The sequence below is a fragment of the Capra hircus genome, chromosome 19 (genome assembly GCF_001704415.2).
Source record: "Capra hircus breed San Clemente chromosome 19, ASM170441v1, whole genome shotgun sequence".
NCBI lineage: Eukaryota > Metazoa > Chordata > Mammalia > Artiodactyla > Bovidae > Capra > Capra hircus.
The window spans coordinates 29,347,576-29,490,421 of NC_030826.1; the positions used below are offsets into that span (position 1 = coordinate 29,347,576).

The following is a 142,846-nucleotide window of genomic DNA, read 5'->3' on the forward strand; positions in this document are numbered from 1 at the left end:
CAATTTCTCACTAATTAGAATGGAACAAATCCAAACGCTGTGCAAAACATTCTGTTGGCAAGCTGTGATAAAACACACACTCTCCTAATTTTCTAGTGGGTAAAAAATTGCATAGCAACTGCTGTGGAGGGGAATTTAGGGAGAAAAAAAAACACCTAAATATGCAGTTTCTCTTTGGCTTATCAAACCACTTCTAGGAATCAACTCCTAAGATGTATGTCCACAAATACTAAAACACTGCAAGTGCTGGGTCATCTACTGTGGCACTATTACTACAGCAAAACATCAAAAGTAGCCCGGATATCGATCAGCAGAAAGCTTATTGAACACTTTATGCTCTATCCCCATGGTAGAATATGTGGCTTTATGGAGAGGCAGCCATGAAAAAGAAGAACTTCCCTGGTGGTCCAGGGGTTAAGAATCCACCTGCCAATGCAGAGGACACAGGTTCAATGTCTAGCTTGGGAAGACTCCACATTCTGCAGAGCAGCTAAGCCCGAGAGCAGAAACTTCTGAACCTGTGTGCTGCAACAAGAGAAGTCACTGGAATAAGGAGACAGTGCACCACAGCTAGAGAAAGCCCACACACAGCAGTGAAGACCCAGCGCAGCCAAAAATAATTTTTTAATGAGTTAAAAAAAATCAGAATGAACTCTATATGCTGAGATGGAGTCATTTCTAGGATATATTGTCCGTGAAAAAAGAAAGGTCCAGAACATTGTATACAGAATTCTAACTTTCGTGTAAGAAAGCAGATATAAGAATATCTACATTTTTATAGATATTTTTGCAAAAAGAAACCTAAGAAAGATAAACCAGAAACTAAGAAAATAGTTCCCCACACTCCACAGAGGGCGAATGGAAACCCATATACTTTCTTACGTGGTTTTGACTTTTAAACCATGCCAATCACTTATTCAAAAATAATTTTTAAGAAAAAGGAAGGGAAAAGGCAATTCCTAAAATCAAATTTATAAAAGCACAAATAAACCCAATGCATATCAAATTAATAACATAACCACACTTAGAAAAGAATAATTCCTGTCAATTTTGAAAAGTACTCTGTGTACATTCTTCATGAGATGTATTCAAAGCATAGAGAGAAGTATAAATTGGGAAACTTTCCCAGTAGGTTAATTATTAGTTGCAATCTGGGTTAAAATTGGAAACAGCTGTATGTTTTCAGATAATGCAAATAACTAAATAAATATATTCATCTTACAAGAACCAAGATTTTCACCGTAAGAGGAAGAAAAAAAAAGATGTGAGTATAAAATAAAAGAAGGTAAGAAAAGCCCCATGTTAATATTTGAACCAGACCAGTTCATCTGAATCAACTAGAGCATCTGAAAGAATGACCTTATTGAAATACCAACACACTGAGCAGGAAGTAATCTGTGAGCCCTAAGGTGAGACAGGGTTGGGCAGGGTGGGGCAGCAAGGAAGAAAAGCTCTTCCTCCTTAAAGAAGGGTGCTGGTCATATATGTGGACAGAATGATAAAAACAGGGACATTATCACCTTGCCACTGCTAATAAAACAAATGATCCAGGCAAGGATCATCAATGATGCTAAAAACACTGGGGGACAGAGTTTTAGGGAAGAAGACAGTCACTGCTTTCACCAGGTGAGGAAGCAGCACCAGTGATACCGGACGGTGGGCCAGCCTGCAACGAGCAGGCGCAGGAGGCACTACGCAGCGCCCCCTGGGAATGGACCTGCTGGCTGTCTCGCCATGTCTGTGCAAGCCTCTGTCCACAACTGCAGAAAGCAGGGACAGAAACAAGTGAGCGACACCATGAAGGAGCAATCAGTCAAATCCAGAAAGTAGGATTCCGTAAGGACTGGCCTAGATAGTTCCAAGTGAATCAATTTTTTTTTAATGTGTTTTAGGGGAAAAGAGACAGCAGAGATAGAAACAAGTGTAACACATGGCCCTTGCTTAGATCCTCGAATGGAAGAGAACAGAAAGGAGGGGAGGGAGAAAGAACAAACACAAAGAGTGGACAAACAGAACATCCGAACATAAACTGGATGCTAGACGGTACTTAAGGAATTACTGCTATTTTGCTTAGGTGTGAAAATGTGATTTTGGCTATGCAGAATAAGTGATCTTATTTCTAGATATTTCATGCTGAAATATTTTAGGGAGATAGAATCTTACACAGGAACTTCAAATGGTTCAGCCAAGGGGCGGTGGGGGGGGTGGGAAAGAAACGTATACTCACAGGTAAAGCAAATACAGCAAAGATGTAACAATACTGGTCCAGTGGTCTGATATTGGATAAGAATCCAACGGTGGTCCAGTGGGTGAGAATCTGCCTGCCAGTGTAGGGGACATGAGTTCAATCCCTGGTCCAGGAAAATTCCACATGGCACAGAGCAACTAAAGCCCATGCTTAGCCACTAAAGTCCACACGCCCTAGAACCCGTGTTCTACAACAACAGAAGCCACCACCACAAGAAACCCATGCAGTGCAATGAAGAGTAGACTCCGCCTTTGCCACAACTGGATGAAGCCTGTGCATAGCAAGAAAGACAAATGCAACCAGATAAATAAACTAAATTTAAAAGTAACAATAGGCTCGCTCTAAGGAAAGGGTAAGTCCGCATTCTGCGAGTTTGAAAATGTTCAAATAAAAAGTGAGGAGAGCTGTTTCCGCCATCTTTCTGTGCCACCAGAATGGTGCGCATGAATGTCCTGGCTGATGTCTTGAGTATCAACAATGCCGAAGAGAGAGACAAACGCCAGGTCCTTTTAGGCCGTGCTCCAAAGCCATCCTCAGGTCCCTAACAGTGATCATGAAGCATGGTTACATTGGCGAATCTGAAATCATTGGTGATCACAGGGCTGGGAAAATCATTGTGAACCTCACAGGCAGGCTAAATAAGTGTGGAGTGATCAGCCCCAGATCTGATGTGCAACTCAAAGATCTAGAAAAATGGCAGAATAACCTGCTCCCACCTGTCAGTTTGGTTTCATTGTATTGACAACCTCAGCTGGCATCATGGACCATGAAGAAGCAAGATAAAAATGCACAGGAGGGAAAATCCTTGGATTCTTTTTCTAGGGATGTAAGCGAAAGTGAAGTCACTCAGTCGTGTCCGACTCTTTGCAACCCCATGGACTATAGCCTACCACGTTCTTCCATCCGTGGGATTTTCCAGGCAAGAGTACCGGAGTGGGTTGCCATTTCCTTCTCCAGAGGATCTTCCCGACCCAGGGAATCGAATTCCGGTCTCCTGCATTGTAGGGAGACGCTTTACCGTCTGAGCCACCAGGGAAGCCTGGCTATGTAATACATACAAATAAAATGCCTCAGAGGTGGAAAGAAAAATAGCGAGGGGAGAATGTAAAAACCAACAAGAAAAGGTCCCAGCCTTGCCCCTGCCCCAGACCAACCAAATCTCTAGGCTTGAGTACCATCTGTGAGGTTCCCCCATCTAGTGCAACCCAGATTCTGATGAAAACCTTCATGTGAGCACTAACCATTCAGAGTTCCAGGGGGTAGGGGAAATAACCTAGTGATAGGATTTTGAAGTGAAGAGGTGGATCTGAGAGCACATAGATATTCCCCGAACAGTGACTGAAAAGAGCAAGAAGAGGATGCAGAGCCAGCAGGTGCGGGTGTGTGTCAGGGGAGGGCTGGTTCTGGAGGGAACGAGGAGCCTCTCTAAAGGGCAGTGGCTGAAGCTGCAGCCAGGGGTCCAGGGATGCTCAAACTCTTCTCATGAAGTAGCTGATCTAGCCGAGGTTTCTTAACCCAGACCCCATTAAGTCAGAATCTCTGGGGGCTGGGCTTGGGTGTGTGGGCTTCCTAAGGCTCTCCAGGTCATGCTGAGGAAGGCCCCAGTAGGAACTACTGTCAGACCAGTTCTTCAGCTGCTTCCAACCCTGGTGGACCTGATTCCCAAATCTGGGAGGGCTGGGCATCCCCACCCCTAACTGACCAGCTCTTTCCTTAGTTGGTGAGACCCTTTCCCCAGGGAATCCAGAAGCCTTGGGGAAAAGCAGGCGGCAGGGTTGTCCTCCTCCGCAGGCCCCACTGTTGTGTCTAGACTCTAATACCTGGGGGGAAGGGGAGGGGAGGTGTGGGCGCAGGACAAAGAACGCAAGGAGTTTCGGTCAAACATTTTAGCTTCCTGGGCGGGGGGCAGGTAAGAGGAGCGAGTCAGACAGCCTCGACCTGAGACTTTGGCTTATCCTGTCTCTTCACCGGGCCTCAGTCCCCTCATTTGAGAAACGGGTCCCTCTGATTTCCTAGGTCCCCAAGCTTCCCTCCTTTCTCACTAAAGGGAAGCATGAACATGCCCTGAAAAGGTTGAGGTGGGCTCTGATGTGTCACAACAGTCATTGTTCGGTCATAGTAAAGCAGGCGGGAGGCATGTGGATGCTGGGCACACCCCACTGGGTAGCCACTCCACAGCGGTAGCCCCTGGCCAGCCCTGTCTCCCTGTGAGAAAGTCCTTGTGAAGCAAGTACTGACTTCCCAACTACAGGGGAAGGCAGAGAAGTAATTGCCATTATTTCTTCTTAACAGATTCTGACTTCGTTTACAAATGTCCACTTCCACCAGAGGAGAAAACTAAATTCTGTCACTTCACAGTAACTGGGTGGATTCCAGAAATGTTCTATTGTTTGGGAAACAGTCCATTCAGGATGCTGCCCAATTCTCCTTCCTGAATCCCCAAACCTGCCCTCAACATGGTGGGGGGCATCTTAAGTTTCATCCTGGGGGTGGGAGAGGAGCTCTGATCTACAATCGCCGTTGTCTGGCAGGGGTCACCGTGAGGAAGGGGCCCTGTCCCTGCTCCTCCAGTCCCCGAGGCCTCTAGACTTCAGGTCGACTGACACACTCTCCGGCCCCCACCCAAAATAGAGGCCCCCGTGGATGTGCCTGGGCCTGGGCCAGGCAGCCAGAGCCAACTGGTGAACCAGACGGACCCAAAACAGACAGTGCAACTAAGGGATGGATTCCATACCTTTGACCTGTGTGGGTTGGCTTGTGCTGGAAGAGGAGATGTGGGGAGCTCAGGAAGGAACTGGTGAGGCAGGAGGCCTCCCTGCTCTGGCACTTCAGGGACACCTTAGTTTACCCAGTTGTCAGCTTCAGTGCAAAACTTCAGCCCTTGCCGGTTTTGCACAAGAAACTCAGCTGCAGGGAGCATCCCAGGGTTTGTCAGTCTCAGGGACATGGGAGGGGAAGGGGAACATCACCTTCCTCCATGTTACCGCCTCTCCTTCCAGATTCCCCTCACCACCCTCCATCCTGGGAACCTGAGTTACTCCTCTCTTGGTCGTGCTGAGGAGCTCACTCAGTGTCTCAGACCTGGACACAAGCCCGCCTGGGGCCTTGCCCCCCACCCACCCCACCTGGGAGGGTTAGTAAATGTCCTTCCAGGCAGTTTCAAGACACCTCACACATATCCCTCCCCACTCACCAAATAACACTCCCTCCATCCCACGGCATTCTCACCTACACCCATCTGCCCCTTATGGGAACCCACTCCAGTACTCTTGCCTGGAAAATCCCATGGATGGAGGAGGCTGGTACGCTGCAGTTCATGGGGTCGCGAAGAGTAGGACTGAAGCGACTTAGCAGCAGGTGGGGCTGTAAGGGCCACCACCCAGCCCCCTGGCAGCAAAAGTCAGCTTCCCCCTGCCTTGACCCTCCTGTCACCATGGCCCCCATCAGTCACCTCATCCATTCCCTCACGGGGCCTAAGGCCTCCTTCTTCCCTCACTAGTTTTTCCTCCCAAAGTGTGAAAGCACCATGGCTTTCTCATCCCTGGGTGGGGCCTGGACTGTGGGCTCAGTGGAAACATGGGTCAGGCTAGGGATCATCCCCCGAGCAGAACAGTCAACTCTAGAAAAGCATGCTGTGGCCTCTTCAGGAAACTGGGGGTGGCAGCGAGTGAAGAGTTAACTTAGAAGTGATTTGGGGGACTGCCCTGGTAGTCCAGTGGTTAAGGATCCACCTCCCAAATGCAGGGGACACAGGTTTGAACCCTGGTCCAGGAAGATCCCACATGCTGCGGGGCCCACTTGCCCAGCTACTGAAGCCCGAGCACCCCAGAGCCCGTGCTCTGCAACGAGAGAAGCCACTGCGACGAGCAGCCCGCAGACGGCAAATGGAGAGCGGCCCCTGCCCTCTGCAACCAGAGAGAACCCACACGCAGTAATGAAGACCCAGCACAGCCAAAAAAATTATTAAAAAAAAATGATTCGCCCCCAACCAGATCTTGCGGGAAAATGCTCCCTTCCCCAAGGTTTTCTTCTGATTGTAAAATTAATATTTATACAAAAATTTAAATTAAGGAAATAGAAGATGAAGGCAAATCATAACCTCCCACTCAGAGCTTAGCCACTAATGTTATATACTGCTTCCAAACATTGTATTCGTATTTGTCTTTTCAAAATAAAACGGGGCGACTTTTATGTATTTTTGTTAAAGCAACGCATGCTCACTGTAAAACCAAAATCCTACCATACAGAAATGTAATTGTAACCACCTTTGCTTTTATTTGACCGACTGTGGACATCCTTCCTTGCCAAGGACTTCAGATTCACATCATCATTTTTAAAAATTATTTATTTGGCTGCGCTGGCTCTTGGGGGCTGTATGTGGGATCCAGGTCCCTGACCAGGGATGGAACCCAGGCCCCCTGCATTGGGAGCACGAGGTCTTAAGCCACTGGACCACCAGGGATGTTCCCGCATCATTTTCAATGGGGCCACACAATTCCATTTTGCAGAGGTACCATAATTTAACAAAGCTCACCTTTGAAAATATCATAGTGAGGAACACCCTTACCTCTTCTAACATTTATCCGGTTATTTCTTTAGGATAAACTTCTAAAAATGGGATTACTGAACTTAATGCTTTTGGCACATATAGACATGGTAATCTGAAGGACTATATCAATTTACAGTCCCCCACTCCCACTGTGGAGGGCTCACTTCCTGTCTTCGCCAACTCTGGGTATCACCACTCATTCGGGCCAGTTTTATAAGTGAACAAAGTGACTCACTGATGCTTTGCTTTCATCATGAGCGAGGCTGAATCCCACCTGCTGCTGCCGGTCATTTGCTGTTCTATGAATAGTCTTCATGTCCTTTGTCCTTTTTCTCTCGAAATGTTAATCATTTTCTATTTCAAGAACTTTCATATATCAGAGATTTTAGTAACCTCTCATGTATATTGCAAATATTTTCCCCATTTGTTCCTCATCTCATGTGAGCCTCACAACAATCCTGGGGGGAAGGGACTGGCAGAACAGGTGGAATTATCCCCACTTAATTGATGTGGAGACTGACTCAGTGAGGGATACTGGCTGGTGGTGAGAGGCCCTGGGTGGACCATGGTTTCCTTGCTGAGTCTGGTGGCACCAAGCTGTCCTGCTGCTCCAGCAGGGCCCTGACAGCATCCTCTAGTATTATGGGGGCCTCTAGTATGAGGAGGGCTGGGTTGTCCTTCTCCATGAATGAGGTGTGCGGTGAATGTCCGCAATGGCATGTGACCAGGAGCCTTTCCTCCCTGGACTTCCCCAGGTGGGAATCCAGAGCTGGATCCTGGCCACTTCTCTCCCCAGTCAGGTCGAACCCAAGGAAACAGTGATAAACCCCAGCGTCTCCACGTGCTGGCTAGCTGCCGCACTTTATATTCCGCCAGTTCTATGTGAGGGTCCATTTCTCCTGAGCCGCCTCCTTATTGGGCAACATTCTTTTCAGTGTTTTGTCAACCTGAGAGATAATACCTCCACTGATTTAATTTGCATTATTTGACCACTATCGTTTTTTGTTGGCTTTTTTTTTTGTAGGTATGGCTGTTAACTATTTGATATTCTTTTCTGAGCTCTTTATGTCCTTTGTCCAGCTCTCATGGGGTGCTCATCTTCTACTTCCTCATGGATTTGTAAACATTCCTTTCATATTAGTGATAGTAACTGTTGCATGATTTTGATTAAGCCTAGCAATGACTTACTCTATGCTTTTTGCCTTTATTTTCATGTTTACAAAGGATTTCACTACTATTTTAGTCTGCCTTTTATGGTTGAACAAAAACAGAAGCTCATGAGAAACTCCGGAGAGGGGGGCTGGGGTGGGGACGGCAGGTACTTTAAGAGTGGGCATAGGTGGGATCCAAACCCGGGACACCAAGGACTCCAAAGCACTCATCTCCAGACTCAGGAGCATATCCAACAGGGGGTGTAGAAAGAAAATATCAGCCCTTCTACTTATGTGCACATTAAGATTTTACAGGAAAACAGAACATACATAAGGTGTACAAAAATAAGTTCCATTTATAGAATAATACTCAGGTATCCATCCTCCGGGCTAATAACACCATTTACTTGCTGTCTTGTCCTTTCAAATTTGTTTTTTTCCATATGCTACCCCGACAACCACTTGCCAAATACGTCTGTGCAATAGCACACATATAATGGAAGTGAAAGACACTCAGTTGTGTCCGACTGTTTGCGACCCATGGACTATACAGTCCCTGGAATTCTCCAGGCCAGAATACTGGAATGGGTAGCCTTTCCCTTCTCCAGGGGATCTTCCCAACCCAGGGATCAAACCCAGGTCTCTCGCATTACAGGTGGATCCTTTTTTTTTTTTTTTAAATTTTATTTATTTGGCTGCTCTGGGTCTTAGTTGTAGCATGTGGGATCTAGCTCCCTGACCAGGGACTGAACCCAGGCCCCCTGCACTGGGAGCCCAGAGTCCCAGCCACTGGACCACCAGGGAAGTCCCTACAGGTGGATTCTTTACCAGCTGAGCCACAAGGGAAGCCCAAGAATGCTGGAGTGGGTAGCCTATCCCTTCTCCAGCGGATCTTCCCAACCCAGGAATCGAACCAGGTCTCCTGCATTGCAGGCAGGTTCTCCACCAACTGAGCGGGGAAGCCCGCACGTATAATACATAATGTCTAAGTCAGTAAATGTGCACATATTGGAGGAGGCAGGGCAGGCTTTGGACTTTCGGCGACCGCCTCCCCCCGCCCCCAGCCTCTGCCTGCTGGTTTCTTGCTCCGCCCACAGGCTTCCTTTGCCGCCTGGTTTGCGCCCCGTGCTCCAGTTTGCATATGGCTGGTGGAGGCTGCTCTGGCCCCCTTTCTTCAGCCCCCACTGCTGATCGGCAGGGCCTTCTTCTTCCTCTGTCCATGATTCAGGGCTGGCTCTGGGCTGCGGTGGGGGCGACCCTGTGGTGCAGTGGGCAGCACTGCCCCCCAGGGACCCGCATATGTGGGCTGCTGCCCTCCTGCGTGTTCATTTTAAAGGAGGATGTAGCACTGGAATTCCTTTTTTCACTTTAAGTTCATTAAGTTGCAGTAATCATTTTTAATAATCTTCACCAGCACAACATATCACCTTTGTTATACAGTCAAGTTTGATAAACCATGTATCTGTTTCCATACTTTTGTGATTTGATCCATCTGTTGAATGCTGGGTATTAAGTCATCATGGCTTTGTAATGTATTTTAACAACAGTAGACAAGTCCTTTCTCCTTGCTGTTATTTTTACTGTCTTCCCTTATTTGCCTGTATCTTGAACTGTTTTTCACATTTACTTTTCCAGATTAATTTCAGAATCTTTTTGTTGAGCTCTTAAAAAAACGCTGCTGCAAAGTATTAGTTCACTGAGGAGTGTATTGTGTGTGTACCAAGTTACATACGCCATGCTTGTCCCTGTCAAGGGTGGGAGTTAATTCTTGCTGGGCTCCATAGCCCCACTCTCTTCTGTATCTCAGAGCCTTTCTGAGTCTGAGCTGAGCAGGAGATGAGCAATTTAGCCTCTCCCAGCTTCATTTAATCTCATCAGCCGTTCTCATCAGCCTGACTGCACGAGGGCAGGCTGACGGTCAAATGCTCCTCATCTGGTTTCAATTCAATATTCGAAAATGCTCAAATGGAAACACTGCAATTAACCTTACAAAGCCTCACAGGCTAACCAAACAGCATATCTCTGCTTTTTGCTGGAATTACAGCAAGTCAGTGGAGGAACCCCTGGTATCCTAAGGCTGAACAGAAGTTCTGACAGGGAATGATGTATGACCTTGATTAAAATTTTTAAATGGAGTGATCAGTTACCAGAAAATGGAATCTGTTTACTTGAGAGATGCTTTCAAATTATGTGTTTCATGGAAGTAAAATTAATTAAAGAGCTTCCTGGTCAGGGTAAGATGAATTACTTCATTATTCCTTACTGTTCTCCACTGGGGAAAAGTTGGTAGGCTCTCTGGTGTGGGGGTGGAGAGCTGACGTGCCGCAGAGCAATGGCTCTCAAACAGTTATGTGCACAAGAATCACATGGGATCTCGTTAAACTACAGCTTCCGACTGGGGACACCTGCGTGGAGGCTGACTCTGCATTTCTGGTCAGCTCCCAGGTGACGCTGCAGGTACAGGACCACGTCTCGGTAGCCAGGTTGTAGACAGACTGGCAGACGGGTTCCCTCAGCCCTTCCTTCTTACACAGCAAGGACAGGTGGGATGGTCTCTACCACGTCTGATACATGATGACACCACGTCCTCCAAATCACCACAGAGACCTGGGACTTCGAGACTGGGGGGCTTGGGCCCCAACTACAAAGTTCGACTTGGCCTCATACCTCTGAGTCATCCTGAAGGGAGACTAGATAGGGGCTCCAGCTGTAGACCGCCCCCACGAGTACTTCACACGGCTCAAGGGCAGCACCCAGGACTCAGCGAGCACACAGACCACCAGCTCTACAGCAAGACTGACAATGACCTAGTGCTGCTCACTGCACCTGCAGGGAACCTGTCCTCTGGTTAGTCCCCTCTTGGTGTCCTGGTCCCAGAAAGTCCCCTCCTGCCTCTCAGAGCAGTACCAGCATTAGCCTCGACCTCTGTCTGCTCTCCTGCAATTCTGAGTGGTGCTGAGGAGCCCTTGTCTGACGGCCTGTGTCCCCTCCCAGCCCTGTTTTTCTGGCCCCAACCCACCTCTGCTTCGTCAGAGCTCTCGGAGGGTCTCTGTTCAGCCCCTTCTTACCTGTGACCTTGTGGTGCTGGGCGTTCGAGACCCGGTCCAGACTGTTGCAGCGAGGGCGAGTGATGGCCGATGCCTTCTCTACCTCATGCTGTTCTCTCTCAAGCCTGGCCTTCAGGAGGGCTCTTTGTCCCTTCCACCATTTTTTTTTTTTTTTTTTTAGCTATAAACAATCAAATGCATACATCTCAAGTTTATACTTCACACCTCTTGAGCTACACGAGTCACCAGCCAGCTCCAGCTCTGAGCATCTCCACTGCTCCTGGAAGGCCTCTGTGCCCTCAGTCCCCACCCACCTCCTGCCACAGGTGAGCACAGCTGATTCTCATCACAACCATCTATTAGGTTTCCCTGTTCTCAGTGTCTCATCTCATTGTCTGTTTCTCCTGTTCTACAAATAACAAACCTAAGACAAGTGAGTTGGTCTTTCTGACCTGGTCCTGTAACTGAGAAGGACTCTGTGGCCTTCTCAGAACAGATTACCTTTCCCCTGTCCACATCCCCAGTCTGCCTCCTGTTTGCAGAAGAGCTTCTGCCTCCTCGGCCTTCCCCGAGTTCCAAAGAGTAAAATTAATCTGAGAAGTGAGAAAATACAGAAAGGAAAATAGTCAAGACATAATAAGAGTTTAGCCATTAAGAAAGTCAAGGTCCTTCAGTTGCTCCTCAAGGGCTACAAATAATATTTTGAGCCATTTCCTTTGCTTTGCAGATACCAAAACCCTCATAGGCGCACGAAGCTGACTGCATGTTCATCACAAGCACACAGACTCCAGAGTAGTTGAAGCCAGGTTGATGGAGTTGACTCCTGATTACCTCACCACCAACCAATCAGAACAATGTCCTCCAGCGGATCACACACCCCATGACACCTTCTCCCTTGTCATGTCTTTAAAAACCTTTCTCGGAATTTATCAGGGAAGTTTGGGTCTTTAGAGCACGAGCTACCTGGACTCCGGGTTCAGTGCTGCGATAAATGCTGCACTTCCCTTCACCACCACGGGGTGTCAGTAGACCGGCTTTACTGCGTGTGGGTGAGTATTTCTGCTTTATTGACTATGCCAAAGCCTTTGACTGTGTGGATCACAACAAACCGTGGAAAATTCTTAAAGAGATGGGAATACCAGACTATCTGACCTGCCTCTTGAGAAATCTGTATGCAGGTCAGGAAGCAACAGTTAGAACTGGACATGGAACAACAGACTGGTTCCAAATAGGAAAAGGAGTACATCAAGGCTGTATATTGTCACCCTGCTTATTTAACTTATATGCAGAATACATCATGAGAAATGTTGGGCTGGAGGAAGCACAAGCTGGAATCAAGACTGTGGGGAGAAATATCAATAATCTCAGATATGCAGATGACACCACCCTTATGGAAGAAAGTGAAGAAGTAAAGAGCCTCTTGATGAAAGGGAAAGAGGAGAGTGAAAAAGTTGGCTTAAAGCTCAATATTCAGAAAACTAAGATCATGGCATCTGGTCCCATCACTTCATGGCAAATAGATGGGGAAACAGTGGCAGACTTTATTTTGAGGGGCTCCAAAATCACTGCAGATGGTGATTGCAGCCATGAAATTAAAAGATGCTTACTCCTTAGAAAAAAAGTTATGGCCAACCTAGACAGCATATTAAAAAGCAGAGACATTACTCTGTCACAAAGGTCCATTTAGTCAAAGCTATGGTTTTTCCTGCGGTCATGTATGGATGTGAGAGTTGGACTCTAAAGAAAGCTGAGTGCCGAAGAATTGGTGCTTTTGAACTGTGGTGTTGGAGAAGACTCTTGAGAGTCCCTTGGACTGCAAGGAGATCCAACCAGTCCATCCTAAAGGAAATCAGTCCTGAATATTCATTGGAAGGACTGATGCTGAAGCTGAAACTCCAATACTTTGGCCACCTGATGCACAGAACTGACTCAATGGAAAAGACCCTGATGCTGGGAAAGACTCAGGGGAGAGGAAAAGGGAATGACCGAGGATGAGATGGTTGGATGGCATCACCCACTCAATGGACATGAGTTTGAGTAAGCTCTGGGAGCTGGTGATGGGTAGGAAAGCCTGTTGTGCCGCAGTCCATGGGGTCGCAAAGAGTTGGGCATGAATGAGCAGCTGAACTAACTGAGTGGGCCCAAGTTTGATTAGAGTCTGACCTGAATACCATGGTAGGGGTGCTGCCCGGCTGTTTCACTCTAAACCCTTTGTGTCCTCCCTGACTGGGTGCAAACACAAACCCAAGAGTCACACGTGTGATGTGGACAGGACATCCCTCCACAATGAGGCGTTGTGGCTCCTAGAAAGCAAAGGACCCAATTATAAACTGACTGGATATTCAGTGATATGAAGCAAAAACAGATAAACTTTTTTTGGTGTGACAATGAGACTGTGGTTATTTTCCAAAGACCAAGCAAGATGTGCATGCATGCGGGACTGGGTAGGAGGGGGTGGAGGTGTAGAAGAAATAAGCTCAGCCGTGTTGAGAATTACACAATTGGTGATGGGCATATCAAGTTCACTAAACTAGGCCACTCTTTATGTTTAAAATTTCCCACTATAAAAAGAAAAAGCTTACATTTTCTTTCAATTAAACATTCACAAAGATGTTCTCCTGAAATATGACACAGGGTGAGTGACTTTTAACACCCCCTGAGGGGGTGACATTGGCACCCGTAGACCCCTACGTGGTCAAAGCAACAGTCACGGTGGGCACCCTGGCGGGTGGATCAGCTCAAGCACTGCCCTCAGCCCTTCCAGGGCCCCCTCAACACTCAAAATAGAACAGGGTCCCTGCCATGAACTCTGGGGCCTGACACATGCGGCTCCCGGCTCCTCCTCCAGCCCTCCTGTCCCTGAGACTCACCAGCCACTGTCACACTGGGCTCCTGCTCTGGAGTGCCACACACTCACTCTGGGGTCAGGGCCTTCAAGCTGGAAGGTCTCCCCAGATACACGGCTCACTCCCAGTTTCCGAACAGCCCCCTCCTGAAGGAGTCCTTCCATCACCAATCGCACTGTCACCCACCCTCGTTGCTCTCCAGGCCCTTACCTTCTTTCTTCTTCCCAGCACCTCTGACTATCTGACCTGCTCTATGTATTTCTCTGTTGACGGTCTGTCTGCCACACTGAAGATGAGCTCCCCCGGCAGGAAGGTGCTCGGTCCCTACCCCACCACCTGCCCATCTCCAGCACAGAGGACAGGCCAGGACTCAGCAGGGAGGTGCTCAGCCCCCTCCCGTCTGCAGCACAGAGGACAGGCCAGGACTCAGCAGGGAGGTAGTCAGCCCCCTTCGGTTTCCAGCACAGAGCTCAGGCCAGGACTCAGTAGGGAGGTGCTCAGCCCCCTCTCGTCTCCAGCAGAGGACAGGCCTGCACTCAGCAGGGAGGTGCTCAGCCCCCTTCTGTCTCCAGCAGAAGACAGGCCAGGACTCAGCAGGGAGGTGCTCAGCCCCCTCTCGTCTCCAGCAGAGGACAGGCCTGCACTCAGCAGGGAGGTGCTCAGCCCCCTTCTGTCTCCAGCAGAAGACAGGCCAGGACTCAGCAGGGAGGTGCTCAGCCCCCTCCCATCTCCAGCACAGAAGACAGGCCAGGACTCAGTAGGGAGGTGCTCAGCCCCCTTCTGTCTCCAGCACAGAGGTCAGGCCTGCACTCGGCAGGGAGGTGCTCAGACCCTGTCTCCAGCACACAGGTCAGGCCTGCACAGATGGGGAGCAGATGCATGATCAACACCGAAGAGACAGACTCGCAGGCTGCTGAGCACAGTGCCTCCAGAAGGGTGTCTTGGAGCCAGACGTGAAGACACACTCGCTCATGACCTGTTGATGGACCCTCAAAGGCAAGAAGGTACCACCTTGTGAACCGAGTGTAGGCAGAAATGGCACAGAATCAAACCAACTTTGCCCTCAATGGGAGGAACCAGGCCTTGGGACAGTCTGGGCAGTGAGACACAGCGACTGGTTCCTGAGGTCGAAGTGGGAGTGACACACCACTGCTAAAACCAGAAACGCTTGACAGAAACAGTCATGGTCTGGTAGAGCAGCTACACCTGTGGTCAAAGCCCTCGCGAAGCCAGGAGCACTCCAACCACCCCTTGTCCTGAGCATCACATTCTAGAACTTGGGAGAACTGCCTCCTCCTTAGCAGACTCAGAGCTGCTGAAGTCCAACAGCTTCACGGGGCCCCAGCGCCCACCCGCTGCTGAAGCAGAACCTGCTCTGGCCATGACCACGTGCTCATGCCCTGCTGTTCCTGTCGGGGCCAAATGCCTCCAAGGTCCTGGCTTCAACCTGATGGCTTTTTCCACAACTCTTCTAAATCTGGACACCATTTAAGAAAGCAGGTGTGAACAGTTCAGTAAGCCGAGGTAACCAAACAGCTTCAGGCTCAGCTATGTGCATGAGGGTGGGGAAACAGCAAGAGGTGGGGGTTCCAGGCATTAGGATACAGGCAGGCTCGAGTTGGGTAGGGGTGGAGGGAGGGTAGACACACACAAACCCACTGTTGACACCACCTGTTAAGCAAGACCCAAACCACCACCCTCATCAGGACCAAAAACATGAACCATCACCCCCTGAGCACGTGCTGGTGTCCCACACTACTTCTCCTACCCTCACACCAACCCTGCCCCACCCGTGCTCATACGTTCCCAGGTTACAGGTACGGAAAGTGAGGCCTCGAGTTACCTTAGCATCGCCAGGACTGAAACCAGACTGAGAAGCTATACAAGCTGGGGAGCCAGGCTGTGTGCAAGTGCTGCACAGCAACCGCACCTGCACGGGGGAAGCCAGTCTGGCCAGCTCTGAAGGTCCCTGGCCTGTGGTTCCCAGTTCCATGTTGTCCTGAGAATGAAGTTTCTCCAACACACCTGAAACGATGGCATCATTCAGCAACAGTGACAGGTGAGGGAACAACTGAAGCTCACCCTGAAAACGTTTTTGCTCTCCAGTTAGTCCACTACATAACCTGGGCACGAGGGGGCTATTTTGGGCTACCTTCAATATTTACCAAATTCAGTAACTATAGAAAAAATGTAACAAAAATAACAGCTCTATAAAAGACTCGAGTGGCACACGTGTTAGTTTAAGTGGTCATAACTGGAGCCTGAGAACACAACCTGAGTGGGTCCTTGCTATTTCTAAATGATACCCAGCCAGCATTTAACGGCAGTGACGATGGTGGGGAAGTGCTGTCTAGTCTTGAGCTTGACCTTGATCCATTAACATTTAATTTTTAAAGGGACACGTTGGTGGATTTCCAGTACAAAGACTAAAGTTGAAGATTCAAAGGAAATGCATCCAAAGTTTCCTGGTGGGGGAACAATGCTGACTTAAACATTCCAACTTTTCTGAGTACTACAAATGTTTATGTCACAATCATGGAAAGATTAATCAACTTTAAAAGACAGTCTTAAAATGAATAGAAAACAACCTGTAGGTTCTAAAGGGGAACATATGGCTAGAGGTTAATTGCACCTCATTAATAGGAATAACCACCCATATCTCTATAGAGTAATGTAACTAAGAACCACAGGTAAAATGTATTAACTCAATGGATGAAGAATGCTTGTGTGACTGGTCTTTGAAAGGGTAGTTCTTGCAACGTACACACACTCATACAACTTAAACTGTGCCATATGCAAAAAAAGAAAAGACATTACTTAGAGCAGTACTGGTGATCTGAAAATTTTAATTTCTTTTAACCTTATATTTAAAAACATAAGATATTTTATAATCTCTTATGCAGATATTCACAAATTCAAACCATTTAATGGGTTCACATTAGCTGTCAATCCCCACAGCGTTTTTACTGGTATTCAGCGAGTCTCAGCTTTTACACCTGACGTATCAGCTATCTCACTGATAGCCAGGTGCACACAGTACTTTTAGGCCTGCTGCATGGACAGGATTCTTATAATTTTCAAATAAATCCCATTTCTTAAAACAGTAATTCCACTGAAGTCCAGCAAAAACACAACCCACCCAGGTCAAGGTTTGCCAAGTGGTACTTTATTGAGACAGCCTTGACTTTAATTTCCTGAGGCTTACAATGAATGGGTGCCCCATGGGCAGTGTACCCTCTCCCTGCATCAGCTTTTGTCTGGCCCCCATGAGCACCCCGTGCTTCCCTTGTGGCTCAGCTGGTAAAGAATCTGCCTGCAATGCAGGAGAACTGGGATCGATCCCTGGGTTGGGAAGATCCCCTAGAGAAGGAAAAGGCTACCCACTCCAGTATTCTGGCCTGGAGAATTCCATGGACTGTATAGTCCATGGGCCTGTAAAGAGTTGGACACAACTGAGCAGCTTTCACTTTCAAAGGCACCCCACAGCCCTGGGACAGGCAGGGACCTGACCACAAACTGGGACCTAACTTCTAATGCAGATTCAGGAGTGAGGCCAGCACTTCATCTCTGGGAGTGTCCCCTCCTGCATAGAGACATTTGGACGTCATCTCTGAGGTCCTCTGTCCAACTTCTAAGCCTTTAAACTTGACACTGGAATGAAGAGCAAATAAACGGCCTTTTTCAAAAGCTTCTGTTCCTTTTCTGGATCATGACACAAGCTCTAACCTACAACAGCTGAGAATGAAGATTGAATTTTCTCCGGCATAAGCTTCTGCAAAGCGATCTGCACAAATGTTCTGTGGCTTAAAACAGACCATCTTTTTAAATGTTTGGCATTTCAGATACTTAAGATCTTTGTTATGTGAGACTAGGCTTTTACTGGGGCTTCCACTGTGGTTCAAAGTGTAAAGAATCTGCCTGCAATGCAGGAGACCAGGTTCTTTTAAGTTTCTCACCTTCTTGACAAGGTTCCTAGGAAAGTCATCCCAAACCAATTGACTTCTGCCTGCGGTTAGGTTTATATAAACTAAATCTGGGTAGTTTTGTATGAGGAGCCAAAGGGAGAATGGCACTGTGGCAGCCCACTAGGTGCCGTCACAAAGCATGACTGCCCCAGCTCTTGAACAGACGCTGTCTCATAGCTCTGGCGGCCAGAAGCCCCTGATCAAGGGATGGGCAGGGCTTATTTCTGAAGGCCTCTCTCCGTGTCTTCATGTGGTCTTCTCTCGGCTTGTGTCCCAATCTCTTCTTGTAATAACAACAGGAATGTTTGATGAGGGCCCACCTGAAAGGCCTCATTTTAACTTCTGAGAGACCCTGTCTCCTTACAGTCTCATTCTGAGGCACTGGGGTTAGAACTTCAACGAATATACGAATCCAGGGGATACATTTCAGCCCAGAACAGCTCCAGAGTTTGACTTTCTTCACACCCCTTCATGTAAATATCTGTAGTAGGTTTAACTTAAGTATTGAGAAGAGGATTTAAGAACCAAAAGATAGAGCCATGTCACATGCACAGAACTGATGTGAAGGGAAAGTCCATGTCTGATAAGGCACCACACCTGTCAGAGTGTGTGGAGGCTGGCAAAGGCTCTGCAGCAGCTTCAGGTGGAGAACAGTGACAAGACAGTCAAGTCCAGACTCCAGGGAAGTTAAATTCTGAAACAAAAGCCAGCGTCTCCCTTAATGGCTGTGACTCCAGCACTTTGTGGATGGACACGCCAGATGAGCAGAGGCCTCACCCAGATCCAAACCTGCCTTCCCCACATACCCCTGACCCCTAAAACAGCCTCTTGAAGCCCCAGTCCCCAGCCACTGCATCAGAGGAACCTGGGAGGCAGGTGTGAACCCAGCCCTGGGCCCGGGCGCCTGCACTTTAACAAGCACCTACCTACCAGCCCCAAGAGCTGTAAGCTGTCATCTCTGCACCCATGAGAAAGGCCATGCTTGTCCAAGCTGCAAAGCTGAGCACACCTTTATCTCAGAAAGTGTAGTCTAGCACAGGCAGGCAGGTACTTTGTACACACTCATGGTCCACATCCTCACACCCTCCGGGAGGTCCCTGGAAGCCCCACACATCATACTGCTAAAAATCACAAGAAAGACCCCTGGGGAACCCGATCTAATAGTTTGTCCCCAACAACAGATTCCCTCGCTCTGAGTAAAATCAGCACCCGCCGACAGGGGATCACACCGCAAACAATGACAATGATTCTCGCTCACAAGGGAGACTGTACTAATGCTTTCAAGCATAGAGATCAATTATGAATGTCAGAGAGCCTGGTCTGATTGCATCAGCCACCTCAAAGAGGAAAGCAAGCGACACTCCTCCTGGAAATTCAGTGCAACCTGTCTGAGCAAGGCCTCAAGACTCTGGAGAGGCAGCCACGTGACCAGAGGGCCCCACTCATGTGGGGAGATGCCTTGGATGTGTCTTTTCCAGCTGTATCCTTCCTTGAGGTCCATTCCATTGGTTTCAAGACAACTGGGTTCTCTGGTCTCAAGGCCACAATTTGGGAGACTTTGAGTTGTAATCTATACAGTTCCAAGAATTCATCCTTGATGAACCCAAGCGTAATATGCCCTGTCTAAAATTTAGATTTTCTCCTGGTATGAAGGCCTTTCTGCAGGCTGCAGTATGTACATGTATGTATTGGCTCCTACGGGAGATAAAGTCCTTCCTCTTTGGCAGGAGAATACAGCATGGCCATGGTGTGTTAGTTATTAGCTCTTTTTCCTGTGTGTCCTCATGTGTGCAGCAATTGAACCAGCTATTTCTGCATTCTTCTTGTTCTGGCCAAAATAATCTAGAAATTCACCATCTGGTCCAATCAAGTACATTATGATTGTATGATCCACCTGCAGAGAAAAGGGGAAAGATGACAAAAAGTTCACCAAAATAAGCTTCTTACTGTACTGAATAAATCCTGCAGGTAAGGTCCTAACCTCTGCAGCATCTATTATTTCCATCATTTATGGAATGGGCCTAAGTCTATTACAGTCAATTCACAACCACAAATTATCTAAAATCTTTTGTTTCAGAAATTTGCCCTAACTATTGCTTGACACATCAAGCGAGAACTTGGGATTCTTTCAGTTCAATCCTTAACACACTCATCTGCTGACAAGCACTTCCACGTGTCATCTTAACCCAGGAGACAGGTATTATCTGCTCTGCACTCACAATTCTGAGGAAAGAACACACTTCTAAGAAATGGCTGCTGCTGGCCTTCACAGAGCAGCCAAAGCTGTGGATCACTGATGCCTGCTTGGAAAGAATCCATGTTGACGAGTAAAATATTTTATCTGACCCCTTAACCATATCATAAAGAGATATCACATGGGATTAAAAGTGTTGGTGAGAAATTACTTTCTTTATTAAGTTCTTGGGTATGTTCTTTTATGTTTTTGGATGAACTAGTTATCATTCATCACATCCTTAATTCTACTTGCCATGTTTTGTGAGAAAAAACCCAGAACACTAACCACTAAACACATAATATATATAAATTCCAACACAGTATTTAGTTCGGATATTAGCGATTCAAAAGGAAACATGAAAATGAGCAGAAGACTTGGCCCTTGGAATCCTTGGTGTTTATTCCAGGCTTGACTGCTATTCGGCAAGACAAACACAGGAATGTGATCACACATACCAGACTGGAGACACCCCAAATATACCCGACACACAGGCTATGTCTGTGAAGCTGTCATGCTTTCACACACTCACATTCGTAAAGAGAGAGCAAATGGAAAGAGTCCTAGCCTACTCACATCGGAAAGAATGCAGACCTAGGGGCTCAGACAGCTGCTGCGCTCAGGGGTCTGGGGGTAACTCGCCTCAGGAGGACAGGGGCCTGCATTTCTCCAAACAGCTGACAGAGTCAGATCGAGGCCTCCAGGCGTCTCCTGACTCCCTATTCCACAGCTCACACCTCTTCTTTTTTCACCCCATTTCTTCCTTATTCCTGCTCTTTCTATTCTGTTCTCTCTCCTTAAAAAACCAGAATTTCAGTGTGCGTTGGCTTAATTTTATGAGTATCCCTCATATAAATTATATTCTTACACATAGTAAAAATACTGTCCCACCCAAACTGTCAGACTTGTCAGTGGCCACATCTCAGTGTTCACTGGGGTTGTGGGCAGAGCAAATTATCATGTTTCCACTGTAAAGTCTGAGTAGTTTCTAGTGCAGAGAAACGACACTACCATCTGCTGACAAGCACTTCCACGTGTCATCTTAACCCAGGAGACAGGTATTATCTGCTCTGCACTCAACAAACAGGCTCCAGGGGGGCAAGTGAGATAATTAGTAAGTGCCAGAGCAAGCTTAGAATCTAGATCTACCCCATTCCAAAGTCCATAATCTTTGGACTGTCTCACCACCGTCTCTGTAGGAATGCTAGGGAGCAACCACGCAGTGATTCTAACATGCAAGTTTGTACACACACATACACACTCCTTCAGACTCCCTAAGTTCTCCTCAGGGGCACCACTGCCACCAGGCCCTGCTGGATTCTTCCAGACAAGCCTTTTGCATTTATCAGTGTGTCAATACCCACCTATTTCTTTTTATGCAAATGTGACAACATATTATGGGGCTTCCCTTCTGGCTTAGTGGCAAAGAACCCACTTGCTAATGCAGGAGATGCAGGTTTCATCACTGGGTTGGGAAGAGCCCCTGGAGAGGGAAACGGCAACCTACGCCAGTATTCCTAACTGGGAAAGCCTAGGGACAGAGAAGCCTGGCGGCCCATAGTCCTTGGGGTCGCAAAGAGTCAGACACAACTGAGTAACCACCACCACACTATACTTGTTCCCCCACTTGGCAATATACTGGATGTTCTGTATCAGTACATGTAGAGAAGCCTTTTAAAAGATGGTTGCTTGGTTTTCAGTCCATTTACAAACAACACTGTAGGTTTTATCTGTAGGGCAGATTCCAAAAAATAGGGTCTCTAACCTAAAAAGTATTTAAATGCTGATGATAATACAAATGGCCTTCCGAAGAGGGCGTATCAGTTGAATCCCATCAACAAGGCATGGAAGTGCCAGTGGGTCCAATTTCACTTTATTTTCTCTTTCTGTAAATAAGATCAGGACAATATATTTGGCCTTTCTGATCCAACAGGTGAAAGATGACATCACATTATACAACTCACACTTCTTTTATTAAGACTGAACATCTCAGGTTTGAAGCCACGTGTATTCTTTCCCAAAAGTATTTTCTAACTAACACTTAGAAAATAATCCATTACACATATCACACGATGGCTTGCACACTTAGCTGTCAGGAACGTGTAGCATGTTCAGGTTATGCACACTATGGGTCTAAGGATGCCACAAGCATTCAAAGCCAGAAGCTCATCTCTGTTGCTACTGAGATTAAGAAAATCTCATTCCTCTACCTCTCCATCTTAAAGTACTCCCTCACTCCCTGCATGTCCTTAAATCTTAAGTTCCCCTACCATCTCAAGGAACAGAGTAACACTAGTATGAAAGAAACCAAGATGCTGGAGAATGTCTCCTCCTACTGGCTGATTTTGCAAGTGTATAGCAGTGAACTCGCTGATTCTTATCAAAACATCCCATTCTATGGTAGTAGATCAGTATTTATTTCTCAAAATGGGTCTCACATGGGTTCTAGAGGGCTTAAGAAATATCCATAAGATTTAAATACTCACATTTTAAAGGTCAAAAGATTAATACCCATATTCTGGATTATCTGCATGGCTATCTTAGGGTACAAATCTCAGCACCTGTGTTTGGTTTATGTTTATGAGCTCACTGGCACCTTGCCTTTCACTGCTGGTTATGGTCAGACAAGGGAAGATGCACTCTTACTATGTGAAGTAAGATTTTTCCTCAGTTGTCATGCTCTATTTTCTCTGTAATATTCTTGTGACATAGTGATGAATCATAAGAGACGTTCCAGCTGCAGAGCTGGTTTTGTAGAAAGACAGTCAGGACCCTGAATCCCTGGTGTGCCAGCAGCACCATGGCCAGCTTCCAGCTCAAAGCTTTCCAAGCATTTTTATCTGTCTGTCTGCCTATCTACCGTCTACCGCACTGCTCAACCTGTGGGATCTTAGTTCCCCAACCAGGGACTGAACTCTGGCCCTTGTAATGAAACCATGGAGTACTAACCACTGGACCACCAGGGAATTCCCTCAAGGTATTTTAAATAAAAAACGATGAGGGTCAGTCGACGATAGAGCTGGGTGTCTGACAGCAGCGTGACCCAAATCACATTCTTGTGGTAAGCAGTGCTCTGGGTTCAGCAAAGTATCTCTTAACATTAGCTGAATGCTTTAACTGAGTATTTTAGGTTGTTTGGTCTAATCTGTAAAATTTAACTTTAGGATTATGAGTTATAAGCATAAGACTAAGGAGTGTTAACTAGTTGACAACTGTGCGTATGTTTAATAAAGCTGTTCAACCCTGGAAGTCTGACTGACTATCTCAAATGCTCCCACTATTATCATAAGTTAAGCTCAAAACCAGTGAGTACAACTCTATTTTACAGAAAGATATAGAAGTCTGAAAAGCTCTCCTTTCTCCTTGGCTTCTTCTCATGCTGTTAGTGTGACAAGAGGAAACCACAGTAAGTCCTCCTACTTTGCTTAAACTTAAGAGTGCAAGAAAAAATGCTGGTTTTTCTCTTTTTCTCCCATGAACTCAAGTTTCCCTAAGTCTGTGAGGCACCAGAACTAAAAATAAGATTACTATGTGAGTTTAAGGCAAAGGGACCAGAAACACACCTTCAATTTAGGCCAGAGCATGGGGCGCCCACATGCTCCGGGTCCAAAGGTGGTGGGGAAATCGCAGTGGGCTGTAGAGGCAGCACTGCAGTGAGATGCTCCCTCTGCACATCCTCCTGGAAGCCGGCCATGGCGCTGCTGGCACACCAGGGATTCAGGGTCCTGACTGTCTTTCTACAAAACCAGCTCTGCAGCTGAACGTCTTTTATGATTCATCACTTTGTCACAAGAATATTACACAGAAAATAGAGCATGACAACTGAGGAAAAATCTTGAAATATTAAAATACAACCTAAGCCCTTCATGTGATAGGGAAGTATGTCCATGTTGGGAAGGAAACTGGGTGGGTAGGGGCGGTGCTTACGCTGCACTGAGAAACCACTGACAAGAGGAGGAACAAGGTGACTGAGACTCCTGGGTCTGCTGATGAATGTGAAGACAGCTCTCTAACATAAGGGCTGCAGAAGAACCACCTAATAGAATTTGTTCTTCATTTTTAAATAGCATATTGAACACCTAATTATGCAGAGCATAACAGTTGCAAACGCAACTAAACACAAAATTATGCAAATGTATAAAGTTGGTATGAAAAGAAATCTTAGAAAAAGTAACTGTCTATGGCTTTCTTTTCTCTTGGTTTTCAGAATTCTTACTCACTCAACCCAAAAATGCAGGTGCCTAAGGCCTAATACTTCTCAAAAGGAGTATACTTCTTAAACCTCTTCATTAGAGGGCAGAGAGAACCAATAGTGTTTATAAACTAAAAATGTGCTTTGCCCAAAATGATTATTTTATCTCTAGTGAATTTAAGATATCCTAGATTTTAATATACTGCTCTACAATTTTATGTGCCATGAGAAAAGCGGGCAATTAAATAAACTATTAGAACAAAAACTATAAATTAATCATCCTTCAAAAACTACATATACTTTCCTATCCTCTCAAGCATCCCTAAGGAATTTGCTATCATCTCAGATTATTTACCGTTTTCATTTTGCTTTTAAAGCCAGTCGCCATGGAAAGCTTGTAAATGTCTGAGACCTGGGAGCCCGCCCAGGTATTGAAACCGAGCATTTACTTACTATGTAGTCCTCATCTTCGTCCTTGGGGCCAGGGCTGTAGTACACTCTGAATGCTCTGGCCACTTGATCGATCTCTTCTTTTGTGCCAGTCAAGCCAATCAGTTTGGGAGAAAATTCTAAATAAAAAATGAGAAAGACAGTGAAAAAGAAGAGGCAGAAAACAACCATCCCTACTTCAAAGAACAGTTATAAAGGTACTGCCACTTTCTTCCTGCGAGTCCCTAAATGGTTTTTCATGTTTCAAAGAAGAAATTCATCTAAAACAAATGAAAAATTTCCTCTGTGATATGTGTCACACTCACCAAGACAGACCACACTGGAATTAAACCAGAAATCAGTAGCAGAAAGATATCTGGAAAATCCCCAAAACACATGGAAATTAAACACACTTCTAAACAACACATGGGCCAAAGAAGAAATCTCAAGAGAAACTTAAAAATCAAAAAGGAAACACAACTTATTGAAGGCATATAGTAGAAAAGAAGACATAAAACCTGTAAGTTCCTACCTTAGGATCTAGAAAAAGAGCAAATTAAATCCAAAGTATGCAGAAGAGAATTGGAGCAGAAATCAATGAAACTTAAAACAGGGTATTAATAGAGAAGAGCAATGAAACCACAAGTTCTTGATAATGTATGTCAAATCCTTTCATGATTATCTAATAAAGCTGGAAGCAATGTATTTTAATTATGTGTCTTAACTTTTGTTAATTTAGTTGTTTTTAAACATTTAGGTAAAGTTCTGAGATATGCTGAAATTGAAAGATATTCTTGTGAATTAAGCATGACAGTTTTCCATTGCATCATGAGAAAAAACTTGGCTGATGATTAGTTCATGCCAAGTCAGAATACCTGTGCCTCATTTTCCAGCACATAATCTCACAGCACGCATTTGCGATTAAGTTTTTGGAATTTGCGTAAGTAAGCTGGGGAAGTCACTTACAACACTTGGATTCATCTGACCATTGAGCTGAGTCCAGCATTTAACAGCAGCACTTTCTTTCAAAGGGAGAAGCTCATTATCATCCTCTGGTCTAACTCATTCTAAACTGAAAAACTGCTCAGAAACTAAAAAAGCAAGGTGGTCTGTCTTACTTCCCCATCCTCTGAGTAAATGAAGAGAAGCTAAGTGAAGCCTGAACTAGCTGCACATCCAAACCTTTTAAAACAATTGCTGAAACTCCAGTAATTTTCTAAATATCAATTTAAATACTTAGAATTCTCCCCAAATGCAACTAGAAATGGTATCATCATCAACCACTGTACTGACTAATGAAGAATATTACCATAGGGTCTTGGTATTTCCATTAGGTACAGCAACTCAAACATCTACTCATTTGGGGATACCTAAGTTTGGTTAGTATGTGATGATAAGTAAAAGTCAGTATGACTTTTAAACTTGAGATCATTTTTATCATCATATTTAAATTTGAGATCATTTATTACCCAATGAGTTACACCCGCTTTTAAAAAATAACAATGCTATTGCTCCAATTTCTGACAAACCTGTAAGCTGTGGATATAAATTTTGCTTATAATAAAAATTCTAAAACTTCAGTAAGAAAATAATCCTTTGTAACCTTGGGTTAGGCAAGTATTTCTCACAGATGAAACCAAAAAAATTATCCATTAATATAAAAGAACAAACTAATAAATGGAACTTCTCCAAAATGAAACTATGAAGTGAAAAGTTAGAGTCACTCAGTTGTGTTTATGAATATACAGTCCATGGAATTCTCCAGGCCAGAATACTGGAGTGGGTAGCCTTTTCCTTCTCCAGGGGATCTTCCCAACCCAAAGACTGAACCCAGGTCTCTCGCATTGCAGGCAGATTCTTTACCAGCTGACTCACAAGGGAAGCCCTCCAAAATGGAAACTGCTCTTCAAAATACATGGCTGACATGACAAGCCATAGGCTAAAAGGAAATATCAGCAAATCATGCACCTAATAAAAGACTTTTATCAGGAATATAAATAATAAGCAAATACTTACGTAAAATAAAACAAACAGCTCCATAAAAATGAAAGATGTGGAGACACTTTACCAAAGATATATAGATGGCAAGCAACAGCATGAAAAGATGCTTAATATTAAAAGTTATTAAGGGAAATGCATTATTAAAACCACAATGAGACACCACTAGAACACCTACTGAAGCGGCTAAAATTAAAAAGACTGACCCTACCAAGTGGGGAAAGGATGTGGAGGAGCTGGAGCTCTCATATGGTGCCAGTGGGAGTGTAAAAATGCACAACCACTTTGGGAAAAAGTCTGCCAGCTTCTTAAAAAAGTTAAGCACTCACCTATTACTTGACCTAGCCACTCCACTCCGAGGTATTTACTCAAGGGCAATGAAGGCATGCGTCCATACAAAGAGGTGCACACGAGTGCTCTCAACAGCTTTATTTGTAAGGATCAGAGACTGGAAATAACTCCAGTGTGCATCAATGGGATACTACCGAACAATAACAATGAATAAACTATTGATGCACACCATAACACGGATGAATCCCAACACAATTATACTGAAGGTGTGTGTCCGTGTATGTGTGTTAGTCGCTCAGTAATGTCTGACTCTGTGACCCCATGGGGTGTAGCCCACCAGGCTCCTCCATCCATGGGATTTTCCAGGCAAGAATACTGGAGTGGGTTGCCATTTTCTTCTTCAGGGGATCTTCCTGATTCAGGGATCGAACCCAGGTCTCCTGCACTGCAGGCTGGCTCTTTGCTGTCTGAGCCAACATGGATGAATCTCAACATAATTATACTGAAGGAAGTCATTAAAAAAAACAGCATATACTGTATAATCCCATTTACATAAACTTATAAATCTGCAAACTAATCTGTATCGACAGAAAGCAGATAAGTGGCTGCCTGGAGATAGAAGGTAGGTGCAGGGGAGAGACATGAACAGCAAGGACACATGGAAGCTGACGGGGGTGATGGATACGTTCACTCGGACTGTGGTGATGATGTTCCGAGTTCCATGTGTCAAAAGGAACACACTATGCTGTACTTTCGGAGAAGGCAATGGCACCCCACTCCAGTACTCTTGCCTGGAAAATCCCATGGACGGAGGGGCCTGGTAGGCTGCAGTCCATGGGGTCGCTAAGAGTCAGAGACGACTGAGCGACTTCACTTTCACTTTTCACACATTGGAGAAGGAAATGGCAACCCACTCCAGTGTTCTTGCCTGGAGAATCCCAGGGACAGGGAAGCCTGGTGGGCTGCTGTCTATGGGGTCACACAGAGTTGGACACGACTGAAGTGACTTAGCAGCAGCAGCAGCAGCATGCTGTACTCTAAGTACTCTTTTTATATATCAACCATCTCTCATTACATGTGTTAAATAATAAAACATACAGCAGGTCTTTCATAAAACACATTTGAAAATGACTCAAAGTTCTCGATATGTATTAGGTGTCATATAATAAAAGTAATTAGAAAACAATTCATTAGTCCTTCTGACCAATAGCTTAAATCAATTTCACCATAATTAAAATCGAAATTCCTGATTTTTAAGCACCCATGTTCCACACACTAGTATAACCACAAAACCTGTCTGATCAGATTTTTACTCATTATTATTATTTTTTTGCTTCCAGTGTTTAATCACACAAATTTTAACAAGTCATTCTTTTCTTTCCTTTTACATATTTTCTTACTTGAATTATATTTAATTGAATTACGGCAGATTTACAATACTGTGTTCTCATCACTTTTTTTAGCTGAAAAAACTTGAATTCAGAGAAATTACCCAAACTCATAAGAATCTAAATTTTCACCCTTAATTCTACCATAATTTCCAGCCTTTAAAAGTACCTTCTAATAGGCTTTAAGTACAAGTTGAGATGTTTGAACTGAAATTCTTCCTTAAAACAGCTATGTGTTTATCATTTATACTTTAGATTTGTAAAATATGCACTGAGTTCAAAAATGTGTTTATATTTAGTTATTTTTCTTTAATCTCCCAATGAACATACTCCAAGAACGCATATTTGCCCTAATTTTACAAAAGGGAGAATGAGGTTCTGAGCTGGAATCAGAAGCAACTGAACTTCAGTTCAGTTCAATAGCTCAGTCATGTCTGACTCTTCGCGACCCTATGGACTACAGCACACCAGGCTTTCCTGTCCATCACTGACTCCCAGAGTTCACTCAAATTTATGTCCATCGAGTCGGTGATGCCTTCCAACCATCTCATCCTCTGCAATCCCTTTTTCTTCCTGCCTTCAATCTTTCCTAGCATCAGGGTCTTTTCCAATGAGTCAGTTCTTCGCATCAGGTGGCCAAAGTATTGGAGTTTCAGCTTCAGCATCAGTCCTTCCAATGAATATTCAGGACTGATTTCCTTTAGGATTGACTGGTTGGATCTCCTTGCTGTCCAAGGGACTCTCAAGAGTCTTCTCCAACACCACAGTTCAAAAGCATCAATTCTTCAGCACTCAGCTTTCTTTAGAGTTCAACTCTCACATCCATACATGACTACTGGAAAAACCATAGCTTTGACTAGATGGACATTTGTTGCCAAAGTAATGTCTCGGCTTTTTAATATGCAGTCTAGGCTGGTCACAGCTTTTCTTGCAAGGAGTAAGTGTCTTAATTTCATGGCTGCAGTCACCATGTGCAGTGATTTTGGAAGCCAAGAAAATAAAGTCTGTCACTGTTTCCATTGTTTCCCCATCTATTTGCCATGAAGTGTTGGGACCAGATGCCATGATCTTAGTTTTCTGAATGTTGAATTTTAAGCCAACTTTTTCACTCTCTTCTTTCATTTCATCGAGAGGCTCCTGATGAATTGCTCAGAAGCAATTACGGCCTCTCAACTCAAGGCTCTCTCTTTCTTTTTTGATATATGAAGACTAAGTTCAACCCTTCCCCTGTGACAAAATAATTTACTTACCAGCCAGAGTCACAGTTCTGAGCCACTTTCTATCCACCTGTACAACGAGTGATGGTACCACCTGTCCCTGTATCTCATAAGGCACTGCAAGGTTCGAGTGAGCTGATCTTTCAAAAGCTCTAACCACTAAACAGACATGAAGTGTGGGAAATAAAAAATACCTTTTACATAATTGGCGATGGCTTCTTTTGTGTCCCTCTCTGGGTCAATAGTGATGAAAAGTGGAGTTAAATTTGGCAGAGTTGGAATACTGTCTGAAAGAAAGTTCTTGTTAGTCATTATTTACATTCTAAGGGAGAAGACAAGTAGCAATCACAGCATTGTGCAGCACAGCAAGGCGGTCAGGCAACACAAAGGGACAGCTAACACCGATAGGGGAGGGGAGATGAGCCTCAGGAAGTGCAGGTACACACACGTCTGTGGTGCAATCAGACACAAATCCTAGTAAACACCCGCACCAGTGCGGACATGCTGTTACTCAGAATCACATCATATGGACATCCTGACTTCTAATCCAATCCAGTGTTGGTAGGATTCCCGCCCCCGACTCCCCCCACAACCATTTCTCAAGTGCCAGGAAACTATCAATAACGTCTGAATATCCGGGAACAATTCATTTCCTAGTCTAACCAGCAGTCACCGGGGGAAAGACAATGGCACGGTTTGTGATGAAAGGCTACAAAAACCAGAGGACACAAGGCAGAGCTAAGGGAGACCCAGACCACACCGACATTTTTAAGCAATCTAACGTTTAGCATCAAAACAAACTCCTCCTTGGTGGAGAATAAGGTCACAGGAATCACAGCAACTAACAAGTCTAACACTGAGATTATTATGTTCTCACAAACTGAATAATTACAACCCTCCACTTATCAGTAACATAAGAATATAAAAAGCATAGTAACCTTAAGGGTATCAAGTAAACATGTACTTTTTACAGAATGAGACAGCTTTCTTACCTATTTCATCCACGACTTGAATCATTTTTTCTAGTTCTTCTGGACAGATATCAGGACAATGAGTAAAACCAAAATAAATCAATACCCATTGACCCAGGTAGTCCTTATCAGTTTTGGGCTCGCCAGTATGAGTTGTGAGGGAAAATGGGCCCCCAAGTAAAGGCTTTCCAATGCTCCGCTGCCGTTCCTTCTCCAGTTCTTAAAAAAACACAAACAGAAGGAGAGGGGAAAAAAGTCAATCTAACCACAGGCACTCAAATGCCTGATCTATGGTTCACACTATATTAATGACTGTGGGCATAAAATTTGGAAGAAAGAGCCTGTTTCCAAGAAGCTTAAAAATATATATTTTAAGAGAAATAAGCATAAAGTAAAATGAAATGAAATGCTATTGTACATAATAAGGACTATAAAAAAAAGCAGTAAAAAAAATTTTCTTCCTCTTCCAGAACAATTCAATCCTTAACCATTAGGTGTGGCCATGATGGGGTGGAGGAGGGTCACAGCAGAACAGAATGTCTGAGACCAAGTGGGAAAGGTAGGGGCCTGGCAGTGATGTTGGAGCCTGAGTGTGCAGGAGGGCAGCTGCATGGGGAGAGGACAGAAGAAATGTGACCTTAGTTACATACAGGAGCCTGATCAAATAAGTGAATATGTTAAACGTAAGTGTTAAAACAAATGGAAAAGGAGTTAGGACGATGGAAAGAGACAGCAGAACAAACCTTGAAATGTTGGAAAGAAATGGGAGGTAGCATATGAACTCTCGGTTTCAATACATATAGATACAGAAGTAAATGCAGCTATAAACATGTATATCTCTTTCCTAGCTCTGTCCACTAAAAGGACGCAGGAGTGGACACACCCCAACAACAACGAGCTCATATCCTGACTTCCAAATATCATCATCTTCCACTAAAGGGAAATGAGGCTCTTTAGAGAAATGGCTGGTACCAGGGTTAGGGCAGAGAAAGTACACGATCCCAGAACATTCTACCACACTAGAATTAAGGATGAACTCAAAAGAATATTGGAGGACTGTTGGAAGGAAACAAGAGTCTGTTCGCAGGAACTCCCATGGACCAATCTGGGACAATGGGAGCGTCAAACTAAAGAGAATAATGGACTACAACTCACTGGCTTGCAAGAAAATCATAAGCCCACACTGACATAAATACATGAAATGAATCTGATGGAGAAGAGAATATTTACATGCATAAATACAGAACATTTACATACGTAAATGGACATCACAAAACACACAATTACATCTTCCGTAGAGAAGAGTGACAGACACCACCTTAATCAAGTGATCAGACTGAACTTTATCAGTAACGGGACAAACTGAAATCACGTGACACCTGATTAAATGCAACAAGAACACAGCATCCTCAATCTAATCAGGAGAAAATACCAGAAAAACCCAAACTAAGGGACGGTCTGAAAAATAACTGGCCTGTAATCTTCCAAGCTGTCAAGGTCATGACAGTCAGGTAAAGGCTGCAAAACTGTTAGAGACTGAAGGAGAACAGAGAGAGAACTAGCTATGAGGTGTGGTTCAACACTGGATCTTTCTGCTGTAAAAGGAGGGCAACAGTTGTGACTTCCCTGGCAATCCAAAGGTTAAGACTGTGCGCTTCCACTGCAGGGAGTGAGGGTTCAATCCCTAGTAGGGGAACAAAGATCCCATGAGGAACGGCCAAAAAATGTTTAAAAAATAAAAGGAGGGTATCATTTGCAAAACTTGAACAAGATCTGAAGACTGAACAGCAGTAATTTTCTGATTTTGTTGACTGTATTGTGGTCATGTTGAATAATGTCCTTGTTTGTAGAAAATACACAATAAAGTATTTGGAAATGACCATGTCAGCATCATCTCAAAAATACTCTCACTTTTAATACTGTTTCATAATACAAGTTTTTACAAAACAAGACTATTAACAGAAGGTGAAAATTCCAAACTAAAGTCAAAAGAAGCTTGGGTTTTCTAGAACTGTCTCTACTATTACTTTCCTAGTTTGTCAAGTTTGTTTCATTTTGAAACTGAAGCAACTGAAGTACATAGTAAAATATGAAAATCGTAATTAGTAAAACACTGCTTGCTACATGAAAGAAATATATCTGTGTATCAGTATGGTGCTAATATTCCTAAGGTTCTAAAGCCTACATATTCTCACTCCCAGATATAAACATTATCCTTTGTATAATGGCTTCAAAAGAGACTCTCTAAAGAATCAAAACAGAGTGATACTTTAGGGATTTCCTAGAAACTTCTAAAACAAACCTTAAAAGTCCTGAAATACTCACTAAAATATAAAGTTCTTGTAAACAATTTCTAAACCCCAAGAGTTAATCCAGAGTAGCTCCTGGCGTTCCCACGCCAGGTCCTCATAACGTCCCCTGGCCGGGCAGAACCTCATCGAGTGAAGTCCTTTGCTTCTGTGTCTGCTTCACTCAATGCACGCCTCGATGGCTGGACTGCACCTTAGTCATCTCTGTACCCTCTGGACTTCTTACCATCTGCATCCTAATCTGTCCACAGTAAGTCTTTCCACACAGCTGGACAGTGTGCCCTGAACAGAGAGGACAGTGGGAAAACGGATGAAACCCAAATAAAGTTTGTAGTATAGTGAATAGTCATGGTTATACAAGATGTTAACATTAGGTGAGGATAACGTGAAAGATACGTGGGAACTCTGTCATTTTTACAACTCTACCATAAACATAAAATTATTTCAAGATACAAAGCTTAACACCACCACCACCAAGATGCTAGTCCATAGCCAGGAAGGGTTATAGTAAGAGCTCACTGGATGGCATCTACTTACTCTCCGTCTTTTCTTTCTTGAAGTACTTCATTCCAGCCAATAAAGCTCCTCCAATAGCAAATGTGACGGCTAAAGACTTCCAGGAAACAGGCTACTGGGGCAGAGATTTCAAAATTAAAAGTATTAGTAAACTTCACTTAATTACACTAAATTTATTGCAGTAGTTTCTAAAATACATACACAGCAGCCTCAATCTTGTTAAACAGACAGGATGTTTCACAGTACCTTGGGATGAAAAAACACAGTTGCATCTGAGCTCCTAACACAATTACTAAGGCACTTCTTTCCAAGGGAACGTTCCCTAAATCAATTTCTGTTCACCTGAAAAAAGCATCCAAGGCTCAAGCACCATGAGTGTTACCCCGTGTGACTGAGATCCCAACTGCTGATTTAAAAATCCGTTAATCACCTGCTTGTGCAGATACTGAGAAATAAACCAAATAAATCTGGGAGGTGAAGCTAAATCTGGTTTCCAGAAGTAACAAAGCCAAAGTAGAAGAGACTTAAAAGTGGAACTTCTTGCAAATGGCATCGTTATTTCTTTGTACTTTCTTCCAAGTCCCGCAATAAGTAAAATAACTCATTAATCTTCCTCCAGCTCCAATAACCACTTCTCTTACTTATCACTACAGCCTAGTGGCTCCTAAGTTCCTTTGGGGTCCTAGAATCCTGGAAAAACCAAAGGGAAAAAGGCATACCCAGCACGCAACCATGACGCACATTTTCTCAGTATCAGCATACAACACACCAAGCCTCGGAAGGGAGAGTCGAGTGACAAACTATAAAAACGTTAACTCTTTAATTATGGCAAACTTACGGTTGAGACCCCCTGAAAAAACCTGAAACTTATTTTCTTCCCGCAATAGCTAACTAAAATCCAAGTCCGGTATCTTTCTTTAATGCTGGAAGTGAAAGTCGCTCAGTCGTGTCCGACTCTTTGCGACCCCATGGACTATACAGTCTATGGAATTCTGCAGGCCAGAATACTGGAGTGGGTAGCCTTTCCCTTCTCCAGGGGATCTTCCCAATCCAGGATCGAACCCAGATCTCCCGCATTGAAGGCGGATTCTTTATCAGGTGGGACTCTTTACCAGCTGAGCCACAAGGGAAGCCCCTTTAATGACGAGGGTACGTGCAAAACGGAAGGGAACGCGGGGTGAGAATCTGTGACTCAGGTGAGCAGGCTGAGTAGAGGTCAACCTGAGGCCAGGTAGCGTGGTTTCTGAGGTCATGACCAAGTGGTATGGGAAGGGCGCAGGGCTGACCGACAGCCGAGACTAGCAAAGGCAAGGCTCTGGTATGTACTCACCCCGGGCTTCGAGGGGCGCATGGGGTCTCCGCTGCCCTTCCGCTCCGGTCCTGACGACCCGGGCGGGGGCGGCATTGCAGTGCTGAGGGGGCGGCTCCCCAGGCAGCAGGCAGCGAGCCCCGAGGCCCGCCATGCCTCCTCTGGCCTCGCGCAGAGCCGCCCTAGCAAGACGCTAGCAGTCTCCTTCCTTGGGCCCCAAACCCCGAATCTGCGAGGCAAGAGACGCCAAACTTGGCGGCCCGGAAGCCGCATTATCCAGCCGGGCGCGAGCAACAGCCCCACCATGAGCTCGAGAGACCGCGCCTCCTTTGACCCGCCCCTCGACTTCCGGCGCCGTTTCCGCCTCCTCCGGAAGTGAGGGAGAGCCGCTCTTTCCGCTGCGCTCGATGGTGACGCGGTAGCCCATCCGGTAGCCAGGGAGCATTTCGCCGAGGAGTTGGCGCGCGGTAGGTGGTTCCTCGCGGCCGGAGGCGGGGCGGACCGGGCTGGGCGGGGGTTTCGCGGGCCGGTCCGACCAGGTAGACGGCCGGGCTCGCGGGATGGGGCAGGTGCCAGAGGAGGGGGCAGCCTCCGGGGCTGGGCTCCGCGGCGGGTCCTGGGCCGAGAGGCCTGAGTACAGCTCAGGGACCCCAGGCTTCGGCGCCCGCAGCAGCTGCTCCTCCCCCGGCGCTCCCAGCCTTGGAAAAGAGAAAACGGCGCCGGGAGACGGGCGGGACCGGGCAGCCCCCGTCCCCACCCTGTCGGGCGCCCTCGGCCAACCCAGCCAGGAGGCCGGTCGTTGCCCGCTTTGCACCCATTGCACTTGAAATACTGCTTGACTTAAAAAAGAAAAAAAAATGACTAGGATATTTGAGTAGTGCAGGGTGACAAGGACTAGTCAAGTATGACCGAACTCCCTGGAACTTATATTCCCAAGTTATAAGGAACCGAACTACAAATAACGGCACTGTACGGAGCAGTGTTTGTTCTGTGTTATATCCCAGCCCTGGACTTGGTCCCCCTGGGCTCTGTGATTGATGCAAGCCTACGTTTATTTAAGCCCACTACTAATGAGGGGTGTCTTCTTTGGTAGCTCAGACGGTAAAGAATCTGCCAGCTATGCAGGAGACTGGGGTTGGATCCCTGTGTTGGGAAGATCCCCTGGACATCTCCAGTACTCTTGCCTGGAGAATCCCATGGACAGAGGAGCCTGGTGGGCTACAGTCCATGGGGTCACAAAGAGTCAGATATGACTGAGCGACTGACACTAATGAGGGGGAGAGCACTCACAGGTTTATTTTTCATTCCTTGCAAAAATTTAACTTGCGTTCATTCTGTCTTGCCTTTGCTTCAACATCTGCTGTCTTAATCTTGCCCTTCTCCATCTCTGAGGCGGATTTGCAAAATATAGGAAAAAAACCCAGGAGAAATCAGCCTTCTAACTTCCTTAACTTTGGATCCCACTCCTGCGGGGGATTTTCTTTCCCCCAAGGTTTCTACTGGGCAGAAGCATCTGGCGATGGTGACCCTTGGACATGATCTTGTCTATGAACTGGCATCTTTAGCTAGTGTGCACCTCTGCTCGCTAACCAGGAAGTTGGTGGTCTGCTATTACCCGTGTTTCTTGATTCCTGAATTATGCTGGAATTCTCTAGAATATATGCTGGAAGTAAATATTTACTTAGCACATCAAATCGTTTTTAATTGAACAAATTTTTCTGTCTTGAACTTGCCTGTGGTTAAGGTCTGCCCCCCTCCATGTCTCTGTTTTTGTCAAATCGACAGAAAGACACAAAAGTTCCTTGCTTATTCAGGCAGTGAGCATATAAAAGGTTGTTCACCTCTTTGCTCAGTTGTAAGTTAACTGATCAGACAGCCGTCAGATACATTAAAATTGAATTCAATGTTTTTTTCAGCTGGTCTGTTAACCCTTATTTGCCAGAGTGATTCTTCTAATAGTTTGTTCCTGTGTTTGTTTACTAAAGTATTTTTATACAACTTCTTCCTATTAAATTTACAATGTTAAATAGTCAGTTCTAAAACAGTTCCTGACTGAAAGTAGGTGTCCTGAGCTTTTGATAGAATATTTGGTGTCTGTGGAAGAAGGGCATGTGTGTGTGTTTAAAATTAGTGTATATTTATTAAAAATTACAAATTATACCAGACTTGAATTTAACTTCACAGGAACTAGAATGCCTGTTCATTAATATGTTAATACCCTTTTGTTAATTGCTATTCTTCTGCAGAACAGAGGTTATCTATTTTACAGGTGAGGAAGCAGAAGCATTTTGAGGATTTGATAATTTGGACTTAAACCAACAGACTTTAAAGCCCATGCACTTTTTTCTCTCTAGCTACCTAGTGGATTGACCATTAAGTTTAATATTCATCTTAGCATTTTCTTCAGTCCAGTAGGAAATTAAGACATTTATAACATAGTTACCTTTTTCGTCTTCTTTATTTAGAAAGCTATTTGGAGGTTATGGATTATAAGCCTGAACCTGAACCCCTCAGTGAGAGCTCAGAACGACTCTTCTCCTTTGGAGTGATAGCAGATATTCAATATGCTGATTTGGAAGATGGCTATAATTTCCAGGGAAACAGACGGAGGTACTACAGACACAGTCTTCTTCACTTACAGGGTGCTATCGAACACTGGAATCAAGAAAGCAGCCCTCCCCGTTGTGTGCTTCAGCTTGGAGACATCATCGATGGATACAATGCTCAGTACAAAGCATCAGAAAGGTCACTGGAGCGTGTCATGAACACATTCCAAATGCTGAAAGTCCCTGTTCATCACACGTGGGGAAACCACGAATTCTATAATTTCAGCAGAGACTATTTAACAAACTCCAAACTTAACACAAAGTTCCTGGAAGACCAGATTGCCCACCATCCTGAGACTGTGCCCTCGGAGGATTATTACGCGTATCATTTTGTACCATTCCCTAAATTCCGCTTCATTTTACTCGATGCTTATGACATGAGTGTCTTGGGCGTGGATCAGTCTTCTCCAAAATACCAGCAGTGTCTGAAGATACTGAGGGAGCACAACCCAAATACGGAACTGAATAGTCCTCAAGGTGAATTATTCCTTTGAGCTGAGAATCTTATACATTGTCTTTAAATTCTTCAGCTACCTTTTATTCAGCAGGAAGATGGACGATTAAGGTAAAAGTATACTGTCCTGTTGTTCAGGGTCAGGATTTCTCATTCACCTCAAGGCACATGGAGTGGTGGCAGTTGGTTCAAGATTCATTTATGTAGCAGATGTCTGAGGGCCTAATATTCAGGCCAGGCACTTTCACTAGGGCACCGATTCAGAGCTATAGGCAGTATTGACAGCACCACTTTTTTGTGGACAGAGTGGAGGAAGCAAGAGAAGAAGGTGTGCAGGACAGATAATAAATGAAAGAGAAGTGATAAACGCCACTGAGAAAATATAGTGTAACATTACAGAAAAGGACTAGAGGTACCATTGTAGTTAGTTGGCCAGAAATAGCTTCTCTAAGGAGAAAGGCATTTCAGCTGAAACCTGAGTGAGAAGGAGTCATCATCCTTTGGAAAAGTGGGTGGAGCACAGTGTTGAAGACAGACAAACACAGAGATGCAAAGCAGAGTGAGACCTTGTTAGTGAAGAATGTGCAAGGGTCTGGGGGTGCAAGTGACTTTATAGTGATTCAGTGGACATGAAAACAGTCTACTTTGTATTCTGTGTAACGGGGAGCAAGGGAAGTAAGCAGAGGAGTATTGAGATCCCGAGTAAGACACAGCGTGATTTACGTTGCTCTAAATTCTTTTAGTTCCCTATTTTAAGTCAACTGCTGCCGAGTATTCCTGAAGGAAAAAGCACGAGTCTCCCCCATGGTAGCTAAGTTTGGATGCCCAAGTGAGAGAAGTGTTGACATTTGATGGGTGTAAATGACTGGATTTGTTTCAGGACTTCGTGAGCCCCAGTTTGTCCAGTTTAATGGTGGATTTAGCCAAGAACAGCTGAACTGGCTGAACGAAGTTCTTACATTCTCGGACAGAAACCAAGAGAAGGTGGTGATTGTGAGTAAGTATTTAAATGATTCCGTTACTCTAGCATTTTAGAGAATGGGTTTAGTTAAAGCATAGTAACAGTATTTAATATCAAGGTGTCTCTTTTTTATAAAATAAAAGCTAAGTTTAAAACTCTTTGTCGAGAAACAATCAATATAAAATTAATGTTTAAGAATTGTAAAATAAAAAGGAGAAAAACATATATTAGAGATTGTGATTTGGCCTTTTAGGATCCAAAGTAGAATTTCCCCAAATAGGATCAATTTGTGTACCAGTGTGTGTAAGTGAAAAACTCCAGTCAGGCCCCGGCCCACGTCTCAGCCTCAGGACTCCTACTGGTGGGTGCAGTGGCCTCTGCTGCCCACTGGAAGCAAAGCTGGAGTCCCAGGAGGTCAGTGTGAGAGGACCGTCTGGCAGGACTGTAAATCCTCCATGTGGTTGCAAGGAAATAAGTGTGTGGTTTTCACTTAGAGTCATTTTTCACGGCATACTGCCATCAGAGACCATAGGAACCTGGAGGTGCTTAAAGTATACTCAGATGTCGATGTTTGTGGGTGCTTACGCACATACACACGTGAACTGCATGTGGGTTGCGGTATGTCTGGTGTACGTGGTGTGGGGGCTGAGGTTAGTTCTCCTGTCTAAAATTGATGTGGCCTGAAGATTGGACTAGGGCACTGGGATGACCTGCCTTTCTGGCTCTTGTTCCTGTGATCCATGTGACTCTGGACAAATGCTCAGTGTACACACTGCAGTTTTCTTACATTGTATCAAATGAAATTATGAACATGAAGTCCTTCTGAAAGTGACAAGCTTTTCAGATAGTCCGTAATATAAAATTATATCCAAGGAATTCCCTGGTGGTTCAATGGTTAGGACTTAGCGCTTTTCACTACTGAGGCCTGGGTTCTGTGACCCCTAGTTGGGGAACTAAAATCCTGCACGCCGCGTGGGGCAGCCAAAAAATAAATTACATTTCTGTAAATCAGTTTTTATTTCTCTGTCTTTCACTGATGTGATAAGATGATTCACGAGATGGTGTTTTATTCTTAAATTTTATTCAGAATAAAGTTTTTCTAGAATATCAAATGTCATTAAGGCTTGGAAAATTAAATAAAATTAAATAAGGTGCCCTCAGGGGTGATAGCTCTGGTGTGACACTGTTTGGCTCTGTGATAAGTGGTCTCCAGAATAGGATACTTCTTGTCTCTGCTTCTTGGTTTTTACTGCCAAAATGTACCTGTTAATTTTACCTGTACTGAATGTACAAAACGTACCTGTACTGAATACTCTGATGTCTTTGAACGCAGAGATTGAACCGTGTAGCTCACGGCGTGCAGCTCCTGAGACGAGCCCCCTTTGTCATCTCTCCCTCTGTATTCCCGTTTCTCTGCGCTTCTCTCAGCGCACCTGTCTGCATTAGCTTCTGATAGGTTTCTTCCATTTTGCTGTCAGCTCAGAGGCCAGGTAAACAAACCTGTAATAACTGAGTGCCTTGGGTTTTCTTTAGCAAAGTTTAAAATGGCTAATAGACATTTTATTTTGTTTCTTCACTTTGATTTTGGCTACTCAGTGGTATTTGGCCTACTCAGGTTTTGGCCATTCACTTGGAAGGATGGCATTGCTATTAGCTGAGATATAGAACCATGGCAGTAGGAGGGGTTTCGGGTGAAGAACTCAGGAGTTCAGGTTTGAAAATATTTTTCAAGCGTCAGATGCCTCTTAGACATCAGGAGAGAGATTGAGTGAGCATTGTGGACGTACTTGCCAGAACCTTGGAATCGAAGTTTGGGCTGGCTATCTAAATGTGGAAGTTGAAAGAATAGACCTGATGTTTAAAATCGTAAATTACTAAGAGGTCAGTATGCTGTTAGGGGTAGATAGTGTAGTGTATCCCGAGGACCAAGCATTCAGGCAGCCTGGATAGGACCCAGAGAAGTGAGAATGCAATAAAGGAGGGCGAGTATCAGAAGCGGAGAAGAGAAGGGGCATGGCGGTGTTCTGGAGCCAAGTATTTCAAGAAGAAGGGAACAACTGACTGTGTGAGACACCACTGGGACTTGATAGATGTGTCCAGCATAACACTGGGTCTAGAAAGTCACATGGCCTCCTTGGACTCTCAGCCCTCACCACAGCTTGGAGAGTGGTGGTGGTGATGGGATGTATGTGTGTCTGTCTCTGTCTGTGTGCTAAGCCTCTGTTACCGCCTCCCTTTAAAAAAAAAAACACAACACTTTTTAAGCAGAATAAAAATATTCAGAATAAAAATAAATGGTAACAGAAAAAAGGAAAGTGATTTACTGGGAAGAAGTAAAGACCAGTGAGCTATAGCGCCCATACTTGGGCATGAAACCGCACCTGCCATGTGACGGGGCCTCACACGTGTCTTGGCATCGGGAATCTGAAGTTCTGCCTCTGTCTCCCGGGGAAGCTAGCGTGACTCTTCTCTGCTCTAACTTAGTTTTCTCATGTACAATGGCTGTGACCATCTTGACCTCCTGGAAGTGTTTACAGTGGCACAAGTCAGTTCTTTATAAAACATCGAGTATTTATACAAATGACATATAATCCATGGGCGCCTCCCTAGACTGTTCTGTTACTTATGAGTAGCTCGTTCTTTGTGTGTAACACTCATATACACGTAGGAAAGTTGGCAAGACTGGATTCCAGCATGGCATCTGCCTGACCGGTGGCTGCCTTTGCTGACCACCCTGCCCAGGTCGCCCTCCGTCTCCCCTGGTGTTTGTGCATTTTGAGACCCTGAGGCCGTAGATCTCGGATTTCTGCGTGTACAGCGGCTGCTCTCCCCTTGGGTGTGAACCGTCTCCCCCTTCTCTATGCTCCAGAGATGTGGCTGTAGAGTGTCTATTCTTTTGCATATGTTGATTCCCTCTGTTCTCACTCCAGGATGAGTAGCAGTACACGCTTTCTTTTTCCTGAGTACTTGTTGCTAGCCTATTTTTTGTGAAAGAGGTATTTCTTGATTGGTTCATAACTCTTCTTCTCTTGAACAGGCCATCTTCCCATTTACCCTGAAGCCTCTGACACTGTATGCCTGGCCTGGAATTACAGAGACGCCCTGGCAGTCATTTGGTCTCACAAGTGTGTGGTGTGCTTCTTCGCCGGCCACACTCACGATGGCGGCTACTCTGAGGACCCTTACGGTGTGCACCATGTCAACATAGAAGGGGTTATCGAAACAGCTCCAGACAGCCAGGCCTTTGGCACCGTTCACGTCTATCCTGACAAAATGATGTTGGAAGGGAGGGGCAGAGTTCCAGACAGAATTATGAATTACAGGAAGGAATAAGCCTTCCTTCCATTTTTTGTCCGATTTTATTTGTTTACTTTTATAGAAAGAGACTGACTTGGCTTTGTGGTTTTGTTTGCCCCCCATTACCCAAGCCTCAGTCTCGTTATTTAGGATTCTATTTACATAACAGATAGCCATAAATGGCTTCAGTGTTAGCTCATAAGATACTCTGAAGTGTTATTTTTGGGTAATATATCCCATGCTGAAAATTGGAAAGAAGATAAATGAAAGTAGCGTGAGTAAACCAGGGAGGAGACTGAGGTGGGAAGGTGGATATAATCCTCAAAACAGACACTATTTAGCCTTACCTGAGATGTTTTTTACTTTTTACAAGGAGAATGTATTCATTCACTGTTAGCCATGTAACTTAAAATTCACAATAAAAAAGTAAAATAAGCCCAGGTAAACTTTTTCCGTTTACCCAGCTGTGTGAATGAGCTGTGGACACTTTTTGCTTACAGTACCCATCGTATTTGTACTTTCATGGGTTTATGCTCCTATTTTGTAAGCCAGAAAGATCACCAGTTGCCTCACAGGTGAACAGATGGCTCCTCCGTTCACACGGGTAGACGTGTGGTCTCCTTGCACACCTCCTGTGACTTCAGCCAAAGCAGGACTGAGCGCCTGTGCGACTGTGCCTGCCATCCTGCCTGTCTGGGCCCCCAGCCGGTGCTGTGTGAGACTGCAGTGGGTAAATGAATTTACCCCTGACTCCCTTCATAGACAAGTGAGGCGTGTTTAAGTGAGTTGTCATATATTCTGAGGCTTATTTGCAAAAACATTTACTCAGTGGCAAATGAGGACTGTCCAAGTGTAGAGAAAGTTTGATTCAGGGCCTAAAGGAGGGGACGGCAAAAGCCAGTGCTAGTCAGCGTTGTGTGCCTGCTGAGTACCAAGGCACTGTGGAGTACAGCGTATGCGTTTCCACTGGCTGCTGTGGCAAACTTCCCCAGACTCGGTGGCATAAACTGTGTGGGTGTTCTCTGACAGTTCCAGAGGTCATAAGTGTGAGAACATCTTCACTGGGCTGAGAGCACCATGTTGTCAGGGCCAGGACTCTTGGGGAGACTGCTTCCTGGCCAGTTCCGGTCTCCAGAGCTGCGTGGCTCGCTGTCCTTGGCTCACAGCCCCACCCTCTGCCCAGCCTCGCGGCTTCTCCAGGCTCTTGCTGCTCTATTGCCACATGCCTTTCTCCTCTTCCGTCTGTGGGGTCAGGTCTCCCCTTGCCTCCCTCTTAGAACAGTGAGGGCAGTGAGGGCTCACCCAGATGATCCCCATCTCAAGATCCTTAATCACATCTGGGAAGTACATATTGTGATGTAACGTTCATAAGAATTTGGATCCGGTTACGTTTGAAGCCCTCTATTCACTTTATACACTTGGCTATAATGTGCTTTCTGCACAGTGTCAAGCATTGCTTGGAGGCTGGGTAGGTCCTTATGGAATTTGAAAATGAGTCTGTTTCTTCATTTCTTGACTAATAGTTATATATACAAAAACCATAAATATGCACCATAAATGTACACTAGAACACTGAAATACTTTAAGAGACAAACTACCAGACTCTTTTCACTCTCTGACATATAGTTGGTGCTAATACTTTTTGAGCCAAATATTTCCTAAATCTCAGGAAACTGTCTTGACTACAGAGTTTGATGCCTGCGTATCATCAAACTGCAGAATTTGATGCGATCAACTAACAGTTGCATCCAGGTGCTTTAAAACAGCACTGGCCAACAGAAACAACATGTGAGACCCCTTGGTAATTTGAAATATTTTAGCAGTCACATTTTTAAAAGTACACAGAAACATAAAATTAATTTTCATAATACTGTTTATTCCAATATATCTAATGTTATTTCAACATGTAATCAATATAAAAATATTTTACATTCTTTTTATACTAAGTTTAAAATGTCATGTGTGTTTTATGCTTATAATCCATCCATTTGGACAATAACTTTTCATTGGAAACTTGGTCTGTATTTAGGTACAAAATTTACAGTTGAAGAAGTGGATTCACATATTTCAGTTGTTCCAAACAAGCTTAACCCAAGTGTTCCAAATACATGTATCCGTTTCGTCATAATTGATGTTTGTAAATTAAAACTTCAGTTTATTTCAGGTGCTCAATACAGCATGTGGCTTGTGGTTGCCAGATGGTGCAACTCTGAAATGATCTCTCCAGAGCTACTTTTGACATTCGTTAAGGATATGTGTATAGATTTTGGTCTTACTTTTCAATCATATGGTAATTAATATTCCCTATCTGCTTCTTTTTGGTCCCAAATTCCTTTAACTAACTTTCCTTTCTTTCCAAGACATAGGTGTTCACTTTGTTCACCCGAAGTCCTCATTTAATTCACGGCATCTCATTTAATTCATGGTACCCGTCCAGTCTAATGATGTTAGTTCAAGGGCATAGCCCTCTCCTAAACTCCTGTCTATCATCCAAACCCTGCTTTCCTCTGTTACCCTGTGTAGAGGACTTTATGTTTGGAATGCTCTTATATTATCTACTCTAATCTTCACAGTTATATAAATAAGTATGCAGGCTGGTATTTATAGATAAAGAATTATCCAAGAGAGAATTTCAGTTATCTTTGGAATTCTTTAATTCCAAAGAATTAAAGTAGATTTATATCTAAGTTACATGGATAGTAATGAAGCAGAGTTAGAATTCCTCCTTCTTAACTTTCCTACTACACTATGATAAAACAGAACGTCAGACCCTTCTCTTACTAGTCCCATCCAGTCCTGTGTTGTAGGCAGGCATACAAAGTTCTTAGGATAACAAACAAAAAAAAATTCATCTCTAGTAGTAACTCAACTGAAATAAATTCCTAGGAAGTCAGCTTGTTACAACCATGTTTATACAAAATCAAGAACTCTCATTTTAGGAACAGGATTCTTCATTTAAATCACCGTCTTGCAATGAGCTGGCCAGGAAGAGCGCATCTCCTTGTTTATATATATGTAGACCCAGGAGATAAACGGGAGAAGAGAGACCGTGGTAGCAATGGCCAGCTGAATTCTTCCACCACCTGGAGCCCTACGGACACACAAAAATGATTAGAAACAAAAATCCAACGAAAATTACGATTTGGTTTGGTAACAAATATGAAGACTGAATTTAATACAACATCACTGCATTTTTGTACAGTCTTTTTAATTTTTTAAATTGAAATATAATTCTTACTTGTAGTTCTTTATATGTTTGTACTACACATTCTTCTTGTTTTTTTTAATATGTATTCTACATAGCTTTTCCCGCTCACTTAATAATGTGTTGTGAGGAACTGAGATCATTGATTAAGCAATGTTAAAATGGATCCTCACCTAATGATTTTAGTGTCCTGTTGAGGAAAACTTTTTCTCAAGGTTTTGAAGATACTAAATTATCTTTTCTAAAAGTTCCATCATTTTGATTTTTACATTAGATCTGTAATCTACCTAGAATAGATTTTTATGAAAGTTGTAGGGGTTGTTTCTCCTTTTTCCATATTGATATTCAATTGATCCATCACTATTTATTGAAAAGATTACCCCAGAGTGCTACCATTGTCCTAAGTCAACGGTCTGTATGTACATGGAACTGTTTCTAGACTCTCTTTTTCATTCATTTATCGTTTTGCCAGTATGGGTTTATCGTATACTGCCAAAGAATCATTTAGGTGTTCTTTATTTTAATATTGAGATCTTTCATTTCTCCCATAATGTTTTATAGTTTTTATAGTTTTGCTTGTAGGAATTTCGCATATCTCTGCTTTATTTTGGAGAAGGCAATGGCACCCCACTCCAGTACTCTTGCCTGGAAAATCCCATGGACGGAGCAGCCTGGAAGGCTGCAGTCCATGGGGTTGCTGAGGGTCGGACACGACTGAGCGACTTCACTTTCACTTTTCACTTTCATGCACTGGAGAAGGAAATGGCAACCCACTCCAGTGTTCTTGCCTGGAGAATCCCAGGGATGGGGGAGCCTGGTGGGCTGCCGTCTATGGAGTCACACAGAGTCAGACATGACTGAAGCGACTTAGCAGCAGCAGCAGCTGCTGTATTTAGTCCTGGGGTGTTGATATTTTGATATTATAAATGGTAACTTTTTATCATTTTGTTATTGCTGATTAAAAATAAGATTTTAGTAAATTGACAGTGTCTAGCAATCATGCCAAACTCACCTATTTGAAGAACTTTTTAGATTTTTAAAAAAATTTTCTGCATATGCAATTAATGTCATCTGTGAATAAGGAAAATTTAATTTTTCCCTTCCAATCCTTGGGCCTTTTCTTTCTTTTTCTTGCCTTATTGTACTGGCAAGGACAAGAGCTAGAACGATGGTGAGAAGTGGCAGCAGTGGCAGGGAGCTCAGTGCTAAATAATCTGCCTGCAATGCAGGAGACACGAGTTTGATCCCTGGGTCCAGAAGATCCCCTGGAGAGGGAAATGGCAACCCACTCCAATATTCTTGCCTGGGAAGTTCCATGGACATAGGAGCCTGGCAGACTACAGTCCATGGGTTCACAAAGTGCCAGACACGACTTAGTGTCTAAACAACAACCCTTTGTCAGGGTAAGTCTGTTTTCTATGAGTTTTTATTATAAGTGGTTATTGGATTTTATCAAATGTTCTTTTTGTATAGATATATTTTTCTTTCTATTAATCTGGTGAAAAACATTGGTTGGTTTTCAAATGTTAAACTAACTGTATTCCTAGAAAAAAACCAACTTGGTGGTTGGGTCATGAATTGCAGGACTTGATTTGCTAATTTGTTTAGGGTTTTTCCGTCTGTGGTCGTGAATGAGATCACTGTATAATTTCTTTTTTTCTTTCCTTTTTTTGGGTGGTAGGAGTAACATTCTTGTCAAGTTTTGGTATCCAGATTATTCTGCCCTCAACAAATAAACTGGAAAATATTCCTTCTTTTTTCTCTGTTCTCTGAAAGAAGTTTTTTGAAGGTTGGCATTATTTCTTCTTTAAATATTAGGTAGAATTCTGCAATTATGCCGTTTAGAGTTTTCTTTTAGGAAAAGTTACCTACTCAATTTCTTTAACAGTTATGAGACCATTCTGAGTATTTCTTGCTGTGTTAGTTCTGATAAATTGTATTTTTCAGTGAATTTGTGCATTTCATCTACATTCTCATATTTATTGGGAAAAAGTTGTTAATAATCTCCTCTTATGATTTTTGCAATGTCTGTTGCATGGGTAATAACTTTCTTTTTCATTCCTGATTATTGATGTTTTATGCCTTCTTTTCCTTGCTGTAATTATTTTTACCTTTTTAGTCTTGCCAGGGTTTATCAATATTATTAATCATTTCAGAGAATGAAACGTTGGTTTTTTTTTTTATTTCATTGGTTTCTGCTCTTGTGTTTATTTTCTCATTATTTCTTTGGGCTTATTTTACTGTTATTTTCCTTAATTCTTTAACTGGAGAATCCTTAACTTCTTGGAAGCTTAGCTCATTGATTTTTCAGCCTTTTTTTTTTTTCTAATACAGCTATTTAAGGCTATAAATTACCCCATAAGCATGCTTTTTAGCCACCATCCCACAAATTTTAATATGTACTGTTCTCTTTATCATTTAGTTGAAAATATTTTCTAATTTTCATTGTGATTTCTTCCAGATGTTCTTTGGAAGTATATTTCCTGATTTCCAAACATACAGTGGTTATGTAATTATTATTTTTGTTAATGATTTCTAGCTTAACTGCACTGTGGTCAGAGAACATGCTCCATGTTACAGTTCTTTGAAATCTGTTGGGACTTATTTCATGCTCACCATGAAGTCTTTTTGTAAATGTTCGATGTTTACTTGAAAAGAATGTGAATTCTGCCCTTCCTGGTGCTAGTGTGCTATCCATGTCCATTAGGTCAATTTTTTTATTGTGTAGCTAGTCTTCTATATCTTTCTTGATTTTTAAAATCTTGTTCTGTTATTAACTGGAAAAAGTGTATTAAAGTCTCCAAAAATGATTGTTAATTTTTCAGTTTTTCTTTTTTGGCTTGTCAGTATTTATCTATTTTGAGGCTATGTTAATTATATATACCTTTTATTAATAAGTGGTGTTGAGATCACCAGAGAGCCAAAGGGGAAGAAGATAATATTGTATCCATTCTTTTTGCCATTATAGTAGGATAAATTCTAAACAGGTCAAAGACTTTAATGTAGAAATGAAACCATACATGTATTGGGAGAAAACAGGTAAGTTACTTAAAACCTGAGAGGATGGAAAGTTTTCCTACCTGTGACTCCAGATCCAGAAGCAGTAAGGGAATGGATTGATCAATTTGGATAAAGTATTTTTTCATGGCAAAGCATACTTTGCATGAGTAGAGTAAAAGGACAATAAAGGCAAAAAAGAATGTTCATCTTAAATCACAGACGGAGGGCTAATAGCCCTAAAGAGCTTGTAAAAGTAGAGAAGACCAACTGCCTTAGAAACTGGTTAGACCTGCATCTCTCAGAGATGAACTAACATGTATAGAAAAAGAACTGCAAATGGCTCTTAATCATACGAAAGTATGCTCACGTCTACTCCTGATAAGAGAAATGCAGGTGAAAGCTACTACACGTTTCTCAACTATCCAATTAGTAAGACTTCAGAAATTTGACAGTACATTCTGTTGGTACCGTTTTTAATATCAAACGATTGGATACAGTCTGAACAGTAGAGGGCTGGATGCATATACTGTGGACATATCAACATAAGGAAAGTCTTCATATACCACAGAATGATCTCCAGGATATGGTAAGGGTAAAATGAAGAATACAGTGTGTATAATGTGCTTCCACTTTAAGACAAGCAGGAGCACCAGTGAATGCATGTATTTGCTTCATTAAGAAAGCACAGAAGGATAAACCACAAAGTAGAAAAAAGTTTTACCTATAGAGAAAAGGGAGGAGTTAGGTTTGGGGGATAGAGAAGTTAGAGCCCTTTGAATGTCCTCTGTTTTGTAGATCTATATGTGGAACCATATAGATATTTTATGTAATTATAAAACAATATATTTTAAATAAAGTATCCCTAGAAATTTAAAGCAAAATGAAATAAACTATGTATTCACTTGGTGAGATTAGCATATAGAGTAACTATTTCATGTAATTTGAATGCACATCCCTTAAAGAGATATTCCCTAACAACAACAACACAAAGTACCTATTTTCCATAATTATATTGTTATTCTGAGATTGTGTTTGTATTGTCAGATAAGTCAGATGAGTTATGTTGAGGTATCTATGTAAATATATATATACATATAGATACTTTATATATATTTTATATACTCATGTGTACACATACATTTATGACACACGATACATATATGTGTGTGTATACACACACACATGTACATATATGTGAATTTCCTAGTTCTAACCACTAAAAAGAATGAACTCAACCCAGTAGCAGTGAGCACCATTTATACCCAGAATGTGACCTCTAAATACTGTTAGCTACCAAAAGTAATGAAGGCTTTTGGAGGAGATGGTTGATTCCAGGTCTGTGGCATGAAATGTACACCTTAGCGTGGAACATTTTGTCATACCAGAAAGCAAGGAAGCAATCAAAATTTACTAAGACCAAAAAAACTAAAAGTTTACTAGGATCACGTTAAACAGAATTCTGGAGCCAACGTAAGTAAGTGCCACTGATCAAAGATGGAACAGTTGAAGCAACTGCCGTGGACTGAAAAAACATCAAGTATGTTGAGATCTATGACTTTATAATGGTACTATTAAATAAACAAAATTCACTGGTTGCTTTTGGAAGATGCCCAGGCAAGAAAAACTCATTATTCTGAAAAACGGGAAATTAAGAGAATCAACTCCTTTTCTCTTACGATTTGTATCTGAGTAGTCAAAGAATTGATAAGTAGAAGTTTTAGAAGTTTTCCAGGAAAAGAAATGATATAATTAGAGTATCAGCATTCTGCAACTCGAATTAGTGGATTTAGGCAATGGTCACCAAGATTTTATACTAACGTATAAGAAACATCTAGGTGTGATGTACATTTTGATGGAAGTACATACCACCACCCATGAAGTGGTCTTGCTTGGCGGTGGTGATGGTGGTGGTGATGATGAGAAGAGAAAAAGGCAACAACAATGACCAGCCTGTGTCTAAGCCTGTGATCTTACCACCAGTTTATAGGAAATATGGAGCACAGAGGAATAAGCATTTGTCGTACAGTTGTGGAAATGTAAACATTGGTTGGACAACTCAAGACTGAATAATTACTGTTTTATTTTTGTGTGTGTGATGGTGGTAGAGTGGTTATTTTTTAAGTGCTTACCTTTTAGAGATACATACTGAAACACATAAAACATAAAACAATATGATGTTTGAGATTTATTTCAAAATAATCAGGATAGTGATAGATGATACAAGACTGGATATACAATAAATGTTGAAAATGGGTGATGAGTACATCTGATTCATGATATTAGTCTCTCTGCTTTCGAATATGTTTGGATATTTCAAAATAAAAAAACAAAAATTTTTTCATTACCAAAAAAAAGTCCTCTACTCTAATGCTGATTTTAAAGTCTACTTTTAAAAATTGAAATGTCTATACAGGCTTTCATTTGGTTGCTGTTTGTATACTGTGATTTTTCCAACTTTTGACTTTCAATCTCTCTGATTCTGTGTACTTAAGAGTTCTCTTTTGTCAGCAGTGTTTGGTTCGGTTTTTAATCTTTTTATCCATTTTGAAAATGTTTGAATCTTTATTGGACTGTTTACATTTAATGTAATTTCTCATATATTTTAATGTAATTCTCTATCTTAACATCTGCTTCCTATTTCCCCACCGGTTCTGTGTCTTTCTCTCCTCCTTTCCTGCCCTCTGTACTGCTTTTCTCTTAGTGGTTTCCTCTTATTTTTCTAAGATTCATAAAATATTATCTTTCTTAATTATTTTTCTAATAATCTAAGGTTTTCTGTTAGATTATTACCACATGAATCCTTGACTTATCAAAGTCTGATATAAGTTAGTACTTTACCCTTCCCAGATAATTCAAGGACCCAGACTGCTTTAGCTCCATTTTTTTTCCCCTTCCAACTTACATGCTCAGTTGTCATGTATTTTTATTTTTCTATTACTGTTTTACAAAGTTAATAGGCACTTACATATACCTCCAGTTTTATATTTTATTTGCTACTCACTTTTCCTCTATCTCCGAGCTTCCTTTTGAGATCACTTTCTCCCTGAAGGACACTCTCTCAGACAGGCAACTCCCTGAGATGACACAGAAAACTGTGTATTGTCGTATTCACAAAAGTATGAGTGATCGTGAAACACAGCCAACTACTCTTAGCTTCCCCTACAGAAAGGGAAGATTTCTCTCAAAAGATTCCTGTTTACATTTGTGTCAACATTCTCATTCACCTACTTGAGCACATCTGATTTTAACTGATGGGTCAAAAACTTACTTTGAAGAGCTGTGGCACAGGCCCAGCCATGCTGTGATGATCACGAGACCAAACAGCTCCCTAAAAAATAGCAGAGATTTCATTTTTTTTGAAGAGGCTGTGAGATGCATATCATTCCATTTTCTCCCTGACACTTGATTCTGCTGATTGTCTGATGACTTCCTCCAAGATACAGAGCATCTACAATGACACTTGATTCTGCTGATTGTCTGATGACTTGCTCCAAGATACAAGCATCTACAAAATACTTTCAAGTCTGGCCATGACTCATAAATTACTTTTGTCAGACCCTTTAAAGCCCTATATGAAAATAAATTTCATCTTATGAGGCAGATGTGAACTTCATGATTGTTTCCCAATTTATAGATGAATAGAGAAACCACCAAAACAAAACCACAGATAAATCACTTACTTCATGGGGAAGAATACTACAGTTAAGATGATAATCCCAGATTTGATCAGGCACTCTCTTCATATTGTTTTAGAGGGGTCAGTGTTAGGCAGGTTGAGCTCAAATCAGTAATTCAAGTATACATTGTAGGAGATCAGGTCATGTCTTAGAGGAGAGGAGTGATTTGTCAAGTGAGTCAGTCTAATGATTTGGGGGTGGGTATATGCTTCTAGAAATATTTGTTAAAAGGTCGTATCTTCTACACAGAGTAGAAGATAATCGTATTTGGCCAAGCACCACTTGGAAACCCCTCTTTGATTTCAGTGAATCTTGTGGGCTTCAAGTAGGTGGAGGTTGATTCAAACCATCTGGTCTGCATTCCCATCCCCAACCTGATCTAGTTTCCAAAGATTAGGGCCTGTAACAGCAGCACAAAACCAGTGGGACTTAATCTACAGGACTCTCAATCTTGGTGTTGGCAGATGTTAGCAATGGGACAGAAAGGAAAGGAAAGGCCTCTTTGTGAGGCCAGGGAATCAAGGGTGGGGGGAAGCAGAGGAAAAGGTGATAAAAGCCAGTGGCGGGGGCGGGGAGGGGTGGGAAGCAGTGGGAGAGGTGATAAAACAAGAGCCAGTGATGGTGACGGGTGCAGAGGACAGGAGATGTACAAGGGCAAGGCTGGCAGAGGTCCCCCTGAGGCGGCCAGTCACACTTGTAAGTAAAGAGTTTGTCTTGCACCAGGACTGAACCCGGATGCTGACGGAGTTTTCACCTCATTAGCCTGGACTGAACATCACTCTATGGCATCACTGCTCATCACAAGGGGGGCCAAGGTCCAAGTGCCTGATGGTAATATAAGGTGATGTGTAGCAATGATCACAGAGTGTGGTAGGCAGTGCTGGGTTTAAATCCTGGCTCCAGCTCCATCACTGCCTCAGTTTCTTTAGCTTGTAAAGGAGATATCTTCCCTGCTCCTCGAGGTATTGGGGAAGTTAAATCACCAAGATAAGGTGTTGTGAAGACACAGATTTCTCAGTTCTTCCCCACCCACTCTGAACAGTGAAAACCACCACTCACTCACCTGCCTTCCTCCTCATGCAAGAGGTTCTGTTTCTTATGAAGCAAGAGGTTGTATGCCAAGCTGATAGCCCACAGGACACAAAGGCATATGTGTATTGCAGACACACTCTTCCAAATAAAGTTACCTAAAAACAGATATCCTGGTGCTGTCAATCATGGAACCACGCCCCAGAGAAACAAGATTTCTTTGTATTGGCTTTTCATCTGCCTTCAGGGAAAGCATACAGAAAAGGCTGGGGTTTTTTTCTGTTGTTGATTTGTCCTTAAATCAAAAGGTTAAAACAAGTGAAAACGATATTTATAAACTTAAGTGGACATGTATTATTTTGGTTGTCTCCCATTCGGACGCTGACAACCTGTCTTTTCTCTGGGGAACCACCCTTCCCACATGCTCCCACACATGTCCTGGTGTCCCAGACGACTGGACACTAACCAGGTCAATGTATTCCATCCCTTTGGTGACAGTGATTTGTCTCAGGATGAACAGATAACCAATCAGGAGCAGCAGCTCCATCCTGAGCTTTTGCGATCAGGATTCTAGATTCTGTTGGACCTAGCACGGTGAAGCTGTGACCTTTGAGCGGCAGGGCCACCACGTGGAGCCCAGGGCTGAAGTGCAGCTGGTGTGCAACTAAGACTGCAGAGAAGTTTAAGTTCTGAGCCACCACCGGCGCCTGAAGCCAGCACCGCTCCAGTCTTTTCAGTGAAGGACCCCAGTACATCTCGCTTCAACTTATAGGCCGTTTGAGCTGAGTATTTTTCCCTTGCTTGGAACTAACGGAGCCCTAATGGATACACCTTAAAGATGTAAACAGAGTTCTACGGGCCTGTACAAGGAGCCTGTACATCTGGACAGCGGAGTTTTCCCCACCCGGGCGGGAATCATTCATCTTTATTCTAAGGCCCTGAGAAATTTCCAGCCCCACTAGCAGAAGCTGATTTAAAGAAAGTGAAGAATAACCTGCAGGACTGATATTCCCCACTAATAAGAAAATGTTAGTAAACAGTGTAAAAAAAAATTCTTTTTTTCTGCTATAAGACACTTTTATAGAATAAAACTGTCCAACTTAGGTTTAATGAATTTTGAGGGCCATAAAAGGTGAAGCAGCTATGTTTTGCCCCTGCCTGAGGTTGGTGACCTGTGGCCCATACAAGCCAGCTATTTTAAGTGAATGTTTTGTATGTATTCTCACTTGGGATATATATGTGTAAGGAGTCCAAGCAATAAGTTATGAAACAAATACATGATAAAGCCTCTGTGTTATACAGCCATTCATTGACTTAACAAGTGTTGGGTACATGAGTTAGACATGATCCTGCTTTTAAGGGGCCTACAGTCTAGATAGAGTAAACATATATAAAAGTGTGCAGGAAATTGCTGGAGTTACTGTGATGGATTCCCTGGTAGCTCAGACGGTAAAGAATCTACCTGCAATGCAGAAGACCCAGGTTCGATCCCTGGGTCGGGAAGATCCCCTGGAGAAGGAAATGGCCACCCACTCCAGTATTCTTGCCTAGAAAATCCCATAGATGGAGGAGCCTGGCAGGCTACATTCCATGGGGTCACAAAGAGCTGGACACTACTGAGCGACTTCATTTTCACTTTCACTGTGAAGGTACACGGGGAGACTAGAGAGGGCAATAGGTATTAATGAGAAATCCAGAGATTTGCTACAGACATTATAGACAGTTTCTATATAATAGTAGCAATTGAGATACACAGGTATCTGATACATAGCAGTTCACTCATTTTGAATGAATTGAAAATCAGAAAATGATGAACCAGAGTGATACTGCGAGAACGATTTGTATAGCGTAGATACATAATAGACACTGATCCCCACTGAATATGGAAACAAAGTTAGCAGTTTGATTTTGCTGATTTTCCATTAGCTTAGTGGCGTAAGAAATAAGCGCAGTGACTGAAGCCCCTCTCTCTCCCGCTACACGGCCTAACTGCTGTTCCACATCAGCATCAGAGATGCTGGGACCGAGTGCATAAAGCCTGTCTTAGTATGGCATGTCCACATCAAGTTTTCCTGAAGATGGAAGGGGATGATCTAGATTGAAATTCGCCTCCTCTTAGGACCAGAAGGAAGAAGAAAGACATGGAGGGCTCCAGTTTTTTACTGGGGGTTGGGCAGACAGACTCTCGTTATTAAAAGGAAATCTGATGTTCCCGATTATCACCATTGAGAATTCAAGGTTCAAACCTGTGACAAGAGGGTTAAGTCCAACAAGCAGTGTCAGAGTGGCAGGAATCGTATACACAACCTGTAAGCAGAAAGGAAATTACAGGGGTAAGAAGGATGCCCAGTATAGGAGATGTTTCAAGACGTTTAGGGAGTAAAGAAAGACGACCCTAGTGGTGGTCCCATGTGCCATGATTTACCTCCAGCTTTTAGTAACAACCAAGGAAGTGGTAACCTCTGCTTTTACAGCGCTTACTGTGTCAGGGTGTCATTTTACCTGCCTTCTTCCTAGACTGTAGGCTCTTCCAGGAAAGACTTACTCATTTTCAAGCTCTAGCAGTGAGCAGAGCTTTGATCTCAACACACAGTGATCTCCTAATCTCTCCCAAGCGACATCCATGCCTAAATGGCCTTCCCCTACTTTTCAAAAATTGCTCTATGAAAAGTAGGACTTGAGAAGCCATAATTAGCTACGTGGCCCTGCTGGGTCTAGACCCATGGGCCATCCAGCCCCATACTCCATCTCTGCAAGTGAGACTACAGAAAGTTTACTAACCGTGTATGGATCACATGTGCCCAATAAGATCAGGTTCTTCATTTCTGAAACTGATAACTTGGTTTGGAGTTGTGAAGACTGGCCCTGAAGAGGCCTCATTCACAGCAAGCAGACAGATTCTAGAAAAACCTATTGCTTGTGTGTCGTGGGCAGAGGACAAGCAGAGGCGGGAGGTTTATAAGAAGCATGGGGGCCTCCTCAGAAACATAGCTGTGAGTCACATCAATAGTGATGCCTAGTTAGAAACCATTAGTTTATCTGGACGTTGTCAGGGCTCAACATTTTAAGTTATTTGCTGTCACTGTGAAAACACCTGTCTTGACTGTGGGGAGAGATGGTATCTGTATTACTAACCATGTTCATCCTTCCCAAAGGGTCCCCAGTGATGACTGGAATATCAGCCGGTACCGACATTTGCAAGGACAGCCATGCTGCTGAGGGTTAGACCAGACATTGGTGCGCATATGAATTATCTGGAGGTCTGATTAAAATGCAGATCTGATTCCAGAGGTCTAGGGTAGGGCCCAAGATTCTGCTTTTCTAATAAGCACCCAGGGGACACTGCTGCTGTTGTTCCAAGGACCACACTTAGAGCAGTAAGGGGTTAGTTAGTTCCCCCAGTAAAAAACTACATGACTTAGCAACTGAGGGAGAGACAGAGACAGACAGGCAGACAGAAATTAAACAAACACCTACACATCATTCAATATTTAACTGTGCTCTCCATAAGAAGGGTTTGGCAGAGATTTTTAAATGTGCATTTAAGTATAACATATCTGTGATTAAAGGGTCTAAGATCTTCTTATTTCAGTGTATTGTAAACACAGGAACAGGACAAATCTTTAAGTAATAGTTTCCCATGGTAGCTGTGCCATGTTAATCCTTATTTAAATGCTTATCTCTGTTTTGAATGAGATGAAGGATTTTTTTTTTTTACACGCAGAGAGACTGAAAGTAATTGTTTTTAGTACACAAGTAAAAATAATGCATAGTATAAGCACTCAGTAATGAACTCAGTAGAATCCAAATATAATGGTCTTTTATCTTTTTGTTGGTGGATTTTTTAAACTAAAGGGTATTATAATATTTATTTACTGTGTTTAGTTTAATTGAACATATAGCCACTGAGACCCATGACAGTCATTTCTAACAACGCTCCCCTTGTCTCCCTGCCACTATAAAAACTAAAAAAGCCAATTTGTTCTCTTACCCTTTTTAGCAGTGAGGGGCCATCACGTCCCAGCAATGAAATGTGCGGAAAAGTCTTCTGGAGGCAAGGCTGATATGCAGAGCCCTTAACACTCAATATTCATGGGTACTGACCAAGCAGGATGGATCCTAGACCATAGCCTTATTAGTAGTAATATGTACTAACTGGATAGCAGCCTGTCTGGGGAGCTTCTTGGGAAACATTTGCTCCTTGATGAAAGGAAGAAAAAGCACAGGAGGAAAACTGGTTTTGCCTCCTGCCTTGTTTCTTCCTACTTGTGATGCTTTTGTCTAGGGATGAGATGTCTGGAGCTGCAGCAGCCATTTTGTAAACATGAGAGGATATATCACCTACCCACTGAGGATTGGCAGAGAAACAAGAAAGCAAGCCCAGGTCCTTGATGACACTTGACCATTAAGCAGCTGCCTCTAGACTTCTTCTCATGAGATGGTCTGTATGTTTATAACCTGATGCTAGTCATATATTCAGTTATTTGCTCCTGTATGCATCCTGATACAAGTATACTCCATGAACAATTTGTGGTAGGGAACATGGACATCACAGTCAGGTACAGTACAAGCCCCCAGGACCCAGTAACCTAGTATCAGTTCATCTGTGTGTTCATTCTTCACTCTTAAGAGTCAGTCTGGGAAGGACTGCCATAGGAAAGCTCTATGCTAGGTTGCCAAGCAAGAGGAGGGAACTGGCCCCTGACCCCTGGGAGATGGCATATACAGAGCCAACTCTAATGCAAAGCAGAATGAGTCAGTGCTACAGTGAAGGTTCAAAGGAAGGATGCTTGGAACTTATGGTAAAGAGGTGGAGAGATTTTGTGGTGAGATGGCATTTGAGATAGACCTGGACACCTGAATAAGAGTCTGACACAGGAATTCTCAGGGCAAGTCCCAGAAGTAATATAGGTGGACTAGGCTTCCAAAACCAAGTTGGGAAGGTAGGTTAGGGCCATACTGTGGAGGGCCAACTGAGACTTCTTGGGAAATGATGAAAGTTTCTGAATCAGGAAGCAATATGTGGGAAGAATTATAGGAATGGAAGAGATTAGAGGCAGCTCAAAGAATTAGAAAGGACCCATAAGGGTCCACACGGGAGGTAATGGGGGGTAAAACTGGAGGTGAGTGAGGATGTCTGTGGGGGTCTGGTGTTGATGCTTATATTTCATCATCCAAGCATGATGTAAAGGGTAAAATGTACAGATACTGTACAGATAAGCAATTAGACCTACGCTGCTTTTTGGTGGATTGTTCTTCATTTTGTTTTTTGAGGGGATCTCAAAGACAGTGGTAAGAAAACAGAGATATTAGAGATGCCTGAGGTTTTGAGCAAGGATGACTCAGAATGACTCTGCAGATAACAGAAATGGTGAGTCAGGAGGAAGAGTGGGTTTTGGAAGGAAAGATGCTGAAAAGGACCTTGTGCGTATTAGAGGAGCCAGTGTGACGTACTGGTGGACGGATATAGGAGTCTTTTGGAAATTCACCATTAAGCTGGATAGCTGGAACTGCAGGAGAAATAACATTTGGAATTAAGGACATGGACCAGAGTGCTGAGGAAGAGGCAGTTTGATTTGATGCAGGGGCCTGAGAATCTGGACAATAAGAATATAAGACTGTGGTAATATTTATACGTGATGTTATATGTACTGCCATTCTAAATGCTTTCACTTGTTGCTACTTGTACAAAGTCAACATTATTCCAAAGCTTAAGATCATCTCATCTGTGATATTGTATAGTCTTAGGTGCCTCTATTAAAAGAAACAAAATCCAGATATTTCAGAAACTGTGTGGAACAAATCCCCCCTCCTCTAAATGGTTTAGTCAGAGCATCAGTTCAGTATATACTGTAGGTTTTAATGGGCTTTAATTACTTTTTGTGAATATAACTCACTGAATTAGCAGAACCACAAACCTTAAGCCTGCCATTTTCTGGTCCAACGTTTGTTGGAGTTTCTGGGTAGAAATTCATGAGGATTGGTTCACATGGTCTTGAGAGGTCTACTCTGTCTTCAGAAAAGTGTTCTCAGTTGGCCTGTTTTATTCAAAGGGAATACAGCTGAAAGGCCCCTGTATCTCTGTAAAATTCTGAATTCTCAATTTGATCCTTCTCCTCCTAATGTTTTCACATTTCCCTGGTGGCTCAGATGGTAAAGAATCTGCCTACAATGCAGGAGACCCAGGTTCGATCCCTGGGTCAGGAAGATCCCCTGGAGAAGGCACTGGTTACCCATTCCAGACTGGCGGCCTACAGTCTATAGGGTGGCAAAGAGTCAGATATGCTTGAGTAACAAACACTTTCACTTTTCCTCCTAATATTTTAGGAAAAGGCGCTTACTAAGGATTTGATTTCTAAGCTCTTAAGTACACGAAGCAGGGAGGAAGGCAAACAGCCACACTGTGTGCTTCCTGCACTGCCCTGGTTCTTTTAGGTATGGGAGAGCAGTCCATACTCACCACCCACAGCTCTGCATCCGGGTCATTCACCTGGAAGGCCAGAACGGCAGCGTTAGCCCCAGGCTGTCACAGTTCTATTCCAGTATTTGGTCTGGTCTTCATTCATGTCAGCCATTTGCTAAGCCCAACAGGAGGATGCAAATAGGAGTAAGACAGTCTAGTTGATGGGGTTGTGTGTGTAGGTGTGTAGGGGGTGCTTCTGGCTGTGTGTGTGTGTGTAGGGGGTGTTTCTGAATGACCCCAGCACCTGGTTTGAACACACAGCCACACTTATTTGTAAAGAAGTGCACAGAAGCTCTGCAAAGTGTGGGCCAAGCCCAGAATGGGTGTTTAAACGGCCCTCCAGTCTCAAGAAATGAGGAAAGCTATCGCCAGGGGGCCCCAGATCTTACTTGAAAGGATAAGTAGCTGTGAGGGTTTTTGTTCTGCTTGCTCTCCGAGCTGTGCACAGCCTTGCCCCTGGGCTGCCTTTTTATAAAGGTCCCCCGCAAAGTGACACGCGCCAAACCAGCTCTTTCCAGCCAGTGAGCAAACGGGGTCATGTGACCGCCTCTGTGTCTCAGCCCAGACTGGGTGGGGGTTCCCCAAGCATCAACCCTAACTCCCGCCCTGCCCATACCGGGCCGGCTTCTGCGACCCCGCTGGTCGGTCGGTCTACACCGCAACCGGCCTGGAGTCCGAGCCCGGGCTCCCCTCCCGCCGCTCCCGCCCGGCCCGGGGCGCTAACCTGCACAAAGGCCGCCAGCGCGAAGAAGGCGCCCATAAGCCAGTTGCAGGCGCGCCACAGGCCCCGCACCCTGCGCCCCGCCGCCGGCGCCATGGTCGGGCGGACCGGACGGGACGGGCCGGGACAGACCGGTCCGGGCGGAGCGCAGGCCCACCGGGCAGTGCGGTCCACCTCTGGCCCCTCCTCCCGCCCCGCCCGCTCGCTCGCTCGCTCGCCGGAAGGTCCGGGGCCGCGGGCCGGCGCGCGCCGGGGCGGGTGGGGCGCCGAGCGGGCTTCCCCGTGTGCCCCCGTTCGCTCCTCCCCAAACTTGGGGAGGTGCGGGGGTCTGCCCATTTCACAGACGCGGAGAGTGAGTCCCAGGGCGTCCGCGTGGCCGTCCCAGCATCTCACAGCTGGTCCGTGGGGATAGGAATTTGCCCTTGAACCCAGAAAGGTGCAACTCCAACATCAGTTTTCACTAAGGCTGTCTTCCTCATATTTAAAAAAATTAGAGGAGATTAGAAGGGAAGGAAAGAGGAGCTAAGGAACGAGGGAAAAAGGTGTGTGTGTGCGTATGCGTGTGAGTGCACGCCTGCTGGTTAGTGTTTATGCATTTCTTTTCAAAGCTCGGAAACTTTCAAAGCGCTGTAAGCATTATGGTAATTTCTTAGAGTGACGACAGTGATATTAGCATCTCGTACAGCTCACAGCTTTTCTGAAGACAGCCTCGTTTATCTTCATGGACTTTTATTATCAGAGATATTTACATATTATACATATTTACAATTCTTTCCCACCACCAAAACCAACAAGATCTCCACACGTTTTGCTCATGAATTTCTTATGAACTAAAGACACTTGAAATATTCACTGTTCTCCCCTCGCTTGTTTTACGGGCCTTTTTCTGGGTTTTTTTTTCTTTTTTTTTTTCTGATTAGTTCTTCGTGGGGCTCATTTACACATCCATAGGCCTCATCATTTTTGCTGTTCTAAAAAGTCTTAATCCCTTCAAATCATGAGCGTGTACTCCTGTGCTCCTCTCCTTTTTGCTAAATCTCCTAAAACTCTTTTAGGTTTTTTTTTTTCTTTCTTTCTCTGTTTCATTCCTTTCAAAGAATGCTTATTTCAGAAACACTGGCTGGCTGGCCCCCTTTTTTGGTGTAGGGACCACAAAGGGGGCTTGCTGTGCGCACTCCAGGAAGGTTTGAAGATTGGGTCTTTAAAGAGAAAATTACGGTCAAATGAGGTCACATGGGTGAACCCTTATCCAGTATGACCAGTAGCCAGGAAGAGATATATACACAGACATATACTGAGGACATACCGATAAGACAGCCATCTGCAGACCAAGGAGAGAGGCCTCGGGAGGACACAAGCCTGCTAATACCCTGATCTTGCCCTCCCAGCCTCCAGAATTATAGTTAGATGATAGGTGTTTGCTGCTTCACCGCCCCAGTCTGTGGCACTTTGTTGTGATGGTCTTACAAAGAAATACAGGAAGTGATCACAGTACCCGCTCTGCCAGCCAGACAGAGGTAAGGGCGGCAAGAAAGAGTGGTGGCAAAGGCCTTATAAACCGTCGTGTGCTGTACAACCACCCAGAGTTTTCTATTCTCAGTGTTGACCAGGACATTCATGGCCATTGTGTGGACATCTGTTGTTTTTGCTGGTGCAGGGTTTATCCCCCTGCCTCTAGGGTCAGCATCCCAGTTATTGGGGAGGGACCCTGCCTCCTAACATCAGGGCACGTGTACTAGGAGGGCTGACATGAGATAGGCAGGTGACCCTTGTCTGCCAGCTGGCACAGCCCATCCTCCTGACCATAGCAACTGGGTCTGAGGTGGTGTGTGATTCAGATAGCCCAAATGCAGTCCTAGGGCCTGTACTGGTGGAGAGATTGCCAGATAGCATACAGGATGTTTAGTTGCATTTGAATTTCAGATCAATAAGGAACAGTTTTTTTTAAGTGTGTCCCAAATATTTGCTAAATCCAGTAACCCTAGCTGGAGCATTAAAAAGAAGTGGGTTAAGCTGGTACTGTGTAAGGTGGAGCTGCTAGGAGAAAGCCTTTCTGAGGCTGAGTCCAAGTGGGGGAAGCAGAGTTCAGTGATAAAGAAGGCAGGTACCTGGTAACATCACGTAAGGCTCTGGGTCTAGCCCTGCTGGGAACATCTCACCACCCTTCAGCTTTGTGAGTCAACACAGTCCCTTCTTCTATATAAGCCTGTGTGGGTGGGTTTTTTTTTTTTTTTCACCACTCACAACACAGAATGATGACTTTAAAATCACAATTCGACAGTTATGCCAATGCTTGAAATCCTCTAAATCCTCCTGCTGTATGTTTGTCCAACTTTTGCAAACACAGGGAAGAGAAAGCTTAGCCTGAGAAGTCATGAGAAATAAGTTTAAGTGACTCCAGTTTCCCAGAGAGCTCTGCTTGAGAAGTCACTCCATTTTTTCCCTTCTCATCTGCGGTGTTACCTACCACGGGGAGGACGAGGTTTGGAAGGGAGCAGTGGCCTGTCAGTGCTGGCTTCCCTCTGCAGAAAGGCTGGCAGCGGGCCTTCACGCCGCTGGACTGCCCCAGTCTACCAGGTCAGTGACGGCATCTGAGAGCGGGCGGGGCACTGGTGTGTACGTGTGTCGTCCTTGCTCCTGGACTGTCCCGCAACTGCTGGAGGAAAGGACTATAACTTACCTATTTTTACTCTCCTCCCACAGTACCTGGCATACCTGGCATACCTGGATACCACTGGTATCCGACAGTGAGTGGGGATGCCTTGAGATGTAAGGATATTGCTGAAAGCTGGGTTTGATGGTGGTGGTTCGGGGTGGGTGGGGGGAGGGGCACATACTGGTTAACAGGTATTGGGCCAGCTTGCTCAAGCAGTCATCTGAGCACCTTATTTAGGTTAACTCATTTCATGTCCACAACAGATCAGTTACATAGACACTGTTATTGCCCCCATTGAATGGATGAAGAAACTGAGGCATAGACTAGCTTTTGAATACACTGGTGGAGAAAGACCCCAGCTCTCTGCGCTTTGAGTCATAAAGCCAAGTGATGTCTCCAAGCCAGTGGGGAGGCTTCCTCTGGGTTTGTGGAAGCCGTGGTCTGGGTGGGCCCAAGGCTCTCCCACCCATGAGAGAGAAGTAGCTGCTCCTGCCGAATAGCCTGGGGAGGAGACCTTGAGACACAGGCAGGAGGGGCCGTCCCTCAGGGCCTGCTTGGAGCCATCTTCCTTATTTCTTAGATATTTTCAAGATCAGAGAGATTTTCCACCCAGACCTTGACTTGCAGAGCCTGATTAAATGAGGCTTTATATGGAGGTAGGTAGGTAGGTCTTTGCAGCCCCTTCTCTGCAATCCTGATTCTGATTTCAGACCAGGCCGAGAACTGTGGGTGTCCACAAGGTGGCGAGCTTCTGCCACCAACAGCCCTGCCGGGAGGAGGGAAGGGAGGACATAGGGCCGACAGTGCTCCCCTGGGCTACCTGTCCTATGTGGCTGTGATGTAGCCTTTCCAAGTGGGTATGAGGTTGATATCAGCCTGAGGTGAAGAGGGACAAACAGAACTTTGTACCAGGAAGTGCTGGTCCCCTCTGGGGTGTTGCTGACACAGAGCTGCACTTTGCCCTGTGTCCTGGCAGAGCTTCAAACTGTTTGCCCTCCCAAGATTCCAGCAAAACCAAATGTGCTTAAGGGGACCCATGCCTTCTAATATCGGAGCATTCCAAAACTAAATAATAAGGAGAATAGCTATCATTTATTGAGTATTTTCTGTGAGCCCGGCTGCTATCCTTTCAGCTCCTTGACATCTTAGAGTCACAAATTCTATATTTCTAAACCTAAATTCTTCCTCCCATCCCACAGGACCTGCCCCCTAGCAACCTCCCCCCCCACTCTGGAACTGAACCTCCCGTTTAGGCACTCTGCGTTGGTTGCCTGGGGCTGCCTTGGCAAAGGATCAATCGCCACACCGGTGGCTGCAAACCACAGACACGTACTCCCTCAGAGTTCTGGAGACCAGGAGCTCAAATTCAAGGTGTCAGCGGGGAGTGTGTCCTTTCTGTCTCTTCCAGCTTTGGGGACCTTGTGGCCACACCAGGCCAGTCTCCGCCTTTGGGGTGTCTGTGTCTTCTCCCCTCTGTCTCTTATAAGGAGGCTTGTCCTTTAGTGTGGGTCCACCTGGGTAACACCCTGCTGCTGCTACTGCTGCTAAGTCACTTCAGCCATGTCCGACCCTGTGCGACCCCATAGACGGCAGCCCACCAGGCTCCCCCCTCCCTGGGATTCTCTAGGCAAGAACACTGGAGTGGGTTGCCATTTCCTTCTCCAATGCATGAAAGTGAAAAGTCAAAGTGAAGTCACTCAGTCATGTCCGACTCTTAGCGACACCATGGACTGCAGCCTACCAGGCTCCTCGGTCCATGGGATTTTCCAGGCAAGAGTACTGGAGTGGGGTGCCATTACTTTCTCCATGGGTAACACAGGATCATGTCATCTCAATTGTATCTGCAGGACCCTCTTTTTAAGTAAGGTCACATTCACAGATTCCAGAAGTTGGGACATGCACATGCCTTTTCAGGGGGCCATCATTCAGCTCACTGTACTTTAGGAACCTAGGATTTGCCCTTGACAACAAACCTAGGAATTGACGCCTCCTTTCCCCTCCCACCTCGTGATGTCCTCCACTGACTCCGGTAGATTCTTCTGCCCAGTGTGCCTTCACCATCACTGCCAATGCCTAGCCCACGCTGTTGGCACTTCCGCCCTAATCTCCTGACTGGAGCCCACCCTGCTGTGGACTGAACTGTGCTCCTGCTGCCCCCATCCGTGTGTTGAAGCTCTAACCCCCACCGTGACTGCATTGGGCAAAGGGACTTTAAGGAGATACTGCTGTTTAATCACTCAGTCGTGTCTGACTCTCTGCGACCCTGTGGACTGTAGCCTGCCAGGCTCCTCTGTCCATGGGATTCTCCACGCAAGACTGCTGGAGTGGGTTGCCAGACCTCCAGGGGATCTTCCTGACCCAGGGTTGAACCTGCTTCTCCTGCATTGGCAGGTGGATTCTTTACCACTGAACCACCTGAGAAGCCCTAATTAAAGTTAAAAGAGGTTGTAAGGTTGGGGCCCTAGTCTGAGGGGACTGTGGTCCCTTTAAGAAGAGGAAGAGACACAAGTGATCCCTCTGTCCACACATGCACCGTGAAAAGTCTGTGAGACCCCAGCGTAAGGCTGGCCGTCTGTGAGCTGGGAAGGGAGACCTGGTGGCACCTCCATCTTGGGCTCCCATCTCCAGGGCCCTGAGAAGATGCGTTTCTGCCACTCCAGCCCCAGCCTGTGGTGTTTTGGCACAGCAGCCCGAGCAGCCCCAGCGTCTCTGAGCTTCCCCCCGCACCCCCCACAGCAAGGCTCCATGAAAGATATGCATCTCAAACCTCTGCCTGCTGGCCTCTGGCCCCCTCGCCCCTCCTGAGATCAATGCAGGCACAGCTCTGAGCAGAAAGGATGAAACAGGACAGTCTTGTGTGATGCTGCCCTGGCTGCCCGTGGCTCTGCGGGTAAACCCCCACAGTTTGAACACTGTCCACAGAGCCTGGCCCATCAGCCTCCACGTATGCCCCGCCCCCCTCCCTCCCCACCACTGGCCATGTGTAGGACGGTCTGTACACAGTGCTCATTGGCTCCTCCAATGGACGGCTCCCGCCTGGAAGGCTCCCCCGGGCCTGCCTCACTCTGGCCCATACGACACTCTCAGCACCTTGAGCACCTCGAGCACCTCTGTCTGATGCCCTCAGCAGCTGTCACAGCTCCCCAAGCAGCACCGAGAACAGTGGCAATTAATTAATTGTGCAGTCAGTTGTTTGGTGTTCATGTTGCCCACTGGACTAAAAGCCCATGAGGTCTGGGCCCACTTTTGTTTCCCATCGTTTTCCCAGTGCTTAGGGAAGTTAGAATAGCAGACACTTGTTAACTGTAGTTTGTGAGTGAGCCTGGGATCGAATACACGGCTCTGATCCTAGTACGCATCTCACATCGTTTAGATTCTTCTACTTCCAGTGTTCAGATGTGAGACGCTGGGCACATGCATGTCTGTAACTGGCCCAAGGGCTCCTGGTTATCACAGCTGGAGCTGGACTCGGAATCCAGAGCTTTCCGGTGTCACAGACAACGCACAGCCACAGCTCAGATTCGCAGCCACAACTCAGGTCCGGTTTGCTTCAGACGATGAGCAGATGCTTAACAGGAAGGCAGAAGCATCTTAACCAGAAGTTCATCAAAGAGTAATTTCCTTTATTAAGATAATCACTGTGATCAGCAGCAGGATGGATGAACCACCTGCGATACAGTCCTTAGTGGACATGAGTAGCAGGGAAGGGAAATGGACTACCCGTAACCCGCTATTGCAAGCACCAACTGCAGAAACATTATGCTGAGCTAAACAAGGCAGACACAGGGAGCACACACTCTAGGATTCTATTTATGCAAAACCCTGGCAAAGGCAAAGGCATCTACAGTGAAAAACATCAGATCAGCAGTTGCCTCTGGGGTGGAGGTGGGAACCCACTGGGCAAGAGTGTGAGGGAACTTTCCGGGGTGATAAGGAAACCTCTGCATCTCATCAGAGGTTTCAGTTACCCAGGTGTGAATGTGTTTGTCCAAGTTTAGCATATGTATGCATGATAGGTGTTGATTTCTCTATTTTTGCAAAATTTATCTAAAAAAAAAACCCTTCTGAAGCAAATATTGAACTCTAGTTAATGATATATACACCAAAGTGTTCAGAGGTGAAGTGTACTAACATCTACCTCTTACTTCAAAATGCCTCAAAAAACAAAATCAATTGATAACAGACAGCAGGATAAATGGTAGATGCGGTAAGGCAAGTAGAAAAAAATGTTACATGTAGACGCTAGGTGGCGGTATATAGGCAGTCACAGCACAATACTTTCAACTTCGTGTTTGAAAATTTCCATAACGAGCTGTTTAATAAAAATGACATAATCTGAAAAAAATTGTATTTCAAAGGTAGCTAATGTTCGCTGTAATCCATAAGATAGTCCAAAGATACAGGAAAAGAAAATCACTCATTGTCGTTTCGCGTTAGTTTCAAGGGGGTGATAGGCACAGAGAAGGGAAACAGCGGCCACCCGCTCCCCTGGTCATCAAGTGCGCAGTTAGCCCTCAAAACTAGCTCGCCAAAACTTGTCCAGTTACAAATGATAACGTTTTTAAGATATCATCTCAAAGCCAGGCCGAGAGAAAACCTAGTAAGTTTTAGGAGTCAAAACAATGAAAACGAAATGTCAGGCTCGTGTTTTGAACCATGTCAAGCTGCTTTCTAAAAGGACTGCCTGCTGACACCAACCCCTTAGCAGTAAAGTCAGGTCTGTCTTCTCAGAGGCCACAGGAGTGAGGAGCCTGGATGGCTGGGGTGTGATGACCTTGATGGGGGCACAGATACACCCACACTGCAACCCTCTCACTGCTGACGTGGCCTCGGGGGCACCACTGAGCCTCCCTGGCCTGTCTGCTCAGTTCCAAGGTCAATCCCTGGTTTTCCGTTGCTCCATTTACCAGCAACTTTTGACACGGCTGATCTGGTTCTCCATGGAATACTTGCTGCCCTCAGGCAGGGGTCACCTGTCTCTCCTGGGTCCCTCCCAGCCTCCCTGCCACTCTTTCTCAGCCTCCTTTGCCCCATCCTCACTTTCTCAATCACACAATGGACTCCCCTGGGGTTAATTCCTCAGCCTTTTGGTCTCCCTGCGCCCAGCCCCAACAGTGATAACCCACCTGAAGTCAAATCCTGGATCCGCCCCCACCCCCTCGTGAGCTCCGCCCCTGAGTCTTTAGTGTGTCAATGGCACCACTGGTTCTCCCAGGTATTCAAGCTAAAATCCTTGCAGTTATCCTCCACGTATGCTTCTCCTCTGTACTTAATTCAGCAACAAAATCCATGCACAGCAGCCCCTCCTCCCCGCCCTAAGATCTCTCACCTCGACGATGGCATTTGCTGCCTCACTGTGCCTCCGCTTCCACTCTTGTCCCAGACCCTCCTTTCTCCTCAGAAGCCAGAGCCGTTTTTAAAAAACAAAAACAAAAAACAAGAGTCTCCCCATCTCACAGCTCTCCAATGGCACTGGAATAAAGTCCCAAATCTGGACCCTCCCACATGGCCCACGGCCTCCCTGGTCCCGCGCCTTGCTGTCTCCCCTCTGCTCATTCTGCACCGTCTCCGGTGACTTCCCAGCTCTTCCTCCGGCGAACCAAGCAGCCTGTCGCCTTTCCAGACACGGTTTCCTCCACTCAGACCATCCTTCCCTCTCCTGTGGCTCGACCTCACTTCCTTTACGGCTCTCTCAAATGGCACCCTGTCCTAAAGACTGTGCTACTCTGGCAGAAATGGCATTCCTCTTCACGTGCTATCCCTTGACTCAGCTCTGGGTTTCTTCTGAGCACTTCTCATTGCTCGATATTCTGTATTTGTATACTCATTTTAAATGACCTGTCTCTTCTCACTGAGAACCCAGGCTTCGTGTATTTTATCCCTCACGGTCGCCCCAACACCCAAAACAGCCTGGTACTCAGTAGTTGGCCAATGAAGAACTATAGGATGAATGAAGAGGTGAAGAGTTACTTAGCTCGGCGCTGGCCTGGAAAGTGCACCCACAGAATGATTTTTCATTACCATAATGATGGTCCTTTATGGAGAAAAAGGACAAAATTTGTGGGGGAGGTCTCAAATGTGGTCCCAAAGTTGGGAGCTGAGTGGAAAATATCCTTAGTCCCTTGGTCAGGTTCATTATGGGTGTGGATCAGACATTGTTTTGGTGAAGTGGAAGCTAGAATGTCACATGATCCAGAAATGGCTGCCACCACTTCCTGGTCAGTAGTCTGCCCTCCTGCCTAAAGCCCTTCATTTGATTGCCTGATTCTACGTGCGAAGCATTTCTTTGAAATGACCCTAACATACCACCAGTCAGAGCCCAGAGCTTTCCGGTCGCTGCAAGGCAGTGCTGTTGGACATTTCAGCAGAGCTGGTTAAAAGTCTGACCAGAAGTCTGCCAGGCGTGCTCTGAAATTAGTTCAGCTTGGGCACTGCCCTTCTTATCTCTGCCAACACACAGGTACGGCCCATTGTACCACCTGCAGGAAGTGGGGCCTTTTGATCTCTGTGAGGAGACCCATGTCATGGCTCTTAAAAATCAAATTACATTCTAAGTGTGTTTTAAGGCTTCATAGTCTATGGAAATAAACAGGATTCACTTATCAGAAAGGAGATTTGAAGTTCCAGAATCATACTACAAATATTGAGCGCCTACTTGGTTGATAATATAGTAACTGTGTTTGATCAAGTTCAAATACCTGATAGCAGCAAAACAGAGAGAAGGAGACGGGGAAAAACACACCTGCATGCCGACAGAGAAAGGGAGGGAGGAGGGAGAGAGGCGAGAGAGCAGCAGAAGGAAACCCTTCACACCTGATGAGCACAAGCCCAAGGGTTCGTGACTGATGTGGGTGTCACTGTATTTTGCTTCTGCACCTTGTTGGTGAGCTGGGAACTCGGGGCCGAGTGAGCCATGCTCCTTCCTTCCTGCATTTTCCTTTCTTAGATCCTAAACTATCTGGGCAGAAGATAATTTGCCCACCTTCCTCAATACTCGACTCATTCTCCTACCTGCCTGTGTGATCATTCATTTCTAGTGGGCGCTTGTTGTCTTCCTCTGTGAATCCATCTACTCTCTATCCTCATGCTTGGGACTTGGCTGGGGTTGACCCCACCCCCAGCTCTAGCATCCCCTTGGCCATAGGGATGGGTTCAGAGAAAGGCCTGTGCCTCAATTTAGGCTAAAGAGAGAGTGACCCCTCCTTTCCACCCCACCACCACTCCTAGAACACATGCTGCTGTTATCGAAAGTGACCTGCTCTCTTCTCCTGGACCTTGTGGTGTGAGGACATGGTCTGGGGGATCTGGGCCACCAGGAGGAGCCTAACGATGACACACCACATGAGATGAGAGAGACAGAGACAAGACAGAGATGCTGAGCAGAGATTGATTAGGTCCTGGATGCCATGGTTTGAATTACTGATCAAGTCTCATTTGAAGCTAGAACTATTTCTGAACACCCCAGATATTTTTAGCCAATACACTCCTGTTTTGCTTTAGCTAGCTTTAATTGGGTACTTAACTGGGCGACTTGTAGCCCCAAAGAATCCTGACTGACATGTCATCTCTAGTTAACATTTAAGGAATGACTGCCATGCGCTAGGGTCTGTGCCCAGCAGGCACAGAGAACCAAGTGAAGTTGGGAGCCGCCCACACTGTGGGGAAAACTCACTGGGAAAGACAGACAATTGCATAAGCGATGACAATGAAATATGTTCATCCTACTGTTAAAGAGCAGGGTGGAGAGTACAATGGACCCATTTTTTTTTTTAAGGTATTTACAGATTTTTATGTGTGCCTGTATGTAGAATAAAATCTGGTAGCATGCTGTGATCTCTGGGCACCATGCAGTGTGATCTGTTTTCTTCTCTTACAGTTTGCTTTATTTTTGCAATGAACCTCCCTTTTTCTAATAACCAAAAGGGGGAAATGTTAAAATCAAAATAAGCATGGTAAGTGTTATGCTGGGAAAAGGACAGGATGCTTTAAGAGTGCTCAGCAGCTGCAGAGCTGTTCGAGGAACTGAGAAGGAGGTTCAGGGAGACCGTCCTGCCTCAGCCTGTAGGGGCTCACCCTTGGCCTGGTTCCCAGTCAGGGGAGCCAGCTGCCGGCCCCTTCCCCAGGCTCACTGGAGCAGGTCCCTGGTCCGGCCATGAGGTGCATTTCAGCAGCTCATCCTTCTGCATTGCCAGTGGTGTGAGGGGGCGGACAGGCGGGGTTACTGGAAACACAAGGCCCTTTCCTCTCAGAGCTCCAGAAGCTGAACATTAAGAAACCATTGCAAATAGAGTAATTGCTCAGAATGAGCATTAGCATCCTATTAAAAAGAGGCAGTGGCTGTGACTGTAACCTCTAATTCAGCAGTGTTTCCTGAGAAGCATGTTAATGTGATTTGAGCTAATTCCCTCCCTGCTGCCTGGGGGCCCAGTCCAGAGATGTCCCGGCTCCTGCCTTCAGTCTCTGCGGAAGCATGAGCATCTTTCACCCCTCTGCCTGGAAGGGGAATTTGGGGGCTCAGGTGCCAGCAGGCATCAGTCAATCAGCAGACTGGTTGTTGAGCCTCCCCTCTTGTGCTTGACTTCAGATTGGGGGCTGAAGGGTGAGAAGGGGAGGGGATGGGAACAAGGTGGAGGAGGGAACGATGTTTATTAAATCTCACTAAGTGCCTTTGAGTCGTTAGGCATTTGTCTAAGGTGAGTTCAGCTGTGCTAGGAAATGAACGAGTTGGAGAAGGGCTCAGTAGGGTAGCAAAGGTACTCCTGGTTCAGTTTTCTATCCTGATCCTGGTGTTGGGGGATGCACTGTGGATGGGAAAGCTCCGGTTCTGCTGTGAGGAGCTTATATTCTAATGAGAGGGACCTTGAATCAGCAATTGCCCATCGACTGCTTTAGCTACAAGAGTGCTTTTATGATGTGTGAGCACAAGGTGCTTTGAGAGGGTAAAAGAGGATGAGGTGGGAGATGACCTGGCCAGGGCAGCGGGGTCAGAAAACCTTGCTGGGGAGGAGAGATCTGAAGAATGAACAGGAGCTCACAGAGACCCCAGTCAGCACAGTCTAAATATCTCCAGACTCGGCCAAATGTTTCTGCAGGGGGCAGAGAGACAAAATTATTCTGGGTTGGGGTCCAGTGATTTCCATGATTCTGAAAGTAGAGAGGGAAAAGCAAAGTGGCTCAGATGGGAAAGCATCTGCCTGCAATGCGGGAGACTCGGGTTCGATTCCTGGGTCGGGTAGATCCTCTGGAGAAGGAAATAGTAGTCCATTCCAGCACTCTTGCCTGGAAAATCCCATGGACGGAGGAGCCTGATAGGCTACAGTCCATGGGGTCGCAAAGAGTCGGACATGACTGAGCGACTTCACTTCACTTTCACTTTCTTGGGGATCTCACACCAAGGGACAGACACCACCCAGTACCTCCCAGCATCCCCAAGATGTGGTCTCATCCTCACCCCTCCACCGTTATCTTTCCTTGCTAGACAGGACAGAGTGGTGGCTGCCTGCTGTCCTCACAGGGGAGGGCCCATCAACTATTGTGTCTTTCCAGGAGGACCTGATCCATAACTTGACAGGCCCTGGAGGAAGCCCTCTGCACAGGTGATGGTCCAGATGAGGACAATCTGCTCCCATCACAAGTGTCTGGACCTGGGAGCAGGCAGGGGCTTCTCATCCCAACAACCCGCAGGTCCTCCATCACCTGGAAGCTCAGTGAGGTGGTTGCCTAGCAACGGCACAGGCCTGGCAGCCCAGGGGAGCACAGGGTGTGGACACAGAGCACGGGACACAAAGGGTCTTGTGTGCTCATTGTGGGGTTGTGGGGCATTGTGTAAGCATCTGCTCTGGGAGCTCCTGGCCGCCTGTGGGCTCTGCTTGCTGGGGAACAGCAGACTGGCCTCTGCCCTCCTCAGCAGGGCCATTAATCAGAGCTCTGAGCCACGAAGGCCCTGAGAAAGGACTTGGGAAGGAGATGTCCTGGGCCTTCTTAGGAAGACCTGCATGGAGGCTAAATTCATTCACTCACTCAATGCATGGTTTTTTTTTTTTTTTGCTTCTACTATGTATATCAATTGAGCTACTAATCTGTGTATGTCTCTGAAAGTATCAAGTTGGTTGAGACATGGGTCTAATATGCTGTGCCACAGTGTGGAGTTTAAGATATGGACCTTGATCTCTAGGAGATTTTTTATCTGCTTGGAAAAACCATACACTTCCAGGAAAGCTATAGAACAATGTAAATATCCCATAAAATATAAGCAGGCAGGAGGAGTTGCCAGGCAGTCAGCAATGGAGGGGTGGTGTATGGGGACCTTTACTGTGAGCTCCTGAGTGATGGAGGGGGTGGGGTATGGGGACCCTTACTGTTGGGAGCTTCTGGGTGGGAGACCCTGAGCACAGGTCAGTCCAGTGAAGAGCTCGGATGTTCAAAATGGGACTCAGGAAAGCCAAGAAGGTGTCCAAGTGTATCTCTACTGCTAAAGGCAAAGAGGGCTTTGATGGGTTGAGAACTGGTCCCCTTTTACTATCACAGCCCAGTTGGCTGCCTTGAAGTGCTCTGAGACTCATGTCTGAGTTGCTGGTCTCAGCACCTCCTTGAAATCCCTCCTTGGCTTTTGCAGACAATGTGCTGTCCCGAGTGTCATGTCTGAAGCCAGGACTTGGGACTTGCTGGGCCATGACCATTCAGGCCAGTTGCTGCACTGTATCTCCCCACCTCTGGGACCAGCTGGTCTGTGGCCGGGTGGAGCTGGGTGGGGCTGGGTGGGGCTGGGTGGGGCTGGGTGGGGCTGGATGGGGCTGGGTGGGGCTCAGTGAGGATGTGTGCATCACCCTGGACAAAGATTAATCCAGGAGCTATCTATTTTGGACACTGCCTGGTAAGCTTTCTGATTCTGTTTCAGCAACCGCCTGTCTCCCTCATCTCCTGTTTCTAGGAGTTTGAGTTTGTCTCCCTTGAGGCTGGCCCTGGAGGCAGTGGCTGCTCACTCTTCCCACTCATTTCATCTCCCGTGAGCTCAAAGTCAACAATTAAGGAGGTCATTGCTGCTCAGCCAATTTCCTAACACCCAAAGGGCAAATGGCATTTGCCTGGTTTGCTCGTCTAATACACCCAGCGTGTTCTCCCTTCTGATTCACGTAGGCTGCCCCAGGGGGAAGGTGGGCATGCGTAATCAGGCTGTGTGTGTGTGGGGTGCCCTGGTGGGTACCTTTTTGAAAGAGCCCACATCCCCTACCCTCTTGGGTGGGGCAGCCCCAAGCATCAGGGGAGCCACCAAAGGGCTGGAAAAGGGCATTTTCGAAGAGGTGTCTGCAGTGGTGAAGCTTGTCTTCCCTCACCATCAAGCAAACACATTTTAATTAAATCACAAAGATAAAAATCTCAGGTTCACTCTTGAAATCCACCAGAAAATAGGCTGGAAGAACTTTATGGAAGGAGAATATCCCGGGGGGGGGGGAGTGTTTTGCGGTTGAGAACATCAGCAGGGGAGGGTGGGGGAGAAGCACGGGAGTGGTTATCTTTGCGGCCCCAGCCAAGCCTCTCACCAAAAAATGGCCTTGAAAAGAATTCTCACCTCCCAGGGTTATGTTTATTTGAAATTTTGAATAGCTGTTTGTCTCAGTTGGCTGATCCTCCTCTGAAGGAGAAATTATAGGAATTAAGATGGGGAGGGGGTGGAGAAGCCCTGAATGAAGGGGGGTGCTGGAGATCTTACTATTGCTGCGATAAGTAGGTGGCTGTCAGCTCTTCCACTGCAGAGCCCTGTGGAGAGAGCCCGTCTCTGAGTCCCCTCCTGATTTCCAGAAACTTCTGTGCTCTGAGGGCCTGGGCTCCTTCCTGAGGACGTGGAGTCTCAACTTTGCCATGTCCCTGCTTTGTGACCTTGAGTAGGTTACTGAACCTTGCTGAGCCTCATCCACTAAACAGAGCCGATAATCAGCTGCACCTTTCAGAGTTGCTGTGAGAAGGCAATAAGACTGTCCATGATGTCCCCCTTCCCCTTCATCCTCTTCTTCCATCAGGGGCTCTGCTCTTCCTCTAGCAGCTTCTGGGAATGGGTGAACTCTGCTCCCCTCCCTCATCTGTCCATGCCCTTCGGTTATGCCTTGCTCCATCCTTGGCTCGAAGTGTTGATTTCTCTACGTTCATGTCTCTCACACCTCCTTCCGGGACTGGCATCCTCAATGCTGCCACCCCCACCTCCATGGGCTCCCATCTTGATCCTGTTATGCTTCGAGCCCGTATCTCTAAACTGACCGAGAGAGAGAGCAAGTCCACCACGGTACTACAAGGGCAAGAAGGGAGTTTATCTCTAGCGCGCTAGGGCCCAAGTCTCATCCCACACAAGGGAATCCGACAAGAGCCCCAAACAAAGGAGTATGGCGGCTTATATACAGGCAGTTCTTTGTCTCAGTTACAGGAGTAGCTGGCGTTACATGATTGGCCAGGCAGGATGAGCGCATATCCTGTCTCTTTCTGGTAAACATGACTCAGGTCCTAGAGACCGTCGTTTGGTCCCTAACATTCCCCCCTGTCCTTAGATCATATAGAGGAATCTTCCTCTCGGTCTTGAGACACAGTTTGATATTGTTGTCGAAGCACAAACAGCTGTACTGTATTTATGCGTTCCTTTACAAAGGCTACAAGTCTATTGATAATACATGGGCTGAAGGTAAGCATTAGTAAAAGTACTAGCAGGGGTCCTAGCAAGGTGGAGATTAAGGTAGTCAGCCAAGGGGATTGTTGAAACCAAGATTTAAACCATCTCTGTTGAGCCTCACGTTCTCGTTTACGTTGGGCTAGTCTTTTTTTTACTTTGGCCATAGATTTTTTTAACTATTCCTGTATGATCCGCATAGAAACAGCACTCTTCTCCTAGGGCAGCAGAGTCCCCCTTGTTGCAGAAAGAGCAGATCTAATCCCCTCCTGTTTGCTTTTTTTTTTGGATTGAACCTTATTCTGACTTGTGCATAATTGCAACTTTCACAGCTAAAAGTTGGATCTCCGAAGACCCTAGGGAGGGGCTTGGTGAATGAAAAATTAAGTAAATCTCGATTTCCTACTTCCCAGCGCCTAGGTCCATCATTAGAAGTAACACAATCCCAAGTTTTACAATAAGAGTCTTGTGCCCCCCCACAGGTCTTCCAGTCATGCCTGGGTGCGCCTGGGCATGCCCAGAACCCTTGTTCTCGGAGATAACCCCTAGCCCAAGGCACATTTACCATCGGCTTGAGGTCAAAGTACAAGTCTGGCCACCATGTGTTTGGTGGATGTATTGCGGTGGTGGAGTTTAGCACCTCTCGTGTTAGTCCATTTTGCAGCTTCCAGGTGATTTTGACGGGTTGATGCGGGTTCACGCTGGCAACTCCGGAGCAGAGTAACTGGGTCATCCACAAGATGGCCCAGCCGAGTTGTCCTGGTCCTGTTGGTGCCTTCGAAGCTTTAGCCTCAGGGGGTTGGACGGGTGCAGAGATGCTTTTCATTTTTTTTTAGCGTCTTCTTGCTCTGCTGAAGCAGCTGGGCATACGTGGTTGCAATGCACCCAAGGCCCGACACTGTCGACCTTTAGGGCAGTTGGGGTGGTAAGAAGAACAACATAAGGACCCTTCCATTTGGGTTTTAGTGCCTTGGTTTGGTGCCTTTTGACCCATACCCAGTCTCCTGGGCCAATGTCATGTGAGGGAATAGTTTCCTTATTTTGACTCACATGTATTTTCCGGAGCAGTTTCCAGACATGAGAGTGCACCTTGCTTAAGGCCATCAAGGCCTCTTGGAATTGCCCCAATGTGGGAGGCGGTAGTTTTTTCCCTTTAAATATTGGACATACAGGGGGAGGTCTCCCATACAGAATTTCAAATGGGGTCAGATTAAGTTGATAAGGAGTTATTACGCGCACGGAAGAGGGCGAAGGGAAGGAGGGTCACCCAGTCCCCGCCAGTCTCTATAGCCAATTTAGTTAAAGTTTTTTTTTTTAGAGTCCGATTCATTTTTTTTTACTTGCCCTGAGCTCTGTGGACTGTATTCACAATGTAACTTTTATTTAGTCCCAAGGGCTAGGGCTAGGCTCTGAACTATTTGACTCACAAAAGCAGGGCCATTATCAGAGCCGATGGTCACTGGCAGGCCAAACCTGGGAACTATTTTTTTTTTAATCTTTTTTGCCACTATCATCGCAGTTTTTCCCTTTGTAGGAAAAGCTTCCACCCACCCTAAGAAGGTATCCACCAACACTAACAAGTACCGGTAACCATACTTGCCTGGCCTTACCTCGGTGAAATCTATTTCCCAGTGTTGCCCTGGTCCTTCTCCCCGATACCTCAGTCCTGCATGTTGTCCTTTTCCTGGCCTCATCTGTTGACACGCCTTACAAGCATGCACTATGTTCTTTACAGTTGTCTGGTGCCGGGGAAATCGCAGGCGCGCAGTTTGAAAGAGCATCAGAGTCTTCTTTTTTCCCAGATGAGTAGACAAGTGCAAATGCTCACATAGTTGCCGTCCCAACTGAGCAGGGAGTATCAAGTAGCCGTCTGAGTCTCGGTACCATCCATCTTTATCTTTTTGAAGGTTGGTGTGTTTTTGGATCTAAGCAAAGTCTGTGGATGAATACTCAGGGGTTGGGGGCAGAGTTCCATACCTGGAGGTGGAAGTCCGATCGCCAACACAGGGGTGATGAAATCTTTATCAGCTACTTTTCGAGCTGCCAGGTCTGCGGCATGATTCCCTCGTGCCGTGGGGCTGTCACCCTTCTGATGTCCAGGTACGTGTACTATTGACACAGCCCGAGGCATCTGTACAGCCTCTAAAAGTCTACGGATTTCAGGTAAGTTTTTAATTTTTTTTCTTTTAGCTGTCAAAAACCCCCGTTCCCGATATATCAGGCCCTGGATGTGTACCGTGCCAAAAGCATAGCGACTGTCAGTGAAAATAGTTATTTTTTTTCCTTTGGCTCTCTCTAATGCTTGAATCAGGGCAATTAACTCTGCCTTTTGTGCTGAGGTATCCGGGGGAAGGGCCTCTGCCCATATCGTCTGTCCAGAGTCATCTACTACTGTGGCTCCCGCCCGTCTCTGTCCATCTTTTACATAACTGCTGCCGTCTGTGAACCATTTTAGCTCACTGTTATCCAGTGGAGTATCGGTTAAGTCCTTTTGCATTGCTGTTACCCCGGCCAGTATCTCATCACAATCATGGAGGGGGCTATTTTCCCCCGGATTGGGCAAAAGAGTGGCCGGAATTAGAGTGCAGGGAGTTTGGAAATGAATCCGTGGGGTGTCAAGTAGCAAGGCCTGGTAGTGCGTCAAGGGGCATTAGAATCTATTTACCTGGAGGTTGCTTTAAAACTCTCTCTATGGCATGAGGAGTGTAGACCAAGAGTCTCTGTCCATAAGTCAGTTTATCAGCATCGTGGACTAAGAGCGCAGTGGCCGCGATGATACAGAGGCAAGGTGGCCATCCGGCTGCCACTGGGTCCAGTCTCTTGGAAAGGTAAGCTACAGGTCACTTCCATGGTCCCCATCTCTGTGTTAGTACCCCTTTTTCTATCCCCCGCTTTTCATCTACAAATAATTGGAAAGGCTTAGATGGATCAGGGAGGGCAAGGGCAGGAGCCTCTAGCAAGGCTCGCCTGAGCTCTTGGAAGGCCTCTTTCATTGGCTCAGTCCATTTCCAGTCTTTGTTTTCTTTGGTCCCCTCATATAGGGGCCTGGCCTTTTCTGCAAACCCCAAGATCCATAACCAGCAATATCCCACCGTTCCCAGAAATTCTCTCACTTGTCTAGGGTTAGCTGGCTCAGGGATCTGGAGGATGGTTTCTTTCATAGCCTGTGTTAGCCACCTCTGGCCCTGGTTTATCTTATAACCGAGGTATGTAACCTCTTGCTTGGCAATCTGGGCCTTTTTGGCACTGGCCCTGTAACCTAAAGTCCCCAAGGTTTGGAGAAGGTCACCTGTTGCCTCTTGGCATTCTTTCTCTGTAGCCGCTGCCAGCATAAGGTCATCAACATATTGTAATAAAACAATGGTAGGGTGTTCAACCCGATATTCATGGAGGTCTTCGTCCAGGGCCTCATTAAATAACGTGGGCGAGTTTTTTGAAACCCTGTGGTAAGCGAGTCCATGTCAGCTGCACAGGGGTCTGTCCACCGTCTTCCTGCCATTTGAAGGCAAAGATCTCTTGGCTTGCGGGGGCAAGAGGCAAACTGAAAAAGGCATCTTTTAAATCTAAAACAGTGAACCAAATGTAGTTTGGAGGCAAGTTGCTTAGCAATGTATAAGGGTTAGGAACCATAGGATGAATATCATTCACCCGTTTGTTGACTTCTCGTAGATCTTGAACCAGTCTAAAATCAGTTCCCCCAGGCTTTTTCACAGGCAACAGGGGAGTGTTCCATGGGGACCGGCACCTTTTCAGGACCCCAGCGTCTATGAGGCATTGTATATGAGGAGTAATTTTTTGTCGAGCCTCCTGACTCATGGGATACTGTCGTACCCTCACCGGGGAAGCACTGGCTTTCAGTTCCACAATGATAGGGGGCCTCTGTTTGGCTAGTCCCATTCCTGCAGTTTCAGCCCAGGCCTGAGGGTATCTTTGAACCTATGGTTGTACTTTGGGGCTTATTGTCGCTGGGGCCTCTGGCAAGTAGAGTCTGTATTCATCTTTTAATGCCAGAGACAAGACTTGAAGAGGATGCCCGGTCCCATCTAAAACCGACAATTGTCCGTGGTTGAAATGAATTTGGGCATTTACTTTAGACAGTAAATCCCTTCCCAACAAGGGCGCTGGACACTCAGGTATCACCAGAAAAGAATGGGTCACCTGGTGGGCCCCCAAGTTCACATGCCGTTTTGTAGTCCATCCATATCATTTAGTCCTGGTTGCTCCTTGCACCCAGCTACTTTTTTTAGACATGGGTCCATCTTTTTGGTTTAAGACTGAGTATTGGGCTCCTGTGTCCACCATGAAGCCAACCGGTTTCCCCTCCACATTTATAGTTACCCAGGACTCAGGGAGGGGCTTCTAGCCCTGACCCCCCTAGTCGCTATCCTCACCCACGTAGAGGATATGACTGTCTGGAGAGGGAGTCTCGTTTTTGGGGTTCTTGGGCTCCTCTTTTAGATTTTTTTTGGGCATTTATCTCTTCAATGTCCAAACTCTTTACAAAATGCACATTGGTTTTTCTCAAGCTTACACCTTGTCGTTTTTTCTTCAGTTTTTGAGTCCAATTTTTTTCCTTTTTGGAACCTGTTTTTGTTTTCAACCCCAGCAAAAAATATCTGGGCCAGCTCTTTTTGATTTTTACGGTTTTCTTCAGCTCTAAATTCTCTCTCTCTCTCTCTTTTTTTTTTTTTTATAATGCGGTCCTCTCTCTCTTTTGGGGTCTCTCTATGATTAAAAACTCTCTCGGCTGCCCTCACTAGAAATTGCAAGGATTGTTTATTTAACCTCTCTATCTTTTGTAACTTTTTTCTAATATCGGGGGTTGCTTGATTTACAAATGCTAGCATAACTGCTGCTCGTGACTCATCTGCCTGTGGGTCCATAGGGGTATACTGTCTAAAAGCTTTCATTATCCTTTCCAGGAAGGCTGCTGGGCTCTCATTTGGCTCTTGTCTCACTGGATTTATTTTGGCCAAATTAGTTGGCTTTCTGGCGGCCGCTCTAAGGCCAGCCATGAGAGTCTGACGGTACACTCGGAGACGCTCCTTACCTTTAGCGCGTTTGAAGTCCCAGTTGGGTCGCACCAAGGGGAACCCCTCCTCAATGAGGTTAGGCTGTATTGTGGGCCTCCCATCCACCCCTGGCACATTCTTTCAAGCTTCTGACAGGATCCACTCTCGCTCTTCTGTAGTGAAAAGCACCTGTAACAGTTGCTGACAATCATCCCAAGTGGGATTATGAGTAAAAAGGATAGACTCTAACAGATCAATAAGACCCTGCGGTTTTTCAGAGAAGGAGGGAGTCTGGGTTTTCCAGTTGTACAAATCACTAGTGGAAAAGGGCCAATACTGATATGTCCGTTTTCCACCCTCTCTGGCTGGCCCCGCCCGGACCGGAAACGCATGAATGGTGGAGGAGGGAACCTCCGGGTTTTTTTTATTTTTATTTTTATTTTTTTTGCCTTTCTCCGAGTTCCCTAGGCGGGGCCCCTTTTTCTGGGAGGAGCTGAAGGCTTGGTTCTCTTTTTGGCTTCTCCCGATGAAACCTGTGGAACCTGTGGAAGCAAGGGCGGGGAAGAGGGAAGGGAAGTGAGGGGCTGAAAAACAAAAGGTTTTAGCTAGGCCAGGGGGTTTTCCACCAGGTCTTGTCAGACCAAAATGTATGGAGTTTGGTCTGGCTGGGTGTCCTGAAGGGTAGGGGGTGAGCACCTTCTCTCTGACCGCTTGAATAGTAGGCAGGCTGAAGGTGCCTTCTTGTGGCCAGCTGACATCAAAAGCAGGCCACTCGGCAGAACAAAAAGTTACTAACTTGCTTTTTTTCACCAGCAATGATAGATTCTGTGCTCTAGACTGGAAATCAGAGAAGTGGTTAATCATAAGTGATAAAGGAGTAGAAGTTGTTTGTCCCGTGATCACAGAAAAGTACACTGGGAGCCAACAGAGCACACAAAGAGCAACGCAGACACCACGAATAGACAAACAGATAACAAACGCAAGGTGGCCACCGACAATGCACTCAATCTTACCTGCAGGATGTTCACAGAGCCAACCGCCTCCCCAGCATGAAACTGGGCCCTGGCCTTACGCTGACTTAATCCAGTAACCAGAGCCAGCTGCCTCCCCAGCACAAAACCAGGCCCCGGCCTTACGCTGACTTAATCCAGTATCAGAGCCAGCTGCCTCCCCAGCATGAAACTAGGCCCCGGCCTTACGCTGACTTGCCTCTGTACTTTACAGCCAGATGCCTCCCCAGTAAGATACTAGGCCCCGGACTTAATCTGGGTTTCTGCAACGTTAGCACCGGTGCTCAGAGCTCTTATCTCCTAACGAGGTTACTCCCTTCTACCAGGAGAGTTGTCCTCCCCGGCGGGACGGAGATCCCGGACGAGCCCCCAGATGTTATGCTCTGAGCCCGTATCTCCGAACTGACCGAGAGAGAGAGCAAGTCCACCACGGTACTGCAAGGACAAGAAGGGAGTTTATCTCTAGCGCGCTAGGGCCCAAGTCTCATCCCACACAAGGGAATCCGACAAAAGCCCCGAACAAAGGAGTATGGCGGCTTATATACAGGCAGTTCTTTGTCTCAGTTACAGGAGTAGCTGGCGTTACATGATTGGCCAGGCAGGATGAGCGCATATCCTGTCTCTTTCTGGTAAACATGACTCAGGTCCTAGAGACCGTCGTTTGGTCCCTAACAATCCTTGTCTCTGTGGGTCATGTGACCTCTGTCTCATCACATTGAGACCCCTCCTGGCACAGAGCCTGGCATGTCCCTGCTCCCAGCTCTGCCCACCCTGCCCTTCCTCACCTCCCTTTCCTCCAGCCTCTCTTGATCTCCTTCCCCCAGCGGTTCTCAGATTTTCGTGTGTGTCAGAATCACCTGGAAAGCTGTCTGCTGTTGTTTCCCTCACGAGCTCTATTGGGATATAACTGACAATTAAAAACTGCATACATTTAAAGGTATATGATTTACTGATTTGGTATACGTATACATTGTGAAATTACCCTCAGTCGACACAGTCAAGCTAGTAAATTTACCCATCACCTCACATAGTCACATCCTTTTCTTTTTTCTTTTGGTAGTGAAAATAAGCTTAAGGTCTACCCTCTTATTGGGCTTCCCAGGTAGCTTCAGTGGGAAAAGAATCTGCCTGCAATGCAGGAGACAATGGAGACATAGGTTTGATCCCTGGGTTGGGAAGATCCCCTGGAGAAAGAAATGGCAATCCGCTCCAGTATCCTTGCAAATCTCAGGAACACAGGATCCTGGCAGGTAAAGTCCCTGTGGTCCCAGAGTCAGACACTACTGAAGCAACTGAGCATCCATGCACCCTCTTATCAAGTTTCAGCATACAGTGCAGTTTTGTTAGCTATAGTCACAATGTTATATATTAGCTTTCCAGAATAGCTAAGGGGTTGACATCCACAATAGACAAGGAACTCATACACTTCAACAGCAAAGACAGCAAACAACATGATTTTAAAATGGACCAAGGATGCTAAAGCTGAAACTCCAGTACTTTGGCCACCTCATGCAAAGAGTTGACTCATTGGAAAAGACTTTGATGGTGGGAGGGATTGGGGGCAGGAGGAGAAGGGGACGACAGAGGATGAGATGGCTGGATGGCATCACTGACTCGATGGACGTGAGTCTGAGTGAACTCCAGCAGTTGGTGATGGACAGGGAAGCCTGGCGTGCTGCGATTCATGGGGTCATAAACAGTCGGAGACGGCTGAGCGGCTGAACTGAACTGAACTGAACTGAAGGACCTGAATAGACATTTCTCCAAACAAGACACACAGATGGTCAGCAGGTACATGAAAACGTGCTCAGCTTCACTGATCATCAGTTCAGTTCAGTCACTCAGTCATGTCCGACTCTTAGTGACCCCATGGACTGCAGCACGCCATGCTTCCCTGTCCATCCCCAACTCCCAGAGCTTGCTCAAACTCATGTTCATCAAGTCGGTGATGCCATCCAACCATCTCATCCCCTGTCATCCCCTTCTCCTCCTGTCTTCAACATTTTCTAGCATCAGGATCTTTTCCAGTGAGTCATTCCTTTGCATCAGGTAGTCAAAGTATTGGAGCTTCAACTTCAGCATCATTCCTTCCAATGAATATTCAGGACTGATTTCCTTTAGGAAGGACTGGTTGGATCTCCTTGTAGTCCAAGGGACTCTCAAGAGTCTTCTCCAACACCACACTTCAAAATCATCAATTCTTTGGCACTCAGCTTTCTTTATAGTTCAACTCTCCCATCCATACAAAAACCATAGCTTTGATCGGATGGACCTTTGTTGGCAAAGTAATATCTCTGCTTCTTAATATGCTCTCTAGATTGGTCATAACTTTCCTTCCAAGGAGCAAGCATCTTTTAATTTCATGGCTGCAGTCACCATGTGCAGTGATTTTGGAGCCCAGAAAAATAAAGTCTATCACTGTTTCCATTGTTTCCCCATCTATTTGCCATGAAGTGATGGGACCAGATGCCATGATCTTACTTTTCTGAATGTTGAGTTTTAAGCCAGCTTTTTTACTTTCCTCTTTCACGTTCATCAAAAGGCTTTTTAGTTCTTCTTTGCTTTCTGCCATAAGGGTGGTGTCATCTGCATATCTGAGGTTACTGATATTTTTCCTGGCAATCTTGATTCTAGCTTGTTCTCCATCCAGCCCAGCGATTCTCATGATGTACTCTGCATATAAATTAAATAAGAAGGGTGACAATATACAGCCTTGATGTACTCCTTTTCCTGTTTGGAACCAGCCTGTTGTTCCATGTCCAGTTCTAACTGTTGCTTCCTGACCTGCATACAGATTTCTCAGGAGGCAGGTCAGGTGGTCTGGTATTCCCATCTCTTTCAGAATTTTCCAGTTTGTTGTGATCCACACAGTCAAAGGCTTGGGCGTAGTCCATAAAGCAGAAATAGATGTTTTTCTGGAACTCTCTTGCTTTTTCGATGATCCAACAAATGTTGGCAATTTGATCTCTGGTTCCTCTGCCTTTTCTAAATCCAGCTTAAACATCTGGAATTTCACAATTCATGTACTGTTGAAGCTTCGCTTAGAGAATTTTGAACATGACTTTGCTAGTGTGTTAGATGAACGCAATTTTGCAGTAGTTTGAACGTTCTTTGGCATTGCCTTTCTTTAGGATTGGAATGAAAACTGACCTTTTTCAGTCCTGTGGCCACTGCTAAGTTTTCCAAGTTTGCTGGCATATTGAGTGCAGCACTTTCACAGCATCACCTTTTAAGCTTTGAAATAGCTCAACTGGAATTCCATCACCTCCACTAGCTTTGTTCATAGTGATGCTGCTTAAGGCCCACCTGACTTCGCATTCCAGGATGTCTGGCTCTAGGTGAATGATTACACCACCATGGTTATCTGGGTCATTAAGGTCTTTTTTGTATAGTTCTTCTGTGTATTCTTGCCACCTCTTCTTAATATCTTCTGCTTCTGTTAGGTTCATACCATTTGTGTCCTTTCTGTGCCCATCTTTGCATGAAATGTTCCCTTGGGATCTCTAATTTTCTTGAAGAGATCTCTAGTCTTTCCCATTCTGTTGTTTTCCTCTACATTTTTCACTGATCATCAGAGAAATGCCAATCAGAACCTCACACCTGTCAGTATGGCTATTATCAGAAGGAGGAAAGGCAACAAGGCTTGGGAGGTTGTGGAGAAGATGGATTGTTGTTTTTCTGTAGGTCGTGTCCAGCTCTTCTGTGACCCTATGGGATCACCAGGCTCCTCTGCTCATGGGATTTCCCAGGCAAGAATACTGGAGCCATTTCCTTTTCCAGAGACTGTCCAGTTTGCAATGTCTAAATATTTACTATCTGGTCCATGGATGGAAGAGCCTGGCAGGCTATGGTCCTTAGGATCACAAAGAGTCAGACATGACTGTAGCAACTTAGCACGCCTTTACAGAAAAGCTTTGCCAACCCTTCTTCAGAGTCTGAAGGGTTCCGGTCCTGGGAAGGACTGTCCTATGCCTGTCCCAGACCTGTGTCCTCCACACCATCACCACATATTAAAGAAGAGTGGGAGCAAAGAGGGGTTCCTGGGTGAGGACTGCCTGCCATCCAGCACCCTTAGGATATTGCTGCACAAGGAGCATGAGATCCGAGTTCCCAAGCCCAGTGGGGCATCCAGGCTGGGGGGGCTGGGTACTTTCCACTGCTGCCTCTTTCATGACCCAGCTGCGTTCAGCTCTTTTTGACCAGCCGTGGCCTCTGCTTATCTACCCGGGTAAATAAGAGCCCTGCACACAGCCCCTAAAGAAGGAGCTGAGATAGCCATTTCTGGGGTTGGCAAGTCACACAGTGCCATGTGTACACAGCATTCAGTTCTGACACTTCAGTAGAAAGGGAGGCATTGTAGCTACTTGGCAGGAGGAAGGCCCCCTCATTCATTCATTCACCCACTCATTCATTCATGCATTCTTTGCTTGTGGAGGGCCTGCTGGGTGCTTGGCCCCATGTAAAGGACACAGTAAAGGTACTGTCCTCCCCTCTTGAGTCTGACAAGTTTTGGGGTGACTTTCAAGGAAGGAGTGATCACCCTGGGGAAGCATAGGGGTGATTTGAACCTGGAAGAGGCATTTAACCTGTCCTGGGGTGGGTCAGATAAAAGACACTAAGCCCTGTTCATAAACCATGAATCTACTCTGTTCCCCTCCTTTTAACAGAAGTGCTTTAAACCTTTAGATCCATCCCTAAATGCTCTGGCACCAAATCTATGCTCTGATCTTCATATCTCCATGAGCCAAGCCCTCTGCTCCTGAAACTGATCAGGAACCTGTGGGGCCTTCCTCGAGACAGACCACCCTCTGTGTCCCCCGCCTCTTGTAGAAAAGTTTTAGCCTCTTAGGCCTTCCCCAAGTTCCAAAGAGCAAATTTAATCAGAGAAGTGAGAAAATGCAGAAACAAAGGGAAACAGTCAAACCAAACCAAACCATATAGTTTAGCTGAAACACAAAACCAAGGACCTTAATACCCTTGAATTATTCTGTAGCTACTAAAACCCACACCAGGTAGAAGAAGTTAACTGCAAGCTGACCACCAACATGTAGACCCCAGGATGGTTGGAACCAGCTTGGTCATGTTGACTCCTGAAATATACCGTGGTGACCTCACCACCAGTCACTTAGGAGAATGTCCATGAGTGATCAGGCAACCTCAACCCTCTCCTTCACCTTGCCTTGAGAAACCCTTTCCTGAAAACCCTCAGGGTAGTTCCATCTTTGAGCACAGACTGCCTGAACTCCCTGCTCGGCACCTTGCAATACACGCTGCATTTTCCTTCATTGCAACCCAGTATCAGTACATTGGTTTTGCCGCGTTTCCAGCAAGTGGACCCAAGTTTGGTTTGGTAACATCCCCACAGCCTTCCCTCTGTTTCTGTTGCACAAACCACGAGGCTGCTTGCAGTGACTGAGTCGGGTGGGTGCAGGGTTGCAGATTCTGTGATGTCACCTATGCCAGGCCCCCTGCTGGCTGATCCTCCTTCCCTTTCTCCTGGCCCATCTCAGTCTAGATCAGCTTTCCCAAGGCCATCACAAACGCTTCCTCACCTGTAAAGGGTGTCGGTAGTATGGGTTGGGAGTAGTTTTGGTTGGCTGTTTGATGTGGGGGCAGTTTCAGGACTATGCAGCCTTCATCTCTGGACTCTTTACAGGCTCACCTGCACAGTGCCTCCCCTGAGGTTCTCAGCAAGTCTCAGAAGTGAAGGAATGAGTGGGCTCCTAACACGATGGATGTGAAGGGCCTGAGGAAGCGGGTGTTGTCCAGTTCTTGTTCTTTACAGCTGACTGGCACCTTACAGTTTGCAGTGCACTTTGAAACCTTACCTCTTTAATCCCCCAGATGTTGTGAGGTCAGCAGAGTGGGTGTTATTTCTCAGAATTCTTTGGTGGTTAGTAATGTGAGGCCTTTCCTGGTGGCTCAGATGATAAAGAATCGGCCTGCAATGCAGGAGACCTGGGTTCTATCCCTGGGCTGGGAAGATCCCCTGGAGTAGGAAATGGAGACCCACCCCAGTATGCTTGCCTGGAGAATTCTGTGGACAGAGGAGCCTGGTAGGCTACAGTCCATGGGGTCGCATAGAGTCAGACATGACTGAGCTGCTTTCGCTTCTCCTTCAAGCAGTGGAAAAGGGCGTCGGCTAATTTACTCAGAAAGGACAGGATAGGGGAGCTCACTGACTTAGTGGAAAACTGAAGGACCAGCTCTCCAGAAGGACCCTTCGGAGCAGGAGCAGGGCTCTCTCGAGGGCAGCCCTATAGATTGAACAGCCCTGTGTCCTCTACTCAAGGCTCCAACTCCGGGGACGGTGTCTGATTGGCTGAGTGAGGGCAGGTGCCCCACGTCTCAGGCTGTGTGCTGGACAAAGGGCCCCATGAGGCCCACAGGCATGGCTGACTCACAGTGTCCAGCCCTCGGCTCATTCTCTCCACCTGCTCTGCTTCCCCAGTTTGCCAGGTCTGCATCTTCCCCCGGCCTTTCCCCAGTCCAGGTATTGGTACCTCTGTCCTCCTGGTGGCTCACACTGGGAGTGGGGAGCCCTCCCTCTTCTCCTCCAGGCCTCCAGCAGGGTGCCAACTTCAGCTCGTTTGCCCATGACCCTCCTCTTCATTCCTACGAGCACTGCTGAAGTTCAGGCCTGCAGCGTCCTTCCTTCTCCTGCAGGCTCGGCCCTTGGGTCTTTTCCACATGCAGCCGGCAGCAGAGGCATCTTTGTATATCGCAGATCTGATCCTATCACCCCTATCCTTGCCGTCTGCGCTCAGTCATTTCACTTGTGTCTGACTGTTGGTCACCATGGGATTTTCCAGGCAAGAATACTGGAGTGGGTTGCCATTCCCTCCTCCAGAGAATCTTTCCAGCTCAGGGATTGGACCCTCATCTCCTGTATTGCAGGTGTATTCTTTACTGATGAGCCACCAGGGAAGACCCTCTCCTTCATAAAGCTTCAAATAGTGCCTTTCTGCCCACAGGCACAGCTTTCAAAGTTCTATGACCTTGAACTACAGGAAGACATTTATTTTACATGCAGCTGATTTTACAATGCACTTATTTGTATAACTGAGGCAATGTTTTCAAGAGTCATTACTTACCTGAGTTGCCATCCTATATCACTTTTAAAACTTCTGGCCAAGACCCACTGAACTGATTTCACCACCCACTAGTGAGTCGTGATCTGTTCGAAATTCACGGCTGGAAGAAACAAGCGGAGCTCCCTGGGAGCGGCCCAGAAGGCCCTGCAGTGCCCCAGGTCCTGCCCAGCTCCCGGGCCTCACCTCTCCCCACTCCTGCTGCAGGTTCTTGTCAGTCTCCGGTCTCCATTTCTTTGAGTTCCTTTGTCCATCCCATGCTAGGCCTCACTCTGGTGCTTTTTCTCACCCGATTCCCTCTGCCTGTATCGTCATCCTCCCTGTCGTCACCTACCCTCGGCCCTTGTAATTCAAGCCTCAGCTCATCCCTGTGTGTTTGTTAAGTCACAACCTGCTCTGCGCATGCAGAGTGCAAGGTCATGGTGCCTGCATGGGAACCACATGCCTCAGCATCACGCGTGTTCTCCGTCATAGGCTGATTGGATCAGAGCAGCATGGCCTGTCTGCACTGTTTCCTAATTACCCGGGTTGATTCTTGTGCATATTGGCGTTAATGTTTGACAACACTTTCTGGTCTGGGGACTGTCAGTTCCTCCAGGCTGCAGGCTCTGCGGCTCACTCATGTACACCCTGTGGAAATGGCCGTCCAGCACCTCCCCCTCCCTATGTTTGGAGGACTCCTGGCCATCTTGTCCTGATAGAAGACAAAGCCCACTTCCCCAGAGAATTTGAAAGATCCAAGTCCTGCCCTCCCAGCCCCCTGGCACAGGGGCATGGGCACGCGGACTCAGCCAAGCAGTGTCACACTCCTGGTAATTGGAATCAGAAGCCCGTGACCCAAAGAAGCAGGGATGGGGGCCAGAGTGGGGGATGCATTTGTGTGGTGGCACCTGTAGAGGCAGCAGTGAAGCAGAGCGAGCTGGGGAGCCCGGGCTTCCGGGGACAGAAGTCACGTGACCTGCTCTTTGGCATGATTTTGGCTTCAGCCTCCCTCTCAGCTGCCCATTCCCAGAACCTGATTTCCAGGACTCATGGCCATCTCACTCAATGTCCCCTCAATAATTACTTTTCTCCTTAAATCAACCAGAATTGACTTCTTTTGCCACTTGTGTGTACAAATCCTAACAGACACACCAGTGCCTCTCAAATAGTAAACATTTGCTGATCAATGCCAGCTTTAATCCTCGTCTCTTTCAAGGCCATACTTGGTCCTCACCCTGAGCACTCAGTGACCAACCCTTGACCTTGGCCATCTTTCCAGCCAATGAGCCCTGAGGTCGGCAGAGACAGAGCTTGTGTGTCTTTCCTGGGGAGACAGGACTCATCCCAGCCTGTCCTCAGTGATGGCTGTGGTTAAGGGTGTGACAAGCTGGCAGGCTGGTGGGGTGGGGAGAGTGCTCCTCCCCCTGGAACGGGGATAATGGATTCCGGCTTTCAGATTCCCATGCAAAGCACAGAAAAGCAGCAATTAGAGTGTTCTCTGGCTCTGGCTTGTGAGCCAAGTGGATCTGATTATCCTCTGGGGGCAGGGATTCTTGCAGAGAAAACACATTTTCTCCTCACTGATGATCATCTTCCCACTTGCAGAGATCACAACCCAACCAGCTGAGAGCAGTGAATAAAGCTTAGGGGTCCAACAGAGACAGAGAGCCCAACAGTCGAGAAAGACTCCCCGAGGTAGTGGTGGGGGGACAGTGAGACGACAGTGACAATGGGAGTAACAAGACGGTACCTGCAGGTCTGACTGGAAATGATTACGTCACCTGCGGGGCTTGTTACAGGGACTAGTTCCCACGGTGTGGGCAGCATTAAGAGAAGTCAGTGGGGAGAGTCAGTGAAGCACCCAGGAGCACATCCCTACCACCCCCAGGCCTGAGAAACTGGAGAGGGGCATTGTGGGAGAGGGACACTGATGGAGAGGGGCATTGTGGGAGAGGGGCATTGATGGAGAGGGGCATTGTGGGAGAGGCCTACAGGGGCTGTGGCCTTACATGGAGGGACTCAGCTTGGTGGCCACGCAGGACGGAGGGGTATCACCAAACACCCTGCTCTCTCTCTGCTCCCACCCTTCAGCTCCATGTCAGCACTTCTCATTGGTTGAAGCGAACTGGAAGCCGGAGAACAAGGGAGCCATTGATGTGGTCCACGAAGGCTAAACTCCTGGAGGACAGAGTGGGGCAGAAAGAGTGGAGAGTGGGTCAGGAGGAGCCGATGGAGGAAATCCAGCACGGGAACTTCCATGTCACTTACTGTGAGCATTTACACAGCAATTCATGTTGCCTGTACGCAACTCGTGACATTCTCAGAAATTCTAGGGTCACGCCATTTTACAGATAAGTAGAATGAGGCTAAGTAATTTAGCCAAAGTCAGTGTGGGAGTAGCTGCAACTCAAACCCAGGCCATCTGAACAGGTTTTTGTATTCTTCACCACCACATTGAGTTGTCCAGTGAGGTGGCCAGTAGCTACACATGGCTGTTTAAATACAAATTAGTTGAACTCAAATAACATGAAAAATTCACAAAGTACCATAAGCTACATTTCAAAGACTCACTACCCACATGTGGCCAGTAGTTACCACACTGGACAGCACAGATGGGAAACACATGCATCCTCTCAGAAAGTTTGGCTGGAGAGCTCGGCAAAGCCCTGGACACTGTGACCCAGACCCTTTCAACCACCTAATCCCTTGCAACACACATACACACACTCCTCTCAGTAGCTATGTATTCCTAGGGCAGACATGACAAGGGTCACACTGATTTGAAAAATTTTAGGCCATTTCATTGCCCTTTTGATGGCTGTCAGATAATGTGGCCTCAGTTCAGTTCAGTCCTCAGTTGTGTCTGACTCTTTGTGACCCCATGAACTGCAGCACACCAGGCCTCCCTGTCCATAACCAACTCCCGGAGTTCACCCAAACTCATGTCCATCAAGTTGGTGATGCCATCCAACCATCTCATCCTCTGTCATTCCCTTCTCCTCGTGCCCTCAATCTTTCCCAGCATCAGGGTCTCTTCAAATGAGTCAACTCTTCACATCAGGTGGCCAAAGTATTGGAGTTTCAGCTTCAACATCAGTCCTTCCAATGAATACCCAGGACTGATCTCCTTTAGGATGGACTGGTTGGATCTCCTGACTCTCAAGAGTCTTCTCCAACACCACAGCTCAAAAGCATCAATTCTTCAGCACTCAGCTTTCTTCACAGTCCAACTCTCACATCCATACATGACCACAGGAAAAACCATAGCCTTGACTAGACAGACCTTTGTTGGCAAAATAATGTCTCTGCTTTTTAACATGCTGTCTAGGTTGGTCATAACTTTCCTTCCAAGGAGTAAGCGTCTTTTAATTTCATGGCTGCAATCACCATCTGCAGTGGTTTTGGAGCCCAGAAAAATAAAGTCTGACACTGTTTCCACTGTTTCCCCACCTATTTCCCATGGAGTGATGGGACCAGATGCCATTATCTTACTTTTCTGAATGTTAAGCTTTAAGCCAACTTTTTCACTCTCAACTTTCACTTTCATCAAGAGGCTCTTTAGTTCTTCACTTTCTGCCGTAAGGGTGGTGTCATCTGCATATCTGAGGTTATTGATATTTCTCCCAGCAATCTTGATTCCAGCTTGTGCTTCTTCTAGCCCAGTGTTTCTCATGATGTACTCTGCATATAAGTTAGATAAACAGGGTGACAATATACAGCCTTGATGCACTCCTTTTCCTATTTGGAACCAGTCTGTTGTTCCATGTCCAGTTCTAACTGTTGCTTCCTGACCTGCATACAGGTTTCTCAAGAGGCAGGTCAGGTGGTCTGGTATTCCCATTTCTTTCAGAATTTTCCACAGTTTATTGTGATCCATACAGTCAAAGGCTTTGGCATAGTCAATAAAGCAGAAATAGATGTTTTTCTGGAACTCTCTTGCTTTTTCCATGATCCAACAGATGTTGGCAATTTGATCTCTTGTTTCTCTGCTTTTTCTAAAACCAGCTTGAACATCTGGAAGTTCACGTATTGCTGAAGCCTGACTTGGAGAATTTCAAGCATTACTTTACTAGCGTGTGAGATGAGTGCAATTGTGCGGTAGTTTGAGCATTCTTTGGCATTGCCTTTCTTTGGCATTGAAATGAAAACTGACCTTTTCCAGTCCTGTGGCCACTGCTGAGTTTTCCAAATTTGCTGGCATATTGAGTGCAGCACTTTCACAGTGTCATCTTTCAGGATTTGAAATAGCTCAACTAATATTCCATCACCTCCACTAGGTTTGTTCATAGTGATGCTTCCTAAGGCCCACTTGACTTCACATTCCAGGATATCTGGCTCTAGGTGAGTGATCACACCATCGTGATTATCTGGGTTGTGAAGATCTTTTTTGTATAGTTCTTCTGTGTATTCTTGCCACCTCTTCTTAATATCTTCTACTTCTGTTAGGTCCCTACCATTTCTGTCCTTTATTGTGTCCATCTTTGCATGAGATGTTCCCTTGATATCTCTAATTTTCTTGAAGAGATCTCTAGTCTTTCCCATTCTGTTGTTGTCCTCTATTTCTTTGCATTGATCACTGAGGAAGGCTTTCTTATCTCTCCTTGCTGTTCTCTGGAACTCTGCATTCAAATAGGTATATCTTTTCTTTTCTCCTTTGCTTTTCACTTTTCTTCTTTTCACAGCTCTTTGTAAGGCCTCCTCAGACAGCCATTTTGCTTTTTTGCATTTCTTTTTCTTGGGGATGGTCTTGATCCCTATCTCCTATACAATGTCACGAACCTCCGTCCATAGTTCATCAGGCACTCTGTCTATCAGATCTAGTCCCTTAAATGTATTTCTCACTTCCTCTGTATAATCATAAAGGATTTGATTTAGGTCATACCTGAATGGTCTAGTGGTTTTCTCCACTTTCTTCAATTTCAGTCAGAATTTGGCAATAAGGAGTTCATGATCTGAGCCACAGTCAGCTCCTGGTCTTGTTTTTGCTGACTGTATAGAGCTTCTCCATCTTTGGCTGCAAAGAATATACTCAGTCTGATTTCAGTGTCAACCGTCTGGTGATGTCCATGTGTAGAGTCTTCTCTTGCATTGTTGGAAGAGGGTGTTTGCTATGACCAGTGCGTTCTCTTGGCAGAACTCCATTAGCCTTTGCCCTGCTTCATTCTGTACTCCAATGCCAAATTTGCCTGTTACCCCAGGTGTTTCTTGACTTCCTACTTTTGCATTCCAGTCCCCTATAATGAAAAGACATCTCTTTTGGGTGTTAGTTCTAGAAGGTCTTGTAGGTCTTCATAGAACTGTTCAACTTCACAACTCGATAAATTTGAGATAGTTTGATATAGACCATGCCTTTTCTCACATTCTAAAATCCCTTTTTAGTTCTGCCTTCTCTTATTGCAGTACCCAGGACATCCCATAATAAGCAGCAGCATTTATATCAAAAGAGGCAGAAGAAATGGCTGGCTCTCAACACTGCCCCATTTCACAGATACTTGTCCTCAGGGCTTATGAGGTGCTGCCTTGCTGTAATCCGCAGCATCCTTCCACCAGCTCCCATGAGACAATTCTCAGTTGGATTTAATGATCTCCACATATTGACACCAATGTATCATCTCCTAAAGGCCCAGAATTAGCAGACAAGATGAATCCTGAGTGATACAAATCCTACCTATCAAACAGGCTAAAGGTGAAGTCTAACTCTGTCTGGACTGTGGGACATTGTAAAAAGGAATGTGAGTCATATCACATGACCCTCCTACGCATAAAGAGATACAGGGTCTTAGGAGTCTACGAAAACACTTTCTGGGAGAGGAAGCAAAAAGGAATAACTCTAAACCGCCTGGAATTCTACCTCCCAGCAAACATTAGCACTGGTGTTGTATATACATTTTCTCTCACGTGATCCATTATATATTGACATGTATGATTTTGCTGTGGACGATCTTCTTTGTTCAGTGTACTTGTGGACATTTTTGCATCTCATTAGATATATAATATATAATATAGTGGTAGCTACCCTTGATTGCTGCTTATTATTAGCTGAGGTCTGTGCATTAGACATGTATTATCTCCGTTTTCACAATAGTGATTGTAAGTTAGGCATCATTATTGTTTTTTATTTACAGATGAGGAAACCAAAGCACAGAGGGATCACGCATCTTGCCCAAGGTCACAGGACTAGTTTAGTGGCAGAACAGGGACTATAACCAGATCTGTTTGATTCCGAAACTCATGTCATTTCTGCCAGTATGCTATTCTACAACAATCTTATGCAAACTTCTTTAGCCCTGGGATGCATTTTTTAAAGGACTTCTTCTGTAAGCCTAATACGTAAACCAAAATGAAGTGGACTATACTGAGTAGGAGTGGGAGGCTCTCAGTCTTACCTGTTCCTGTCCCCTTGCCCCTCCCTGGCTGATATTCCCCCCCATACAACCCCCACCAACCAGAGGCAACTGCTGAAGCAGCCCAAGGAACCCCTTGGGATTGGGAAAGACCAGTTTGGAATCACAGTCTGCATACTCTTTTAACAGACTTCACCAGATTCACTTTTATGGACATAGCATCACTGATGCAACCAGCTGCCTCCTGCTGTGGAAAGCAATCTCGATGATGCATTTTATACACAATCATGATTTTTTTTTTCTGGATATATTTCTGAAAGTGAAATGTTTGGGTCAAAAATATGTCAATTTTGATACCAAAACTCCCTTGGGAAGATAAAACCACATAAATTAATTCCCATATGCAAAACCAGGTTCTGCACATTCTCCCCACAACTAGATGTTACTGCTTAAAGCCAATTTCTGTCAATTGTATATGCAAAAGTATATTGCAACTGTTTTAATTTACATTTTTTGAGTTACTGAAAATATCAGACATTTTAAAGTTTGTTGACTAACTTACTTTCCTTCTTTTGTGCATATCCAGCTCATATTCTTTGCCTTTTATTTTTCCTCTACTGAGGCAATGGTCTTTTATTTTCTATTTATAACATCTATTTTTAATGTAGGAATATATTAATCCTTCATAAGTCACATAGACTATAGACTGTTAATATATTAATATACATATAGAATATGTCACATTGAATTTTACCTTTTATTTATGCTGTTTTTTTTTACTTTAAAAGTGTTACTTTTTAGACCATAGGATCAGATAAACATTCTTCTATATGTTTTAATTCTTTGATTTTTAAAAAATCTGAATTCTTTAGTCTGTTTGAAATTTAATTTGTTACATTATATAAGGAAGTGAACTAACTTCCTTCTATAACTAACTCACTGTATTTAATTATCTTATTGCAATGACTAGGACATACTAGACTTCTACTATAGAAATTGCATTGCATTATATATATTGTAGCTGCAGAGTTATGACTTGGTGTGGTGGTTCTCAACCTTGAGCAATGTTACCTGCTCAAGGGACACTTGGCAACGTGTAGAGACATTTTTGACTGTTACAACTTGTGGTGGGGGGGAAAGTGTGTGCCACTGGCATCTAATAACTGGTAACCAGGGATGCTGTCAAGCATACTACAGTGGAGAGGACATTCCCCCACAACAAAAAATTTACTAGCCCAAAAATGTCAATAGTGCTGAGGCTGGAAAACGTCATGTTAAATGACAGCAGAATTAGCAAATCCCTTTCGCTTTTTGCACTTGCTCCATTGCAAAGCAGAGTGTTACTTGTTAGCGACAACCTGCCTTATGGTCTCTGATGATCCCTCTGGAATGCCTCTGTAGATTTACTCTCTCCCTACAGAAGAGTGATGCAGACGGTGCTATGGAGGATGTAGATGCCTCGGTCAACACTGAGAAAAGGAGAAAAAAAGCAGTGTGGCCATGAGTAACACATCGGCAGTGTGTAGTGCTTTTCCTGTCTGGAGACCTCTGTGTTCCCCCGACAAAGAGGAATAAGAGCCCCTTCAACTACCCTCCTGCTGGTTCTCTCGAACTCGCAACCTCCATCAGTTAAAGATGCATTCTTCACCTTTGTGTAGATGCTCTTCATGAAGACCTGGATTCGAAACCCCAACCCCTCACTTGCTGGCTGTGGGTGTGAGACCCTGGGCAAGGTCCTTTCTTCACTGAGCCTCTGAGCCTGTTTTCACAAAACATAACCTGGATGCCATGAAGTGCGCTTTCAACTTGATAAGTAGATGCCTGGCTCAGTATCTAGAATATGTGTATATGTGTATTTAGTCCTTAAGTCATATCAGACTCTTGTGACCCCACAGGCTGTAGGCATGCCAGGCTCCTCTGTCCATGGGACTTCCCAGGCAAGAATACTGGAGTGGGCTGCCATTTCCTTCTCCAGGGGATCTTCCTGACGCAGGTACCAAACCCACATCTCCTGCATTGGCAGGAGGATTCTTTACCATTAAGCCTCCAGGGAAGCCCCATCTGGAATATAGTGAATGCCTATTATACCTCCCCATGGAGTCCCAGCCATGGGCAACTAATGCTGCTGATCTCTTCATGCTTGGTTCCGAGATAGGCGAGAAAAGCAACCTGTCGGCTGGTGCTCTGGCACAGCCCCTGGGAGCCCAGAAGCCAAGAGGGACAAGTTATAAGCACTTGCACAGTGTTACTTTATACATCTTTGCTGTAAACTAGGAGATATGTCATTTCATTATTACCCTTCTCCAGATAAGGAAACCGAGGCACACAGAGGTTAGTACCCTGGCTATGGTTACTGAGTCCTTAGATGGGGAAACAATGGAAACAGTTACAGACTTTATTTTCTTGGGCTCCAAAATCACTGCGGATAGTGACTGCAGCCATGAAAATAAAAGACACCTGCTTCTTGGAAGAAAAGCTATGACCACCCTAGACAGCATATTAAAAAGTAGAGCCATTACTTTGCCGACAAAGGTCCGTCTAGTCAGAGCTATGGTTTTTCCAGTAGTCATACATGGATGTGAGAGTTGGACTATAAAGAAAGCTGAGTGCTGATAAATTGCTGGCTTTGAGCTGTGGTGTTGGAGAAGACTCTTGAGAGTCCTTTGGACTGCAAGGAGATCCAACCAGTCCTTCCTAAAGGAAATCAGTCCTGAATATTCATTGGAAGGACTGATGGTGAAGCTGCAACTCCAATGCTTTGGCTACCTGATGCACTGAACTGACTCACTGGAAAAGACCCTGATGCTGGGAAAGATTGAAGGCAGGAGGAGAAGGGGATGACAGAGAATGAGATGGTTGGATGGCATCACCTACTTGATAGACATGAGTTTGAGCAAGCCCTGGGAGTTGATGATGGACAGGGAGGCCTGGCACGCTGCAGTCCATGGGGTTGGAGAGTCGGACACCAATGAGCAAATGAACTGAACTGAAGGTCACTGAGCTAGTGAATGGTGGAGTTGGGTTTTTATAGCTTGCCCATAATCAGTGGTAAAGAATCTGCCTGCCAATGCAGGAGATGCAGGCTCGATCCCTGGGTTAGGAAGATCCCCTGGAGAAGGGAATGGCAACCCACTCTAGTATCCTTGCCTAGGAAATTCCATCGACAGAGGAGCCTGGTGGGCTACAATCCTTGGGGTTGCAAAAGAGTCGGACACAACTTAGTGACTAGATAAGACCACATAATCACGTAGTCACGCTGCCTTCCCACCCCTCGCAGCCCCCACCCCGCAGCTGCTCGGCTGAAGGACCCCAGTCCAGCTACCCCACCTCCAGGGTTCTTCCCATGACTCCTCTGGAGCCCTGAGCTTTTAACCTGAGGCCTGGGGGCATGCTGAGTATGGGGTGGCTGCTAAGAAGAAGGGGGTGACATTTCATCTGAAATCCTTGCTCAGAGCAGCTGCCCAGGCTGCCACCAGTTGACAGAAAGAGTCCTCTGCTCAAATGCTGTCCCCAGAGGGCCTGACGCTTCCCAGCACCCCGGAATGTCCCCAGGGAGCTCTGATGGCGGCCTGCCGGGCTTCGCAGTCTCGGAAAATGTACTTAAACGCTCCATGCCTCAGCTGGCGTCTGGGAGGAGATTCAATTACATGGTAATGAGCTTGAATCCTGCAGAGCCTGCCTCTTAATCACCAGCTGCAAAATGCAACCATCTAAGACACAGGCGGGACACCCTGGCCATGGCCTCACTAACCTAATCCTGTTAGCTTCCTCCGCTCCCCTTGGCTCAGCTGCAGGACTGCCAGGGCGACCTTCCAGGACAGAGGTTTCCTTGTCCAGGGATGCTGCGTCTGGGCGGGCCGTGCGTCGGGCATGGCGTAGGCCCAGCCATGGCAGGGATGAGTGAGACAAGAGCTCTCCTGGCTGAACCCAGAGAAGGCCAGGGAGAAAGCTACATGCCCAGGTGGTACCAGCCTCCTTTTCTGCAGGAATCCCATTGTAAGGTGCTGTCTCCTAGCCCTGGGTAGGGGAGTAGAGGCTGAGTTTGAATGCACAGCTACCCCAGTCCCAACATCACTGGCTTCAGCACAGGAGTGCAAAATGTCAGACAGGTGAGGGAGATGGGAGGTTTCCGACTGTAGACTTGACTCTTACCCAGTCTCCACCAAGCACAGAAAATGTTGTGTGACTTACCAGGTGACACTTGAAGTTCAAGAAATCCAGTTGTTCCAGCTTTCTGTATGGACGCCTCTGGGGCAACCTCTTCCTTTGTGCCGTGAATGTCTTGACCCGAGACGTTTCTGGATGCCGTAGTTCTCTGAGCAGAGAGAGCAGGAAGTGGGCTGGGGTCTGGCAGGTTTCCTGAGTTCTGATTTCGGCAATGATTTCAGTAAATGCAGAGGAGTTCCATCATCCTGGCGGGGGTGTAGAAAGCTGGGAATCTCCTGTTTAGGTTTGGGTATGAGTTAGTTGGAAAACAGGGCAGGTACTAATGTGTCCCTTTGTTGTTCAATCGCCAAGTCATGTCTGACTCTTTGCAGCCCCGTGGATGGCAGCACGCTAGGCTTCCTTGTCCTTCATGATCTCCTGGAGTTTGCCCAAGAATACATCGCTTATATCGTGTCAAGTCGTCATACATGTGTGTCCATGCCTGTGTGTGTCTGGGCGTGTGTCTCTCTGCATCCCTGAGTGTGTGTCTATCTGCAAGTAGCTGTATGGGCTGAGGAGAAGGGCCTCAGAGGGCTGACTCTGGCCTCTGTGATGTTCAGAAGTCTTTGGTGTGTGTGGTGTTCTAGTGGCCATAAACTCTCTGAGACTGAAGCCTGATGGCTTTCTCTCCTGCCGTGTCATTTCTGTAACACTGTGGTTCCCAATCCCGGCTACATGTTACCTCACCTCACCTGGAGAGCTGTATAAAATACCGATTCCCTGGGTATCACCCCACACTGGTTAAATCAGAATTTCCGGACTCAGGACCTAGGCCCCGCTGTGTGCCGGAAACTCCGCAGGTCACTCCAGTTGCAGCCAGGCCTGGGCTCCCCTGCTAGGAAAGCAGGGGAGCTGTGTGTCAGGAGGCTTCAGTGAGACAGGGGGACACAGCTTTGAACTTGGAGCCGGGACGGGGGTGGGGATGCCTTTCAGAGCTGGTTCCCTCGTGAAACCATCTAGGCTATTTTGTCTTTCTGGTCCTTAGTTTTTCCATCTTGGTAAGACAGGGATCATTACAGCTTCCTGCCTGCCTCCTCTCTGTGGTTTGAAGTCATTTACGTGAACGGGCTTTGAGATTCTGAAAGGTCACCCAAATGCCAGGAAGCATTATTAGCATTATTTGTGTTCGCCCTTTGTAGAGACCGGAGAGTGAGGCCAGAGGTGGGTGGGCAATTACAGCGCGATGGTAGTGAAAGAGAAGCTGTGGGCATGCACCCTGCTCGCTCTGTGATTTAGCTTTGCTGTTGTTTAGTCGCTAAGTCGTGTCTGACTCTTTTGCAGCCCCATGGACTGTAGCCCACCAGGCTCCTCTGTCCTCGGGATTTCCCAGGCAAGAATACTGGAGGGGGTTGCCATTTTCTTCTCCAGGGGATCTTCCTAAGCCAAGGAATGTATCCGAGACTTCTGCACTGACAGGCAGATGCTTCACCATTGAGCCTTGGATTTGGCGACTTGCAAGGCTTCCCTGGTGTCTCAGATGGTAAAGAATCTGCCTGCAATGCAGGAGACTCAGGTTTGATCCCTGGGTCAGGAAGATGCCCTGGAGAAGGGAATGACAATCCACTCCAGTATTCTTGTCTGGAGAATTCCATGGACAGAGGACTTTGGCAGGCTACAGTTCATGGGAGGGGCAGGCCGTGTCTCAAAGAGTCGGACACAACTGACCTGCTAACACACACACACACACACACACACACACACAAGGGAAGCCTTGCAAGTCGCCAAATCCAGTCAACACATGTGCTTGTAATTCCAGGATCTGACACTAGGTGGTGCCTGATCCTTGATGTGAAGGGGGAGGGTGTCATTTGGGGCTGGGTTTTGCCCCCTTGGATTACGATACAATTATTGACATAATCATACCAGGAGAAGGGCTTGAATGCCCTTCTCACACTGTCATTGCACAATCAGGTGGTGGTCTTCAGTCTGCCCAGAGGTGTCTTCATTTCCTCCTCTCCTGAAACTTCTGGCAGCTGCAACACTGGCCCTCATTCCAAGGCCCGGAGTTGGCTCTGCCTGCCCGCCCAGACTTCAGAGCTACATCAAAAAGCTTCGCTTGCTGGCAGCGTCCCAGGGAGAGGCCCTCTTGGCTCCTGTGCAGACTTAATTAGCTCTTGAGCTGCTCCCCTGTCAATCTGGCCTTCTCTGCTCCTCCCTCCCCGCTGGCATTCAAGGGGGGAGAATCTCATTTCTTCTCCCAGGGGCCCGTTCCTTGCAAGTCGCTTTAGCTTCCTTTCCTCTCTGTGATCAGGAGAGCAGGATGGAGGTATCAAGGCGGTAACTGTAGAAGCTGACTGACCCTTCTTCCTGAAGTTAAGGAAGAGCAGCTTTGGAAATGAAGCTCCATCTCTCATTCTCCCTGCTGTCTTTGAGCCTGACCTCTGGGTACCAGTTACTTTGCATAAAATCACTCAGTCCTTTCAGACAGCCAACCCAGTGACTTCCATCCAGCTTTCTTATAGGAACCTAGGTTGTTTGGGCTCCCCTCCACTCTTTCTTTAACAGTTTGAAAACACATCTGAAATCCACACTTGTGGATGTCGCACATAGCTCGGCGTGGGTAAAAACACAAAAGTTTTGGAACAACACACTTAAGGCTTCCCTGGTGGCTCAGACAATAAAGAATTGGGAGACCCGGGTTCAATCCCTGGGTCAGGAAGATCCCCTGGAGAAAGGAATGGCTACCCACTCCAGTACTCTTGACTGGAGAATCCCTCAGACAGAAGAGCCTGGCTCCAGGAGCCAGAGGAGTCCATGGGGTCACAAAGAGCCGGACACAACTGAGCAACTAACACTTTCGCTTTTCCCTTTCACAGTGACTGCTTCTGGGGAGGGGACTATGTGTTTGAGCTAGTCTGTGTTCCCTCGTGAAATCTCCAATGACAGGGAGGCTTGGGGGTTCTTCGGCTGATTCAGCGCAGTCTTATTTCACTCCATCAGGCCCTGAAAAAATAGAAACAGAAGGAAGAGGATGCCCCTTAATCCACTGTCTCACTTCCAGCCCAGGTCCCCTGCCACCCTTCTCTTAGGCTTATGGGAGCTTGGAGGCACAGAGTGTGGTTCTTCCAGATGAGAAACTCAGATAGGGACCTAGGTGAGAGGTCACTGAGAAACTTTTGGGTGCGGTCAAAGTAAATTCCTCGCTGGCACCTGTGAGAGGAACAGCCCGGGTGGAGGCAGGGAGCCTGTGCAACCTCTGGACTCCTCGAAACCTTTCACAACAGTCTTTGCCAGGTTCTCTCCCCGCCCCCAGCTCTTCCCAAGTGCATGCAGCCTCTGTCTTGGTCAAATTCCCCGGGATCTCGCCCAGCTTCCTGCCAATCCCCTCTTTACATCTGCCTCTCTTCTCTTCTTCCTCAAACCTCCTTCAAAGTCTGTGAGGAATCCTTCCTGTCTCCAAAAAGGCAAGTCTTTTCACTGTAGACTGCAATGGCCCATCAGACCAGATCCTTAGTCAAGGAAAGATCCGATCTCTGGACCATAGGTCTTCTCAGAAGGCAGAGATAAGGAGCCAAAGCAAAAAAGCATTAAAGTTTCATCTTACAGTGATCTGGCCATTGATAAACTGGTGATTGAAACCTCTTCATGTTTAAATACAAAGTGCCATTGTTCAGTCGCTAAGTCGTGTCCAACTCTTGGAGACCCCATGGACTGCAGCACATCAGGCCTCCCTATCCCTCACTATCTCTCAGAGTTTGTCCAAGTTCATATCCCATTGAGTCAATGATGCCATCCAACCATCTCATCCTCTGCTGCCCTCTTCTCCTTTTGCCTTCAACCTTTCCCAGCATCAGGGTCTTTTCCCATGTACTTAACAGAAGTACTTAGTGTATTTAAACAGAAGTACATATGAATTCAGAGAAGGCAATGGCAACCCACTCCAGTACTCTTGCCTGGAAAATCCCATGGACGGAGGAGCCTGGTAGGCTGCAGTCCATGGGGTCGCGAAGAGCTGGACACGACTGAGCGACTTCACTTTCACCTTTCACTTTCATGCATTGGAGAGGGAAATGGCAGCCCACTCCAGTGTTTTTGCCTGGAGGACCCCAGGGGCCGGGGAGCCTGGTGGGCTGCCCTCTATAGGGTCGCACAGAGTCGGACACGACTGAAGCGACTTAGCAGCAGCACATATGAATAAAATAGAAGACAGCCCAGTGTGCTGAAGTCCATGGGGGTCACCAAGAGTCGGACACAACTTAGTGATGGAACAACCAAAAAGTCAATGTTCACTATGCCTTTCGTGCCGGCCGCAGCGGGCATCTCTCTGCAGCAGGCTCTGCAGCTCCACCTCCAGGACTTGGCATGCACTTTCCCCTCTGCCTGAAGCACGCTTCCCTTCACTGCCTCTTCACTTTCCTGACCCCCGTCTTTTTACAGGGATCCCTTTGGGCGTCCTGGCATGTCTTCCTCCTGTAGAAGCATCATACTCCAACAGAGTTATTTCTTAGCCTGTGCCAAACTTTCATTCAACTCATGAATGAGGTGTGGTAAGTCATTCCAACAAGGTCTCCAGTTCATCCATGACTCCCCATATCTGTGCTTCCCACCCTGCCACAAAGCAGTGACACGATAGCAAAGGAAATACTAGCAGAGACTGGAAAGTATGTGCCTAGCAGTGCTTGCCCTCACTTGCTGCTTGTGGAATCCAGCAACTACTGTATGAAAAGCTGGGGTTACTCTGCTGGGTGATTGGAGACACAGTTACGGTTGTCCCTCTTGCTCCAGTCAGTAGCCGGCCAATCACCTGTCAGGGAAGCAAGGACGTTTTGGATCACTCAGGGGCCGGGTCCCACTCCCATAATGTAGTGGTTATCACGTCTGCCTCATGCTCAGGGTAGGCCAACGTTGTAGGGTGTTTTGCCAGATAACTGCAAGCCCGTAATCACGTCCAGTAGAGACCACTCATCTAACCCAGATCAGAGGAACCGCCCAGCCAACATGCAGAATGAGATAAATGGCTCTTGTTTGAAGCCATTCAGTTTGCAGTTTTGTTGAAGCTACCTGATACATGAGGGGATTAACAGAAAGAAAAATAGCTGGTTCGCTGAAAGATACGAGAAATTGGGATTTATAGTCAGCGGGGGAAAAAAAACTGCTGAAAGAAAAGTACCAATTCACTTTTTGCAATTCAGTGTAAAATTGGTTAATACTCAACTGGGCAATAAAAACATCACCCATTATCTTCCATCAGAGACTGAGAGATGATAGTGTTTAGGAAATGAAAGAAAAAGTTTACCATCAAAGATGTCAGGGAGAGAGACTTCAGAAGGGCTGACTTGCCAAATATAAAACATAATGAGCCCTTAAAGAAAAAAAAAAAAACCTCTGTAAAATCACCAAGGTTATCAAGCTTAAATTAGCCTTTTCATGATGAAAAACATCAGCTTTCTCTGATCATTGTCACAATCCCAAAGGTCATGGTATATCTTCAGATATCAGGATAGCAAAAAAAATCAAGGGTAAATGGAAATTGTTACGGAGGAGTTGCAGGTTTATGGGAAATAGACAAGGTTTTACGGTATAGGCAACCAGAGGCAGGCAAGGTGATCTTGTTCTTTTCATTTTAATTTTCTTCCTAGCTATGGTATATAAACAGCTTGATCACATTGGAATTAGAAAATATAAGTGATTTTTATTTCCACAGTTGTGACTTCCCTGGTGGCTCAGATGGTAAATACTCCACCTGCAATGAGGGAGACCTTGGTTCAGTCCCTAGGTTGGGAAGATCCCTTGGAGGAGGAAATGGCAACCCTCTCCAGTATTCTTGCCTGGAGAATCCCTAATCCAGAGGAACCTGGCTACAGTCCATGGTTACAAAGAGGTGGGCATGACTGAGCAACTAAGCACAGCACTTATTTACTGGTCAGAAAAAAAAAAATTGTGTCTCTGTTTTATAGAAGGTAACTTCTAATTTTATGCACGAGTTCTAATCAAGAATTTGTCAAAAATACATTCTCTTAGAGGGTCAGATGACTCTTCAGCGGACTTTCTGGAGAATGCTCCAATGCTAAAAAATCTGCCTGCAATGCTGGAGATGTGGGTTGAATCTGTGGGTTGGGAAGATCCCCGGGAGAAGGAAATGGCAACCCACTCCAGTATTCTTGCCTGGGAAATCCCATGGACAGAGGAGCCTGGGGGGGCGTACAATCCATGGGGTCACAAAGAGTCAGACACGACTGAGGGACTAACACATACCAGCATCACTTTACATTCCAAGTCATGGATAATTTCCCCAAACACGTGAGTCCCTGATGCCCCAGTCCAGGTCAGAGGCCCCTCCTTGTGTTGTCAGAGCACCTGGACCCACTTATCACAGTCCACTGTCATACTGTAAGACGAGCTTGGGAAGGCTCCTCTAGACTCTGGCCTTCTTGAGGGTGGGGACTTTCCTAAAGTCTAGCACAGGGCCTTGTTTAAACCTTGTTGAATGAATGGGTCAGTAGATCATTTCCTCAGAGACCCAAGGACAGCGTTCCCCACACTTGGCAGCACCAGAATTTCCAGGGGTGCTTTGCTCAGCAGCTCCCCAGATAATGCCCATCAAGTGATGGACTGGAGCCACCTGGTCCCGCCTGGTGAGCGCTGACTCTGGTGGGCACATTTCCTCAGGACTCTGGTTCAGTGACGTCACGTTAGTGGTTTGAGACTGGGCATGGCCGGAGCATTTACACCATGGAATTGACAAAGGCTGCCAGTGAGGGTTGGAGAAGGCAATGGCACCCCACTCCAGTACTCTTGCCTGGAAAATCCCATGGACGGGGGAGCCAGGTAGGCTGCAGTCCATGGGGTCGCTAAGAGTCGGACATGACTGAGCGACTTCACTTTCACCTTTCACTTTCATGCATTGGAGAAGGAAATGGCAACCCACTCCAGTGTTCTTGCCTGGAGAATCCCAGGGACGGGGGAGCCTGGTGGGCTGCCGTCTATGGGGTCTCACAGAGTCGGACATGACTGAAGTGACTTAGCAGCAGCAGCAGCAGCCAGTGAGAGTTTTGGTTTATGAGATCCGGCTTTCCAGCATGTCACTGACCTTCCTCCTCTCTCGTCCAAGGACTAATGTTTGAGAATCGTTGACCTAGGATAGGGTCAGCCAACAAGAGCAAGTGGGCTAAATCCAGCCAGCTGCCTGCTTTTGTGCTGCTCATGGCTGGGACAGTTTTTACACCTTTAGAGGGTTGTCAGAGGAGGAGGAGAATAAGAGAAATAGGAGGAGAGGAAGGGGAGGAAGGGGTGGGGGTGGGAGGGGGAAATGAGATTCCCTGCAAAGCCTAAAATGTTTCATATCTGGCCTTTTATGGAAAAAGCTTGCTGACCCCTGACCTAGAGAAGCTTCTTAGCCTTGACTGCACATTAAAATCCCTTGGAGACTTTTCATACGTCTTAGTACTTGGATTCCATAATGTCCAAGCTGGGATCTGGGCGTCTGTGTATTTTCACAGCTCCCCAGGGGACTCACATTTTTCTGTCTGGAGTCCCAGGTTTCCTGGCTATTTCCCCACCTTGCCTCTGTTGCCATTTCCAACCTTGTCCCAGCTACCCTGAGTGTTCCCTGTCCTGGGGGAGGGTCTCTTTAGGGTTGCCTTGGATCTGAAAGGCATTTCTTTTGCCTGGAAGCAAGTGATGGTGGTGGGGCTGGGAGTGGGCAAGGCTTCCAGGCGAGCACAGCTGAAGACTGGGGGTGTGAGGAGGGTGCTGATAGCCGAGCTGTTCTTCTCTCACCTTCTTACTCCCACTCCAAATCCTGGAGCTCGCCAAACACATTGGGCAGAAATAATATTCCTCGGTTGGGGTAAACTGGGTAGGGGAGAAGTTGTTAATCTTCTATGTCTGAGTCAGGGATTTGACTTGCCCTCTCACGCTCACTGAGCATTCTTGAGAAGGAAGGGGATGCAGGATTCTGGAAGCTGCACCCCTCACCTGCTGCCCAGGTGTCTGCTTGCTTTGAGGTGTGACTTCAAAGGAGTGAGGTGGGTGATTGTTAATCAACAAACCGGCTCCAGTAGTACATCTCTGGGGCCTCAGGTAGAACACATCATCCCAGAAGACTGCCGTTAGCCAAGCAATTGGGTAACTTTCTTGGGAGTTACTTCCAGAGCCTGCAGCAAGTTCTTCTGAGTTTATTCTGTGTTGGTGATTTGCTTTGGAGGAGAGCTTACTTTTTAGGAATCACTAAAATCCAATTGGAATAAAATGGATTGGTACAATTGGAGGTTAAAAAATAATCCAATAATTTGTACAAAAGAAAGAAATTGAAAGTACCAATAGATGGCCTAGCTTCATGGTTGAGAACATAGGTCGTGATCTTTATCATTTGGGTTCAAAGCCAGCCTCTACCACAGCCACTGCTAGCCCTGCAAACTTGATCAGGTTGCTTAAACTTTGTGTCTTACTTTTTCTCATCTGTAAAATGGGATCCTACCTCACAGAGTTGTTGTGAGGATTAAACTATACATTAATACATAGAAAGGGCTCAAATCTTCATTGTTAGTGGTGGAGTCCCTGTGCAGCCCATACTGGCTTTGGAGGCTATTAAAAAAAATTCTAGAAATGGTTTTGGGCTGCGGCAGTGGAATGATAATATCAAGTCTACAGCTTCCCAACTTGGCCATTTCAAATAACGTATTTGGATGTATGTACGGGGCTTCCCTGGAGTCTCAGAGGGTAAAGAATCTGCCTGCAATGCAGGAGACCTGGGTTCAATTCCCTGAATCAGGAGGACTCCCAGAGGAGGAAATGGCAGCCCATTCCAGTATTGGAGCCTGAAGAACTCCATGGACAAAGGAGCCTGCTGGGCTATAGTCCATGGGGTTGAAACGAGACGTGGTCGAACAACTAACCCTTTCACTTTCACATTCATGGTTACTTTAAAGTGGGTTTCCAAACTTTACCTTCTTCTGATCACCCAAGGAGGATGCTAGCCTAGCCCGTTTTCTCCCCACTGTCATTGCAGGTCCTCCCTTACTAGAAGGTTTCTTTTGAATTTTGTAACGCCAATTGGGAAGCAAAGGGAGGGAAGGGAGGTCTGAGGGCAGTTGTTTAGTCACTAAGTCACGTATGACTCTTGCGATCCCATGGACTTTAGCCCACCAGGTTCCTCTGTCCATGGGATTTCCCAGGCAAGAATATTGAAGCGGGTTGTCATTTCCTCCTCCAGGGGATCTTCCCAGTCCAGGGACAGAACCCACATCTCCTGCATTGGTAGGTGGATTCTTTACCACTGAGCCACCAGGGGGTAGAAGACCCTGGGGGCAATAGCCTGCTCCATTATTTCTGTCTGGGAAGAGCTTAGGGGTGCCAGAATGATTGGAAATGAGGAAAATGAAACTATACTTGACATTGGACATGTCTACTGCCAATGTTAAAGACTGAGGGGAAGCTCACTTCCCCTGACCCCTCTTGGCACCTGCAGGGGGAAGTTTGGAGTAGAGTTATATGACTTTTAACCCATGAATAGGTTTGTTAGCCACCACCACAATCAGGGGGGTTTCCAAGTGGCTCAGTGGTAAAGGGGCTTCCCTAGGAGCGGTGGCTGCGCAGGCGCAGAAGGGCCTAGAGGAGCTATCCCCCGTGGAAGGTGAGGAACGGCAGCGGTAAGGAGATACCCTTAGTCCAAGGTAAGGAGCAATGGCTGTGCTTTGCTGGAGCAGCCATGAAGAAATACCCCATGCCCAAGGTAAGAGAAACCCAAGTAAGATGGTGGGTGTTGCAAGAGGGCATCAGAGGGCAGACACACTGAAACCATACTCACAGAAAACTAGTCAATCTAATCACACTAGGACCACAGCCTTGTCTAACTCAATGAAACCAAGCCATGCCTGCGGGGCAACCCAAGACGGGCAGGTTATGGTGGAGAGGTCTGACAGAACATGGTCCACTGGAGAAGGGAATGGCAAGCCACTTCAGTATTCTTGCCTTGAGAACCCCATGAACAGTATGAAAAGGCAAAATGATAGGATACCAAAAGAGGAACTCCCCAGGTCAGTAGGTGCCCAATATGCTACTGGAGATCAGTGGAAAAATAACTCCAGAAAGAATGAAGGGATGGAGCCAAAGCAAAAACAATACCCAGCTGTGGATGTGACTGGTGATAGAAGCAAGATCCGATGCTGTAAAGAGCAATATTGCATAGGAACCTGGAATGTCAGGTCCATGAATCAAGGCAAATTGGAAGTGGTCAAACAAGAGATGGCAAGAGTGAACATCGACATTCTAGGAATGAGTGAACTAAAATGGACTGGAATGGGTGAATTTAAGTCAGATGACCATTACATCTACTACTGCAGGCAGGAATCCCTCAGAAGAAATGGAGTAGCCATCATGGTCAACAAAAGAGTCTGAAATGCAGTACTTGGATGTAGTCTCAAAAACGACAGAATGATCTCTGTTCATCTCCAAGGCAAACCATTCAATATCACAGCTATCCAAGTCTATGCCCCAACCAGTAATGCTGGAGAAGCTGAAGTTGAATGGTTTTATGAAGACCTACAAGACCTTTTAGAACTAACACCGAAAAAAGATGTCCTTTTCATTATAGGGGACTGGAATGCAAAAGTAGGAAGTCAAGAAACACCTGGGGTAACAGGCAAATTTGGCCTTGGAATGTGGAATGAAGCAGGGCAAAGACTAATACAGTTTTGCCAAGAAAAATGCAGTGGTCGTGGCAAACACCCTCTTCCAACAACACAAGAGGACTTTACACATGGACATCACCAGATGGTCAACACCAAAATCAGATTGATTATATTCTATGCAGCCAAAGATGGAGAAGCTCTATACAGTCAGCAAAAATAAGACCAGGAGCTGACTGTAGCTCAGATCATGAACTCCTTATTACCAAATTCAGACTGAAATTGAAGAAAGTAGGGAAAACCGCTAGACCATTCAGGTATGACCTAAATCAAATCCTTTATGATTATACAGTGGAAGTGAGAAATAGATTTAAGGGCCTAGATCTGATAGATAGAGTGCCTGATGAACTACGGAATGAGGTTCGTGACATTTTACAGGAGACAGGGATCAAGACTATCTCCATGGAAAAGAAATGCAAAAAAGCAAAGGAGAAAAGAAAAGATATAAGCATCTGAATGCAGAGTTCCAAAGAATAGCAAGAAGAGATAAGAAAGCCTTCTTCAGCGATCAATGCAAAGAAATAGAGGAAAACAACAAAATGGGGAAGACTAGAGACCTCTTCAAGAAAATTAGAGATACCAAGGGAACATTTCGCAGATGGGCTCGATAAAGGACAGAAGTGGTATTGACTTAACAGAAGCAGAAGATATTAAGAAGAGGTGGCAAGAATACACAGAAGAACTGTACAAAAAAGATTTTCATGACCCAGATAATCATGATGATGTGATCACTAATCTAGAGCGAGACATCTTGGAATGTGAAGTCAAGTGGGCCTTAGAAAACATCACTACGAACAAAGCTAGTGGAGGTGATGGAATTCCAGTTGAGCTATTTCAAATCCTGAAAGATGATGCTGTGAAAGTGCTGCACTCAATATGCCAGCAAATTTGGAAAACTCAGCAGTGGCCACAGGACTGGAAAAGGTCAGTATTCATTCCAATTCCAAAGAAAGGCAATGCAAAAGAATGCTCAAACTACTGCACAATTGCACTCATCTCACATGCTAGTAAAGTAATGCTCAAAATTCTCCAAGCCAGGCTTCAGCAATACATGAACCGTGAACTCCCAGATGTTCAAGCTGGTTTTCGAAAAGGCAGAGGAACCAGAGATCAAATTGCCAACATCTGCTGGATCATCGAAAAAGCAAGAGAATTCCAGAAAAACATCTATTTCTGCTTTATTGACTATGCCAAAGCCTTTGACTGTGTGGATCACAATAAACTGTGGGAAATTCTGAAAGAGATGGGAATACCAGACCACCTAACCTGCCTCTTGAGAAATCTGTATGCAGGTCAGGAAGCAACAGTTAGAACTGGACATGGAACAACAGACTGGTTCCAGATAGGAAAAGGAGTACATCAAGGCTGTATATTGTCACCCTGCTTATTTAACTTCTATGCAGAGTACATCATGAGAAACGCTGGACTGGAAGAAACACAAGCTGGAATCAAGATTGCCGGGAGAATTATCAATAACCTCAGATATGCAGATGACACCACCCTTATGGCAGAAAGTGAAGAGGAGCTAAAGAGCCTCTTGATGAAAGTGAAAGTGGAGAGTGAAAAAGTTGGCTTAAAGCTCAACATTCAGAAAATGAAGATCATGGCATCTGGTCCCATCACTCCATGGGAAATAGATGGGGAAACGTGGAAACAGTGTCAGACTTTATTTTTGGGGCCTCCAAAATCACTGCAGATGGTGACTGCAGCCATGAAATTAAAAGATGCTTACTCCTTGGAAGGCTAGTTATGACCAACCTAGATAGTATATTCAAAAGCAGAGACATTACTTTGCCAACTAAGGTCTGTCTAGTCAAGGCCATGATTTTTCTTGTGGTCATGTATGGATGTGAGAGTTGGACTGTGAAGAAGGCTGAGCACCGAAGAATTGATGCTTTTAAACTGTGGTGTTGGAGAAGACTCTTGAGAGTCCCTTGGACTGCAAGGAGATCCAACCAGTCCATTCTGAAGGAGATCACCCTGGGATTTCTTTGGAAGGAATGATGCTGAAGCTGAAACTCCAGTACTTTGGCCACCTCATGAGAAGAGTTGACTCATTGGAAAAGACTCTGATGCTGGGAGGGATTGAGGGCAGGAGGAGAAGGGGACGACCAAGGATGAGATGGCATCACAGACTCGATGGACGTGAGTCTGAGTGAACTCCGGGAGATGGTGATGAACGGGGGGCCTGGTGTGCTGCGATTCATGGGGTCAAAAGAGTTGGACACGACTGAGCGACTGAACTGAGTGGCTCAGATGGTAAAGAATCTGCCTGCAATGAAGGAGACTCAGGTTCAATCCCTGGTTTGGGAAGATCGCCTAGAGAAGGGAATGGCAACCCATTCCAGAATTCTTGCCTGGAAAATTTGGGGTTGCAAAGAATTGGACACGACTGAGCGACTAACACTTTGCCTTCCCTTCAATGGTAAAGAATCTGCCTGCCAACGCAGTAGATGCAGGAGACATGGGTTCAGTCCGTGGGTTGAGAAGATCCCCTGGAGGAGGAAATGGCAAATCACTTCAGTATTCTTGCCTGGATAATCCCATGGACAGGGGAGCCTGGTAGTCTGTGGGGTCAAGAAGAATCCAACACAACTGAGCTAGCAAGCAGCAACAACGACAATCAGGATACAGAGCAGTTCTATCACCCGAAACCCTCCCTTGAAATTCCTTTGAAATCACACCCTCACCTCAGCCCTAACCCTGATAAGTACCTATCTCTTCTCCATCACATTGGGTTTGTCTTTTCATGCTTATCTACAATCACATAGCCTGTAACCTTTGAGAATGGCCTTTTTCACTCATCACAGTGCCTCTAAGATTTAGCCAGGTTGTATCTGAAACATGTTTCTTTTTTTACTGAGTAGTATTTCACTGTATGGCTGTACCATAGTTTGCTTATTGAATCAATCCTTAAAGGACATTTGAGTGGTTACCAGTTTGGGACGATTATGAGTAGAGCTGTTATAAATATTTGTGGTTTTGTGTGAACATAACTCCATTTTTGTAGGGTAAATACTCAGGGTCATCTGAAAAGTGTGTGTTTAACTATATAAGAGGTTGTCAAATGTGGAAAACAACTTATGGTTACCAAAGGGGAAAGGGAGTGGGGAGGATAAATTAGGATTATGGGATTAACATATAGACACTACTATATATAAAATGGGTTCCCCCGGTGGCTTAACAGTAGAGAATCCGCCTGCAATGCAGGAGATGAGGGAGATTCAGGTTTGATCCCTGGGTCAAGAAGATCCCCTGAGAAGGAAATGGCAACCACTCCAGTTTTTTTTCTTTTTTGCCTGAAAAATCCCATGGGCAGAGGAGCCTGGTGGGATACAGTCCAAATGGTTGCAAAGAGTCAGATGCAACTGAGTAAGCACATAGTAATAAGTGTGTAGTAATGTCTTGAAGTGGATTTAACTTGCACTTTCCTCAGGCCTATTGATGTTGAACATATTTACTATCATATGGCGAACGATGGTGAAGTGTCTGCTAACTCCTTGCCCGTTTTCAAATTGGGTTTGTCAACTATGAGTGCCATCTGCCTCCACAAGGATTAAATCAGATGCTGCTGCAGCTCTGAATTTTCAACACCCCTGACTGGAGTTCAGGGTGAAGAGCAGAAATGTGCTGGGGGAAAACTGGCAGAACAGGTCTTCAGATAGATATTTTCAGGAGCCTATTTTGTGAGCTCAATTCTTGTACCTCCTCATATCTCGAAAAGCATTAAAAATCCTTCATGGTGACAAATTCTCCTCATGATTCACAGCAACCTTGTGCAAAAAATACGTGCATGTACTCTCCCTTCCCCCAAATCACCTGTATACTGACCTTTCCCCCTTGCCTCTTTGGAGCAGTTTCTCAGAGCTGTCTGAAATGCTGTCTCCTAGGCTGCAGCCCTCATTTTATCCCAAATTAAAACTTAACTTGGGACTCTCAAGTTGTGAATTTTTTTTCAAGTTGACAGGTTGTTTTCTTGTTACTGAATTTTGAGAATTCTTTATATATTCTGGATGCAAATATTTTTGTTGGATATGTGATTTGAGAATCTTTTTTTCCCAGTCTATAGCTTCTCTTTTCATTTGTTTAACAGTGTCTTAGGCAGACGAAAGGATTATAATTTTGATGAGGTCCAATGTATCAATTTTTAAGAATGGATCATTGTTTTGGTGCCATGTCTAAGGATTTTTTGTCTAACCGGCCTCGCATTCCTGGGATAAACACCACTTAGCTGTGGTATATTGTTCTTCTGTATTGCTGAAATCAATCTGCTTACATTTTATTGGGGATATTTGCATCTATTCCCATGTCACCCAGGCCTCCCTGTGTGTAGTCTGGGCCTTCAGAGATATGTCAAAGCAGCTGGTTTTATTTTTTAAAAAACAACTCACCTGAGGTTTGCCCTCAGAAGCTTTCCCTTCCTGGTAGTTCTCAAGGCTGGCTACACATTAGAGTCATCTGGATACCTTAGAATATGTGTGAACATGCTGCCCTCTCCTCCACCTCCCATCAGAGGTTGATTCAATTGGTCTAGGAGGTGATATATAGGTACATCAGTTCAGTTCAGTTCAGTCTCTCAGTCGTGTCCGACTCTTTGCGACCTCATGAATTGCAGCACGCCAGGCCTCCCTGTCCATCAATAGATAGGTAGATAAAACCACCAAGAATTGTTCAAGTAAGAATTATTTTGGTGGCAGAGAATGCGAACATGCAAACGGAGATAAAAGCACACAGTAACCGAAATGTCTGTACCCCCCATGTCGGCTTCAGAGTATTTTGTCCTCTCACAGCCATACAAAGAAATTCCCCACACAGCTTTCTATCAGCATCATTTTCAAACATACACAAAATAGAGATAACCCAGTTCTGATGATTATCAGCGTTTCATCCATCTTGTTTCATCTTTTCTGCCCCCACCCCGTTTTTTGTGTTGGATTATTTTTTTAAAAAATCCCCAATATCATGTTATTTTTTGCTGACTTAAAAAAAAAAATCCTCCCCAAGTGATTTTAATGTCAGCTGAGATTTGAAATGCATGCAGCAAAGCCTCTTAAAGTCATGGGCAAATGTTTAAGCCATTTAGGAGACCAAATCCTTCACAGTGCATCGTAATCAAATAAAGCCTCAGAATCCAGCTGACACGAGTGTAATGCATGTGCAATTTCTCATACGCTGAGTAATCCCGCATTAAGGGTAAGCAGCTCGTGTAAGGAGGTAATTAACACCATTCAGCTAAAATGAATTTTCATAAATTTTTCTCCCTGCCTTTGTTCTCCAAAATCTATAAACAATATTAATGCAGTTTAATTTTCATGACATACTCATAATCACAAAAACACACCACTCTACAGACCTTTCTCCCCAAAAGCCAGTGCACAGGGTCCCTGAACCTGCCTGGGACCCAGAGGTCTTGGTCCTTTCTGTTTAAACCCCTCCTGTCTCCCGTAGACTCCATACTGCCATGACCTAATGTTGTAGGTAAGATACCTCCAGTGGCTTCCAATTTACCCAATTTGAAATCATTTGCAATACAAAAGTCGGCTGTAAACACATGACATTAGATTGACTCTGCTCTCAGTGGAAAAACAGCTAATAAACAATGGAAAAACAAATGGTCTTTTGATGGGAAAAAAGAGAAAGAAGAATTATTTAGATTGTTTATCATTCATTCCTTCTGTGAGTTCTTGCTGAATATCTGTGCTGTGCTTAGTCGCTCAGTTGTGTCTGACTCTTTGTTAACCCATGGACTGTAGCCCTCCAGGCTCCTCTATCCATGAGGATTCTCCAGGCAAGAATACTGGAGTGGGTTGCCATGCCCTCCTCCAGGGGATCTTCCCGACCTAGGGATTGAACCTAGGTCTCCCGCATTGCAGGCGGATTCTTCTGTTTGAGCCACCAGGGAAGTCCAAGATTGCTGGACTGGGTAGCTTATCCCTTCTCCAGGGGAACTTGCTGACCCAGGAATCAAACTGGGGTCTACTGAGTACTATATGCCAAATATTGTTCTAGGTGTTTGGAATATATCAAAGAGTCAAAGAGACAAAGGTCCCTGCTATCAGGGTGCTTACCAAAGGGATTGTATTGCACCTCCCCAGAAAGAGCCCCGACAGTCTGCCTTGCCCACCCATCAACTTTGTTACTCCTGTAGTCAGTTGTTGCCAGCACATCCCCGTCGCAGCCTCCTTGTTTCAGGAGGCTGGCACCATGGCATCTATACCATCCCTACCGTAGATACCATAGTATCTATAGCAAGGGGAGGAGGGCAAGATGGGGAAGTGGTATATTTCTCAGAACACCCCAAGCTGGACTTGGGATGGACTGACACTTTGGGCAGAGAGGATGAAGAAACTAGCATCAAAAGCACAGACAAACCCAAGTGATCAGTTATCTGATGGTGGACCAAGAAGAAGGACTTGGGATGAAGTTGGTGGGTGTTGTACATATCTGTAAATTGCAGGAGAGCATTGTGATCAATTGACAATATCTGCTGTGGACTCTGGAATGGGGAGTAAAGGAGGTAATTACTCTCTTAATTCCTGTGCTAAAAATTTGAAATCCCTCCCTCCTTAACTCCCTTCCCTCCTGCCCTTCCTCCAATGATCCGTTTTCTGTTCCTGTGGCTTAGTTTTCTTGCGTTTTGTACAGAGGAAATCATACAAAATGTGCTCTTTTATAAGTTCATCAGGTTTCTTTCATTCCGTGTTATAATCTGGAGATTCAGCCTCATCGCTAGCTGTATCAATTCATTCTTCCTGAGTCGTACTATTCTGTTGTACGATATGCAACAATTTGTATCTCTGTTGACCTGCTGAAAGATTGATGACTATTCCAGTTTTGGCTATTACAAATAAAGGTGCTATAGTCATCTGTGCACAAGTCTTTGTACAGATGCAGATTTTCCTTTTCCTTGAGTAAATATCTAGGACTAGAATGACTGGATTACATGATAGGGGGTTGTTTTACTTAAGAAGCAGCCAACTGTCTTCCAAAGTGGTTGGACCATTTCACATTCCTGTCAGCAATGCGCGAGACTTGCAGTCCCTCTATATCCTGGCCAATGACTGGTGAGGTCGGTCTTTTAAATGCTAGTTATGTGCACAGGGATATTTAAATCAGTATTTTAAAAACAAAGTTTAGGGTACTAATCTGAGACTTTCTTTTCTAATACAAGAATTCAAAACTATAAATTCCCTTTGAGCTCTGCTTGAGCTGTATCTCACAAATTTTAAGTTGTATGTGCTCTTTATTCAATTCAAAAATGTTCTGATTTTCCCTTTGAGTTATGGACTCTTTATAAGTATGTTACTTAGTTTCCAAATATTTGGAAGATTTTCTAGATATCTTTATGTAAATGGTTTCTAATTTAATCCTATTGTGGTGAGAAAAATATGCTTTGTATAATTTCAGTCATTTAAAATTTGTTGACACTTGTCTTATGGCCCAGAATATGGTTTGTCTTGGTGAATGTACCATTGTTGTTGGTGGGTTGTTCTATAAATGCCAGTTGGTCAAGTTGGTTGGTAATGTTCCAGTAATGTATCTCCCTGCTGATTTTTTCTCTCTACATTTTTTTAATCAACTATTATGGGTGTTGAGATTTGCAGCTATCACTGTGGAGTTGTCTATTTCTCATTGCAGTTCTATTAGCGTTTATCTACTACATGTTGAAACTTTATTATCATGTACATATGTGTTTAGGATTGCTATGTTATGAATCCATCCATTTATCACTATGAAATGACCTTCTTTATCTTTGGCCATATTCTTTGCTCTAAAATCTATTCTGTCTGACATACTATAGCCACTCCAATCTTCCTTTGAATAGTGTTAACATGGAATATCTTTTCCAACCTTTTTGCTCTTGACAATTTGTTTCTTTATATTTAAAGTACATTTCTTTTAGGTGGCATATTTTGGTCTTTTTTTAAAAAATAAAATCTGACAATATCTGCCTTGGAGATGATTCAACCACTTATGTTTAATTTAATTGTTGATATGGTAAAGTTTACCATCTTATTTGTTTTCTGTTTGACCCGTCTGCTATTTGTTTTCTTCAGCTTTATTTTTTCTGTCTTCTTTTCAGAAAATTGAATAACTTTATTATCCACTTACCTTTTCTTTGCTGGTTCATTAGCTATAGTTAGTTCAGTCACTCAGTCATTCCTGAGTCTGTGACCCCATGGACTGCAGCATGCCAGGCTTCCCTGTCCATCACCAACTCCCAGAGCCTGATCAAACTCATGTCCATTGAGTCAGTGATGCCATCAAACCATCTCATCCTCTGTCATCCCTTTCTCCTGCCCCCAATCCCTCCCAGCATCAGTGTCTTTTCCAGCTATTAGCTATAAAGTCTGTTATAAAAATCTATTTTCAAGTAGTACCTACCACTTCATGTATAGTATGATTATACTTTAATTTGTCTCCTCCTGGCCTTTATACAATTTTTGTCATGTATTTTACAAGTAGGTAAAGTAAATAATTTTATCATATTGGGTTTTGCTTGTAGATTTGTTATGCAAGATCAGAGTAACATTCAATCTAGAACCAATGCTCTCCACTACTGAGGCAAAAGCCTTCTGAGTACTCTGCTTAATGCATGACTTATGTGAGTTTTCAAAGTGGTTTGTGGGTCCAGGCTCTGTCAGTTGCTGGTGGCATGGCCTTGGCTGAGTCACTTAGCATCCTGGACCTCAGCTTGCTCACCTCTGCCCTGAGATGCTTCAGTTGACCAGTGTCCCAGGCAATGAGAGGCAGGCCCATCCAGCCCAAGGCAGTAGGACAGCCTTAGTCATCAGAGGGGAAGAGAGATTAATCACCTGCCTTCATCTCCAGGCTCCCATGAATTCATGTCTGAACAGGGGCTCTATAGGCAGAAATGGGAGAAGTTATTTCTTTACCACCTAGAAACACAACTGGGCTCAGAGAGGACCTGACCAAGGGGATTAGGGGGTTATTCCACAACTCGGCCACAGCTGTCCCCTTAGCCTGGCGTCCTATAGGGGCTCCAGTGTGTTTAACGGTGGAGACTGAAGGTGACGCCAGTGTTTGCAGGAGGAGGAGGGTCTGGGGTCTGCCATGGTGGGTGGGAAGGAGAGAACAGAGACAGTAGCCACTGGCCAAAAGCCTCCCTGGATTAGGGCTGGCTTGTTCATGAATCTGTGAGATGCTCTTTGGAGAAACCCAGAAACAGGGGTGGGGTGGGGTGGGGTGAAGTTCCTGCAGGGGGCAAAGTCCTGAGTGACTGAAGCAGGAGCCTGCAGACTGTTGCTGATTGCCTCTCTGTTTCCTCCTCCTGCCTCTGTTCACTCTCGCAGCCAAGGGCTGGGATCTCTCATTTCATCTCTTCTTCCCCAGGTCCCTAGGGGTTCACGGTGGTTGTAATGGATTGTTTTAAATGTTTCAAAAACTCTAATGGAAACCATAATACATCTGTTTTCTGCTCTTTGCAGACCCAGTTATGGATGCATTTGATTAATAAATAATGGGGAAATGAATTAATTATTCCTTAATGATTAGTCTCTTCAGCAGACAGCCTATATCAAGACAATATGGGAGAAATGGGAGAAAAATAATAAAGCAGGGTCTCAGTATTGAATTGGTCAGAAAGTAACATAGGATCAGAGGCTCTTTAGGGTTCTTTCCAGGCCCAAAACCCTTCTAGAAAAAGACTGCATGGTCTAGAACTGCCCAAGGCTGGTGGTACCAGTGGTCTGGGGGAGTGACAGAGGAGAAAGGCATGTTACAGCTATTTCTTCCCAACTATGCAAAATCAGGAGGTTATTAGGCCAAAAGGTGGTATGTATGAGAAGCACGTCAGGACTGAGTCACCATACCCCAGGCAGAAATTTTAAAAAAAAACACTGAAACTCAAGATCAAGGTGATGTCTGCCTGCTTAAGTACTAGGTTGGCCAGAAAGTTTGTTCGGATTTTACTCTGCTATCTTATGGAAAACCTGAACGAACCGTTCAACCAACCCAGTAGAGCTATTCAGCCCAGTGGTTCTCAAGCTGTAATGTGCATCACAGTTACTAGGAAGACTTTTTATTTTTCCTTCTCTTCCTTTTTTAAAAAAATTTTATATTGGAGTATAGCTGATTAGGGCTTCCCTGATGGCTCAGTGATAAAGAATCTACCTGCAATGGAGGGAGACTCAGGAAACTCAGGTTTTATCTCTGGGTCGGGAAGAGGCCCTGGAGGAGGAAATGGCAACCCACTCCAGTGTTCTTGCCTGGAAAAATCTCATGGACAGAGGAGCCTGGGGGGCTACAGTCCATGGGGTGGCAAAGAGTCGGACATGACTGAACGCACATAGCCAATTAACGATGCTGGGATAGTTTCAGGCGAACAGCAAAGGGTGGGAAGACTTTTAAAAACAGACAAGCGCGCCCAACTCCCAGAGTTCCTGATTGCAAAGTTCTGGGGCGGGATCAAGAATTTCCATGTAGAACATGGTCCCAGGCCAGGCTGCTGCTGCCGGTCCAGGAAGCACACTTGAGAAGCACTCCTATTTCCCACTTGCTCACACTCCCTAAGTGCCTTCTACCCTTTCCCTCTGGACTTTTCTCCTGCCTCTTCCCTCCTTTTTTTGTCCATTTGCTCCAGCAGCTTCCCCCTCTTGACTTTCTTCTGAACAACAAGAAACTTAATTGTCTTAAAAACTGAAATGCAGAAGAAGCAAGAAGAAAGCAAAACCACCCCTGGCTGGCAAGGGACATGAGTGGCAGCTGACTCAGGACAGCATGGATGGCCAGGATGTGAGGTCCCTCAGAGCTGACAGAGCCACCCGGGGCTGGTCCAGCCTGGCCAGTACTCCATGCGACAGTGGACGAGGCAGCAGTGGAGGAGATGGGGTCAGCTAGGGGGCAGCCTCCAAGCACAAGCTGGGCTTCAGAGCTCCTTCCCCGTAGAGGATCCAGGACTTGAGTGTGCACTGGAATCCCCAGGGCTTGGAGAGTCTGGCTGCAGGGCCCTGTCCCCGAGGTCTCTCAGTTCAGGTCTGGGATGGAATCCCCAGTGCAGGAAAACCGGGATGAGCTGGTCACCCAACCAGGGCTGGAGCCCTCACCCTTCTTAGAAATTCCCAGTGAGGCTGACCTCCTGGTCCCAGGACCACACCTTGAGAGCCCCCCTTCGTTGCTCCAGGCAACAGCAGAGGCTAGAATGGCTGCAGTAGCCTGGACTCTTCAGAAGGGCAAAAGGAGAAGGGGGCGACTGAGGATGAGATGGTTGGATAGCATCACCAACTCGATGGACATGAATCTGAGCAAACTCTGGGAGAAGGTGGAGGACAGGGAGGCCCGGCATGCTGTAGTCCACGGAATCACATAGAGTCAGACACAACTGAACGACTGAACAATAAACAACATTAGCATCTCCATGTGTCACTTTTCTGCCAGTATCATTGTGTTTACCAGGAACCAACACAACCCAGGTCTGTGTTGGACGTGCCTGAGTGACGATGTATGGGCCTTGGTATCTTATACAGGTCTTTACCCCAAGCTTTGCCTAATCCTTCTTACAGCTCTTCTTCCCCAAGAACAAGCAGGGGTGTGGGGCAATGCAGGACACTGGGCATGCCTGTGTGAAGTAGTTGTTGCTGAACCACACTTGTTTGCCTGACTCTCTTTTCCCTTACTTAGTGTTAGTGTTAATTGCTCAGTCTTGTCTCTTTGTGACCCCATGGACTGTAGCCCACCATCCCCTGTCCATGGGATTCTCCAGGCAAGAATACTGCAGTGGGGTGTCATTTCCTCCTTCAGGGGATCTTTCCAACCCAGTGATCGAACCTGGGTCTCCTGCCTTACAGGCAGATTCTTTACCATCTGAGCCATCAGGGCTTCACCCAGAAAGTTCTTTGGTCCTTCACCTAAATACATTTTGGAACTGGCCTCCACCTTGCGAGGCTCAGCTTCTGATCTACCTCCTCCACGACACTGTAATTTTACTGAGAGATCAGTTGACTCAGAGGGGCTTTGAGGCTATTGATTGGGGGTGGGCTGCCGACCTGAGATGGACCAACCCTGCCCCCTAGTCATTTGCCATCTGCCCTGGCTTTGTGGGTCCCTATGGGTCCTGTCTGCAGTAAAGTGTGGAAACAAGGTTATGTGAAGTGTAGGCTTGATTATTAGTGGCAGTCTTGACTGTAAAAATCTTTACAGGTGACCAGTCCTGCAGTCCTGGAGTCATTAGGCATCTGAGGAGGTGACCTAAACTTCATAGCTCTGTTTTGACTTCTACAAAAGGGGAAATGATACTCTGTGAGGTGTTTACATTCAAGAGGTTGTGAGTCTCAGAAAGCCAGCACTGAATGACACCTGGCCCTGTGACTGTGATGTCATTATTGTTATAATATTATCCCCTAACAAGCCGGGATCACCTCTAAGGTCACTCATCTTGTTAGTGGCAGAGTGGACTGAGTCAGGTCACTGAGAAAGACCAGTTGTCTCTCAAGGGAAGAGATAGGGAGAGGGGCCATGAGGGCAGTAGGAGGTGTCCCATGCCCAGCCGACTGGGAGGATGAGCCCTGATCAGACCTGGCCCAGCTCTGTGTGGCCCTGTCTGGTGGAAACGCAGCCCCTCCTGTCCTCCTTGCTCTCCCCCTGCTTGCCCTGGGTGGTGAGTGCTCACGGGCTCATGGCCCTGCCATCTGCAGTGACACAGAGCAGCGTGGAAGCCCGGTCAGGGTCACCTTCCTGGTGCGCAGCTCAGCCAGGGTGAAGTGGAGACATGCTGGTTCATGACTCACCTGCAGCGTGAGGTGCTCGCCTCCCCTGGCTGCTGCCCAGCTTGCTCCACCCGCCTGGTGCTCCGCAAGGCTCGGGAGAGTCTGTCAGCAGCTTAAGGTGGGGTGGGGAGGGTAGTTAGAGAGGGCTCGACAGGCAGCCTGCAGACCTGGGCCCCAGTCCTGGCTCTGCCGCTCTTCAGCTGCTTGAACTTGGGAAACTCAGGTCACCTGAAGGCTTCAGAGTCCCCTTCTCTAAATGGACAGAGTTATTCAAGGTCCTCACTCTTCAAAGTGTCTTAAGGACACTTTAAATGCAGCAGTGATACCGCCTGGTACCTGTAAGAAATGGAAGCCCTCCCTGAGTTGGAGTCTTCTTTCAGTGAGACCCCTGGGGGATCTGCATCCCATTGGCAGGGTGCTGCTCCCATCATCTCTGGGATGGAGTGTGGCGCTTGTGGCCTCTACTTCTGTGCCATCAGGGATCCCTGAGATACTGTCCTGCCCTGGCAGGTGCTCGGTTGCAGACCAAGCCTTGCCCCATGGGAACACCCCGACATTGCACACACATTGCCTAAGTGTGCCTTCTCAGTTCTGGCTCTTAACCCAGGTGCGTGCATGTGTGCTAAGTCGCTTCAGTCGTGTCCGACTCTTTGTGACTTTATGGACTGTAGCCCGCCAGGCTCCTCTGTCCATGGGATCTCCCAGGCAAGGATATTGGAGTGGATTGCTATGCCTTTCTCCAAGGGATCTTCCTGACCCAGGGATCGAACCTGGGTTCTCCTACCACTGCAGGCAGATTGTTTACCTTCTGGGCCACCGTCTGAGGGGAAGCCCTCAGGTTCCCAAGTCCAGCCTAATTCTGAGAAGCCAGGCTGGTGGCCAAGCACAGAGCTTCCAGAAGCTTCCATGGTGTTAGGATAACCCATGTACTGTCTCCACCCACCCCGTTCTGTGTGTTTCTTCCTAAGAGGTGCTGAGCTGAATATATGATTCCAGGATTTGAACAGAGGCAGGTGAAACAAATGAGAAGTTGCCCTAAAGCTGGGAGTTTGGGTATCGTTATGGAACCACATAGACTCAGAAGCAGGTTGTGTGTGTATGTGTGCATGCTAAGTTGCTTCAGTCACGTCTGACTCTTTGCCATCCTATGGATTGTAGCCATCCAGGCTCCTCTGTCCGTGGGCAAGAATTTTGGAGTGGGTTGCCATGGCCTCCTCCGGGGCATCTTCTTGACCCAGAGATCAAACCCATGTCTTTTATGTCTCCTGTATTGGCAGGCAGGTTCTTTACCACTAGTGCCGCCCAGAAAGCCCCAGAAAGAGTTAATGTCGAGTTGAAGCAAAAGGCCAGTTGAATCTTTTATTTAGGTAACTACCTCATACCACAAAAGATATGAGGCAGCATCTAAGAAACACATACACAGTTAGGGTGAGAAATAAATAAAAAGTACAAAATTAGACCATGGAAAATATAAATTAGTGATGATGAGCTTGTGAAGGTTGACCGTCCCCCGCCCCCCGCCCCGAATCCAGGTACTCCAGTTGGGTTGCACTGAATTAGATGCAGCTGAATCAAGATAAAAATAGAATACTGATCTTAAAATCAAGAAATGAGTGACTCAAGGACAGTGCAGCGGAGCCCAGCTTGCTTGTCAGAAAAACCCCAGAGGGTTTCATTTGACTGAAAGCTTGACGCGAGCCCCCCCAACATGGTCCAGCTATGCAAGTTGGGGGCAGCATTGGTGGTTCCCGGTGTCCAGAGCCAAGGAAGGGGGCCCCTACCCTCAGCACTGGCTCTGCATTTGCCTTGTCAGCCGGCAAGTTGAAATATACACCCATGTGCTGACTGGACGACACGGAAGGATGAGTGAGGTAGATCATCCAGGGGCTCACACAGTCTGTCTGAAGAGCCGAAGGAGCAGCAATTCCAAATGATGTGTGCTCGAAGAACCCTCATTTGGACTTCTATACTTGGTTCCAATATATATATATTTTTAAGGGACATTAATGAGAGGAGCCTTGGAGGATGGGACTTCTCATTGACTGCCCAAGCCCACAGTGGAGTTATTGCCATAAAACCCCACTATGCAAATGTTAGGGGCTCTCCAGACCCTCACAGACAGTTAGAGCACCAGCAGCAGTCAGCCAGTGGCCAGGGGCAGGGGTTTGGGTGTCTTGATGGAGCCCGGCCCTCATAGCCATCTCTGGACATCCTGGCAGGTGTTTTGAAAGCCCCTGGCTCCTGTGGGTCCTGTTACAGGAGGTGCTGCAGAGACAGGGCATCTGTTTGCTGCTTCTCCATCAGATGGCACCTGGGCTGAATAAATGAAGACGAAATAGATCAGTCTGAGACTTGAACCTGTCAACTCAAGCCTGGACAGGGTGAAACAAGCATGGTTCTCAGAGTCTGCTGGACTCGGGTGTGAATTCTAATGCTGGCTCTCGACAGTTTCAGAGCTAGTCCTGAAACTACCTTGAGACTTAGTTTCTTCACCTATAAAATGGGGATCTGAACCCCAAACCCACAGAGTTGTAAGCATCAAATGAAGTCTTGAAAGTAAGTGACGAGCCCAATGAATACTGACCCACCTTCCTTTCCTCCACCATCCCACCCGCTTCAATCTCGTCCACAGTCCTGTCTTCAGCCCCTGCCTCCAACTCCATGTATGAGCCCCTTTCTGAGTGTAAATTCTGCACATTCTAGGCCTGTTGGGCAGTTCTGCTGATCAGTATCCCCTGCACCCCCAGCTCTGCTTTTGCAGAGGAAAAGGCCCGATTCTGAGCAAGCCTGCACCTTCCCCTGACCTCTCCTGATGCCACGGTGGGAGTGTTTTCTGAAGCCTGTGACACGACCACTCCCCCTTCCCCTTGAGGGAGACTGGGATGTCCCCTGGGCATCTGTTGTCCACCCACATGGTCTCTGTCCCTCTCCCCTCCTCCCTGCAGCCATCACTTTGGTTCAGTTTCTTGTTATTGCCCCTGCTTTCAAATGCCCCCCCAGCCCGCCCCTGCAGTCTCCATGCCTCTCCTCCCCAGCCCCTGCTGCAAGTGACACCAGGTTTCTCTTCCTCAGTCAGAGCCTAGCCGAGTCACCCTCCAGACCACGGAGTCATCGAAAGTCCCTCCTTGCTTTCCAAGTGCCAGGTTCCTCATCTGGCTTTCAACGTCCTCCAAGCTCAGTGGTGAGGACCCCAAGCCCTGGTCGCCGGCGTCTGTGTACGCTTTCTGGGCCATCTTTTCATTCTTCCCTTCCTTTCCCTCTGGGCCTCCCCAGGTGCCGGCTCTGCCCGGCAAGCTCTTATCTGTTGCTTGGGACCCAGAAGCTGAAGCCACACGTCAGCCCCCTTCTCCCCCAGCCCTCTTCCTCATCCGGGCTTTCAGGCCCCTGTGAGACCGTGCTCCTTCTGCGTACATTTTCGAGGCCCTGTGTACTTGCTTGCTTTCTCCTAGACTAACAAACAGTTCCTCCAGGACTTGGAGAGAGTTTAGCTCTTCCTGCAGCCCCAGAGCACGCACCGCGCAGGTAGGCAGGCCTTTCCAGCCGGCTCTGCTCTGAACCAACCTCGCAGCCTCACTGGCCCCTCCAAGGCAGAGAGGAGAGCCTGTGAGCAGGAAGAAGTGCTCTTCCCAGGGCTCGGGGCTGGGCACCTTTCCACACCTTTCAGCATTGGTTGCTGGGAGAGGAAGTGCTTGTTGCTGTGGGGGTGTCTTTCTGGCATGTGCATGGCAGGTGTGAGGGCCTGTTTGTGTGTGAACAGGGCAGATGGGATGTGGAAGCCTTGTGACTGTGAGGTTTTTATGTGTGTGTGTGAATGTGTGTGTGCAGCGGGTGAGGGCCATGTGACATGTGTGTGTGCGTGGGGTGTTGATGTGTATGGAAGGTGTAGGTAAGGAATGTGGGTGTGTGTGGGTGTGTGGGGAGAGTGTATCGCCGATAGAGTGTGTGCGAGCTGGGTGTGTGTGGTGGGAGAGGTTGGTGTGCACGTAGTGTGTGTGTGCCTGTGGGCATGTTTATGAGGGGACGCGGAGGGGGTGTACATTGGGAATGTGTGCAGAGGGCAGGGATGTGAGTACATGTGTGTGGTGTGTGTGTGTGCATTTTGGGGGGAGTGTAAACTCACCCCCTCTTGTGAAAGGACGCGTCCTCCCCTGCCTTTGCGGGAACTTTATCCACAAAAGATGCCCAACCAGGAGAGCGTGGAGCAAGCAAAGCTTTGGAAAATAGAGCGACTGAATTATAAAACCGCTTGGTACATTGTTGAGGGATTAAAAATGAGCTGCTCATCCCAAAATTCCTGGGATGTCTGGGAGGTTTTAGAGGCAGGGTGGCCCTGCCCCATCCTGACTGCTGCTTGGGGGCGACCTGCTTGCTGGTCTCCGGTTGGGTGGGGTGGGGGTGTCCTAGCAACCACCCCACCAAGCCTCTGGGGCACGCAGTCTTCCCTTTGCTCCACTTGTAGGGCTGCAGAACTGGCTGAGCCAGTTATCAACTGACCATAAATCGTGAATATGGTCGGAGAGAGCTTCAGGGACACAGGTCACAGAAAGGAAGTGGGTGGGTCGAGGCGTTGCAGAAATATCTTTTAGCATCGAAACTTGGGTTCAAATTCATGAAGTCTTATGTGAAGGTCTGGTATGAACCTTCATACTGGAAACCCCACGGCTCTGGTGTGTGTGTGGTGGGACAGTGGGCTGTGGGCATTCTGCCTGCCGCTGCCGCCCCAGCCCCCAGCAGCCTCTGCAGAAGACAATCTGAAACCTCTCCTGGGGACCAAACCTTCTACTCCAAGAGGGACTTCGGATGACTTGCCCGAGGTCAGTCAGGGGCTGCTCACCGTGGATGGTGGGTCCCGGCCGCCTGTAACCTGTCACTCTGGGCAGCCCCAGATACCGTCAGGGATGCGGGTCCAAGCTGAGCTGGATGGAAGGGCCAGCTGACTCTCGAGTCCTGTAGAACTCAGAGTTTGGGGACTGAACCGATGAAGGAGATATTGCTTGATTGTGATCAGTAAGACCACAGCGGACCCACAACTTTTGACGTCCCTTTGAGCCCAGACAGAAGTCTGGAGTTCTGGGGCGACCCTCACTCATATCCACTGGGGAATCTTAACACCATATGCTGCTGCTTGAGGAACTGGTCGGGAAGGCTTCAGGGATGTCTGTCTCCTTGGAAGGTCCCATCCCGCTGTAATGGGCTGGCTACCCGCATCAGGACACAGGTTTATTTGAGGGCCCCTTGTTTCATCAGCTGTCACTTGTATGGTGCTCTACGCACATGAACTTAATCTCTGCAGCACCCTTATGAGGGTGGGGATATCATTAGCATCATCTCTGAAACAGAGGCTATTATTAGCACCCTCTCCATTTTCCAGATTTGGAAACTAGGTCATGGAGTCATAACTAGTTTATAATTAGTCTGTAACTTGCCCCGGGTCTTGCAGCTAGTAAGAAACAAGGCTGGATTCAAACTAGACAGTCTGAGTCTTGACCCGTGGTCTTCATCACTGGGTTATTGAACTACTTTCAATCCAATGAAGGGAGGATGTCCAGGACAAGGAGACTGAACCGGGGACCGCTTGTAGTTTAGGCGAGCGACTGAACTCCCCAGAAGGGCTTGCACGGGTCACCATCATTGTCATCCGTGCCTTTGGCCAAGGTGGCCTTTTGGAAACAGATCAAATTACGTCGAGTGCCTACCCCTTTCTACATCTCTTTAATGACTCCTTCTTGTTCTTAAAATCACGACTAAAAGGATTTTAGGCCCTGCCTGGTCTGGCCTCCCTCTGCCGCAGGGCCCTGAGCCTCCCTTGCACTTGCCGCCTGTCCTTCAGTCACTCCGCTGTCTTCTCTTTCCTGCTACCCCAGGATCTTTGCTCAAGCCCCCTCCTCCCTCCGTAAGACTCCACCTTCTGGGTCAGTTTCTCTGCTGAACATTCCCAAGGAGCAATATCCCTTTTCTTCCTAATCCTCACCAGACTATTATTGTATTGATGCCTTGTTGGTGAGGCTGACTCATGTCTATCTCTCACCTGATGGGAATTCCCTGAGGATAAAGAGCTAGTGTGTTTTACTCTTCACCGCATCCCCAGCTCCTTGCACATTGCCTGACGCATCCTTGTGTTGCAACAAGGGCAGGCCATTATCCCCAGTTTACAGATGGAATTGTAAATAGGGAATACTGAGGCGTGATGCCTCCTGAGCAAACAGGTGGTGCTGCTTTGAGCAGGGCCCAGGTGCTCTGACTTCTCATCTCTGTCCTTTCACCTGCCGAAAACAGTTCAGTCTCCCCTTCTGAAACCTCTCCAAACTACTGTTCCCTCTCCCCCTTCCAAGAGTCAGGTGGAATCCCCCAGAAAAGACACAGTTATTATTGCCTCCTTCCAACCCGAAGATGACCTTTGCGTTCCCATGCAGCTATCAAAAGAGAGTGCCCAGCTGTGCCTAGGGGCAGGGTCCAGCCCACCTGGAGGAGGGGATGATGACCAAACTGACCAGGACCCCAACTTCAGTCCTCTGGGGAGATCCGCCCACTTCTAGTTCAGGGTTGTGGGGGCCAGCTCTGTCTTTTGCATTTCATGTTCATGTGAAACACCTTACAATTATCTGCCTCCCTGGTTACACGCGGTCAACCCAGTGCTGGCCCAGCTGGGATGAAATGGTCAGTCACGGTCCCTCGGCTTCCCCGTCTCTCAGCCTGGCTGGGGGTGGACAGGTGGGGCGCAGGCTGCCTGGGAGCGGGGGGTGGGGGCACCACTGAGAGAGGAGGCAGGTGCGTTGAGAGGGGACATGAAGGGGGCAGGTCCTGACCCCTTCTGCATGTCCCATCTGGGCAGATGCAGGAGGAAGGAAATGAGAAGGGCCATTCTGGAAGGTTCTGCTCCGCTTCCTCCTGCAGCAGGTAGCCCACAAGGTGAAAGCAAAAGGCCATCAGGGAACTTTCCATCCTCTTGCAGCACTCAAAGTTCTCCCCAGCAGCATTCTCCTGAACAGAGAGCCCGGGTGGGCTCCTCGCTCCAAGTTCTAAGCTGAAGGGATAACTTCCTGTTCCGCACGGCAGGACCCTTGTGGTGGATCTGAAGCAATAGTGTCTGTGGAGACCCCCTTTCCAGTTTCCATGGGAAAAGGGGTCCCCAGGGAGGGAAGCACCTGCTGGTGGAACCTAGGTGGACAGAGTCTAGCCGGGGAGTGGTCCTCGGGCCACCTGCCCCTTCAGTCTCCCCCCCGCCCCCCTATTCGGTCCAGCCTCCCACCAGCCCTGCATGCCGGTCAGGGGCACTCACCTGGTCCCTGGCTGGGCAGAATAGCCCTGTGCTCCTCCACCTGCCAGGAAGCCCACGTCCCTCCTCCTCTGCCCACGGCCAGACTACAAGTCCAGTTTCTCAAGAGGCACCTCCACGTTGAGGGTGTACCAGGCGATCCAGAAGAGCAGGCTGAAAGCCAGGATCAGGGACCCCGTGTAGATCAAGAAGTCCCAGAAGTCAAGGGAGGCAAAGATGCCCACAAGCAGAAGGACCAGGCCTATGACGTCGAGCAGGAGGGCCAGGCCGAAGAAGAAAGCACAGCGTCCAAGGCGGCACGTTCCCCGCAGCTTCCCCAGGAGCATCGCCGGGAAGGCAGAGGCGGGAGGGGCCCAGCTGTGCTCCCCAGGCCGGCCTGCATGGGCAGGGGGTGGTGCTGCCAGCCGCTCCCTTTTCTCCCCGCCGGGCATGAGCAAGCAAGAGAGAGAGAGAGAGAGCTGCCCTTTCTGGAGCCACACGGAAGTACAGGTGGACGTCCCTTTATGAGCGCGCAGCCAGTGGGGCAAGATATTTCTTAACTGTTTCATAGCTCAGGTGTGACCCTGATGGAAGCAGCCTGACATCACCACTGGTACAGCCTGACATTGTCGTCCCCTGGGGGCCAAACAAATGGCGTGGCAGGGGAGGGGTCTGGAGGAGGGGCTGTCCTGGCCCCCGGCCTCTCCAGTCCTGGGCGGGTCCTCCCAGGCTCCTGAGATGTGCGGTCAGCTGGGGGCTTTCCCCCACCCCCATCCTGCCTTCTGCCCTACTCTTCTGGGCGGGGACAGGAGGCTTCATGTAAAATTTAGAGAAGAGGGTTTGTCCATGTAAATAGACCTTGAAATTGTGCTGTAAGAAGCAGTCCATGTCAGCAGCAGGAAAAGCCTGTGCGTCTTGCAGATTCTCCACTCTGAAGCCCCCAGGCCCGAGCTGCCTGGAGTTGGGCTGTGCCCGCTGGCCTGAAGGCAGATCTTGGGGAGGGGTGGCAATGGAAAGGACGGGGAGGACGGGGCAGGGACACCAAGGAGGGAGGGGACATGTGGCCTCAGTCTGGGTGGGCTGGGTGTGGACCAGAAGGCAACCAGGCCAAATGTTTACCTGGTTCTCTGGCAGTGTGACTTTCGAGACTGACTGACTCCCCGTCTGCTTTCTGTGTCAGGGACGCTGCACGTGATCCTGAGGGCTTGTGTGAAACAGGGGTGTCTTATCACCCAGCCCCTCCCAGGGTGTGGTAGAGAAGTGAATGTCAGCTGAGAAACACGCTGTACTGAAATTGTTTCTACTTTTTCTTTGGCCTTCTCCTGTGGATGAAAATGGTGGCTCTGGGAAGATAAAGAATCTGCCTGCAATGCGGGAGATTCAAGAGACACAGGTTCGATCTCTGGGCTGGGAAGAGCCCCTTGAGGAGGGCATGGCGATCCCCTCCGATGTTCCTGCCTAGAGAATCCCACGGACAGAGGAACCTGGTGGGCTACAGTCCACGGGGTCACAAAGAGTCGGACACAACTGAAGTGACTGTGCACACGCAAGCACGTGAATGAAACTAAACATAGGGGGGGTTCAAATTTAGTTTCCTACGAGTAAACTAAGCAGGATGAGTGAGGAACTTTCAGGTAAAAAGCATCGCGGAGGGAGAGAGTGTTTTAAGTTATAGATTTTAGGATCTGAAACACAAGACTTGTCCAAAGCCAGGGAGCCAGTCCGGAGCATCAGCATCTTGAGAAATCGCTAAAGCCCAGCCCCCACCCCGTATCCACACTATCTCCCCAGTCTGTCCGCAGAAGGGATTAGGTGCCTACCCAAGGACACCTCCCAGGGCAGGAGAAGCCTCGGCTCTTCCCATCTGTTGTCCTCAGCTTTGGCTAGAGAGAGTCTCTTGGGAGGAACAGTTGAGGGACAGCTCTGCCCTCTCTAGGGGCAGGGGGAGGGCCTCTAGGGTGGGGGGTGGGCAGCACCAGGCTGGTGGGTCCCTGCCTGCCTCTCCATAGGTTCCCAGGCTCCTGGGCAGCATCCGGTGTACGTGTGTGTGAACAACAACCTTAGTGTAAAAATTTCTGGATGCCAGGAGGTCTCTGAGTCCTGGGCCACCCAAATGGTTGGGCACTATTCTTCTGTCTGACATGTGGGGTCAAAGGGAAGCTGGTGTGGGGAGGGTGGGGCTGGGGGTTGAGGAAGAGTAAATTAGGAGTTTGGGTTAACAGAATCACACTGGTGTTCAGTGTTAGTTGCTCAGCTATGTCTGACTCTGTAACTCCAGGGACTGAAACCCACCAGGCTCCTCGGTCCAGTGAATATTCAGGCTTGATTTCCTTTAGGATTGACTGGTTTGATCTCCTTGCTGTCCAAGGAATTCTCAAGAGTCTTCTCCAGCAACCACTGTTCAAAAGCATCAATTCTTTGTTTGAGTGATAAAAGGTGATGGAAAAAATTACAAAAATGAGGAAATGCAAGACAGCAGGCATCTGTTATGCTTTCTGAACCATGAGCATGGTTTGTAGGGTGCAGCTAGATGCCCGAACCCCAGCTAGTGACTTCGAGGCCTGGTCCCTTAGGGCCCTCTCCCACCCCTCCACTTCTGGGAATCCTTGGGGCTGCAGGCGCCCTGACAGCTCAGAGAGATCTCTGTTTCTGCTCTCACCACACAGCCCTGCCTCTTCTTGGCAATGGGGACCCAGCCACTCCCTTGGCAAAGTCACCACGGTCTGTCATGCCTGTGACGTCACACCTCTTCATGACCTGGATCCTACAGGTCAGGTAGAGACAGAGACAGGGGCAGGCCTGCCAGGTGCTGAGCTGACCCAGAGCCACAGTTCCAGGCCTGACTCTTTGAATGACAAAGGCTCAGTCACCGCCCGAGTGGCAGGGCTCGGATGCTGAGCAGGTCTGGCCACACGAGCCTGTGCCACTCGTCAGCTGTGCGACCTTGGAAAAGTCACTTGCCTTCTCTGGGCCACGATTTCCTCGTTGTAAGATAATCCCTTATTTCACAGGATTACTGTGAAGATTAAGTGAGTTCATAGGTGTAAAGTGCTTGGAACCTGCACGCTGGGACACAGACAAGTGTTACCGTATGGTTGTCCCTGGTGTCTTTCATTACATCCTTTCTGCCACAGAGCTTCTATAGGGAAAACCCCAGGTTGGGAAGGACCTGCCACTGACTCTCTTGCACCATCATCCTCTCCCCTTTATCAGTCTTGGCTTCACCTGGGATAGCTCCCTGTCCCCCGTTCCCCTGCCCCCACACCCCACCCCGCTAGGTCCATGCTGAGCCCTCCCTCCAGCCTTTTCATTATTTCTTTACTCATGGTTGTTCCAGATCTGCGTTGCTGTCTAGCTGCAGTGAGCAGGGGCTACTCTCTAGCGGTGGTGCTATGGCTTCTCACTGCGGTGCCTTCTCTTGTTGCTGAGCGTGGGCTCTACGGTTCTCACCTCAGTAGTTGTGGTGCATGGGCCGAGTTGCCCCGGGGAGCATGGGATCTTCCTGGACCAGGGATTGAACATGTGTCCCCTGGGTGGGCAGGCTAATTTTTAGCCACTCGACCATCAGGGAAGAACCTGCCTCCATTTGTGATGGCTACAGATTCATCCCTGATGAAACCACTGGCCTCATGAAATGCTTTCCCAGTCCTGAGTCTCTCATCCCCACTGCAGCTGCTCTTTATCCTCATCAGTTTCAAATTTCTCCACTTGCCCTACTCTTCAGTTCAGTTCAGTTCAGTCGCTCAGTCGTGTCTGACTCTTTGCGACCTCATGGACTACAGCATGCCAGGCTTCCCTGTCCATCACCAATTTGCAGAGCCTATTCAAACTCATGTCCATCGAGTCAGTGATGCCATCCAACCATCTCATCCTCTGTCGTCCCCTTCTCCTCCCGCCTTCACTCTTTCCCAGCATCAGGGTCTTTCCCAATGAGTCAGTTATTTGCATCAGGTGGCCAAAGGATTGGAATTTCAGCTTCAACATCAGTCCTTCCAATGAATATTCAGGACTGATTTCCTTCAGGATGGACTGGTTGGATCTCCTTGCAGTCCAAGGGACTCTCAAGAGTCTTCTCCAACATCACAGTTTAAAAGCATCAATTCTTTGGCACTCAGCTTTCTTTATAGTCCAACTCTCACATCCGTACATGACTGCTGGAAAAACCATAGCTTTGACTAGACAGACCTTTGCTGGCAGAGTAGTGTCTCTGCTTTTCAATATGCTATCTAGGTTGGTCATAGCTTTTCTTCCAAGGAGCAAGTGTCTTTTAATTTCATGGCTGCAGTCACCATCTGCAGTGATTTTGGAGCCCCCTCAAAAGTATCTCACTGTCGCCATTGTTTCCCCATCTATTTGCCATGAAGTGATGGGACCAGATGCCATGATCCTACTTTTCTGAACTTTTTCACTCTCCTCTTTCACATTTATCAAGAGGCTCTTCAGTTCTTCCATAAAGGTGGTATAATCTGCATATCTAAGATTATTGATATTTCTTCCAGCAATCTTGATTCCAGCTTATGACTCATCCAGCCTGTCATTTTGCATGATGTACTCTGCATATAAGTTAAATACGCAGGGTGACAATATACAGCCTTGACGCACTCCTTTCCCAATTTGGAACCAGTCTGTTGTTCCATGTCCAGTTCTAACTGTTGCTTCTTGACCTGCATACAGATTTCTCAGGAGACAAGTCAGGTGCTCTGGTATTCTCATCTCTTTCAGAATTTTCCACAGTTTGTTGTGATCCACACAGTCAAAGGCTTTGGCATAGTCAATAAAGCAGAAATAGATGTTTTTCTGGAACTCTCCTGCTTTTTCGATGATCCAATGGATGTTGTCAATTTGATCTCTGGTTCCTCTGCCTTTTCTAAATCCAGCTTGAACATCTGGGAGTTCACAGTTCACATACTGTTGAAGCCTGGGTTGGAGAATTTTGAGCGTGACTTTGCTAGTGTGTGAGATGAGTGCAATTGTGTGGTAGTTTGAACATTCTTTGACATTGCCTTTCTTTAGGATTGGAATGGAAACTGACCTTTTCCAGTCCTATGGCCACTGTTGAGTTTTCCAGATTTGCTGGCCTATTAAGTGCAGCAATTTCATAGCATCATCTTTTAGGATTTGAAATAGCTCAACTGGAATTCCATCACCTCCACTAGCTTTGTTCGTAGTGATGCTTCCTAAGGCCCACTTGACTTTGCATTCCAGGATGTCTGGCTCTAGGTGAGTGATCACACCAATGTGGTTATCTGGTCATGAAGATCTTTTTTGTATAGTTCTGTGTATTCTTGCCACCTCTTCTTAATATCTTCTACTTCTATTGGGTCCATACCATTTCTGTCCTTTATTGTGTTCATCTTTGCATGAAGTGTTCCCTTGGTATCTCTAATTTTCTTGAAGATATCTCTAGTCTTTCTATTGTTTTCCTCTGTTTCTTTGCATTGATCGCTGAGGAAGGTTTTCTTATCTCTCCTTGCTATTCTTTGGAACTCTGCATTCAAATGGGTATATCTTTCCCTTTCTCCTTTGCCTTTACCTCTCTTCTTTCCTCAGCTATTTGTAAGGCCTTGTCAGACAACCATTTTGCCTTTTTGCATTTCTTTTTCTTGGGGATGGTCTTGATCTCTGCCTCCTGTACAATGTCACAAACCTCTGTCCATAGTTCTTCAGGCACTCTGTCTATCAGATCTAGGCCCTTAAATCTATTTCTCACTTCCACTGTATAATCATAAGGGATTTGATTTAGGTCATACCTGAATGGTCTAGTGGTTTTCCCTACTTTCTTTAATTTAAGTCTGAATTTGCTAATAAGGAGTTCATCATCTGAGCCACAGTCAGCTCCTGGTCTTATTTTTGCTGACTGTATAGAGCTTCTCCATCATTGGCTGCAAAAAATATAATCAATCTGATTTCAGTATTGACCATCTGGTGATGTTCCTGTGTAGAGTCTTCCCTTGTGTTGTTGGAAGAGAGTGTTTGCTATGACCAGTGTGTTCTCTTGGCAAAACTCTATTCACTTTTGCCCTGCTTCATTCTGTACTCGAAGGGCAAATTTGCCTGTTACTCCAGGTGGCTCTTGACTTCCTACTTTTGCATTCCAGTCTCCTATAATGAAGAGGACATCTTTTTTGGGTGTTAGTTCTAGAAGGTCTTGTAGGTCTTCACAGAACCATTCCATTTCAGCTTCTTCAGCATTACTGGTCGGGGCATAGGCTTGGATTACTGTGATAGTGAATGGTTCAACAGTACGTGAACTGTGAACTTTCAGATGTTCAAGCTGGTTTTAGAAAAGGGAAAGGAACCAGAGATCAAATTGCCAACACCTTTTGGATTATTGAAAACAACAGAGTTCCAGAAAAACATCTATTTCTTCCTTATTGATTATGCCAAAGCCTTTGACTGTATGGATCACCACAAACTGTGGGAAATTCTGAAAAGAATGGGAATACCAGACCACCTGACTTACCTCCTGAGAAATCTGTATGCAGGTCAAGAAGCAACAGTTAGAACTGGACATGGAACAACAGACTGGTTCCAAATTGGGAAAGGAATACATCAAGGCTGTATATTGTCACCTTGCTTATTTAACCTATATGCAGAGTACAGCATGAGGAATGCTGGGCTGGATGAAGCACAAGCTGGAATCAAGATTGCTGGGAGAAATATCAATAACCTTAGATATGCAGAAAGTGAAGAGGAACTGAAGAGCCTCTTGATGAAAGTGAAAGTGGAGAGTGAAAAAGTTGGCTTAAAGCTCAACATTCAGAAAACTAAGATAATGGCATCTGGTCCTGTCACTTAATGGGAAATAGATTGGGAAACAGTGGAAACAGTGTCAGACTTTATTTTGGGGGGCTCCAAAATCACTGCAGATGGTGACTGCAGTCATGAAATTAAAAGATGGTTACTCCTTGGAAGAAAAGTTATGACCAACCTAGACAACATATTAAAAAGCAGAGACATTACTTTGCCAACAAAGATCTGTCTAGTCAAAGCTATGTTTTTTCCAGTAGTCATGTATGGATGTGAGAGTTGGACTATAAAGAAAGCAGAGTGCCAAAGAATTAATGGTTTTGAACTGTGGTATTGGTGAAGACTCTTGAGAGTCCCTTGGACTGCAAGGAGATCCAACCAGTCCATCCTAAAGGAAATCAGTCCTGAATATTCATTGGAAGAACTGGTGCTGAAGCTGAAGCTCCAATACTTTGGCCACCTGATGCGAGGAACTGACTCCCTGGAAAAGATTCTGATGCTGGGAAAGATTGAAGGTGGGAAGAGAAGGGGATGACAGAGGATGAGATGGTTGGATGGCATCACCAATGTGATGACATGAATTTGAGCAAACTCCGGGAGTTGGTAATGGACACAGGGAGGCCTGGTGTGCTGTAGTCCATGGAGTCACAAACAGTTGGACACAACTGAGCGACTGAACTGAACTGAACTCAATAGTTTGCCTTGGAAATGAACAGAGATCATTCTGTCATTTTTGAGATTGCATCCAAGTACTGCATTTTGGACTCATTTGTTGACTATGAGGGCTACTCTTTCTTCTAAGGGATCCATGCCCACTCAAGTAGATATAATGGTTATTTGAGTTAAATTCACCCATCCCAGTCTATTTTAGTTCACTGATTCCTAAAATGTTGATGTTCACTCTTGCCATCTCCTGTTTGACCACTTCCAATTTGCCTTGGTTCATGGACGTAATGTTCCAATTCCTATGCAATATTACTCTTTACAGCATTGGACTTACTTCCATTACCCATCATATCCACAACTGGGTATTGTTTTTGCTTTGGCTCTGTTTCTGCTCTTGTCCAATAGCATATTGGGCACCTACTCTTATGTTTGTGTGTGTGTGTGTGTGTGTGTGTGTGTGTGTGTGTGTGTGTGTGTGCGCTCAGTCATGTCTGACTCTTTGCAACCCCATGGACTGTAGCCCGCCAGGCTCCTCTGTCCATGGAATTCTCCAGGCAAGAATACTGGAGTGGGTTGACATTTTCTTCTCCAGGGGATCTTCCCGACCCAAGTATCGAACCTGACACTACTGCACTGAAGTCAGATTCTTCACCGTCTGGGCCACCAGGGAAGACTAGTTCCTTTCTTAATCCCATTTAATTAAAAATTATTTTAAATGTGTAGTGTGATGTGGACCATTTAAAAAAAAAGTCTTTATTGAACTTGATACAGTATTGCTTCTGTTTCATGTTCTGGTTTTTTGACCTCAAGGCATAAGGGATCTTTATCTCCCCAGCCAGCGGTAGAACCCATACCCCCTGCATGGGAAGGTGAAGGCTTAACCACTGGGCCACCAGGGAAGTCCCTAAAGAATTATTTTTTGAAGTTATTTAATGGTGGTGAAATATGCACAGTGTGAAGTTATCATTTTAGCTATTTGTACCTGCACAGTTCGGTGGCATTGTTGTGCCACCATCACCGCGATCCCTCTCCAGAACCTTTCCTCTTCTTCAAATCAAACTCTGTCCCCGTGAAACAATAACTCCTCATTCCACTCTCCCCAGACCCTGGCAGCTGCCGCTCTGCTTTCCCAGGCTGAGGGAGGTCCCTGATCCCCAGAGACAGGGGGACAGGAAGTCTGGCCCCGTCATGGTCTTTCTGCTCTGGCTTTCCCCTCCCGTGTCTCTCTCCTTAGAGACGTAGTGAATCCTGGAAGGATTTGGAGGAAAGATACACTGCACTGATTTGGAGCTTATTTGTGAAAGTCTTTGTTCTAAATATATCAGTTCCGGGTCTCATGAAGTCCTGGAAGAAAAGAACGTAGAGGCTTAGAGGAAGAAAAGAACTCTATCCCCAGATTTGTCACCTGTGTGTAAACAGGAATTTTATTTGGCTGCAAGTAATGGGCCCCAAAATAGTGGCTTAAATGAGATATTATTTGTATTTCCTGTAAGACATGGTTCCAGGCAGTCCAGTCTCTTCCTCTGGACCACTGATTCATTCAGGAAGGTTCTTTTTCCATCTCTCAAGAGCAGGCTTGCGGGGAGGGAAGCAGGAGCTTCTGTTCTGTCTGCTCTGTCAGCTTCTCAGAGTGGGGCCATCAGCTCCCATGGGGTCCCCGAGGAACCAGGCATGAAACCCACACAGTCCCGTTTCTCCCAGATAGCACATTGCTGGGAAGGGTGTGTGTTGATGGGGTGGGTGGGGGTGCATTTTAGAGGATTGAATTAATGGACGAGTCTGCAATTCCTGTTGGAACAGAATGAAAACACAGCGGACACTGTCAGACAGGATACAGTTTAACATCCCATCAGTTTTTTTCAGCACTTAGATTAAATGGACTTCTCCCAAACAGAACAGAAATGGGTGGGATAATACAATCCAGTAACCAGACGCACGGACGCATCCATGGCATGGAAGGAGGCATGGCGGGGATTTTTTTTTGCCAGAAACGTGGCATCTGACCAGGCACATGCATTCCTCTGACTTCTGTGTGGCAACGGTCTTTGGCAGAAGCCCCTCAGCCTGCCCCAGGCATGCTTCTTGGTCCACAGTTATATGGAGAAGCCCAGCAGAGGAGGGAGGTGAACAATGAGAAACCAGCTTAAGGAGCAGGGAACGTGGGCGAGACTGGGAGCCTTCAAGGTCAGCCCAGACCTTGGATACCTCCTAGAGTCTTGTGGTCCTCAAACTGCCCTCCACCAAGGCAACATGCGGTAGCAGCATCACCTGGCCCTCGTTCCACGGCAATGCTCAGATGACAAGCTTGTGTGGGGAGGAAATGAGACTTGGGACATGTGGATGACCATCGAACCAGCCAGGGGTCCTCCCTGCTTGCTCCCAGGTGGGAAAGCACAGAGGACTCTGAGAGTGACAGGGTGGGGCTGTTACAGAACCTGCTTTCATGTCAGAAACCATCCGTAAGCCACATGAGGCGCTGCAGCCACAGTGAGTGACATAGTGACTGACGACACCCCGTGACGGGCCCTGACTGCCTGTGTGCAGGGGCCAGGTGACCGTGCTGTTTGAATGAGAAACATGGTCATTCTGGCTGAAACTCCCCGAACTCTGGCTCCTTGGGTGGGCAGGGCAGGGCGTGTCCCCATGTCACAGGTACCTGCCTCCACAGAATTTCCCATGATGCAGAGCGAACAAGGTGATGTCCTGACTCTGCAAATGGAACCACGGCAATAAGGATGGAGACACCTGGAGGCCTGTTAGAGAGCGAGGTTGCCATAGTGATGCAGTCCCGGGCAGGGGCGGAGGCGGGGACAGAAGGCTGAGGTGACCTGGTGATCAGATGCTGTCCACTGGGCCACAGGCCTCTGGGAGCCTGGCTTCCTCACAGGTACCCTCCTGGTCTGGCCACCTCTGTATGCTGCAGAAAGCCTCTGTTTGGGAGAGCACTTACCTCACGGGTGATTTCTGTGTGGTTAGCCCTGGGGAACCCCCACCCAGTCTCTGCCACAGACCCAGGAGGGCTTCGAGGAGAAGCTTCAGTAAGGCACTTGGGGAAGCAGGTGGCGGGGCGAGGAGCAGGCCAAGGGAGGGGCTCAGGTGACCATTCCAGATCAGGGAACTTGCTCCACGGTTTCCTAATCATTCCTGCTCCCCTCCCCCAGCTCTGCACACACTGTTCCCGCCAAATGCTTTCCCTTCCTGCCTGTGCCGTTCTCCTCTTTCCTCTGGTTCTGTTGGTTCTGTTGGCTGCACAGCCTCCAGCTAGACTAGACTGCTCCCCCGCCTCCTGCCGCCACGTTCCTGCCCCCACTCTCACAGCCCCAGAAAGGACTCAGCACCAGGTGTCCGGCTGCCTGTTGGCCTGGCCGTGTCTTTCTCTCCATGTGGAAGATGAATGCAGGGACCGGCTGTCTAGCTTGCTCCTTCTCAGGGCCTGGCCCCGAGCTGAGCCCTCGCTGAATGTCTGTGGGTGGGTAGGGGCTGGGAGAGCAGAAGTCGGGACTTTCTGAAGTAAAAGCCATCTCTGGAAACCTCCAGACACTCAGCTGTGGAGTCGAATCTCTGGGTTGTGATTCTTGATGGGGATGAAGGAGAGCAAACGCTTACAGAAGCCCTCTGCAGCAGCTTTCCATCCAGCTGTTCCAGAATCTGGGGTCGGGGGAGAAGGAAGTTAGGGCAACATGCACTTGTTCTTGGCTAAGTGTCCAGTTCAGATGGAAGAGTAGTCACGGAGAAGGAGTTAGAAGGTCAAGGGGAGACTGTGATACCCCCTAGCACATGCCACCACCTCTGGTGTAAATACTGTATAACTGAAGGTTAAATTGCTTCTCCGACTAACTCCCAGAGCCATTTCCAGGGGATAATGTGCCTTCTTGGGAAGTGTTTCTTCCAAGTCAACCTTCACTTCTCACTCTTTGGAATGTTTGGTACTGTAACTTATATGATCTCTTGAAATGCAAGCTAGCAACTCGCCCACAGAGAGAGCTGGGGTGGGTAATCCCAATGATCAGGACTTCCCTCCTCTCTGCAAAGGGCCTCTGCTGGTCAGTCTGGGTTCTGGAAGGAAGCAAATGCAGAATCCAATTCAGGCACTCAGAAGTGTAAGCAGGAGGTTCTTCTCAGGGGGTAGTCCATCTCAAGGAATTTCCCAACATGCATAGCGCTTGGCAGAGCACATTCATTAGATGAGTGATGCCTGGATGCGCAGGCTGAGGCGGCAGCCATGGAAGGTGACGGCTGCGGCCAGGATCTGGGGGGAAGCGCAGGACACAGCAGAGACTAAATGAGGTCATCCAGTGGTGCCTCCCAGCCACACAGAGGGCGCAGCCCTGAGCTTGCTTTTTCCCATGGGGCCCAGAAGAGGGTTTGCCTGCATCAGTTTTATGGCAGACTCCACCACCCAAGGGACCAGAGATGTTGGACTCTGGCCATCACACCTTCTCCTGGACAAGGTGTCGGGGTGGTGGGGTGGACAGAGGGCAAGGTTGCCATCAGCGGTTCAGGAAGAAGGACTTGAGGTTCTGGAAGAACACTGACTTCTGTCTCTGCCTCTGTTTCTTCTTAATGATGGGCACCCAGACCAGCCCACACACCAGCATCATGAGTCCCAGAGACAGGAAGGCAGGCCCCACCATCTTCAGGACCTTGAGGCTCATGTCGCCCAGTTTCAGGGTGTAGGCCAAGCAGGTGATGACCACACCGAAGAGGAGGATGGCACCGCCCACGGACATGATAACGATGGGTTTGCGGTAGATTTCCCAGTTACTCCGGGAGGTGGCGGTCCAGACGGACTCACTTCTGGAGCTGATGCACAGGGAGCTGGCTGTCTGGCTGGGCAGAAGGTCCTTGGACTCAGGAGACTTCTCTTCGACCTCCAGGCCCTTGGGGAGGGCCTCCATGGTCACTGCTTCCTAAGCCTGGGCTCCTGGTACCGGCAACGGTTAGAAGCAAGGGCAAGGACTCTTCACACACCCTTCCTGTTCTCAGCATCCGTCTCCAGCCTGGCTCTCAGTGCTGAAGTCAAAAGGAAAAGCAGATGAGATCTACGAAAATAAGAAGCCTCTCAAGCTGTTTTTTTTTTTTTTTTTTTCCCATGTGAGAGATAAATGGGCTTCCCTGGTGGCTCAGACAGTAAAGAATCTCTCTGCAATGCAAGAGACCTGGATTCAATCCCTGGGTTGGGAAGATCCTCTGGAGAAGGAAATGGCAACCCACTCCAGTATTCCTGCCTGGAGAGTTCCATGGACAGAGGAGACTGGCGGGCTACAGTCCATGGGGTCGCAAAGACTCAGACCCAACTGAGCGACTAACACTTTAACCAACTTCTTATTATTTAATCAGGGAACAATGATGTCCTTTAAAAGAACAAACAAAAGCTATAATTTACGAAATGTCATCTTATTTTCAGACTCAACCGCTTCCCAGCTGTGTGATCTGGAGTGTGTTATGGCATCCCTTCCAGTCCCCACTCCTGGGGCCTCACATTCTTCTTCTCCCTTTGCGTTTCCTGTTGGGGCACCGCAGGCCCCTCTCAAACAGCATTTACTAATATCCCTTTTTGTGAGCAGGATGGGAGAGATTTCAGTACACAGCAGTAAATTTACTGGGAAGGTGAGCTGTGTTGGATGAGGACTGAAGGCCCTGAGGGGCTGGGCTGGGAGGTTTCAGTGGAAGGAAGGCCTGGGGTGGGGGCCTCCCGGACTATCCATGGGTTTGCATGTTGGCTCAGCCCCCAGGGGAGCAATTTGAGAAGGGAGATGGAGGTCCTTTCCCCTTGGAGGCCTCTTCTGGGTGTCAG

General features: G+C 46.5%; 4 protein-coding genes, 1 long non-coding RNA gene and 2 pseudogenes across 6 annotated transcripts in view; 2 read left to right on the top strand and 5 right to left on the bottom strand.

Moving 5' to 3' along the window:
• Positions 2,683–3,070, top strand: LOC106503236 (annotated as a pseudogene).
• Positions 16,671–34,999, bottom strand: LOC102174428 (protein SCO1 homolog, mitochondrial). The gene is made up of 6 exons (XM_005694225.3): positions 34,681–34,999; positions 33,372–33,462; positions 30,547–30,744; positions 29,749–29,841; positions 24,685–24,800; positions 16,671–19,700 (listed from the first exon to the last, which is right to left on the bottom strand). The coding sequence occupies exons 1-6, from the start codon at positions 34,963–34,965 to the stop codon at positions 19,566–19,568; spliced, it is 918 nt and encodes a 305-aa protein (XP_005694282.2). The 5' UTR covers positions 34,966–34,999; the 3' UTR covers positions 16,671–19,565.
• ADPRM (ADP-ribose/CDP-alcohol diphosphatase, manganese dependent) lies at positions 35,054–42,417 on the top strand. The gene is made up of 4 exons (XM_018064662.1): positions 35,054–35,126; positions 37,125–37,742; positions 38,600–38,716; positions 41,718–42,417. Exons 2-4 carry the CDS (start codon positions 37,142–37,144, stop codon positions 42,011–42,013), a joined length of 1,014 nt encoding a protein of 337 aa, XP_017920151.1. The 5' UTR covers positions 35,054–35,126; positions 37,125–37,141; the 3' UTR covers positions 42,014–42,417.
• On the bottom strand, positions 43,833–60,253 carry TMEM220 (transmembrane protein 220). Of its 2 annotated transcripts, XM_018064664.1 has the most exons (6): positions 60,076–60,253; positions 59,349–59,378; positions 55,135–55,195; positions 52,923–53,046; positions 51,451–51,510; positions 43,833–45,068 (listed from the first exon to the last, which is right to left on the bottom strand). In XM_018064664.1, the coding sequence occupies exons 1-6, from the start codon at positions 60,166–60,168 to the stop codon at positions 44,933–44,935; spliced, it is 504 nt and encodes a 167-aa protein (XP_017920153.1). In that variant the 5' UTR covers positions 60,169–60,253; the 3' UTR covers positions 43,833–44,932. The 2 variants fall into 2 exon arrangements, with proteins under 2 accessions (XP_017920153.1, XP_017920154.1); XM_018064665.1 differs by lacking the exon at positions 51,451–51,510.
• LOC108638235 lies at positions 77,473–80,638 on the bottom strand (annotated as a pseudogene).
• LOC108638274 lies at positions 123,707–130,188 on the bottom strand. Its single transcript, XR_001919706.1, has 2 exons — positions 129,658–130,188; positions 123,707–124,694 (listed from the first exon to the last, which is right to left on the bottom strand). It is a non-coding gene; the product is annotated as an uncharacterized LOC108638274 (long non-coding RNA).
• The window catches only part of PIRT (phosphoinositide interacting regulator of transient receptor potential channels), a 10,915-nt gene continuing 6,511 nt past the window's right edge, over positions 138,443–142,846 (bottom strand). The window contains exon 2 of the mRNA XM_018064003.1: positions 138,443–141,959. Within this exon, the coding sequence (XP_017919492.1) occupies positions 141,540–141,959 (420 nt within the window). The 3' untranslated portion in view covers positions 138,443–141,539. The remainder of the gene's footprint in view (positions 141,960–142,846) is intronic.

Excerpts from the sequence above, each read along its gene's own strand:
- LOC102174428 (XM_005694225.3), bottom strand. The coding sequence starts at position 34,965 with ATGGTGGGGCTGTTGCTCGCGCCCGGCTGGATAATGCGGCTTCCGGGC. Across the intron at positions 24,801-29,748 it reads CATCGCCAATTATGTAAAAG|AATTTTCTCCCAAACTGATT; the intron begins GTATTTTTTATT and ends TTTTTTATTTAG. Across the intron at positions 19,701-24,684 it reads ACGAAGATGAGGACTACATA|GTGGATCATACAATCATAAT; the intron begins GTAAGTAAATGC and ends TTTTCTCTGCAG.
- ADPRM (XM_018064662.1), top strand. The coding sequence starts at position 37,142 with ATGGATTATAAGCCTGAACCTGAACCCCTCAGTGAGAGCTCAGAACGA. Across the intron at positions 37,743-38,599 it reads GGAACTGAATAGTCCTCAAG|GACTTCGTGAGCCCCAGTTT; the intron begins GTGAATTATTCC and ends GATTTGTTTCAG. Across the intron at positions 38,717-41,717 it reads AGAGAAGGTGGTGATTGTGA|GCCATCTTCCCATTTACCCT; the intron begins GTAAGTATTTAA and ends TCTCTTGAACAG.
- TMEM220 (XM_018064664.1), bottom strand. The coding sequence starts at position 60,168 with ATGGCGCCGGCGGCGGGGCGCAGGGTGCGGGGCCTGTGGCGCGCCTGC. Across the intron at positions 59,379-60,075 it reads CGCTGGCGGCCTTTGTGCAG|GTGAATGACCCGGATGCAGA; the intron begins GTTAGCGCCCCG and ends CTGGCCTTCCAG. Across the intron at positions 53,047-55,134 it reads ACTTAACCCTCTTGTCACAG|GTAACTTTATTTGGAAGAGT; the intron begins GTTTGAACCTTG and ends ATCTGTTTTTAG.